The 109,923-nt window shown below is 41.3% G+C and overlaps 3 protein-coding genes and 1 long non-coding RNA gene across 20 annotated transcripts; 2 read left to right on the forward strand and 2 right to left on the reverse strand.

Annotated features, from left to right (window-relative positions):
- Positions 1 to 5,282: 5,282 nt before the first annotated feature.
- Positions 5,283 to 13,150, forward strand: LOC306801113. Its single transcript, XR_013773990.1, has 5 exons — positions 5,283 to 5,415; positions 6,754 to 7,028; positions 10,304 to 10,935; positions 11,489 to 11,580; positions 12,249 to 13,150. It is a non-coding gene; the product is annotated as an uncharacterized lncRNA (long non-coding RNA).
- A 1,984-nt stretch (positions 13,151 to 15,134) lies between these two features.
- LOC306801109 (uncharacterized protein) lies at positions 15,135 to 20,197 on the forward strand. Of its 10 annotated transcripts, none has more exons than XM_079303841.1 (4): positions 15,135 to 15,324; positions 15,999 to 16,053; positions 16,346 to 16,446; positions 17,494 to 17,514. In XM_079303841.1, the coding sequence occupies exons 1-4, from the start codon at positions 15,262 to 15,264 to the stop codon at positions 17,500 to 17,502; spliced, it is 228 nt and encodes a 75-aa protein (XP_079159967.1). In that variant the 5' UTR covers positions 15,135 to 15,261; the 3' UTR covers positions 17,503 to 17,514. The 10 variants fall into 10 exon arrangements, 3 of the variants coding, with proteins under 3 accessions (XP_079159967.1, XP_079159966.1, XP_079159965.1); XR_013773976.1 differs by lacking the exon at positions 17,494 to 17,514 and adding an exon at positions 18,674 to 18,684 and having other exon boundaries at positions 15,136 to 15,324; XR_013773978.1 differs by lacking the exon at positions 17,494 to 17,514 and adding an exon at positions 18,674 to 19,088 and having other exon boundaries at positions 15,138 to 15,324; positions 16,299 to 16,960.
- A 9,500-nt stretch (positions 20,198 to 29,697) lies between these two features.
- On the reverse strand, positions 29,698 to 83,081 carry PACSIN2 (protein kinase C and casein kinase substrate in neurons 2). 7 transcript variants are annotated; one of them, XM_079303797.1, is made up of 12 exons: positions 82,645 to 82,781; positions 82,170 to 82,311; positions 55,750 to 55,860; positions 44,847 to 45,003; positions 43,872 to 44,107; positions 43,015 to 43,170; positions 41,806 to 41,981; positions 39,206 to 39,326; positions 36,972 to 37,096; positions 36,156 to 36,272; positions 35,018 to 35,214; positions 29,698 to 31,521 (listed from the first exon to the last, which is right to left on the reverse strand). In XM_079303797.1, exons 3-12 carry the CDS (start codon positions 55,807 to 55,809, stop codon positions 31,409 to 31,411), a joined length of 1,458 nt encoding a protein of 485 aa, XP_079159923.1. In that variant the 5' UTR covers positions 55,810 to 55,860; positions 82,170 to 82,311; positions 82,645 to 82,781; the 3' UTR covers positions 29,698 to 31,408. The 7 variants fall into 7 exon arrangements, with proteins under 7 accessions (XP_079159923.1, XP_079159922.1, XP_079159924.1 ...); XM_079303796.1 differs by having other exon boundaries at positions 82,160 to 82,311; XM_079303798.1 differs by lacking the exons at positions 82,170 to 82,311; positions 82,645 to 82,781 and adding an exon at positions 83,063 to 83,081.
- A 6,688-nt stretch (positions 83,082 to 89,769) lies between these two features.
- TTLL1 (TTL family tubulin polyglutamylase complex subunit L1) lies at positions 89,770 to 107,395 on the reverse strand. Of its 2 annotated transcripts, none has more exons than XM_079303810.1 (10): positions 107,250 to 107,340; positions 104,555 to 104,687; positions 103,152 to 103,360; positions 101,830 to 102,010; positions 100,634 to 100,768; positions 100,357 to 100,465; positions 97,270 to 97,413; positions 95,448 to 95,534; positions 94,176 to 94,339; positions 89,770 to 92,652 (listed from the first exon to the last, which is right to left on the reverse strand). In XM_079303810.1, exons 2-10 carry the CDS (start codon positions 104,665 to 104,667, stop codon positions 92,523 to 92,525), a joined length of 1,272 nt encoding a protein of 423 aa, XP_079159936.1. In that variant the 5' UTR covers positions 104,668 to 104,687; positions 107,250 to 107,340; the 3' UTR covers positions 89,770 to 92,522. The 2 variants fall into 2 exon arrangements, with proteins under 2 accessions (XP_079159936.1, XP_079159935.1); XM_079303809.1 differs by having other exon boundaries at positions 91,466 to 92,652; positions 107,284 to 107,395.
- Positions 107,396 to 109,923: the final 2,528 nt, after the last annotated feature.

The following is a 109,923-nucleotide window of genomic DNA, read 5'->3' on the forward strand; positions in this document are numbered from 1 at the left end:
CTCGAATCTCTGCTCTGTGTGACAGGGACGGCACCCAGGGAATGGTTGGAGCTGTATTAGGGAGGGTTAGGGTGGATATCAGGAAAAGTTTCTTCTCCCAGGGGGTGGTGGGGCACTGAATAGACTCCCCAGGGAAAGGTCACGACCCCAAGGCTGCCAAAGCTCCAGGAGCCTTTGGATAATGCTGTCAGGCACAGGGTGCGAGCGCTGGGACGGTCTTGCGCAGAGCCGGCAATTGAACTCGATCCTTGTGAGTCCCAGCTCAGGGCATATCCCTTAAATTCGGGAACATGGCATTGCGCGGCGTGGGTGGGCTGTCCGGCCGCTTGTCCGTGCCTGTCAGTGCGGACACACATGGCCAGAGGTGCGCACAGCTTTGCGTGTCTGTGTCCGTGTGTCTGTCTGCGTGCGCGGCCCCGCGCGGTCCCTGAGGGGCGCTGGAGGGAGAGTGCGCGGGGCGCGCGGGCGGGCGGGTCCGCCTGAGGGCCTTTGGGGTCCGGGCGCTCCGAGCGAGGCGGGAACGCGGCGCTGAGGGGCTGCGGGTGCCACTGAGGGGCTGCGGGTGTCACTGAGGGGCTGCGGGTGTCACTGAGGGGCTGCGGGTGCCGCTGAGGGGCTGCGGGTGTCACTGAGGGGCTGCGGGTGCCGCTGAGGGGCTGCGGGTGCCACTGAGGGGCTGCGGGTGCCACTGAGGGGCTGCGGGTGTCACTGAGGGGCTGCGGGTGCCGCTGAGGGGCTGCGGGTGTCACTGAGGGGCTGCGGGTGCCGCTGAGGGGCTGCGGGTGCCACTGAGGGGCTGCGGGTGCCACTGAGGGGCTGCGGGTGTCGCCGAAGGGCTGTGGGTGTCACTGTGGGGTTGTAAATGTCACTGGGGGGTCTATGGGGTGTCGCTGAGGGGGTACGGGGTGCGTGCATTGGTGCAGTCACTCCTATTTCTTCCCACTTCTCCCGCGGGCACTCTCATTCCCGCGGAATGAATGCCCTGCAGTTCCCAGCCCGCAGGGCATTTAGTTTTCACCCCTGCTGTCCCTCTGCTGCCTCCTCTCCCTGCCACTGCCCGTAGATCTTTCTCAGCTTCTTGCCTGTGTCTTCTCCCTCTTCCCTGTCCTTCTCCCAGTTTTTTACAGCCTCCAGAAGTGTCGTTTTGGCGATGTTTCTACTCTTTTGCAGTTGGTACACACCAGCACCCCATCTTTATTCCACATTCTGCCCGTATCACTTTCTGATTGTCTCCATCATTTTCTCCCAGAGGGATGCCTGAACTGGAGTGTCAGGGACAGGTCCTTCTCCACTTTCTCTACAGGCAAGGAAAAAAAGTGTTTCTACATGCACAAAGAGTTTTGTCTTACTTCTCTGTATGCCCAAATGCTCAAGGGCATGGTCCTGGTTGTTTTTTGCTTTATCTGCCCTCCTGATCTCCAATTCTCAACAATTCCTTGGCAGTTCTTACAGCTAAAGTGAAGGTCTTTGGAGAGCATCCTTTGCTGGGCATCCCTGAGACAGCAAAGCCAGCTGCTATTACAGTTCTCTCACTGCATCCCACAACAATTATTATTATTTTATCCCATAGCTTTTAATTCTAAATTCATTACATTATTTTAAGAATATGTCACTCTGTTTCCTTTTTCATTTTTCAGGGTACATGAAAATTTCTAAGAGGGTGCTCATTGGAATTAATTTCAAGAGGATAGCTTAATTATGTTATGGCAAATGTATAAACAGGACACTAACATGCACTTGATACATCAAATTTATTTTCAGTGAAGTTGTTAGCTAATTTTTTCTTCCACAAGTTAATTTTAGAGTTTACTGAAAAGCTGATTCAACAAAAAAGCTACAGTATACAAGTTGTGAAATGTACTGTAACAGAAAATTGGCAATGTTTTCCCCTGAATTTTTCTTTTATTTTAATATTAAAAAAAAAAAAAAAAAAAAAAAAAAAAAAAAAAAAAAAAAAAAAGGTTTATAGAGTAATCTCATTTTTCCTTTTTCTGCTGCCAATTTATAATATATTTCCTCTGCTTCAGTATTCAAAGTAATTTCACAAATTATATTGGAAGAAATCAATCCACCAACTGAGGTAACAACAAGTTTTGCATAAGGAAAGTAATTTCTGCCTCTCTACATTCTCTGAGTACTTCCCATCAACTCGTAAATTATTATTTTTAGAACTTAGAACAATACAGAATCACAGATTGGTTGAGATTGGCTTGTCCTTCATGTGTCTGGAAATCCAGGATTAGTTGCTCCGTACATATTTCTTAATTAGATGGTCACAAATTTCTCCTCTCACAGGATGCTGCCTTTTTCCAGCAAATGAGCTGGTTTGCAATAGTCCCTTTCATCCTCCTCCCTTGGTGTGCAATAATTCAACATATTGTGTAGCCCTCAGTCTGGATGCAGAATTATTCATTCCCTTCTTTCTCCAGGATCCTGTGAGGATTGAACCAACCCCAGCAAATTTGGAGTGCTGAGAACTGGCAAAAGCATCCCATAAGATTTCTGGATCCCACAGGTAGAGTTTATTTGGTGATTTATGGACATGAATAACTTTTTTCTATTTATAAGGTGCTTCTTCAGAGGCCTCAGGCTCTGCTGAGAAATCTGAGGGAATAAACAGAATTCCTGAAGGTTTTACATTGTAGGGGATATGCAAGGTGCCTGCAGGTCTGGAGCAGGACACACTGATCCCACAAGGTAATGCAAAGACAGATTGAACTCCCAGATTCTGTAATTACAAAAATTGTTGTTCATCAAAACAAAAACATTTTGCAGATACAAATTGATTTATGTAATTGTATTTCTTGGAGGGACAAAAAAAAAAAAAAAAAAAAAAAAAAGAAAAAAAAAAAAAGAAAGAGATACTACCTTTCAATAAAGAAGAAAGGTTCAATTTCAAAAACTGCAGAAACTAACATTTCAACACAGCAGTTCCAAATAATTTCATGTACTGAAATTATTTCACCTAATACAAAAATAATGCAGACTTTTTTTCATTTTCTTTACAGTAAACTGTATAGTGTGTAATATATATTAGATTTTATATTGTCAAGAGCTACTTCTCAAGGAACATCTTTAATATTGGAATGGAGGCAGTTTTACAAAATCTGCTGAGTTGTTTTAAGAGTTGGGTTTTTTGGAAGACTTTCATTAAGGGGGAAACCCCAGACCTGACACTGACTTTAATGGGAAAAAATTGTGAATTCTTTAATATAAAAGGAATCAAAATGATTTTTGGATTAAATACCTGCAGGGTCCAGCAGTCAAATGCAAAATCCACCGAGCAGAATGCTTCAGAGTAGAGTATGAGAGGCAGGTAAAGGACATTCCCGTTAAAGCCATGGGAGGTGATCTGGGAAAAGGTAACAAAGTTACTGTCACAGGAACTGGCAGCTGCTGTCACTGTTCCTTTGTTTCCATCTTGTTCTGCAAGCACCTCCCAGCCCACGCTGAGAAACACCAAGGTGAGCCTGGGAAATAAAATGTGCAGTGACGTTTATGAGAGAATTCTGTGTCAAGAATTTCAGGCAAAATAAATTAAGAAAATACTTCAAAATTTGGATATGTTAAGTGGGTATAAGGTGGTCCACATACATTTGCTCTACTGAGGGGAATGAAGAGCAATCCATCCCAAAATGACTCAGAGCTTGGCATTAACCTGGGAATTGTAGGATTGAATTCACTGTACCACACAGGGGATGCGTTTCAAGCTTGAGGTACCCAAGAATTATTGTTCATAAGCAATTTTGGATCCTTCCAGATGGGAGGATTTAAAGGACTGCTACAAGAATGTGCGTGTTGCAAGAAAAACTTAGGAGCTAATTAATGTTGAATACATGAAAAACCTGATTCCAGGCCAGAGCTGAAAGACATGAAACTGGAAAAAAGGGTGATGATGATGATGATCCTGTTCCCTGCCTGCTCCTTTGTGTCCCTGCTCCTGCCAAAGCTCCTGGTGTCATCTGAGGGGTTAAGGTGACATAAGGCAAATGCAGATTGCAGTAGTTGTTCTAGCAGAGTGCAGGGTACAGCTGGAAGGACCTGATAAAAACAAGAATTCACCCTCCAGAGCACTGAGCTGTGTGGTGAGAGTCGCACTGGCTTGCTCCCGGATCTTTGTTTATTTCCCATTTTAAACAGACTGGATGCCAGACAGCTGCTGGCTCTGTGAGGAGGCAAAGGAACGGGATGGGTGTGTTTGCAAAGGGCTTTGCAAGTGGTAATTTATGGGATAGTCACAAACAAGTGCAGTCCAGGGTACCTAAATTTGGCCTCAGAAATCCCTTCCTCGGCCGCTGACGCTGGCTGCAAAGCACATCTGTACCAATAGCACAGAGAGCACACACAGCTGCCCTGAATGGGGTTTGCCTGCACTGCAAAACAAAAACTGAGACTGGCAGAACCCCGTCACCTCCCGGCTTGGTCAGGGCAGACACGGCGGAGCTGTGACAGAGATCTGCAGGGAGCCTAGGTTCTGAGCTGGGGAGCTGCACATCAAACCCCAGGCAGAGCCTTGGCCTGAGCCGCTCAGCTCAGCAGCACACGCCTCCTTCACCACTCAGCATCTCTTGGAAATGGCCTTTGCCTTGGATTTCATGGTTGTGTTGGAAGCCATTGCCTGGCTTTGCAATCTCTTCTGAAGTGACAGTCTGCGTGTCACTATGCACTGTGTACGATGCAGGAAGGGCAGGGGTAGAACGGGCCCTGGCCGGCTTCAGGCAGCCGAGTAGACACCTTTGTAAGGAGCAAGGGCCTTGGTGGTACCACACCAAAGATGGCGGCCACCCGAAAGTGGCTTCTGCCAGTACCAAAAATGGCGGGATAACACGACGTCGTGCCACACCAAATATGGCGTCTTAACAGGAAGTGGCTTCTGCCAGCACCCAATGTGGCGGAGGGCGCCGGAAGTTACGTAATCCACGCTGAAGATGGCGGCACCGAGTTTATTTGGCCTTCCAAAGATGGCAGCATTTTGCCCATGCGCCTTGACGCCTAGAAGGACCCCGTGCTTCTCAAGGACGTCTTAACAGCTGCCTGAATCCCCCCGTCCCCGACGCTGACCCCGCGCTTTCAGCGCGATTTCCCGCTGCGTTTCCTGTGTGGGGACAGGGGCTGTGGCGTCAGCGGCGTGTGGGGACACGCGTCGTGGGGTCAGCGGCACCGGGGGCGGGCGGGAGCAGCGCGGGCAGCGGCGATGGCGCCTCTGCTTGGCCACGCCTCGCCGCCGCTGCGAGGACCCCCCGACGCCCGGCGGGGACGGACTGGGCTCCCCACGCACCCCGGCAGTGAGGGAAAACACAAAATCATGGGGGAAGGACAGACACCGACGCTGCCTGAGGCGGCCCCCTGGCCGAAGGGCGGCATCAGCCCGGAGCCGGGAGCAGCCAGCAGGATGGGGCTCCTCTTTCGCAGGAGGTGAGAGGTGCGGGGCCGGAGCTGGAGGCGGGGCTGGCCCGGCAGGGGCAGCGGGGAGAGCTCCAGCAGCTCTCTGGGAGTGCTGGATGGACTCCGGGATGAGGAGGGGGGTCTGGGAGGTTCGTGTCCCTGCTGAATTGGCAGCAGCCTCGTGTGTCTGTGTGTGTGGGGAACCAGCTCTGGAAAATGAACATCAGCGAGGTGGAAACAAGAAGTGGGTTAAAATGGGTTGGACTTCTCCCAACCATCTAAAGATAAAAATCCCTTTTGGTTTTGATTTAGGAAGCCAACACTGAAGCGAGTCTGGAGGTGTTGGCGGTGCTTTTAGTGCAGTTTTGGTGAGGTGCTGCCTCCATGCCTTTCTCGCTGTTGGCTCCGCAGGTGCCCCTGATTTCCCCGAGAGCCGCTGGTTTGTCTCTGCTTCTCGCAGCCCAGTGGTACCTTGGGGACAGCTCATGCTGTTCTGCCTGCAGGGACACTTCTGGTGCCTTCGGAGCCGTGGGAGCAGCAAAGGGACGGCAGTGACAGGCTTGGGGTGCTCTTCCTTCCTCCCGGGCAGACTCTTGGCTTGGGTTCCTCAGCTGTCGCTTGCCAAGCCTTGGCTGTGCAGGCAGCAGAACATTTAAGAGGAGAGCAAAGCTGGAGGTATTCTGGTTTCAGAAAGAGACTTCAGAAAGGTCCTTTGGGAAGAGACAATGAACTGGTCTCAGTGTGCCAAAAAGAGCCAGTGGGATGTGAAGGTGTGGGACAGTCTGGAAGGTTCTTTGTGCCCAGAGTATCGTGGCAAGTGCAGCACTAGGAAAGTCTGAAGTAAATCTTGGAGTGCCTTTTGTTGGCTTGTGGAGCTTGGAAGAGATGCTGGGTGTGAAATTCCAGGGAAGCTGCAGAGCCTGGAGTGAGAAGCAGTGGAAGGAGCTGCTTGTTGCCACCTTCCCCTCAGTCCCCTGGAGCTCCAGGCCACCACACATCACCTTTGCTTTTCCAAGGCTTTTTCTGGTTTTTTTGGTCTTTTTTTTTTTTTTTTTGCTGGAGGGTTTCTAAATGTGGCCCTGGGCTTGGCTGCAGGTGGATGTTATTTCAGTTTCAGGAAGTGTCTCCTTGCCTGCTTTGTGATTTATCAGTCCCAGTGTCAGATCAACTGCAGCAGAAGCTGTCAAATGAAACCCAGAGCCTGGACTGGGATTCCCCAGGCCCCTGCCAAGCACAGGGGTCGTGTCTTGGTGTTGATTCTCCAGTCCTGTCTGCTCAGGCCTTGTCCTGAACTGCTCAGCCATAAATGCCATTGCAGGAAGAGCAGAAAATCCCACAGTTGCTGTCTGCACTGACTTTGTGCTGCAGCCTGAGCTGTGGGGCTAAGCTGGATAAAAGGTGGAGAGTGGCAAGTGGGAGTGGCATGTCTGGATCCACCCTTGGATTCCAGGTCCTCCCCCTGGATCTGTGCTGCCCATAGTACAGAGGAAGGAGATGTTGGAGTTCCTGTTTGTCTACCTGCTGAGCTTGGAAAAAATTCCAGGGAAGAAGCTGTGCCTGTTGTAGGACTGGAGAGAGAAGCAGTGGCAGCTGTTTGCTTTGTGCTGCTTTCCCACCTTGGCTTTGGCTCCCTGGCACTCCAGGTAATCCCACACTGCCTTAGCTTTTTTTTTAAGTGCTTTCCTGAAAGGTTTCTGAATGTGGTAGTGAGCTTTCCTGTACTCCCCATTTATATGGATGATCAGTTTCAGGAAATGTCTCAGTGCCTGGATGGATTCCAAAGTCCCAGTGCCAGGTTAATTGCAGTGAAAAAAGGGAAAAGAAGTCTAGAGCCTGGACTGGGATTCCCCAAGCACAGGGGTCGTGTCTTGGTGTTGATTATCCAGTCCTATCTGCTCAGGCCTTGTCCTGAACTGCTCAGCCATAAATTGCAGGAAGAGCAGAAAATCCCACAGCTCCTGTGGATCACTTGTCTGCACTGACATTGTGCTGCAGCCTGAGCCGTGTGTCCTAAATGTTAGGTTTGAATTATTGCAAATTTTCCAGGATTGTGTGTTTGGAGTTGCTGGTTTAGGGATGGCAAGGTCTGGATTTGAGTTTGTGGGCACCCAGCACTCCTTGTGTCAGCTTTAGGTCTGGAATGGTGGGAATTGTTGGAGGAAAGAGAAGGGAATGGAAATGCACAGATCCATTCCTGGAGAAATGATCAGGACAGGAAAACAGAGGGTGTGGAACTGCTGGGAGTTCCTGGAGTGAGGGAAGGGATCCAAGGACTGGAAGCAAAAGCTGTGGAACAAAGCCTGAAAGGGGGCAGAGAAAAGGGGAGAGAATCCCTGCTCCAGGAATCCAGCAGGGGCCAGGAGAGGATCATTTTCCATCCACCAGCTCTTGGTGAAATCCTAATAATGGAGGTCAAAGGAAATTATTTGTTTGTTATTATGTTTGGAATGAAAGGTGCTATTCCAGAGGGAAATATTCACCTGTTAAAATTCTGTTGGATAAAGGAAAACAGGGAGGAAGCAGCTGGGAAATGAACAGGTGGGTTTTTGGTGGATACAGGGTAAGATGTGGGAAGGGGCTCTTAGATAAAATACACATCATGGGTACCACCAGGAAAATCCTCAAATGCCCATTTTTCCAAGCCCTGACATTCCAGAGGAGTAACCAGTGGTTAGTACATCCATTTCTATATTCCTTGGATGCCGTGTTGGAAAGAGATAATATTGGGAAATTAACAAATCCAGGGAAGTAATTACTGATTAAAAAGAGCTCTGGAGGCCCAGGTTTTGATATTCATGGTAAGGCTTTATTGATTGGGAAAGATTCAGATTTGCTGAGGTTCCTGTGTTTGCTTCAAGCTGCTTCTCCTCATGAGACCTGGGAATGAGATTTATCCATTTCTGTGGCCCAAACAGGAAATGCAGCAACTCCAAAGTGTGGGGATTCTGGATGTGCTTCCTTAGTTTGGCCTGGAAAGAGAAAGGAAACACAGTTTAACCCTATTCCTCCATGTCTCACCAAGGGGTTCAAAGCCCCTTTGGTTTTCTGAAGCGCTCAGTGACCTCGGCCTCGCTCCAGGGCCTTGCTCAGAGGGTCAGCATTCCCTGTGCCTGGAGAAGGGGCAGGGAAGGACACGCTGAGAGCATCCCCTTGGGGAAGGTTCCACCTGCCTGTCCTGCAGAAATGGGTGTAGAGCCCAGAACTGCTGACAATGAGGGGTTCAGGGAAAGGCAAACTCCCTCTGAGTGCTGGGGGCTCCGTGAGCTCTGCCAGAGGTGCCCCTGGAGCAGCTCCTGCCCAGCTGCTGTGCCTGGATCCATGGCTGTGCCTGGATCCATGGCTGTGCCTGGATCCATGTGTGTGCCTGGATCCATGGCTGTGTCTGCTCCCCAAAAGACAGGGATCCATGGGATCCATGGGATGGTAGCTCCCAGCTTGGATGTTTGTTCTGGTCTGTGAGGGTACCTCAGGAAACCCCAAGGAAGGGATTGGAGATGCTGCTGAAATCCTGCAGGGGCACAGCCCTGTGTCCATCCCTGCCTGCTTCCAGCTACAGCCAGGGATGGATCAGGAGGAACAGCCAGGGATGGATCAGGAGGAGTAGCCAGGGATGGATCAGGAGGAACAGCCAGGGATGGATGAGGAGGAGCAGCCAGGGATGGATGAAGAGGAGCAGCCAGGGCTGGATGAGGAGGAGCAGCCAGGGCTGGATGAGGAGGAGCAGCCAGGGATGGATGAGGAGGAGCAGCCAGGGATGGATGAGGAGGAACAGCCAGGGATGGATGAGGAGGAGCAGCCAGGGATGGATGAGGAGGAGCAGCCAGGGATGGATGAGGAGGAGCAGCCAGGGATGGATCAGGAGCAGCCAGGGATGGATGAGGAGGAGCAGCCAGGGATGGATCAGGGATCCATCCAGGGATGGATGAGGAGGAACAGCCAGCAGGGACCTGCCAGCCCCAGCTCCTGCTGCTCCAGGTGTTCCTGTGCCTTGGGTGGATCTACAGCAAGGAGCTGAAGAACCAGAGGTCAAGTGGGATTAGATGAGCTCTGCTCTCCCTGCAAACCTCCAGCTCTCTGTGGGAGCCTTCATCTCCCAGAGGTTCCTATTTAACTGAATGGTAGTGGGGAAAGAAGGAACAAGCCCTGGAATTCTGCATGATGGTGTTCAGGCAGGCCTGGGCACAAATCAGCATTTTTGTACAAAGGTGTGCAGTCCCTCAGGAGCTTTCAGCAGGTGCTAAATCCCACCATCCTTCCAATCTCCCAACCCTGAGGCACCTCCCGGCTTCCAGCAGCCCCAGCCCCAGCCTGGGGGGACATTCCAGCAGGAAGGGTCGCTGGGGTGGCCCCTGTGCAGAGCAGAGCTGCCGGCTCGGGAGGGGCTCAGAAGGGGCCGGCACAGCGGGATCTGCCCGGGAGAGCTGGGGAGCAGCTCTGGCCAAGGAGCCTGACAGGTCCAGGGCTGTGAGGGACATGGAGCAAAGGGCTGGAATTGGGCAGGGGAGGGGACCCCGGGCAGGGAACCCGGGAGGTGCTGCTGGCTCTGGCAGGGACCCCCAAAGCTGGAGCTGTGGAATTCTGGAATGGTTTGGGGGGGAGGGACCTTAAAAGCTCATCCTGCTCCACCCCCTGCCTCGGGCAGGGACACCTTCCACTGTCCCAGCTTGCTCATCCAGCCTGGCCTTGGACACTGCCAGGGACCCAGGGGCAGCCACAGCTTCTCTGGGCACCCTGTGCCAGGGCCTCAGCACCCTCACAGGGAACAATTCCCTCATAAAATCCAACTTAAACTCTTCTCTTTCAAAACAAGATGAGTCTGCAAACTTACTTGCTAAAATCTTACTTGTGTTCTGTCAAAATAAACCCCAAAACAAACCCAAAAATACTAACAGGTGTCCTTTTTCCTCTTCTCTCCCAGCAATGTGGTACAAATTCCAGTGATGGGAAGAGGCTGGAAGAAGCTGGATTTCAGACAAGAGGCCATGGATAATGCAGCAGAGAAGGAGCTGCTGAACATGAAAGGCATCAGTGAAAAGTGAAACCAAAGCTGACAAAATCCCAGTAAGGATGCTCTGGAACTTTAACCCAAGATATTCCACAGGTTTATCTCTGCTGGCTGAAAATGTTGTGGTGAATTTGGAAGGTCTCCAAAGGGCAGTAAAGGTGATTGGAGTTGTGACATGACTTGTGATGGGAAAAGGCAAATTGCACCAGGACAGGATTGAACTGAAGGGGAGGATATTTCCATAAAACACAGAAAAGGGATGTTGGAGCTTTTTCTTGAAGCAGAATTTCAGCTCTATGCAAAGGTATCAACTGTGAAATGTGCATGGAATAATACAGGCACCTCTCCACGAGGCAGGAAATATTAATTACTGGGGCTAACAAATGGCATGAGCTCTCCTGGCACTGCTCAGTTGGGTTTTCCCTCAGGCTGAGGCTGCCAAACTATTCCCATGGGCTTCACCACGGCCACAGAATTCCACCAGCAATGGTCAGAGCTCATCTAGATCACCACTGGCTCCAAAGAGCTGGACAAGCTGCTTCAAGGTCAGCATTTTATTATTTCTTTATTCTGTCTAAGCTCAGTTATTGGGGTGGAGTTTTCCAATGGGTTTGATCTTTGTATGGAACCACACAAGACAAGTCTTAGTTGGATGAAAGACTTCCAGGCTGCTCTTTAATAATTGCTTTTATTGCTGCAGAAATAGTTTTTAACCCTTTTAGTCATGATACAAGAGCCAGAGCTGTCAATTTGTGGATGTTTCTGGTTTATTTAAGTCTCTGATGTGTTTAGGGAAAACAAAACCAGGCATCATCATCTCCCCATTCCTCTGGTAATCCAAAAATAGAAAAAATGTAATTTCATTTCTTAAGCATATTCAGGAACACACCTGGACTTCTTATCCACGGCATGAACAAATCTCAGGATGACAAGAAGTTTTCTCTCCAAGTTTTGAAACTTTCAGCCAAATTCAGTGTTTAACTGAGTCTCTATACATGTAATATTTTATGTGTGGGATAGATATATGCATAGATACCTGTTTGTAACATGTGACCTTTTAATTTCTATTAATAATTATTATTGTCATTTTCCCTCCAGGAGAAATAGAAACTGGATCCATAATGGAATTATTTGGGGAATTCCACCCTGGGAAGAAGCAGCTGTGTCCCAGCCTGGCAGTCACTGGTCAGGTGGGTGGTTCACCTCATTGCAGCCCAATATTCAGGCATTACAGCCTTGGGCTCTTTGCTAATTTGGGCACCTCCCCTGACTTTCCAAGTGTCTTTTACTGTCTAGAGGTTGCCATTCCCTAAAATATTAGTGGCTTGAACTTAATTTGATCATTTAGTTGACTCGTTAAAATTCCCAGCCCAAAGTTGAGCACCTGTCATCTTGTGTAGAATCATGGAATCCTGGAATGGTTTGGGTGGGAAGGGACTCAAAGCTCATCCAGTTCCTTGGGCAGGGACACCTTCCACTATCCCCTCTTGCTCCAAGCCCCTTGGCCTTGGACACTGCCAGGGACCCAGGGGCAGCCACAGCTTCTCTGTGCACCCTGTGCCAGGGCCTCAGCACCCTCACAGGGAGGAACTTCTTCCCAATGTCCCATCTATCCCTGCCCTGTGTCACTGGGAATCCATTCCTCCTTGTCCTGGCACCCCAGGGTCACAGCTGCTGCAAAGGGAAGGAGTCAGAGATGGGGACCAAGAGTCTTCCCTCTTGCTTTTCCCAGCTAAACGGGAAATTGATCACAATGACTTGGGATATTATTTGCTGTATGAGCTCAATGAGGGCATGTGGCCATATCTGCTGTTTATGGATATTTTATTCCCTGTTCATTCCTTTCCTTCTCCTTTAGCTCCCCACAGACCATGGGAGCAGTGAGGGAAAAGCCACATCCGTGGGCACAGAGGGGACCTTCCACCCAGAGCAGCTCCTGGCCATGGCTGAAATGTCAGTGAGGGGAACACAGGAGCAGATGGACTCACAGCTCAGCTGGAAATCATTTTCCAAAGGTCCTGGAGGTTGGTCTGGCAGGTGTTCCCTTTGGAAAGCTCAGGTGTTGCCTCTCCTCTCCCATCTTTGCTGCTCTCTCTCCACAGCTCTGATGTCATTGTCCCTCAGCACTAGGTGATTTCCCTCTCTTGCTACTGGGAGGGACTGGAAGCTTCCCAAGCAGCTGGGGACAGGACTGGCTGCATCCTGTCAGCTCTCCCTGAAGGGAATTTGACCTGACCCTGCTGGCTCCTCCTGCAGCAAGGACTGCTCCCGTGTTCCCTGTCACCAGGGAATATTTGGCAGCCAAGTGAAGGAGAGGCAGTGCAATGGCACTTGCAGCAGGACAGGTGTGTCTGTGCTGGCCCTGTACAGGGTGTCCTTGGAACCAGGGAATCCTGCAGGCTGGAGGAGCCCTCTGAGATCATGGTGCCCAGTTGTTCCTGGCTGTCCCATGTGCCCAGGTGCCACGTCCACACAGCTTTAAATCCCTCCAGGGATGGGGCTCCACCACTGCCCTGGGCAGCTGTGCCAGGCCTGGACAGCCTTTCCTCTAAGAGACTTCCCAATCTCCAGCCTAAAATCCCATGGGATCACATGAGGTTGTTTTCTCTTATCCATTTCAAGTGGTTCCAATCACTCCCTTCCCTTTTCATCACCACAGGTTGTATTTTTTCCCCTGTTTTTGTTTCTGCCAGGGATGTGAGTTTTTGTTCAGTCTTTTGGCAAAGTTCCTGGCTAACTCCAGGAGCTCCAAGGTTCATCCCTTTTCCCCCTGATTTTGCAGAAATGGTCTTTGCCAGAGCTTTAATAGCAACTGCCAGGCCCAGCTGCTGGATCAGGCTGGAACTCCTTTTCCCCCCCTGCATCCCCAGGGATGCTCTGTGTCCCTGAGAGGCTCCTTTCCTGTGGCACCTCAGGGATGCTCCCTGGGGCAGCAGGTAGAGGAAGCTGTGGCTTTAATTTCCATCTAATTTATCTGATTTCAATAATTCTCTGGAAATCTGTTTTTAATGAAAAGGTCCAGGAGGATATTGGTGACATCCCAGGTTCCTGGGATTCACAGGTGTGCAGTCAGAGCAAGGATTGTTCTGGCTGGCAGAAGCTGCACCAATCTCCCAGGAATGTCAGTCTGGATTTGTCTTTTCTCCCAATTCTCAGTTTTGGGGGTGCAGTGCAACCCTGCCCTGTGCATCTCCTAGAAGAGTTTTGGGGTTAAAAATGTTCTTTTACAATCTACAATATTTCTCTAGAATGCCATTAAAAATAATAAAACTGTATCAATGTTGTTTGGTTCATTTGCATTGATTAATTAAATAAATCACTGAGAAGGGGTTTGAGCAGCTCATGGTGGAGCTGGCAGCTCTTCCTTATTGTCTCTTCATTCTCTGACTGTCTTTGAATTCTTTCTGAAGCAGTTCCTGCAGTCAAGATGCACAGTGAGGAGAGCAGCACTGCTGCCCTGCTGGATTGGGAAATCCAAGTGCAGTTCCCTGGGGACACTGAGGGGATGGGGAGCTGAGCCTCAGGCTGGGTTTTGGCAGCGGGAATTCAGTGAGGAGGGGAGAGGGGAGATGTCCCAAAATTGGTTACAGCCACTGGGTACAGCCCAGAAAAGGATCCTGGTTAAAGGGGACTTGAGGGAGCAGTGGGATGTGCTGGGGGCTGTGCTGGAACCCCCAAACCCTGGGCAGGGATGGGGAGCAGTGCCAGAGACACAGGAACAGCACGGAGGGGTTGTGCTGTCACCTCCAAATTCCAGCCAGGAATGCCGGGCACTGCAGCTCCGGACGGGGCCCGGGGGGAGGGAAGGAGGGGGCGGGTGGGGACCGCAGGAGGGGAGGGGCCGTTCGTTTGTGTGACGATTTTTTTCACGGTGCAGAGTGACGTGACCCCCTCTGCTTCCCCCCCACCCCTCCCGCCCCCCCTCCCTCCCTCCGGGACCCCCTCCGGAGCAGGGGGCCCTCCCTGACCCCAGTGTGATGTAGGGAGAGCCGGAGCCCCGGCGGTGTCGGGCGCTGTGTTGGACCGGAATGGGGGGTCCCGCCGAGCGGGTCCCGCCCCGTGTGGGGGATCCAGCGGGGCAGGGGGCGCCGGGCTCCGGCCCTCTGGGCTTTATTCGCCGGCACCCCGAGCCCCGCGGCTGCGGAGAAAAAAAGAGAGCGGGGGATGGAGAACGGGAATGGGGGGACAGAGGGGGTGGTCGGGGAAAGGTGACAGGGACAGAGGACGGGGGGGGGGTCGGGGTGTGCGGGCAGCAGGGGACGGGCTGGCGGGAAGGAGGAGGAAGGTGTGGGGGGAAGATATCGTGGAGAGGGAGCAGGAGGAGCCGGGGTGGGAAGAGGAGAAGGACTGGAGGCGGGTGTGTAGGGGGGAAGAGAAGCAGGGAGAGAGGACGGAGGGAGCCGCAGGAGAAGGAAGGATGGAAGGAAGGAGAAGATGGAGGAATAGGGCAGCGTTGGGGTGTGTAGGGGAATAGGGAGGGGGACCGGGGGGGACGGAAAGGAGAATTTGGGGGAGGCGGGGGGTAGGGGGAAGAGGTCTGCGGGGAGGGTAGGTGTAGGGGGTGGGGAGGAAGAGAGGGTAGAAGAAGAGGTGTAGAAGAAAAGAAATATAGAAAAAAACCCAAAAAAAAACGAAATGAGAAAGAAGTATGAAGTTCTGGCCGGCGCAGCCTCCCACTCCGAGCGCGGGCGGATAAATGGCTCTGATCCCCGTTCCCGGGGCTTAAATCCTCTGGGCCCCGCCCCGCGTAGCCGCGCTGGGGCCCCGCGCACCTGTGCGGCCCCTCCCACCCGTGAGGCCCCGCCCCTCACACCTGTGCGGGCCCCGCCCATAAATAGCGGCGGATCGGCGCAGCTCCGCTCGCTGGGTGGATGCTCGTCCCGGGTGCGGCCGGACCGGCGCTCGGAGCGCTGCGCGGAGCCCGAGGCGCTGAGGTGGGGCTGGCACCGGGACCCGAGCCCGGGAATTCGGGTCCGGGTCCTGCCGGTGTCTGCTGGGGGTCCCGGGCGGAGCATCTTTTTTCTCGGCCGGAGGGATGGGGGATTTGGGCCGGGATGGGGTTCGGGACGGCCGTGGGCGGGAGGAGCCGCTCCGGGACGGGCACCGGGGTCGAGCCCGGCGCTGCCGCTCCCTCAGCGCCGCCCGCCCCTGGGGCGCCCCCTGGCGGACACGGAGCGGCGGTGCGAGCGCAGCGCCTCCTGCCGGGCAGGGCGGCGAACCGAACCGAACCGGGACCCCCGACACCGACAGGGCAGCGAACCGAACCGAACCGGGACCCCCGACACCGACAGGGCGGCGAACAGAACCGAACCGGGACCCCCGAGAGGGCAGCGCACCCCCCGGTTCCGGCAGTGCCCGCCGCCCCGCGGAACGAGCGGCGCTGGGTCGCCGTGGGCGGGAGGAGCCGCTCCGGCGCTGCCGCTCCTGCTCCGGCTGTGCCCGGTGCGGGCCCGGGGCTCGGAGCCGCTCCTGCCGCTCCAACGGCACCTGCCAGGGGGGACTCGATCCTCTCCCTCCTCTCCCCCACTTTCTCTGGGACTTGTAGTCTCTAATGAAAAAATCCGCAGGTTTAAAAAGCCGGTGAAAACTGTTTACTTTTCATTTTTAGAGTACAGGATATTCTGAATTGGAAAGAGCCATAAGGATCATCAGCTCAGACAGTGGTAAGTGATTGGCCCACGTGGGGATTGAATTCAGAATTTTGTCCTTCTTAGCTCCCTGCTCCAAGCACCTGAGCTGATCTCAGAGTCTTGAGGATGGTCCTGTCTGGGATGGGAATGGCTGCTGCCAGCAAGGGAATTCCTGTGTAAATGCAGCTCCTTCTTTTTTCCTGCTTTGGTCTTGTATACCAGTACCTGGCATGACAGCAAAAACTGTTCCCATAACTCTGGTTTTCCACCTTTTCCAGAATTTACTCAGCAGCTGTAAAGGTGCTCATTCCATGTTCCTGTCCAGAAGAACTGAGCAGGACAAGTCCAGAGGGTTCACTTGGTCCATGGCCAAGGTTCTGGAGAGTGTCAGGGCTGGTCCAGCCTGCAGAGGGGCGTTTCCTGCAGGTGAGTGTTCACAGCCCAAAATCACAGCAGGTGCTGAGGCTGGGGCTGCTTTTCTGGCCCAGAGCTGCACAGAGCCCTCAGTGATTCCCCCTCCCTGCCAGGAATGTTCCTTGGTGTTCCCCAGGTGTCCCAGCTGGCTGGGAATGGGGACAGGAGGAGGTGGGAGCCCCAGGAAGGGAACCAGCCCCTCCTGTCCTCGGTATTGGCAGGGGAGGAGCTGTGCTGCAGTGTCCTGCCCCTGGCACAGTGTGCCAAGCACACATCCCAGGGATGGGCACTGGGATTCCTGGGCAGTGCTGGGATGGATGTGGATAAAGGGCTGCCCACAGCTCCTGGGCTGAGGCTGCCCTGAACAGGCACTGGAGATGCTTCAGCCCAGACAGACCCCACTGACCCCCCAAAATGACCCCAAGAGCAGCTGGCAGTACCTGGGAATGTCAGCAGGGTGTGTTTGCACAGGGGCTCAGACAGCAATTCCTGGTGCTGCCCTCCTGGAGCTCCTGCACACCCCCAGGTATGTCCCACCCACCCCAAATCCCTTCCCCTCCAGCCTGGAGACATCATCCATCAGCAGTGTTAAGACCAAGGGAATCTTCCCTCATGTAGAAATTAAACACCAAGCAACAGCCCTCAGAGATGCCTTAAAATCAAAGGTTAGAGTTGGGTAAAGTCTTGTTTGGGAGCCAGCTAGAAACACAGAATGGATAGAAAGCTTTCACAGGAGAGTCCCACTGAAGGTGTGCTGAAAGCAGGGATGTGCATCCCTTTCCTCAGGGAAAAGAACTTCCAGAAGCCACTCCTGAGGCTCTGAAATGAACTCAGCTTCTGCAGGGAGAGATTTCCTCCCCTGGGCACAGGAGCTGGGAGCACATCCAGCCACCTCCTTCTTCTGCTTTAAAATATCAACTGGAGCCTGAGCTGGGAGGAGGGAAACTGGCTGAATTCCAGGGAACTCTGTCAAGTGTCTTCCAGGAGTATCTGTGGGGCTGGGGGGATGAGGATTATAAATAGAAAATTCTGTGGAATATAAACCTGTCCTTGTCCCAGTCCCACTGAGCTTCCCTGGAACCTGTGCTGGTTCCTGGCACAGCTGCTGTTCAAGTGGCAGCTCTGCATGGGAATATCCAGTCTCCACGAGGCACTGTAAGGTTATTCCAGCAGGAATTCAGCAGGGAATTTGGGGCTGTGGGTATAATTCATCAGAACCAGCAAAGCTGCTACTGGCCCCCAAATCTGGGCACCACACCAAGAACAATCTTTGTGCTGCCCTGCCAGCTAAAGGCCCCGGGCTGGGAATTGCAGCACCAAGTGCAGGGAATGCTGTAAATCCCAGCAGCCCAGAGGGCCGATCCCAGTCGCAGGTGGAGTCGTGTCCTTCCCGGCCGCGGGACAGAGCGGCCCCGGCCGGGCGGGGCAGGAGCGGAGGGGCGGGAGGGGAGCGGCCCGGGCTGGGCGGGACATGCGGCTGCTGGAGCCGCCTCTGACCCGACCCAAAGCATCCTCCCCTGCCGCAGCCGGGAGCCAGAGCAGATCCCTCCTGGCCGGGCTGGGGGCAGCAGCTGGATCCCCTCTGGGGGAAAACACCCTGCCCCTGCCAGGAGCTCTGCCTCTGCTTTTCCTCCCAGCTCCTGAGCAGGGCCAGGGCCACTGTGGGGGAATTCAAATCCAAACAAACCCCACAGAGTGAATAATCCCAACAGAGAAATGTAGCATTGTAATAAAAAAGATCTGTTTAAAATGCTGTGACATCACTGTAATGGGGGTCTCAGGAGCCCTCTTAGTGCTCTTGGTTCCATTTTTATGTATTTTTACTCCCTCAGTGGGCAGCCTGTAGAATTTATTCTGGGACTTGGGTGTGGAGCAGGGTTGGCTTTGGATTGACCTTCACCTCTGGTCCCACTTTGTGCAAACACAACTTGGGCCAAGCTGGGTGAACTCATCCCCTCAGCTTTTCCCTCCAAAACATCCCCTACTTATTTCCCTGCAGATGAACTTGGATTTTGCCCCAGACTGTCCCCTCCTCACCTCCACTTTCCCTCACAGTGTCCATTCTGTTCCCACAGGTGTCCTGGTGACACAGGGAGGTCCCTGTGCCCACCGTGCCTTTCTGCTGCCCCTCTCCTCTCTCTCCACCCTTGTCCCACATGGCAGAGCACAAAAGGGGAAAGGTTTCTGAAAACTCTTCCACTTTTCTGCAATTAATTAATAATTATTTCCAATTCCCCAGTGAGAAGAACACAAACTTACAGCCATTAAGGCCTGGCAGTCCCCTGCAGTGAGAGCTCAGCAGACATCCACAGAAACAAGTCCAGCATCTGCAAGAAAGAAGAAGAAAAAAGGTGATTTATTCTGTTTCAAAGTTATTTTGAGTTCTCAAACCCAAACCAACATTTGCTCTTGATTTGGTTGGGTGAATCATGAGTGGCACAGGTCATGTCATTGATGCTGATGTGAGTGATGGTTTCTGGGGGAAATCAGCTGATTTCAAAGTTCACTTCCTGCCCCATGCCTGATCTGCACAGGAGAAAATCTCTTCCATGAAGGGATTTTGCTCCATCTAATCCCATTTTCCCAGTCTGTTCCATGTGGCTATTGCCAGGCTGGGGCAGCACAGGCAGAAGCAGCTCTCAGCACTCTCTGCTCCAAACCTCTCTGCCTGAGGTTTTCTCCAGGAGAAACCAAGGAATTGCTCATGGCAGGCTGGAGATTAAGTTATCACAAAGAGAAGTAAAGGATAAATATTCCTGTAAGATCCCTTGGGATCTGCTGGGCTGAATTGGGAAGGGGACATTCATTCCCTGCAGAGCAAATACACAACACCCTCACACACAAAGCAGAGACTGTCAGGTGGGGTCTGGCAGCACCACTCTGACCAACCTCCTTGTCCTTCTCCATTTCAGGGACTTTTGCAATCAACCTCTGAAGCTGACAAGCCCAGAAGCTCTGTCTGGCTGCTCTGGAGCAAAAGGATCCTCCCAGGGATGAGGCACATTCCCAGCAAACACTCCCATCATGGCACAGAGGCACCTCTGGAGCCAGTGTGGGGCTGCCAGGGGGGCACAGCCCCAGGTGGGGTGGCAGTGACAGCAGCAAATTCCCCCAGTCTGGTGGCACAACAGAGAGACCAAGGCCAGCAGTGCCCAGGGGAGGTGCTGGTTTAATTCTGCTCCCTGTGCTGCCACATCCCAGCAGGAAATCTCCAGTGGGGACAGAAACTCCCAGGATGCACAAAAAGCAGCAGCTGTCACCCTGATCCTGCTTAAACTCAGTGTGTGGGGCCAAAGCCCCCAGATCAACACTGACCTGGCCTGGATCAGTCTGACACTGCCCCAGTTCTCAGCTCCAGCTGCTCCCAGGGCTGCCACCACATTCCTGACAAGGTGCCAAAGGCCCCTTTGGACAGGGCTCTCTGTGTCCCAGGCTTTGGGGACTGCAGGGACCAGGGCAAGGACAGCCTGAAACCAGGACAGGTCCCTGTGGGTTTGGGACACTCTGGGGACAGCTGGGGACTCACCCCACACCACAGGCAGGACCAGGGCCCTCCAGTGCAGGCCAGCAGGGCTGGAGCCTGTTGGGTTTGGCTGCTCAAACACCAAAGCTCTTGGCAAAGATAGGACAAGTTAAGTGGGTTTTCTTGTCCTGAAAGATAATAGAAAACAGAGATTAAGTCCACAGTGGAAGGCAAAGGCTCCTGGATTTCCCACTTGTGCTCTGATTGCTCACTGTAGGGTTTTATCCATAAGAAATGAGAGGTGGCACCAAATCAAAGTGCCCTTTCTCAACATTTTTTCTCCTACATTTTTTCATACATGTAAAGGATAGCCTTTTTTTCTTATTGCATTCTTTGCCTGATTTTAACAGAATCATTTTCATTCCAGGTCCCACTTGTGAGCTTTCCTATGCTTTGCTATTGGCTTTGGACAAAGGAAGGGAAGGATCTGTTCCACATGGGTGTCATCCAAAAGGGAACAGCCCCTGTTCCATCCCCAGCCTGGGCTGAGCAAGCTCCCTCACTTTCCCCCATCCTGCATTCTGGCTCCAGTCCAGTCTGAGTTTTCCCCTATTTTCCATGCCCAGAGACAGAAAGTTGTTCTGTCAGGGTGTAAGACCTAAAACTGCATGTTGATCTGGGGGCTGTGACTGGGATTCCAGCAGGGAATTTGTTATTTTACAAACAGAAACTATTCCAGGGAGCAGCACTGGCAAGGTTGGGAGCTGCTGCTTGACCACATGGTATCAGCAAAAGAGAGAACAACAAAATGTGTTTTAAAAAACAAGGACAAAATTATTCCTCCTGCTTTTAGTGGGACCAGGGTTTATCCTGCCCTTTTAAGGCACATTAGAACCAGAGTAAGAAAATGAACTCCTTTGTTCCATTGGCCTCTCACTCCAAATTCCACCAGGACAGACAAGTCCCTCTCCCTGGAAGGCAAGGTCTCCTACCTGGCCCTGTGTCTTCTCCAGCCTTTGGTGGCTGCTGTCTCCATCCTCCCACAGCTCCTCATCTTCCTCCTCAGCACACTTGGCATCCTCATCCTGCAGAGCAAACACAGGGACAGTCAGCAGCCTGCTCATCCCAATTCTGGGCAGCAGGGATGGGCTGGTGGGACCCTCTGGATGGTCACCCCTCTGCTGGACACCATCCCTGCTCCATGGTGCATTCACCTCACATAAGGTAGTATCTGCTTCCAAATGGATTGTTGGAACAAACAGATGCAGTATGACTAAATCTACCTGAAACACAGGAATCTATAATATCAAGTTAGTCCTGCACAGAACACCTGGTTGCAGGGACATATTCCCATTTTTCTTGCCCAGGTTCCATGATTAAGACAGTGTTGTCTTTCCCTGGAGCTATGACTTCAGCTGGTTTGGGAAGGCCATTTGGTCTTTAGCTCCATTATTAACACTGGTGGTTCCAAACTAATCTCCACCAGCAGGAGTCACTTGAGGTGGACCTGCTCTTTTCACAATTGTTATTAAAACTAGCAATATCAATAACTGTTACCCTGCCATGGGCTTGAATAATCACATCTTGTTCACTATTGTTCTGTGTGGAAGAGTAAACTGGTCTCTGACACAGTGTAAATAATGCCCTCAGAGAAGGGTGTTTGTTGCTGAGGAGTGTCCTCTATCCCTGAATGTTGTAGAAAGTGAATTTTCTGTAAGTACTATACCAGGATTAAGGATGTTTGACATCTCCCTGTGGCACTGGGTTCTTCTCTTGCTTCCTGTGTTGATTAGAGACTAGAGTTAAGAAATTTCTCCTCTGCTCCTGAGTATGCCATCAGGTTTTTTTCTTTTTTGTCCTTGGTGAGTTTCATGGAGGAGGTATGTGTCAAAGCAGACTTGGACACTGTGATTCAATTCTTAAATCTGAAGCCTTTCTGAAAAGTTTTTTCCATTCCCCCTGAGCCAGTTCCCAACCAGGTGAAATGTAGCACATCCTACAGGGAAAATAGGCCAGAGTCAGTTCAAGGATCTGCAGCAAGTCCTTAAAGATGTTTTAAAAGTTGGAAGTGACAGATTACAAGGGAATTGTCTGAGCCAGTGCTCAGCTCCAGGGCTTTCCTTAGGAAAGGATGTACCAGAATAAAAAACATAATCCTGGCCCAAGTGGTACCTACCCACAGGGAGTCACAGCTGTGTTCCTGGCAGAAGGAGACCTGCTGGCAGCTAAGTGGTTCAACACTTGGTTGCATTGCAGCAACGTGGAAGAGCTGGACTTGAAGCCTTCTCTTCTTTCCTGTTCTGAGAGCAGGAGCAGGTGGGTTTACCCAGAAGCTGTGTGTAAGAAGAGAGAAATTTGTCAGGGCCCAACCAAAATAAAGATCCTTCTAATGTTGCCCCCCTATTATCAACAGCAAAATCAAAGCATTGATCTTTTCTGAATGATTTTTTCCTGACTCATTGCCCATCTGATCATTCACAAGACACTGATAGTTTTAATACTACCTGCAGTTTCCTGGAGCCATGAAACAGCCAAACAGCCAATACCTGCAGGATGCTATTCCCTGACAGCACATTCAGAGAGAAACAAACTGCAGGATACTCTTGTCCAAGCAAGCAGATGCTTTCCTCACCTGAGAGAGCTTTGAGGTGCTTCTTGGAGCCATTTTGCTTGTCCTGGCTGCAGGTAAGGCCACAAAAATGTAATTGATTCTCCAGATGCATTTTGTCACCTTTTATATAGACCTGTTTAAAATGAAACATTGGGAGGGTTCTGGGGGGTTGTTTTACAAACAAAAACTTTTCTTCAAAATAAATTAACAAAAAACCCCAGAATTACTTGTTTCCAAAATGCTGAAATGCAATACCTAAGGGCTGACTTTTCAGAATTGTCTTCTCCTTTCTTTATCCATTATTTCTTCTCAGTTATGGTCTGAGCTTACCATTCCACAAGTGTTATGTTTCTCAGTTAATCCATCCCCAAAGCCCTTTCTGAGGGTCCCTTGTCAAAACTTGTAGCTCTTAAGTGAATACATCAAAGTACTCCAGGGCCAACAAAGAAGCCATTCAGTCAGAGCCAGCAGATGGCAGTAAAAGATGGGGAATAAGCAAAAAAATCAAACCTGTAATTGGGAAACAGCAGGTGGGTTCTCCTTTCTCTTCAGGGACTTCTCCCAGCTGGTGCCATGCCCTGTTTCCATGCACAAAGGAATGGTTTCTTGGAGAGCCATTTTTGTCTTTCCCCTGGGTGCTTTAGGCATACAGGAAACATCAGCATAATCTACCCAGCAAATTCATAATTTCATTATTTAACCCCACAAAGAAGATTCCATAGAGGAGTTGCAAACCTAGTACCCAATCCACAGGATCACACATGAGCTGCTGGAGGTTAACTTCTCCTCAACAATAACTGTTGGGAGTGATCCAGAAGCTGCACAACAGCTGATGGAGAAAGGGAAGAGTGAAATGTGCACAGACAGCTAAGGAACTGGGAACCTACTCCTCCCCAGTAATGTCTGGGTAGCATTTGGATTAATAAATTGAATTTTACAGAGAAAAAGAAAATCATGCTGGGACCTTGAGCCAGGGTGGTGGTTGAAGCCTAAACTGTGCACTTTGCTACAAAGCCAAACCTTGGGGAGCAGAACTCTCTGGTTTGTTCTCCTCACCTTGCAGCTCATAAATACCCTCTGATTATCACATGTAGTATCATGCTTCAGCTATGGCATAGATCATAGTTTTATAAAGTGCAAGGAAAATGAACGCAATTATTATATAATAATCAATATAGTTACTGCAGTTAAAATACATTAAGAGTCTAAATATATCCTGTTAGTCCCTTTCCTCTCCTTTTCATAATCATCACCACTTGAGAACCTCAGAAATATTTGCATGGGAAGGTCAACAAGTCCCACTCCCTGCTTAGAGCAAGGCTAACTTCAAACTTGTATAAAGTCACTCAGATTTTCTTTTAGGACTGAGAAATCTGATAAAACCCTGTAACTGGAGCAACCAAAAATTCCAGTATCTGCTGCCCACGTGATGTCTGACCTGTACTTTGCATTGTGCTTGTTTAAAACATAAATTGCAGTGTGTAAAGCAGGAATGCACTGGGGTACTCAGACAAGTATTTAATACCTGCAGTGTCTTGTTTCCTGTCACCAGGTTCTGTTTGCTCTCTGCTGGGGAGGTGCTTTGTTTGCCAGGTGCTTTCTGAAGTTTGGGGATCAGCAGGGCTCTGGAAGAGTGTTGAAAGTGAATACCAGGCTAAGGTATGGATTACAGGAGATCCTTGTGGGGCTGGGCTGTGAGGTTTGCAGTGCCTGCTCTCAGGGAGAGTGGGTGGCAGTGCCACAGAGAACTCAGCACTGTGCAGGACAGGACTATAACCTGCTCTCCAAGATTACTCTGAGGCAAATAATCTCTCAAGGCTTTTCCTACTAACACCCAAAAGTTATTAACTCTATCAAAAAGGTTACAAGCTCACCTCTTCATTCAGGAATCAACACTATCATTAAATTAGGCAAGGCATTTTTGATGTGTCACAGGAGAGGGCATGGTTGGTACTAAATCCAATTAGCAGAATAATTTCATTCAGCAATTTAGATACCATATAACCACTTAAGGTTGCAGCATGTAATTAAAATTGTATCTATACTAAAATTTTAAAGTAATAAAGACAATCCATATCAAAAATTGGATGGAATCTGTAACTGAGGGAAGATAATCGCAGTTCTTTGAAATGTTGTTTGGGGAATTTACCATCAGCTTAAATGCACATGGTATATTATATTTACTTAGATATGTCTTACCTTTAAAGATGTTTAACAAGTCAAAAGAAATATTCTCTGAAGTTGGTAATGTGAGCTATACTGTCTATAACACAAATAATACAAAATTAATTAATTAATGGGGAAGTTGTGTGATCAAAGCTGCTGATATTTCTGACTCTCCTTCCTCTCTGTCTTTGCAGGTCAACAAGGCTTCCCTGCAGTGTTAAGCAGTTCTTTGTACCTGAGCTGGTTCTGTCCCACCAACCCCTAAGAGTGGCAGCACACAGTGTGCTGATGTGGCTTTGTTGATATTTGCACTAAATTACTATGTGGCATCTGCTGTGAGTATAAGGAGAGACAGGTCTGGTGAGCAACCACAGGTACCAGCCCACCTTAGAGAGCCTTGCCTGGGGGTGAGTTCAGTGCAGAGATACTGTCCCAGGCACTCCATCCTCAGGCTTTCCACCCTCACCAGGTGTGGGCAGTACTTTCTACTTCTCTTCTGATACCAATACAGAGAAAGCATCACAGTGGCCTCACAGAGCTACTTGGTCTCTTAGACACAGTGCCAGTGAATTTCAGGAGCTTGCAAAGTATCCTCTCTGTGACAGGCCCTTCCCTTGGTACAACTTCCTCCCCTTTGCAAGCACAAGTTTTGGGTTGCCTTCCCCTCCACAGACTGGATCATCCAGCTTCTAAATAATTAATTCCAAAGCTTTTCCCCCAGCCTCCAGTGTGCACCAGCTCCTGTGCCTTAAATCCAGCAGATTCCTGGTCTCCCCCAGCAGCTCAGAAGCTCCAGTTCTTACCAGTCTCTGGGGAAGTAGTTTGGTGTGGTGACACCAGGATCTCTGCTGGAGCATGTGCCGAGTGCTGTCCCCACTCTGGGAACTCAGCCTGACAACCCAGAGGTGTGCCCTGACCCTGGAGTTCTGTCTTATCCACAGGAGTCAGGCACTAGTTATCCTGGCAAGGATTTAAAAAATTAACAAAAACCAAAACCAAGACCAACTAATCAAACAAACAACAACAAAACACAAAAGAAAAAAACTGAGTGGTACAATCTTGCTATTTAACTGGGACTTTTAACATTAGAAAAACAAGGTTCTGCCACTGCAGCATCCTGAGACCCCAGAAATGCATCTCTGGGAGTCACAGGCAAGGGGGGCTGGTTCCTCTGTCTTTGCTGACCTGTCTCAGGAAGTAGCACCTCACTGTCCCAAGCTGGGATATCAAAAAGCTGCTGCTGTTCAAAGCCACATTGTGCAGGCAGCCCACAGGTCTCCATCCAGGCAGCAGAGGGGAATGAGCCCATGGCAGTGCTCAGAAATACACAGCACCTCTGTCCTAAGGCCACACTTTGCAATTCTCTCTGTGGCTGTGCATGCTGGACAGATTCCTGCTGCAGACTGCAAGCTCAGCTGATTGCCAGGAGGTGAGTTCTGGACAAGATGGAATAAAAGCATTTCTGTGAACTGGAAGGAGGTCAGCAGGTCCTGCAATCACAGACCATCTCTAGGTTGTGAAAGACAGGCAATACAGAGAATGGAGAACATGAAGGAAGGGATGAGCTAATCCATTTCCAGCAAGGAAAAGGGCAGTACTTATAAATTCACTGGCTGCTTTGCACGTTGAGTAAATAGAAAAAAAGCTCAAAGTAAACCCAAACAACCAAAACCCTAAAAACCTCCCAAACCAGACAACTTAACTTCAACCTGGAATTTACCTTCAAGGGTGGCTGTGGATTAGGCCCTGAGTGTTCTCTGCTTTGGTGAATGATGCAGGTCCTTAGACCCAGAAGCAGACCAGCACTGAGAGCAACACTGACTCTCCTGGCCTGACACTGTGTCCTAAACTCTCAGCAGAGCTCCATCTTGACAAAAATCTATCCAAGTCCACAGATTTCTTCCCTGGTACCACTGGTGTACACCCTGATACCATGGTGTATTGGGTTGTCATTTTCTTTGCCATGAGCATGGACACCAATTTGTCCAAGAAATTTTGGAAATACCCCTCATATCCTATTCTTCTCCTAATGGCAATTCCCCAGGCTCAGGGCAGAATAAATAATGGAACCCAGAATATACTGTGAACATTGATGAATTTTTCCAGGGAATAGAGGTGGATCTCATTCTTCAGCAAGTTTGTGATTTGAGGAAAGTACAGAAAGAGGAAAGGCACAGAGAGAGAACAGCAGCAGTGGTGAGAAAGTGGCCCTCAAGTGCTACTTTGCCAATTGTACCTCAGTGTGGCAATATCACATCTTACTGGTGGCTTCCAAGAATGGCCAGAACACATATTTGTACTCCCAGAGCACAGGGAACCCCTTAAGAATTGCTTCCATGCCAGCTGGTCTGACAAATACATGGAACACTGTGATATGTGTATGCTCAGAAACAAACACCTGGGAAGTGCAGCCTGTCCTGCATTAGGAGCTCTCTAAAATGAGAGCAATTCACTGCCAGAGTATGATGCTGGGGGTTGCTGGTTTGCAAATCAAAAACCAAGGGCTCTTAATTCGCTCTAATCCAGAACACAGCTCCAATTTGATATGAAGAGATGATTTCATGATGAGGACAATCAGATATTGGAGTAGTTTGTCCACAACAACTGTGGGAACTCTGTCCTGGGAGGTTGTCAGTAACACTCAGCAACCTGCTCCAAGTTCAGTGTTGAGCCAGAGGTGGAGCTGAAGACATTTGGAAACCCTTCCTCCCTGATTGATTCTGTGCTAATTCCCCATTTTCTGCACAGCCGTTCTGAAATGGAGGGGTTCTTCCTGTATTATTTGGTGGATACACATTTTTTTGGGCACAAGGATTGCTCTGTGAGCTGATAAGCACAGGCTACATAACCTTTTCCTACTCTCACCTGTCCAACTGCCACAGTAAGTTTTGGGCTCCTGCAGCTGGGCAGGCAGCCCTGCCAGGGCATTTAAATATAAGGAGAACCATTTGGGATTATCTCCTGAGAACAGTCTGTTCTTTGGCTGATTTGATAACCAGAAATTGGCACTTGCATTTGCATCTGCCTGGAGTTGTGTGGTATTACAGCTTCAGTGGTCACCTACTTTTTCAAAGCTCCAAGAAATTTGCTGCCATTTCCAATACTTAAAGCTTTTGGTTCTGTAAAATTCTATCAGTGCTGTTTGCCTATTATTATCAAGCCTCCTTCCTTGTTTGTTTTCTCCTCATGGTGCTGTTGAGAAATGGTGGAATACAGGTACAATCCCAGGTCATGCCAGCTATATCTTCACTGCTTTTCAGTGCCAAAGGGTCCCTTAGGTAAGTACAAATTCTGTTTGGTCACACTAAGCAGTGTGTCTCTGCTCACAGCTACGTTGTAAATACCTTGCCTCAAGTTCATCAGGTTTCAGGCCAGCCCTCTGCAAATGGTAACCTCAAAGGCACAGCACAGTCACAGATGTATCACTGCAGTACAAATAATTCATACAGAAAAAGCCTTCACTGGAAGAGAAAAATCAAACATTCAAATGCTTCTCCCAGCACATGGATGTGAAGTTTAGGATCAACATTAAAAACCAGTTGATGAAACCAGTTCAACTTTTTTATTTAGTACTAATGCAGTGCTTGTCCTGATAATATCATTAATCATAACCACTTCAAATAGGTGAGGTTTCATGGAGCTCTCCACTCTTGGAAGTGTCTACATTCTAACACCATTGCCCAGTGCAAAGCCAAGTTCTTTCTATGTACTGCGATTTACAAGCAGCAACACCCAGTAGTGAGAGGATGCTGTTTGCACCAGCAATGCAGGGGACTTGCAGAGCTCCAGCTGCATTTAGCATCCCACTGCAAAACCCACATGCATTTGCCACATAATGTTTTATCTCTGCCAGGGCAGTCAGATTTCAGTGTTTTCTGCATATGTCTGTCACCACAGTACTTCACAATTGATCTGGTTTTTTACCTTGCATGCTTGGAGATTTCATATATCAAGATCTAGCTGAGGTAACCAGTGTCTCGGATGTTCAAAGAGCTCTTGCTAATGTCCCTCATAAAAGCTGAAATGAACTGCTATGAAATAAATGAACATTTAATCAGTTACTGACTGCAATAATAAAAAGTGGGAGGATACCCGTGCATCCTCCAGAGGGATTCCTGTTTGGATGTGTGGATTTATTAAAAGCTTAAGTAGAAGGATGGCAGTTGATGATTTAATAAGTAAGTTATGATCACAGAAGTGTAAAGCAGCTGCAAAAGTACCTTACAGAGTTCTGATGGATCTCCTTGCCCTCAGGGACAGCTCACTGCCACCAGGACCCCAGGCCCTTCTCCTCAGAGCTGTTCTCCAGCAGGTCACCCCCAGCCTGTCCTGGGGTTATTCTTCCCCAGGGGCAGGACTCTGCATTTTCCTTTTCTGGATTTCAGAGAGCTCCTCTGCCCATCTCTCCACCCTGCTGAGGCCCTTGGGAAGGGCTCTGCAGCCCCCAGGGGGACTGGCTGCTGCTATGTGTCACCACTGACCCTTCACCCAAGGCACTGATGGACATATTAAACAATTCCTACTGGGGGACACCACTGGTGACAGGCCCCAACCACACCCTGTGCCACTGATTATGAACCTCTGGGATCTGCTGTTCAGCAGGTGTTGATGGGGGAGATCAGATAGAACCTTCAGCCAGCTGTCACAAACAGCACCACATTAATCACAGCCAAGAAAAGGCAGAAAATACTCAGATACTATATTTAAAAAGAAATAAAAAGCTTAGCAGCTCACCCACGCTATCTGAGATTGACAACAGCACAGAAAACAGCATCACAGTAGACTCTGCAAACCATGAAAGAGTTTCCTCTTCTTCCATGAAGATTTTGCTGGAATGCTTTGCCAAGAATTCCTGTGCATGGCACCTTTCTTTTCTGGTAATGGCACAATGCCACCCATGTCACACTCCTGTTTGTGGTTCTTTTACACAATGCAGGTTTTGTCACCATGAATTGCAATGAAAGGCACAGATTATTTGTTTCATGAGACTATTTTCACATACATTGAAATAGTGAAAGGTTCATTCTGTGTATTTAAGAGATTACCAGCTTTTATTGTTTTCTAAAATATTTTACAATACAGAGACCCAAACCAGTAATTCCTGACAATTTGAGCAACTGTCCTGTGGATGAACAAATATGTTGGTAAGTTTTTGTTGACAGACATATACATACATCCACTTTCTAAGCTTGCACATTTGGATTCACTGAAAATTATAACTAAATATATCTATAAGCTCAAAATGCAAATGATAAAGTCCAAGATTAACAACAGTGTTTTATAGTTACCTTGAAAAAGATTTGTTAAATTCATTACAGTGTAGCTTCCTAACATGGCATATCTACTTACCTGATACTTAGTTTTAACACAGATCTGCTGTAGTTTTACAACCCAGTTTTCAATGTCACAAATGCATATTTGACACAATTACAGCTGACCAAGTTGTAACTGCAAACAAATGTAGATTTTACAGTGTTCTGCTACAATAATTCATGTTTGGACTAAAGCTAGTTTATTTTGACTCATTAATTTATCCACAAATACTGATTTTGAGTATATTAGTGTATTTACTGTACTTCTGAAAAATCTAATCACAGAATACTTTGTCTATGGTACAGTAATGAATATGGCAGGAAAGAAGATTTAAATATACCTATAATTTAAACTCTTAAAATAGTCTAAATCTTATTGACACCAAAAGGCTTGATAACTAATAGCCATGCTCTTCATATTTTGTAATATCAAATTATATGTACATATACACAACATAGATAGGCTCTTAATAAAAGCATTTAGTCTATTTTACAGTCTTCTCTGTTCAAGATAATCAGCCTTCACAGATTTAACATTTCAAATCACCCAAAAATCATTAGCAATTAGGAGGAGATTTTTTGTTTCCTGCAAACATGTGCTGGAAATAGCCACTCTTCCAGGGCTTATGAATAATCTGTATTTCTTTTGAATGCCACTTAAAACCTAGATGGAAAACTCATAGTTCAAGTGTCAACCCACATAAAGAACATTTGTAATAAATCCCAACACCTGCAGATATCTCTGCTACAAATAATCTTCTGTAACAGATATTTATTAAATACAGTATTTTGTTTTACAACACCATTTACAACTTCAAGCCATGCTGACAACACAGAAAGATCACTACAACATGGAAAGAGCTTTCATTCAGTCAATTGGTGACTAAATCTATATCATAATTTAAGTATTAATTGATGAAGCATATAAAAAGGTGCTTAACTACATAGCATTTAAATAAAAAAATACTGCATCTTTCAGACATTGATAAGAACAAATAAAAAAATTAACTATAATAATCTTCAAAATTCAAGTTGCAAGTTACTGAAGGTCACTTAAAATAACTGATTAAACAAAAGTGAGCATAAGCCACATACCTGGGGTAGGATGAGGCATAAGCATAGAAAATGCAAAAATGTTTAGGATCCACAATAACAGACCATATGGGAAGAAAAAGTTTAAAATATTTTTCCTATCATACTATTTTTTCCAACCTAACTCCTTTCCTTTGCATTGTGTACAAGTTGTGAAAACAATGTTGAGCTTTTGTATTTCATTCACCCTTATTTTGGAATCAAGCTCTCACCTTTTCCTTAAAATATTTACACTCTTTACATCCATCCAGTTTCTTCTCACTTCACCTAAATACACTGTACAGGCCTACAGAGCTCTTGTGACACTTCTGTTTATTATTTTGTCCTTTGTCACTGGATTGGTTCCACATAGTTTGCTGGGTATAAACCAACTTGTCCATTGTCCAGGCGTCCTTTGCACCAGCCCTGCTCGTCCTCATTCTCCATTTTGGTTAACTCATCCCCTGAAGAAAAAAAGCAACATTTTTCCCAACTTAGTGCAAGTCAAAAAAATGTTTCATTAGGCTTATTGTCTTAAGGTTTTATGGGAAACATGGAAGAAAATGCTGCCAAGATTAAGTAGCTCAGAATTGCTTTCTAACTTCAGGTCTATCCATTCAGACATTCATGAGTATAAGATGACTTCATTTTGACTACAACACACATCTGATATTCCACATCCTCTGGGAATACTTTGACTTTTGAGAGCTTGCAGACTCCCAGATGTTCCGTAGGAGCAAAAGAAATTCCACCTCAGCTGGCAAAAAAAGGCCACATTGAGTAACAATTATCACAACTTATTTGTTAACAACTTGCAACTTACTTGTGTCAAATGATTTCACTAGATAAAACTGATTTGTGTTTTATCTTAGCAATAGGAAATAGATGATGAAGGTATTTATTAATCACTTACTACAGTCCCAAATAGTAGAGACTCTTGATATCATTTAAGAGAATATAAACTAGCCTAAGGACTATTAAAATCTTTGGTAGAAATGGAGAAGCCTCTCATTAAATCTTCTCAAGACACTTATCTTTATAGCTTTTCTCTTAGATAAAAAGGTTATGGCTTCATCTCTTCTAGTTTTAAAGCTGATCAGAAAACTAATAGCCACTATGAACAAATGTTTGGCACTTCAGACTTGGTTTATGTCACATGTTACACTTTTTTCAGTGCAGCAGAATGAGAGTGGACCATTTCAAACCTTCCATGAAGTGTGTGTTAATAAAGAGTGGAAACAAGGACTACAAAAAATTCATATATTCAATGACAGTATGCCCTAACAAATGCATTTGTATCAAAGCCTGAGCTTGGAAACTTGGTGATGTTGGAGGTCTAAGAAAATATTAACACCTTCAAGAGTCATTTGCATGGCAGTTACAACAAAACCACTGTGATAATAAAAGCAGAAGACACAATATATTCTGACACTATAGCAGAGACAGCATTTCCTGTCACTATTCTCAGCCACAGAGGGCCACAGGAGGATGAGACAGACATATTGCAAATAATTATGTCCCATCCTCTGACATGCTTATAAAACCTCTCACAAGATATGAATAAAGTTATTCTTGCTGTTTGGAAGCCTCCCACAGCTGTTTGCCAAGAGAGAAAAAAAAAAAAGTCAAAAAGCACCAGATGTAAAGGTACTCCACTAAAAAAGTGAGTTTCAAGTATTAAAGTACATTTAATGGACACTGTCCAGAGTCTATATTCTGTAACATGTATTTAGAAGCATTTTGTAAGTAAATTATTTGAATACCCAAGGAAATCCCATCTGAGAATATCCATGTACATTTGAACAAATCCTTAAAATGCATTAATCCACTGTTGACAGCTGCTTAGGAGCATAGGGATATCTACAAAGGGACACAGGATTGAATAATTTTAAATTGGCTCCCACCTGACCTAGTGAGTTCTTTTCCTTAGTTTTTTGTATGTTCAGTGTAGAGCTAGTCACACTAACACTTCTCCCTAAAAACTAAATGCCCATCCTATAATTCAGCATCTGTAAGAGGATTATTCATGGTCTAGCACATCTTCCCTCTCCTACAATTGTATCAATCCCATAATTTGGTGTTGTAGCATTATTCAATGCTCTTCCTTCAAAGTACTGAACTCTTTTTAAGTGAAGTCTGCATAACTCCCCTACTTTATTTCTACAGACCTCCCACACTGAGAGCCACTTGGTTCAGTGGTTTAATGCAAGTGACACAGCTGGTACTCCAGCACAGAACACCTAACTTTGTATTTAACCAATACATCTGTGTATATAAACATTGCATAGTTTTGCCAAGGAAAGACTCATTACTGTAAACCCTTGCTGCTTCACAGGAACCATAGATATATTTCAAGGGGATTAGCATGCTTCCATCCCATGCTAAGAAAAAAAAGGAGCAGCTAAAGTCTACAGAATGAAAAGTAACTTTTGGCTTGTGTGCATTCCACAGAAAGTAACAGATGTTTTGTTACTACTGTACTTCTGTCAGGACACAATTCAGCAAAGTTCAAAGTAACCCATTCCTCCACTCTGGAAGTCTACAACACTTGTCTACAAAAAGAAAAGTCAGATATTCAGTGGTTTCACTAATAAAAAAGGAAGGAGGTGAGTTAAAGGCAGAGCACCACCACCTGAGCTGGGGGGTGTTTTGGTTCAGAAAGTACAAACTGCATTTAGAGTATGACTTGGGGACACACTTGAGCACCACCCTTGTCCCTCAGCAGAACAGACATCCTGCAGTTCCCTGACTAGCTGCAACATGGACTGGCGTCTTAACTTTCAGCCCTAACATCCACCTAAGAACCACAGCAGGTGGTATAGACACAGCACACTTCTTACTAACCCTAGCTGAAAGGCAGGCAGAACCAAAAGCCTTCTGGAGTTTCCTTTCAACACTTAAATCTTGTTTTTCTATTACAATTCATCTGGTTGTTACAGGAGATGGGAATAAATGACAAGCAAATGGGAAAAGAGACAAACTCAGAGTGTCTCTCTCTCTCATTTGCACAAAGTGCAGTTCTGTTTGCTTTTCCTAAACTACTCCTTCAGTCTTGTTCTGGAATTCCTGGTTGGAAAATATCTCCTGCAATTCTGGGCAAGACAGTTAAACAATTGGCATGGAAGTCATGAACAGTGGGTAGATTTCAGCTGGAGGCAGCAGCACCTGTGGTGTGCAGCCATCACACCCTGATGTCACTTTGCTGTGAGTGGAAACTGTGTGTGATGGGTCTCCCCCATAGCTGCATCTATTCTGTTCTCTCAACTCCTGTAACAGTGAGGGGAAAAGGGTTTAGAGCTCAAGGGAGATACAACACCTTAAGAAGGAAGAGGTGCACTAAGTGCACCCTTATATAACATAGGACTGAAAAGAAAAAAAAAAAAAAAACAACAGGTAAAGGTAATTCCTGTGCTTAACATACACTGAAGAGGGGTGGAAAGAGACAGTTTAACAAAGTGTCTGTCCATGGCTAAATTCTCAACCCTAAAAAGCAATGCAGAAAGTTGAATGTTCAAAACTGGATGCTTTCCATTTAAACAGTGAAACTATTAATTGATTAAATACAGTTTCAAGAATAGCTGCTGTAATATTTTCCTTTAAATAACAACTCTGTAGGGTTGGAATTCCAGACATCTAAAACCAGCAGCTGTTACTATCACCAAGGAAGAAAATGGGAGAGAGGCTTTTCAGTTCTGCAGGTCATTTTGTTTCACTTAAGATGGTAAGAAAGGAATATCTCAGAGGCAACTCAATACATTGCAAAGAGCTAGGAGTCAGTGCTGCCAAACAGGAGACACCAAAAAGCATTATTAGGAGGGATGATGGTTAGACAGGATCCTGTATGTGGAGTTACACATCCAGAGAAACAGGTGTCTTCAGAAAATAAAAGCTGAGGAGACAAAAAAATCTCCTGCCTTTTTCCTTTTTGACAAATATTTTCAGTAAATGTCACAAACTTACCAGCTTTAAAGCTGAGCTCATCCTGCTCCTGGCCCTCATAGTCATAGAGTGCACGTACTCTCACCTCCATGGTGGGAGGGGTGTCTTCATCAAAGGGATTGGTGTCTCCATTTGCATCAGTGGAAGAGAAGGGGTTGTTGGACTCTTCATCAGACCAATCTGTAGGGTAGCTTTGGTTTTTCTCATAGCTGCTAACACTGAAAAATCAATTTTGAAATTATTCTTTTCTGCTTTTAAAATAGGAGACTAGAAATACTACTAAGATATCCCTAAATATGCTTAAACTCCACTCTAAGGTCCAGTTTTGAAACTTACTTTCTGGTATCTTCTCACCTATCTTTAACTGATAAACCTCACTAAAAAATAAAAACATCCTTGCAATGAATCTACAAAGTTAGAAAAAGGCAAAGCCAACACATATCAATCTCCCCACAAACACAAAAAACTTCTCTATTAAGAAATCCACATAATCCATGGGATAATTTACTCAGCAAAGGCAAAAGAATGTCGTAGTTGATGAGAGGGATTATCTGATTTAGGTAAAACATTTAAATTGCTTTGCAGAACCTTCCTCCCAAATCTCTATGCATCTCTACAATAGCTTCCAATACTTCCTCTATATTGCAATCCACCAATAAAAAACTTCATTATATTGCAACAGCTTGATAATTTAAAGAGAAGTTCACTGTTCAGCATGCACATGCCAGTTAAGAGAGTGGAATATCCCTAGAGTGTACACTGAAGCAACAGGCAGCTGCTTGAGAAGGTCCTAAACAAAAAAAGAAAGCATCTTAAAAAGATTTATTCAGTGAGAAAACACAGAGCAGTAAAGCTCCAGGAGCAGTTTCACTAGAAAAACACATCAATTCTAACATTTTATAGGACTGGGACAGGAGGGAAAAAAAGCAACAGCAGTTCTGTTAGCAACTGCCAATAACCACAGTAGTTTGAAACCAAAGATCAAGCAAAAGATATGGCATCTGTTAGGAAAGACAAGTTAGGTTACAGTGTTGCTTACACAACTGCTTAAAAACACTTCATGCACTGACCAGCGTAGTGTTATAGAAACCGAAAATAGAAAACCCTGGATAGAGAAAGTGCAAATGTGGAAACAATTAAAAAACAACATTTCACCAACTTTTTGATCTTATTGTCCTCCTTTTCACTGACAGTACTCCCAGTATCTTCTTCATCTTCAAAGGGATTGTAACTTGATTGTACTGACTGCACTGTGTTACTCTGGACACTAACACTGCTAATTTGGAAAAGAAAAAGCATTATGGTGACCCTACCTGTATAACATAACACTGTCACTGGTGTCCCACTAAGCAGTTTCTTAGCAGACCCCTCCTTCATCCAAAAACATTTAAATAAACAACTAAACAAAAACAAAACATCAATCAAATGCAGCTTAAGGCTCAAGAAAGCTTGGAAAGTCTCACATATGGAGCATTCCTCCAAAATATTCCACAATACAAAGGATATCAGAATATCCTTTGTGGACCACAATTTATTTTTTTCTACTGCCTGCAATAAAAGGCAATGCAATTTTTCAGGCAAGCTTAATTACTTCTTAAAGCAGTTGATATTAACAGTTTCATATTATTTGTATTTGTATCAGATCCAGAATTCTGATGTGACTAAATGTTTTGCAAACTAAGATCTCAAAGTATTATTGTCATTTCTAGAGATGGAAAGGCAGGAAGATACCATCAGATCAGATACAGAAAGTTCAGTTTCTCATGAAGTTTGGTTTCTTTCAGCTCCCAAAGGAAAGAGAGCTATAAAATGAAGAATAATTCCCAAATTAATTTATGAAGTGCAGAGACATCACTAAAAATGCTCACAGACAATTATCATTTGATTTAACGGTGACTTTTTGATGCTGGAGAGCTTAGTGTATTTGAAGGCAACAGTCTTTTCCAATTAGTGTTTTTGGGCATAAAAAAGCTACCTGCTGTGTTTGTTAGGCTGTGAGACTTGGTCTCCTGTCTGGTTAATCCCGGTCAGGGTCACTCCATCAGAAGCTTTCTTTTTTTCTCTTCTACTCAGAGTGCGATTCAGGTCTGCAGACCACTCCTAGCAACGAATGCAAAATTGATTGAGAAATTGAATAAGTAACCATCACATTTAATTTTCAAACTGATTTATGGAAAATACATCTATATATACAACACTGCTGATTATTAAAGATGAGTCATTCTAAAGGTTTCATTTACAAATTATTTACATTCATCTAGTTCCTACTCCAGCAATGCAAACAGGTACCTGTGCTACTCACAAAATTCCAAGGTTACCTGTACTTCCCTGTTTAGTATCCTGAACCCCTTGAAAAGACTTAAAATACCAGACATCTGGCACTCAACTGGAGAAATCAGAAGAGCTGGCCAGTACAGATATTTAAAAGATGCACCATGAGGGCTCACAGTTTCAAATAATGCCAAGACATGTGGCTTTAAAAGGTAATTCTAATATTCAATTAAAAAGGTATTGTAAGACAGGGCTTACTTTTCCCTCTTAGATGATTTACAAAGAAGAAGCAAATTTAAATCTGTGCCTAAGATTTAAGCCCTTCAGGTACTTCACCCTGGATTTAGTGAAATTTATTGTCCTAAAACGCCATCTATAGGAGTTAAGGCTCAAATCAACACAAGTATTGACAAGACAAATGATGTCACTTGTAGACCCTCCTTGATGTTTTGAACCATTCAAAGGCAGATGGGACAGGCATGGTGATAAGTCCTGCATCAATTCAAAGTCATGTTTTGATACCTTATTTTACTATATATACTATACTGATACAAAGCAGGAACCAACAGAAAAGAAACTGGATGCAAGCAAATATTCTATGTTGAGACATATTTCCTCTCTGAACATTTAAAGGTAAAAAAAAAAAAACAAAAACAAAAAAACCCCAAAAACAAACAAAAAAACCCCCCCAAAAAAACGTCAGGAGAGAGTTTGCTATACCAAAGATGGCATTTGAGAAAAGTATTTTTGTCAGGAAATGCAAGTTTTCAGAGTTGCTATTATTCCTATGTAGCACAGTCAGTCCAGTGCTTTCTGCACAGTTCTTCAAACACCTCATTATTTTAACTTTGTAAAATATATATTGGATTTCTGAGTTACCACAGTTTAAAGACCACTGACCTATGCATATTTGCAGTTTACAATGCAATGTCATAGTCATTTGATCATGACTTTTTTTACTTACGTCATCCTTGTAGCATGTAAACAAGAAAAAACTTGATTAGGGAAACAGTAACGAGCATTTCATTTGTTAACTATAATGTTTAAGAAAAAGGATAGTAATTTCTTCACAGAGAAGTAACTGCACTTCAGTGTTTCAGGCAAAGAAATTCTACTGTGATGAATTTTCTTCCTCAAACCTCTAATCTAAAGTTACTCAGTATTTTAAAAACAGGTGCTATTTTTCTTTATTGTTATAAGGGAACAGAGAAACACTCCAGAGTTTATGCTTTCACTCCATTAATTTAATGCTTAGAACTTTTCAGCAAAACCCATGATTCTGGTCCAACTCCTTCCACTTCCAGCTATCATACACAAGAAGCATGATCTGCACTGACACATTTTTGTACTTATTTCTTGTAGGCTATTTTAACAGAGCACTACTTAGAAAAACTTCCTTTTCAAAATTGCATCCAGCAATAAAACGACCAGCTGGGTAAAGGTGACTTTTTAAAATATAGCATACTGAGTTTTAAATACCAGTTTTGAAATTTTGAACTGTTTGGTTCAGGCTTTTTCAGAGTCTTTGCAACATACACTACAATTACCTGCTATCAGTATGAGATTCAAATTGAAGTCTGACACCAAAGGGGAGAAGTAAAACATAAAGGAGAACATATGCAGATGTCAGAGATGTACCAACTAAACAATGAGTAACAATTTCACTAATGACTTAAGCTTAAAAAGCTGACTCTAGTTTTCTGGTTTACCCATTTTCTCTTTAAATAGATGCTCAATATAATCATTGCCAAAAGTTGTGGGATGAGAAGAGCCCAGTGAAAACTGAGATAAGAAAACTACTATGACTTATAAAACAAAAAGATTCAGTGTTGGAACCTTGAAGTTAAGAACTACACCAGAAAGAAATATTACAAATAGCAGAAAGGAAAAAAAAAAAATAGACAAAACAATTCTGGGGTTTAAGTACTGTGACCTTACCTCAAACTGAGGCCAATTCATTGACATGCCTGGCCCTTGATTAGCTCTAAACCACCGCAAGTCTTCAACAGCATCTGCTGTTTTGATATTCTGTTCCAGCTCACGGTAGATATTTTTGTAACTGCAAAACAAATTGATCTTTTAATTTAGTATAACGTTTAGAATCATGGCAAATCCCTAGATGTTTTTTTAAAAATATATTTTAAATTCATAATAGTATTGAAAAAACTTTAAAAACTTAGAAAAACTTTAACTTTTAAAAACTGACAGACGTGTTAGCTGCCTGTAAAAAGGGAAGAGCAGTCCAACAAGTAAACCTTCAGCAAGTTTACCACACCATAAAATCCTTGTTTACCAGATTTTAAAACTATGATTCTCGTGTAATTTAATTGGCTCTCATTAAAAATATATATACATACATAGGACTGTATTTAAACTACTGAGCTGCAGTCTTGAAGTTTCTTGAATTTCAAAGCTTGTCTACAAGACACTAGAAACTGGTTCTGTGCTAAGTCCATAGGACTCTGTGAAAACTTCTGTTTTAATTCAGTGAGAATTGTAAGACATTATAAAAATAAACCCTCCAAAACTTCAAGCAGAGGTAAATGAGTTAAACATTTTCCTATGCAGGTATAATATCTGCCAACTGTTTTTGCTGGTTTGGGTACTCTCATACTATTTATATCAAGAACTGTGAAAAAGAACCTTACAATTTTTTTCTTATCCCTTATTCTAGTTGTTTTTCATTAATAAAATAGAAATCATGTTGCAGATACAGCTCTGATACTCTGATACCAGACCATGCACATGGTAATGTGCATGACAATAAATTTACATCCAAGTCACCAATATGGTGCAGGAACTCAGAGTATAAAAAAATCTCAATACAAGGTTTAAAATATGACAAAGAACTGCCATTATATTATTATATATATAGTTAAGATGCTATTATACTCAAGGCAGAGAATTTCTGAAAATCCTTTCAGACTAAATCACACAAGATGTAGAATTAGAATTCATTAGTGCTACATTGTCAAGGAATTAAACTTTCTCAAAATACATTTCCACATTTCTGAATTTCTATATAAGACTTGATTGCTTTAACATATACACAGTTGGGTTTTTTCTACATCAGCAGCCATTTCAATGTATTTAAGCAATAGAGAGGCATGTGTTTTGAGAAAGAATACATCATTAGTAGCCATCAGTTAAATCAACAACAAACTTTAGGTCTGCATCTGCAGAAAACATGGCAGGTTATTTTCTGACCATGCTCTTTAGTATCACTGAATCTAAAAATCAATCTTTCTTTTCAAAACTAATTATACACTTGTTATCTCTGTACTAAAAAGAGCCAAAGATAAGGAAACAGATGAACAGTTACAGCTGCTTTTTCCCTTGTTTCACCCTAATAGTTCTGTGCTTTGCTCAATGCTTATTATGACCACTCCTGGAATTCTAAGTATCTTAAAAGGAAATCATTGCCTCTCCACTCAGTAATTTTCTGTGGTCTTCCCCCAACCTTGTCCACTAGGTCAACTATTTCTCATTTATTTCTGTTTTGCAATTTCCTTTAACCTAGTGAAACTGAATTAAATGGACAGCAATTCTACCATCTATCTACTCCGAGAGCAAAAAGAGCCTATCTCCCACAGCAGTTCCATAAGAACTTTGAAGCAACCCAAAATGGTAATGATGCCAAAACAAGTGCATTTGCCCTCATCTATTGCTTGCTCTATTTTTATTCTTGCCTCTGTAACACCCCCTTTCCCTCATGTCAGTATTAACACTTGTGTGACAGCATAGTAAGGCAGTTTGGAACACTGCTCAGATTAAAACCAAATTTGGTTCTTCCTTTTCTCCTTGCACTTGAAGTGCTAACCAGAGTGCACATGACCTCTGCTGTTAGAAGTGGGATGTAAAATATTACCATGGTTACAGCACTCACTGCAAGTACTCCTGTGTCTGGAGCTCCCTACCAAAAGTTCAGTTTTCTTGGAATACACTGAGGGCTCAGGTAGAAAGAACAAAATACAAGACATGCTTGATACACATGACAGTATAAAGAGCAGGCTTTGAAATTAAGATGGACAAGAGCTCAGCAGTGGTTAATTTATGGATCTTAAATTTATCCCCAGATTAGGGTAATTCATTACTGACCTCTAGTATTTTAACAATAAATGTATTGACTACAAATTTCATGCTGTCCTGCACTAATAAATTCCAATTTGTTCTCCAATAAACACGCAGGACACACAATGCACCAAACCCCTCTTTTCCCAATCTTTGATCCAGCATTTTTTGATTCTAAGCACTGAATCCTTTCTAATTGGAACATATTTGTTTATAAAATACCACAAGAATTAGAGGTTTGTTAGTTCTGGCAAATGCTAGAGATAAATTTTAGACAAAACAAAAAATTAATCTCTTTCACTTACACTTTCAAACTGAAGCAACGCATTAGAAAGAAATCAGAACACTGAACTCTGATCTACTTGAAACATTCATTACTTTTCACCAGAAACGTAATTTTAAGCTTAAAAAAGTAATTTTTAAGGAAAAGAATACTAAGCATTGATTTTGAAGTCTTAGAGTTTTACCTGGCAACGTTGGACAAGTCAAGGTGTTTCTGAACTTCCAGTAACACTTCTCGGAAGAAACGCAACCGTTTTTCCTCAAACTGCTGGCACTGCTCAAATACCTGCTCCATGTTCTCCATATACTGAGGAGTGGCATTATCCAATTCTTTCAGTGATTTTTCATACTTTTCTTTTGTCTGGGGGGTACAAAACCAAACTGTTAGCAATATATTTTATTACTGCCCTGCAATACAGACTTATCAAAGCAGTAATGGCCAAGATTTAGATTAGAAGTTGCCAAACTGCAATCTCTGTATACCCACCTCAGGGCACGATGAGAGTGACCTAAGTAAACTGCAGAAACAGTTACAATAAACCTCCAAGCCTCTTCTCTGGCTTTTAAACAGAAACCATGACAAATGTTAATGTAACACTAAAGATAAAAACCAAAGGGGCTACAGAGTAAATCAGAGCAGGAAGTCTTTCAAGTTACTGAAGGTATTTTAAGATCTTTTAAAGTGCTGTCTCTTCTCCTTTAGTAGTTTACATAGTGCACTGTGAGTTATGACCTAAACCTCAAACATTGTGTACATCCTTGTGAACATAAATTGCATACACTGTGAGCTCAGCTAACAGATACAACCTCAGACTACGCACTCATTTACAGAAGTAGTTCACAGGCAGGAATTAAAAGATCCCAACTGGTGGAACATAACATTCCAGATCCCAGAACAGCATTCTCAAAGGAAAAAGACATCCCTGAGGAATCACACATTTAAAGCTTCTCAGCAGCAACCCACTGAAGAGATAAAGTAAATTGTGCAACAGAACAGCATTTATTCAAGTGGATTATATCAGCTTCATTTTTAAAAAAAATGCGTTCTGCAGTCAAGAATAATGACATACTTAGTTGTCAGCAAGTTTTAGGCATCTCTCTCTCAGATTCTCAAGTGAAATAGCTCAGTCCTCACTAGCAAATAAGTAGAACTCTGCCCTAGAAGTTTGCTGGCTTACTTGTGCTTAGTTCCCTGCTGAAAGTACTTAAATGAAATAGAGGCCATACATTATTCATCTTCAGAGAAGAAAAATTTGGCAAGAACATATTCTTGGGAGAAAACTAAGCTTTGGTACAGGACTGTAACTGGCTATGTGAACTAGTGTTTACAGCACACTCAGGAGGAAAAAAACTTAAATATGCACAAGCTATAGGCTAAAAAAAAGTTAGTATACCTTTAGTACATCTTGTTTGCTTCTCTCCACTTTGTCTTGTAATTTCTTGAGTTGTTCAGGATTCAGTGCTGGGTCAGCTTTGCTGTTTGTTTCTCTGGATATAGCCAGTTTCTCCTCTTTGCAAGCAGCATGGTAAGCTTTCTTTGCAGCCTCCACCTACAAAGGAGATTTGAGTCTTTGCATCTGGAACAGTCTACAGCAACCATAAAACCTTAGCCATAAAATCACATTGCAATGAAGAAATGGTCAGGTTTTGTTTTTTCAGGATGAGTTTTCTTTTTTCTATTTTTTTTGGGGGGGGGTGGGGGGTATTTGGGAAATTGTTTTCATTTAGGTCAAAGAATGAACAACACATAAGAATCAACATAAGGAAATTATTAGAGCATTCTTTCACCATACAAGAAATAGCACTCATACAGCTCAGAGAGGTATTGAACAGACTCAACAAAAGGGTTACAGAAGTCCCCAACTAAACACTTTTCCCTCATGCCCATGGTTACCTGCTCCCCTTCTTCTACCAACCTCTTATTTAAGATTTATGTTATATGAGAGGGAAAAATCCCCACAAACACATTTCCCCCTCATTTATTTGAGCAATTCGTAACTTTTAATTGCATGAAATCAGATACTGTTAAAATGATAGCTTAAATTCCACTTTTTCCAGATTTTCACTGAACTCACCAAGATTAGGAGAGACCAAGAGAAAATTATTTCTTTTCAGAAGAGGACAGAAAGTAAGAGATCTTTAAAAGAAAGGAGGGTCCAGCAGAAAGAATAGGGAGTTTACTCCCTTATAGAGATTTGAAACATTAGTATATTATAACACAGGATATCTAATACATAATCTACTGCTGTACCTCTTTCAGCTTTTTTGCCCAGGGTTTCTGAGCTTTCCTAAATCCATCTTCTGCTTCTTTGGTTTCCTTAAATCCTCCCATCATTTGCTTATGAAAGGCTTCCTTCTGCCAGTTCTTGATTTTTTCAAAATCTTCATTCATCAGTGAACCTTTTACTTCTAGATGTAGTTCACTCACTTTTTCAGCTTCTGACATAAAAGCACACCAAGCCCTTTCTACTGTTCCATACTGTGGGCCTAAACACAACAAAAAGTGTCATTCTCAGTAACCATCACCCACATGGAACTTATATTCCCAAGAAACTACCTGAAACTATTGACTTATATTCACTTGTAAACAGCAATGTTGATGCAAACCTAGAAAAGGGAACAATTTCTTTTCATATAAATTTAGAGTATTACAAACTTTTAAGCCAGAAAAAATAATATTCATTTAGTCTGGAGTCCTTACCCCTATACCACAATTCTCAGTATTCCACAAGAGAGCTCCCCTTTGAACTGCCTTCAGTTTCTCAATATACTTTTTGAAGGGTGAATAACCATGGAAGGACAAACTATTACATTACTATTACAGAATGTATTAAACAGTATCAGGTTAGCCTTCCATTAGAGCAATACCTGGTCTTTAATTACTAGTCTTTCCCCACATCACTGCCCCCTTGTTATTCAGGATCCCTTTTCAAATTGTACTGGAAATTATCCAGAAACAGACAGTTCTCTAGAACATGACTCCATACTGGAGGCAAGATTCATCTGCTTCAGCAAGAAGCAAACAAACTTGCAAAACAACAGGGCTTTGCTTGGTTGGGTTTTCATAAAAAAAAAAACTTGGTCATAGACATTACTGAGTCTCTTGCAAAGACTCCATTATAGGCTAAAACACACAGTATTTCTACTTTGTACTTACCAAAACAAAGATACACACAAACATATTTTTCCATTTGAGAAAGCTGTCAGAGTTCAAACTCAGCATTACCTTTCTCCACAAGTTGCTTCCACCTTTTAGCCCATTCTGTGAGCTGCTGAGCATAGCCCTTCTCTATCCGTGCCCGTTCATGAATGCAGTTCATAAGATCATTGCAAAGTCTGTGCCCATCATCAATTCGTTTTACTGTCCTCTTGTAATTTCCAACCTACCAAGAGACAAAGACTTAATTTCTGCTTGAAAGCTCTGAAAACAAGACAGATCTCTAATTAACATAAATACTGTAAACCAAGAGTAAGATAATACAGTAGGAAATAATCAATTATGGGATCAGAGTCATTAGTATTAAATCAATTAATCATAAAACCTAACTGCAACAATACAACAAAGGCTACAAGTTCCCCTGTAAAAAAAAAAAAAAGTCATTAATTTAAAAGCAAAAGCTTTATTATATTTTATGAAGTCTGCAATGTAATTATTGGCAGTCACCACAGTTGTTCTGCATTATCTTATCTTGCTAATGTTCTGGATAGTGGAGAAAATCCAGAGAAATAATAGAGTATTTCTTTCCCTTTTCAATGTTTATTATCAAGTACCTAATACATTAATTTCATGCTGCAGAGACATGCAAAGGAGAATTGCAACACCTCTATCATCCATAATAATAGTTTTTAAGAATGCAGTCACTGCTGACAAACCAGATAACAATTATTTCAAAAGGATACTCTAGAATTTAATGTGGAAAGATACTGACAGAAATGGCACGACTTAAAATTGTAAATACTAAAGAAAAACCCTCCACAGTTGCTCAATGTACAAGCTACAATAAAATAAGGACATAGAGCAAACTGCACACTATATAATGAACCTCCATTAACACTCTTCTTTCACTCTTGTCCACACACCAACATGGAATAACAAATCTAAATGTCTGAAAGGAAGAAATGGCTTATGCTGCTCCAGAGTAACATTTCCACCAAATTCAAGGTCACTCAGGTTGGCCTTTTTAAACATTAAACAAAACCTAAGAACTCTGTTAGGAGAACTTGCACAGCCTATTTAATATCACAGCCAGTTTCTTATCAGCCCTAACCACCTGACTGAAAAACAAAGATTAGCAGCAAGGCAGATTAAATATTCAAATACTCAAAGAGCATTAGTCATTCTTACATTTGAATTGTATCTGCTTCACATCTGACCGAGAGAAAAACAGTGAACTTTTAGGTTCACATTTATTCACAATTTTGTCAGCAGATGCACATGCAAGCCATTTGCTTGAGAAAAATGGTATACATGGAAGTACTCTTGAAAGGGGGAAAAAATCCTTATACTAAATACTGGAGGAATAAATTACTATTTTGATAAATATAGACATATGCTAGGTCTTCTCATTAAATCTGGGAAAAAAATAAAATCAAACCATCAATGGCATGACAAAACCATTTCTCTTAGTGGCTTAGAAGAATTAATTTCAGCAAGTTTTTTAGTTTGGACTACATTCAAGTCAATGGAGCAAAGAAATTTAGTTAGCATCTAAGTAAGGCACTAGTTAGAAGTCACTGATTTGTCTAAATCATGTAAACAAATGCATACACACACCCCCTGCACATTTAAACATAACCCACAATATAACTGAAGATAAGAAGCTACCAGAGTCAATACATCCATGTCAGCTGATTGCATCCATTACCAAGAAAGCATGAAAAATAACCTTCTATTTTCAGGAGAAATGGAAATGGAGAAGTAGGCAGTTATACAAACACAGTCAAAGTATTAAGGGAATTAAATATCTCCAAGAATATCTACATTCTTTGTAATGGAAGACAAATCATTCATCTGCTCAGAATTACTCCAGCTGTAGGTTCACAGTCAAGCAGTCTTTGAAAACAGGTTATGTTAGCTTGGCACAACTACTGAAGCCTTATATTACTTTAATTTATGTCTCCAGTTATTGCCCAGGGATTTATGTCTGTAGCATGAACATTTCCTTTCATACATTTTCACTATGAAATTAGCATTTTAAATGCTAATATTGAATGAGAGTTGGCTGCCTTGTGGTGTATTTAATCTCTTCATTCTGAGCAAACTCTAACCTCATGGTAATATTTAGCAGCTGCCAAATTCCAGGCAGGTATTCAGCCAGCTGAACTGAGCTCACCTTTGATGGTCCATTCACTGTTATCACATAAGGGCACTTTTAAAGTGCTGCATGCACACCACAGATAATTCACCCACACTGCCTCCTCCTCCTCCTCACAGGAGGACTGAAGGAACTCAGCATCTCAGTTTAGAATCAGTATAAAGAGGAATCACCAGGCCTACAATGCTAAAAAATAACCTGGTATTGCAAAGAAATACAATTTTACATTGAAATTTGCTCTATGAGGAATGCTAGAATTTTGGAAATACAACATTTTTTCTGTGTTCCATAAGTTATATAACTTGGGATGCAACATTTTTAAACTTACTGGTTTCTCTAAAAACTTGCATTTTAAGTTAGGGACACTGCAATGACACATTTTAGAGATGTGGATTGTGCAGCCTGTCACTGTAGGACATGAGATTTGAGACACAAAGTCCTTAGGCCACAGAGCCAAGTAAAGGGAAAAGAAATTCAGTCTTTATGTGGCCAAGGAACTACTAGATTAACTGCAGATAGGTTAAAACAATAAATGAAAAACAGCAACACACTCAAGATACCCTGAACTCTGAAAAACATGTTATACATTGTTTATTCAAGACTCTTTTCTCCAATTTCTGAGATCAACGGCAAACCTTCTGCAAGACTTCCCCCTTTCCCCTTCACAATAAGTATTTGAGCAAATTACAAATGAAGAATTCTTTTATTTGTAGCAACTGACCAGGAACAATACAAGCAAAAAATGCTGTGCATCTTTGTTTAAGTCAGAACTATTTTACATAATAGCTGTCAATTTTCAGATTTCTCAATTAGTCCTGTAAAGTACATGAACATAAATGATTTTGCTAGTTAGAATAATTTCCTGATTATTCTGAGCATTGGGCTATTTCCTGTAAAACAGACAGCAGACAACTAAGACGTGAATGAAGACACGAAGTTTAAATTTTCATTTCCTATAAATATTACAAACTTTCTCACCATTACAAGAAGAAAAATAGATATTTAAAGACTATATCCCACTTTCATTTTAGCATCAACACTACATCCATCTGAAAGAGAGTTTATTGCATGACATCAAATTCAGTTTCTGTTTACCCTTAGTTATCAGAAACACTTCAAAAGGAAATAATCAAGTATATTTATTAAGAATACCACTATAATGGTCACTTTTTGGATGCAATCAGTTGATTCTGGGAAAATCGTGATTCAAAGTTTTGTGTTACTCTCCCTACCTGTTCTAATTTGAACTAACCATTGGTTTTAACCCTTTTCCACTGCAAAAAATACTGAGTTTTCCTACTAATAAACCTCAATTGATCCTATTTTGCTACATTTCTCTCTTAAAGGCATTATAGATACTTTCAGGTCTCCATCTAGCTTAACCAAGACAGCATTCCTGATTTTATAACTTCCTCTCAGGCAGGAGCACAGCAATGTCCCCCCAAATCCTCTGCCAAATCTAAGATTTAGGGAATCTGTAACATTCAGAAAAATCCACAGAGGCACCCTCTGATCAGGCATTAATCATCCTATAGCTGGCAGTGCAGCCAGCTCTCCTTATACCAAGGGAGCCAAGCACTGTCACTGATAGGATCTTTAGTGGGGATATCTAAGAGTTTACAACCTCATTATTCTACAATTTCACAGCACTAAACATAAGAGAAGAATCTTAAATTATGTAGGCTCCTTTACCTCAACTGTTAGACTTTTTTTTGTTTGCTTGTTTTTTAATTTTAAGGCACATTCATTGAGCATTACAAAAGCTTAGAGTGTTAAACACACTTTGTAGGTTTTTCTGGTAGACTGAGAGAAAAGAGTATTTTCATTTGTTACCAGCCCAGAAGGTGGCAAAGATTCAGCTATTGCTAAACTCCTGTTAGGTAATTTCAGCACACCATAATAAACATTAGCCCACAAATACTTCAGGAGTTTCAAATGCCTGAAGATAGATTTGATGTCAACCCTTTTTCCAAGCTTGCAGAGCTTATTCATAGCAAGTCAGCCTTTATGAACTGGAGCCATTCAAAAAAAAGTCAACAAGGGTATTTTTAGGGGCAAGTACTCCTAGGCACAACACAGAATAATAAGCTTTAAAGGTTCATAGTCAAACCCACACATACCAATGGACAACATGGGGACACACACTATTTCCAACATTCCATTTAACCATGAGAAAAATTTCTTTCCAGCTACGTCAAACGGGAAGTTTCCAAACATTTCAACCAGCATTAACATCTACAACCACTGTGTGGTTTTTATAAATAAGAATAATGATATTGGTGCATAATTAGCACATACAGCCAAGTACTTATGAGTACTAGCTATGAGTAAGTTTATGTATATAAATTCATCCCTGGTTACAAGAAAAATCCTGAGGAAGCTCTTAAACACACAAAATCTTAAGCCAAATACACCAGTAAAGCAAACACTGGCAATATAAATGAAAAATATTCCATTGCTCAAAGTTAGGAGGAGATTTAAAAAATGAGTATGTGGCAGGAATCTACTATTGCAGTGTCTATATATTTTCTACCCAGAGTGTTGCATTCAGGCCTTGCTTTGGTTGGCTGGGGTTTTTGTTTTGGGTAGGGGTTTTCTAGTGGTTGGTTTTGTTGGTTTTTATGCGGTTAGGAGGGGGCAGGGGACAACAGCAATGCAAACAGAAGCCAAATTTGATTCATCCATACTACACAGGGGATCAACTTCCACTTTGTGACATCTTACATTGCTAAAGATCCTCAGCAAATCCTTCAGAATGCAACAAAAGTCCTGTGCTCAGCACTTCAAAATGCACACCAGGTCCTGTCCTCCAAGGGAGTCACTCACAGGGCAGAAATAATCCCAGCTGCAGGATTAGCAGCTGTTCAGAGTGACTATTTCTGTTTGGGTAAGTAGGTGTTTGAAACACCCCTGCAATAAATGGGCTCCATATTGCTGATGTTAGCAAAAATTCAGGGGAGATAAGGAAGCACATCTAGGGGATAAGGAGCACACAGTCTCTGAGGGACCTAGAGCTCATTTAAAATTGCCTCCACAGGCAGGGTAGCTGCTCCTTTTGATGTCTTACCTTGCAAGATAAGCACACACTTTCACTTTGATCTCTAGGAACACTCACTCATTGGCTTTCTTACCCTCACAGGTATGTAACAAGAGCATTGGTCTCATCATGCCCAAGGCATTTTTTTTTAATATATCCCTGATAGTGATTACCAAGCATAAGGCTGGAGCTTAATAAACAGAAAGCTAACTTGATTATGCATTTTGTTAATTATTAATATACCAAATTCTTTCATGGGCATTCCAAAAATACTCCAGCAGGGCAAGGCCAATCACATTTAACTAAAGCAACACAATGTTGGAACCAACCAGTTTTGCTACAGTCCATTTCTGGATGCAGAAAGTGCCCTAAATTATTATGATGCATTTACAGCAATCATGCAAATGCTCAGACTTCATATAATACATGAGAAAGAAATAGAAAGGCTTTAAAACTGTACATTTTTCACCTTCCCTTGGAAAACCTGTTGCCACCCTGCTTCAGGCTATCACCAACAACCTGTGATTACCCAAAGCACATCATCCTTGTCAGCTAAGTAACACAGATGAAGGAATTCCTTCTTGGGGCATATCAACAAGATTCTTCAGTCTCTAGGATTTCTGCTCCCAGAAAGAGTTATGAGCTTAGCCAGACACCTCAAGGTACATTGAGGCTTGACAGAAAAATAAATTAGGAGAGTGAAACTTCCATTTCTTAAGTAATTAAAGACACTACTACAACTGAAGCTTTGATGAAATCCTCCACTGCTATTGTGGGAATTACTCTTCAGAAAGTCTTTTCTCAATATATTGCAGCTCTTTGTTCTCTAAGCAACCTGTATTAAAACATGTACAAATTCTCTGACTCCTAAAGTACTTTTATTGACTAAAGAAATTAGAGGAAAGGAAAAAGATTCTACTGAATCTACTGAAGTTCTACTGAAAAGTATCTGTCATCCTGCTAGAAGGCAAAATACCTTGGGTTTACCAAATAATATAAAAAAACCCCTTCAATTTACTTATGAAAGCTGCTGCTATTTCTTTGGCACACTTAACAACCATGCATAATTCTGAAAGCCTGTTTTTTTTCAGTCATATCAGCTGTTCTGATACAAGATATGACTTCTGCCTAAGCCTTGACCTACCCACATTTTTTGACTTCCAGATTTACAGTAGGCCATCACCATGAACACAAGTCCAAACAATTCCAATTCCATTTCAACAAGACAGCAATTTCCCAACCACAAATCAGAGCCTGATAACATATCAGTGTTGTAATAAAAAATACTAACCTTTAGAGGAAACAAGTTACTGTTCGTATTGTATTTCCAGCACTGAGCTTAACTCTCAGTGCTGGGGCTGGAAATTTCCATGAACAATATTGAAATAGCAACAAATTGAAAAAAAAAAAAAAGCTTAAAAGATGAAGTAATCTGCATTGAAATGCTCCATGGACAGTCTGAGCATATGCAACTAGACAAGGCTAGAGCAGTAAATCTACTACCAGGCAACTACAGACTCTGGACTCACATTTTTTAGTAAGACACCATAGCAAGGCAGTGACAGTTCCAAAAGAACACAAAACCTTCTAGAGTCAGAAAACTGATAGAAAACGAGGTATTTAATGTCCTAAAGACAGTGAAATTTCTGTCAACAGCAATGGCAAAAGCTTTGAAATTCACTTATCAACATTTTATTAGGGATAGTTCTCATCAGCTCATCAGAACAATCAACTTTCAACAATTAAAAGTGTTTTAGCCTCAATAGGTATACTGTCAGCAAAATGCAGATTTCACAGTCAATTTTTCAGCTAGGTCCCACAGCCAGCCACCTCACTCCTTCATAAATGCCTTTAAGAAAAAGATGGGCTTTGCAGCACAGTTCAAAGGTAAATAAATCTGAGCTATTTTGGAGTGCAAAGGAACAAACACGAAAGCTCACCCTGCCAAACTGTCACTTCTGTGCCACAGCCAAGTTCAAATACATTCACTGCATTCAGCTGGGGCAGTAAAACATACCAAGGTGGCTTTTTAACAAACTGCAAGCTGACTTTAAAAACAAACCAAAAACTTATAATGTCAAAAATCTTGAAAAATTTCTAACAAGAGTATAAATGTCAGAATTTGTAGTAATAAAAAAGCCTTCCAAATTGATTAGGAATTCTTCACTTGCTGTGACCTGAGGCATGAAGCACTCAGCTGGCATTCCAGAGGCACCACATCCTTTCTAATCAAATCAAACAAAACACATTTATCTAAGCTGTTTAACCCTTCTGAAAAAGATTAAGGCCAGAATTCAAAGATGCAGTCTTCATAAACAAAACAATTATACAAAAATATAAAAAAAGGTTTTAAACTAAACAGCAGTCAAATTTAGTTTGGATAGATGACTCCAAACCAAAAGTATCATGGAATGGTTTGGGTTGGAAGAGACCTTAAAGCCCATCTCATTCCACCCCCCTGCCATGGGCAGGGACACCTTCCACTATCCCAGGTTGCTCAGAGCCACATCCAGCCTGGCCTGGAACACTGCCAGGGATCCAGGGGCAGCCACAGCTGCTCTGGGTAACTGTGCCAGGGCCTCACCACCCTCACAGGGAACAATTCCTTCCCAATATCCAATCTAACCCTGCTCTCTGTCAGTGTGAAGCCATTGCCCCTTGTCCTGTCACTCCAGACCCTTGTCAAGAGTCTCTCTCCATCTTTCCTGTGGCTCCCTTCAGGCACTGCAAGGCCACAGTGAGGTCACCCCAAAGTTTCTCCTCTCCAGGCTGAACAATCCCAGTTCCCTCAGCCTTTCCTCCCAGCAGAGCTGCTCCATCCCTCTGATCCCTTGGTGTCCCCTGGCTCCAGCAGCTCCCTGTCCTTCCTGTGCTGTCCCAGGCTGGGTGCAGCCCTGCAGGGGGGTCTCAGCAGAGCAGGGCAGAGGGGCAGAATCCCCCCTCCCCTGCTGCCCTGGGCTCTGGCTTGGGGCAGGGCCAGCTCTCACCCACAGCACCCTCCAGTTCTTCTGCTAGGGCTGCTCCCTCTGCTTATCCTCACCTGGATCCATCACACACAGGGATGTGCCCAACACAGGGCCACCAGCACTTGGTCTGGTTAAACCTCATGAGATTCCCATGGGCCACTGTTCAAGTTAGTCCAAGTTCTTTTGGGTTGTCACTGCACCCTCAGCTCAGTGCCATCTGCAAAGTTGTTGAGGGTGCCCTCACTCTCTCTCTGTCATTAATGAAGATATAAAATAACACCGGTCCCTGCATGGACCCCTGAGGGACACCCACTTGTAAGTGGCATCCATTGAGATTCTGAGCCACTGACTGCTTCCCTCTGGATGTAACCACCCAAGTAATGCCTTTTCTATCCAGCAATCCACCCAGAGAATTCAAATCTTCCCAGTGTGGAGAGAAGGATGTTGTGCCAAAGGCTTTACAGCAATCCACATAAATGACACCTGTATCTTTCTCTTGTTCACTGATGGAGCCACTCCACTGGAAAAGGCACAAGGTTGGTCAGGCAAATTTGTCCTTGGTTGTCTCAAATCACCTCTCTGTCTTCCTTGTGCCTTATCAGAGCTTCTAAAAGCGTCTGTCCTATGACCTTCCCAAGCACAGAGGTGAGTTTGACAGGTCAGTAGTTTCCAGGGTCCTCCTTCCTACTCCTTTTAAAGACAGGTACAACTTTTCACTCTTTCCTGTCACCTGGAATTCCACCTGGTTGCCATGGCTTTCCAAGTATCATTTTAACATCAATGAAAAATCTTTGTGGTTATAAATAAAAAAAGAGTAAGCACAGAAAACCCTATAAGGCAATCAACTGATTGCTGTACAGAAGTCTAACGTTTCCTTATCCAAGGATAAAGAAAGGTATGCTCATGCATTATACATGAGTCTACTCACATTGCTTATGAAACAGACTGCAGTCCTGACCTTTTGGAAAGAATCCACAGATAATTTCAAGGAAACAGTCTTAAGTAGCAATGTTTACAAAATGATGCAAAATAAGTCACCGATAGCACAAACACAAATAAGCCACCTATAATAAGCATAAAATACATTTAAACAAACTGTCATGAAGGCCCCTATTTAAGGTAATTGCCATTTCTGATCATCCTTTATTGGATTTAATTCTTTGAGCTCAAATTTGTCCAAACATAATCATCCTAGTTTACAGAAAATTTCATTCTTATTCACTCAGCTTTTATGCTTCCAGTGATGACTATTTGATGGAAAACAACAACTTGGTACAGAACAGCCAGCCAGAAATCATGTTCTGCTGCCAAGTATACAATGCCCAACACACATCAAAATATCTCTTTTGGTCCAGAATTCTTTTTTCCTGACTGCCTCCTTATTTTATTTTGAAATACTTCTAGCAAGGAAGCCTGCTCAGAAGTTGTCTCAGCATAAAATAAACCACACAGTAAAACTGAGGTTGGAAGGATCCTCTGGAGATCAGGTAGCCCAATCCCCTGCTCAAAGCAGGAGTGATAGCTCAGATTGCTCAGGATCACAGCCAGCTGAGAGACACCTCCAAGAGCAGTAGTTCCTAAGGTCTTCCTTTCTACCCCTTTTAAAGACAGGTACAATGTTTTACTCTTTCCTGTCACCTGGAATTTCACCTGATTGCCATGGCTTTCCAAGTATGTTTTAATAACAAAGAACAATCTTTCCCACAGGCTGGTCCCACAGCCTGTCTGCAGTCATCCTGTAGAGCACCCCTACAACAAGAAGGGGTAAAGGCTTAGAGTAGAGCGATTTTAAAAGAACTCCTATATAAACAAGACATTTATTTAAGTAAATATGTCTCCTCAAAAAACTATACCTATCTACTCAACCAGAACCTCACTAGTATTAGGTCTTTTAGAAAACATATTGAAAAAACATGGGAGATCTGCATCAAAATGCAATACACTGTCACCACAGCACAGTTTAATTGTCTAGAATAGTTTACATTTCAAAGGAAATACAATATCAGGTCACCAAAATCAAGCTAACATAGGTCTCTGGTAAATTCACACAGGTTCCTCTAAGCCATTTTCAGGTTTGCTGTTCAAACTCAAAAGAGCTCCTTCTCAAATGATAGAAGTTTGCCCTACTGAATATAGCTAATTTGGACAGTGTACTCACCTCCAAATGTGTCAGTATTGACACTGCCAAACCTTTCTTTTTACTCAAAGAAAAAGATTTGTTTTTGTAAAAGTATTTCTGCTTCATGAAGTTTCCTTTCTTTAAATCTTAAATTATCACAGCATCTGAAAGTCTCTGTCAGATTGGGGCAGCACAAATTACTGATATTACCAAGTGTTTTCTATTATCTTTCTGTATATATGCTTTTACACTGAGATAAGAATAACTTGTCTCAAAATGTTTATACTTATATCCAGATACAAACAGGAGACAGGCAGTACATCCTCCAAGTATTTTACTTTTGTAATTTATGCACACTTACAGTAGCTTGGAACAGTTACTTCAGATTTAACATTGATAATTTTAAAAGCTACTCACATATGGCTTTCCTTGACAATAAAAACTGACAAAAGTTCAATTCTGAATTCCATACCCTGCCCAAGTGGATGATTCTCAAGTTCATTACAGCCCTCGACAGAATCAGGCCAAAATCCAAAAGGTAATTTCTACCCTGAAGGCTATTTCTGCAGATCACAATAACCAATGTGTCTTGTACTGTAGCCCTCTCCACAATTTACAGTGCACAAAAATCTGATTTTCTACAATATAAGTAAAAAATAAAATCAAAATATTGAATAAAACATTTGGATTACCTCCCAGAAGCTATCACTAGAAACTTCTACTCCAACAGAATCATCATATGAGCCAGACATTGCTATGTATGAAGAGCTTGTAAGTATTCAGAGCTTAAACACCTTCAGAATCTGTAAAAACAGAAAAAAAAAAAACAACTTTTATGAGCATTATTAATGGAGTTACCAAGTCATGAAAAAAAATTATGTTAAGCAACTTCATTCAGTATTTCGATATCCAGAGATGCCAGATAAAAACAAAAGGTAACCAAGGAGGGGATTTTAGAACAGAAAACTTCTACTAGACAGTTCATGGCTCTTATCATGACATAGGTTGTCCAGAAAACACTCAATGCATCTGCTCATATCACATTTCACTAGAGTCTTGAGTTTATTTAATGATAAAATTTCCTATCACAACCAAGAGAAAAGATTGAGCAGCAAGATGCTTACTCATTAACTACTCCACTTTCAAAGCATTCCTAAGAGACAATCAGCTGACCTTTGCTTCTGCAACAATAACCTGCACTGATTCCTATTCCTTTTCCACTGGAAATCTGTGTTATGCAATGAAACCCATCGGAAATATTTAAGGCCAAAATTTGTTGATTTAAAGAGAAATACATGTCTTCTTGTCATAGTTCTATTTTAGTAAAACAAACAAACAGAAAACCCATCAGCTCCAAATTCTGAGCCTTATTAGAAATAAGTCATTACTTTAACAATTCAGGCATTTTCACTTTTATAGACACAGTTGGAAGCAAGAAAAATATAATCTCCCCTCATCAAAGCAGATGACTTTATGAATCACTGGGTATGAAAAAAGTTACTGTTACCCTAAGCTAACATGCAAGATTAACATCAAAAACATTACTGAGACAAAAATCCAGGCACTTGCATCCACAAATGCAGTTTGTGGGCTGGAGACCAAGAGGTAGGAGAGAAAGGAAACAGCTGCCTCCCAAAACACACAAATCCCCATCCAATCTCTGCAGATATTTCACCAGGTTCTTCTGTTTGGATTTCTCCTGCCAAGTTTATCTCTAACTACTACCAGGGATACGTACAGGTAAACAGATTTTACCACCCCTTGTGGGATGAATACTTTTCTCAGTAGCCTGTAAGTTGAAGCTCCCTTTCCTTTTTTGCCTTGTCAATCTTGCTTCCCCTAAAGTGCCACAGTCCTTTCAAAATGGAGCAGAAAACATCTCCAAACCTGACCTTGCTGCCCATGGTTATGACAAGCTGCTGAGAGAAATGGCATTGAAAGCCTCCCAGGAAAGGAGAATTCAACACTAATTAGCATTTCTGGGATACACTGAAAATAACAGTGCCAGAAGAGTAGGCACTTGCTCATAACAAAACCCAGCTACTGAAACAAAACAGTTCTTTGGACAGTTGCAGCACAAAGATAAAGTTACTCTGGCTGGGAAGACAAGATGTTTCTCCTTATCAGTTTTTATCCAATTCATTTACGTAATGCAATTCATAAAAAGCTTACATAACCTTAACTGATTATGAAACTAAAAATCGCAATGAGAACATCAATTGTTGGAATTTTATTTTTAAAAAACAGCCAAAATATAAGAAGGGTTCTGCAAAATAGCAAACTAGAAAGGAAAATCACATAGAGGCAAATTATTTTTAAGGTAAATTATGTTAATGTAACAATCTTCAAATTATAAGTAATTACCAAAAAAACCCAGCTTTTCTACCTGTGCTTTTACTGAGCCAAGAGGGAAACGTTTAAACACTATTCAATTGTCAGTTTCTCTAGCAGCACCTCTACACAGAATATGGTATTTCCAGATAAATTTTGTCCCTTGCCATTTTTACAATACATTAAGGTAAGCAAAGATCGTATTTGTAATTTTTCATATCCCTTTTTAGACAGCTATAAGCAGCATAAGGAGGAAACCAAAGTGCAGTAAGTTGCAACTAGCTGAACCAATTCATAGCACTAGTTTAAAATTAAACAGCCAGGCACGCCATGCAGAACAAGGGAGGAATGAGGTTCCAAAGGTTGTCAGGAAGAGTTAGGGCAGTTTTTCTCCACTACACCAAGATCTTTCAACCAAAGTGCTCACTGCCATTTGGAAGAGATCTGGCAGACAGCTGTAGAGTTCAGCATCTTGGAAAAAGAAACCCTGAAGTATAAACTTAAAGGAAAGTTTCAGCCCATCCCATCCAGGCATCCATCCCACTCTCCCAAACCATACTAGCAATATTTTTCCCCTCCAATTAAGATAAAAAAGATAAAGGAACTGTTCTGAAGTAATAATACAGCGTCCACTTACCTTTAACCAAATAGTTTAAACTGTGTCATTGCTGCAAATTAAATCTGAAAAGTTACATGGAAAAACTGAAAAAGCTCAAACACAGGAACATTTTCTTAAATGAAGGAACAGGTTGTGGTGACTGGGTTTTTAAAAAACCCTTTTATTCCTCCTCAACTAGAACTACATAATACATGGAGTTATCCTTTTTTTCCATAGAAGCATGAAAATGACCAGCACTCAGGAAATACTGATGGAATTAAGGTTTGAATATGCCAAATACTATGCTGTGAGAAAGTATGAGCAAGCGTATTTAGGGAAATATTGTGAAGTCATAGCAACAACTAGTACAGAAAAACACTATTTTTACAGCCCTACTTAAAAATAAACTGTATACTGAGATAGGAGCATTAAGTGGTGTGAGTCATGCTACCCTCACAAAATAGAATTATTACAGAAGCCAGGCCTTTAGCACATTTTTTGTCAGGGTTTGGTCCTCCCATCCTCCAAGTGAATTTCCAGAGGTTTCACAAGTAAAGTTCATTGCACTTTTTCATTTTGCAAGGTCTTCCATTTCACTATAAAAGTGAACCTACCAACAACTACAGCTGTCAGGTAAAATCTAGAAAATTTAGATGGATACAACAAGAAAGACGAGCTCTGCACAGATTCCCCACAAGTGATCACCTGCATCTCACAGAGCTGGACTGCAGCAGAGTCAGTAACTCCATAGGAAAGCACAGAGCCCTCACTCACTTCCTACATTCTCACAACTTTGGATTCATCCACTCCTTTTCTTCTCATTCCGTAACTCCAGGCCCATCTCTTTAGCACCCTTTTTTTGTCCCCCAACTGCTAAGCAAACAGTAACACAGTGCTGGAGTCACCAAAAAAAGCAGCCCAGAGAAAGCCTTACCAGTTCAGAGCCCTGCTGCCTTTTGTCACAAGCACACTTTAGCCACGAGAGCTTATAGAGGCTAAAAATAAACCACAAAGTCCAACTGCAGAAAGTAACTCCATCCTAAAGAGCACATACTGTAACAGCTACGGAAATGATGCAAACTAACGAGGCTCCAGGTTCTCAGCCCTGGCTTTTAAGCAATTCTTGTAACTTAGGATACATTGATCTTTGACACAAGGAAATGGATCTTAATAAATAAATGTGGCTTTTTTTTTTTTTTTTGTTATTTAAAGCTTCCTCTTAAGGAACATTCTAGCCATGCTTTATGCTAAAGACCTTGAATTTCTTCCTCTCTGCTAGTGCCTCACTGTGTGAAAAGAAGTGCTATAAACATCCTGAGGGCTTAAGACACAAGGATTTTAGAAAATATTAACTAATAAAGAGCAAGCAGACCTTAAGATACCACACACAAAACCAGAGGCAGCATCTTGTGTTCTGCTGCTCTCAAGAAGTTGGCTTTGATATTACTTTGAAAGCAATTTGCAAAATTCCTTGCTTTGTTTATGCTGAAATGCTTTTTTTTTTTTTTTTTCTGTGCAACAAATGCAGACTACTAAGAAGCTAAAATAATCCAGTGAATCCCAAAATTTCTCTAAAGGCATTTTTCAACAGGAAGATGGGGAAAAGCTTTTAAAGAAATCCTTCAGTTAAACCCCCTCAGGCTTTTAATAACAAATAACTTTTATGATCTCTTACTGTGAAACAGGTAGCGTTGTTTAAAGTGAGATTTTAACATTCTGATTTCTTTTGGAATATTATGTTTATTTTGAAAATATATTTCACTGTACTCAAAAAGATGGCATTAAAATAATAAATCTAATTCAAGCTCCATGTACAATGGGCTGCTTTAAAGCATGGCAATCATTAAACTGTGGCCCTAGGTGACAAACTGATCCACAATAGAAAAATCTCAGAATCACAGAGTGACAGAACCTTACAAGCATGATTACCCCAGATTATTCAAGGTTTTTATACAGCTGGAGCTTGAAAACCACCAGGGATGGAGATGGCATAGCCTCTCTGTGCAACCTATTCCAGTCATTAACAATCCTCAAGATGAAATACAGAGGAAAAAAATTAATTAATCCATATTTAGAAAACCAAATGGTGTTGCCATGCATTGTCTCCAAGGTCTCTACAGATGCAAGCTGAGACAGAGACAGTCTATCAGCCTCTGGAAGAGAAAAGCACCTGGTCTCATTACCTTTTAAACCTATTTTTGGAATGACAGCATTTGTCACCATGGATTTGACTCATCAAGATTCCAAATTTCATGACTAAGACGAGTGAATTACTGATGTATAAGGACATGACTCAACTTCAATTAGCTGCTCCTAAGAATTTTCAGCTATAAATTTTTTTCCTTATTATTCACTGAAGTCTGAGATTTTGTTCCACACAGAGAAGGAAGGAAACAAGACTTCCTTGTACAGAAACAAATACAATCTATGTTTTAAGTGTGAACTACTGTGGTTTGCTACCAAGTGTACTTGCCACAAATATGCTCAATCTCATATTCTCTGGTTAAATAAAGCAATTTAGATATTACTTTCTTTTCTATTTTGCCTAAAGAACTCGCTCTATAAGAGTTTCCAGTTTCTTCAGGCTTGCAAACTGTTTGGTGTTGACATGGAAAAAAGTGGCATAACTTCTTCAGCAATATTGTGAAATCATGTAACAAAAGCTGTTAAGAATCACAGCTACTGACACTGCAAAGTCCATAAATTAATATGAAAAATAAATACAGGAAAAAAGAATGCTTTGGTTTACACACTCAAATGACACCAAAGAATTCCAACCCCTGAGTGTAGGGAAGGAATGCTTCCAACCATAATTAATCACTACTATTCAGTGCTGTGAAGTCCTGTAAATGCAATCAGTAGACATGACTGCATTTATTAACAGAAGTTAGACCTTAAATTTTTAAAGGTAGTCTCAAAGTGATGGCTTGGGCCTAATTCTCCAGTCTCTAAAATAGGGAGAATAGCAAATAACACCCTCCTCCACAGGGATTTGAGATAATCCCTTAGTCTCCATCAAGAAAACAACTGCAGCAACAAACACCAGAGAAAAGTCCGTAAAAGGAAATTGAATCCCTATTTCTTGGGGAATTCAGCCTCTATGTTATAGTTGGCAGAGCCATGCACCAAATGATTTTTGGAAAGAAGTTGACAGCAACCTATTTGGTGAACCGTGAGCACTAAAGGAAGGAATCTAGGAAATGAATGCTGTTACAGACTCTGCAAGCTTGTTTCCTACCAGGCACACTCCTCTGAGACTAAGAGCAATGTTTATTCCTACATTTTCTACTTTGGATAACTAAATAATTTGCCACCTAGACATTTTTCAGTTAGCAAATAACAAAGTGACATTAAATAACAAAAAGCTATCAGCTCACAGTAGTCATTCATAACCCTGGGTAACAAGAGACTCTTTGCCCTCCTGCCAACTAAGGAAACCCCCTGAGTTCAGGGTGGCTTGGTCCACAACACCCTCCTTGGTACTGGATTATATTTGCCCCTGCCCACGTTAGTTAAATGCTGAATGTGAAACCACTCAAAGTAGCACTCATTCACTGCCCTTAATATACAAGTCATGAACACACATTCAAGCCATAGCTTCAGCACACATCAGAAGATCACTACAGAGATTATATTTCTGTGATAATCACCACATGTAAAAAAATCCCACACAACTCCAGTGAGAAGACAGTCTCTAAAATTAAACTCTTGGGGCACATTAATACTGTGTGATACAATCTTACAGCAGATACATTTCACAATGAATAATAAAAGGATTAAGAACAGCCATTTTGGCCAATACTGGTTATTTTATTAAATAAATGAAACTTCAAATTACTGATCCAACAACTTAAATAACACACAGCACACAAGCATACCTGAAACATGAGGCAACCCAATATTGTCAAAAAGACTCTCAGCCTGCATGTTTAGTTTCATCCATGTAAAATAATACCTTGCTCCCACAGTCCAAAGAAGACTGGCAGAGCCCTGGAGTTAGCAGCTCCTATCTCCTGTCCTCCTTCCCCATAATTAGTGGCCAGACATGCTGGTTAGACATGTTGCTGTTACACATGCTGCTTTTTGCACATTCATGACCCAACCATCCCCATCAGCTCCCACACACTGCCAGCACAGCCTCCCTCTGCATTTTTCCAACTAACCAGCAGATACCTGAAAAAGCAACACGACTTTGGGGAAAAATTATTGTTTATTCTCAGCTTGACAAGCCAATGTGTGTAGGTGTATTATTTAAATTGTGCAATTTTTGTTCTAACCAGGGAAGCTATTAATTGCCTTCAGAGCCTTTGCAGAGGTATCTATTTAAAGTTAAACTGACCATAGAAATTATTAACACTGCAAAACACATGCTTTAAATGGCATAGATATACCTGCTAAGATGTAAAATTGATCAAGTAATGTGGAGAGTTTTAAAATATTTGCATCTGTTTAAAACAAACTTTAACATTTTCAGACTATACTTTAATTTGGAGGTATGAGGGAAAAAATCCACATTCATGTTTTCTTCACTGCAAAGAAAAAAAATATATAAAATTTGGCTTTGAGTAAATGTTGCCAGAAAATCAGCTGAGAATTCAGGATTATTTGTCAATTAAAATAGCTTTAAAAAATAGTCTTTGATTTTTCAAATCAGAGATTTTCTACTGTTTAGGATCTAGTGATTAAAATGATGAAGTGCAGGAAGAACTTTAATTAATTACAAGTGCTCACTCCTGCCGAATGTTCACTTTTGTAATGCCTGTGACATCACACACCAATTCATATGTCCTGCCAAAATCTCCCAAAATGAAATTAACCATAATATCTTGGCATCCTTCCTAAATAAATAAAATTGAGATAAATACTCTTTTAGGTTTGTTTCAAAAAAAACATGAAGTGGGCAAAAGAACACATATTTTCAACTTGTGAATTACACTTTCTAAGCATTTAGTTGGCAAGAAATCTTTTAAGTGTTCAGACACTTTAAAAAGAAATGATTGACCCTTTATCCAGTGGAATTAGATGGCTTGTTATATACATTCATAATGAAAACTTATTTTTGTAAAATGCTAAGGGAAATATCTAAAGCATATACACTTAGTATTTAATTTCAGTAGAGTTTTACAACAGTACAAAAACAAGAACAGTGCAGAGGAGTGATACTGATGGATTCTCCAGGAGAGAAACCATGAAAGAGCATTTACAGCTGCACTGACAAAACAGTTGCAGAGAGAAGTAACATGTACACAACTGTTCTAAAATGGCATATAATTAAGAAGTAAAATAGGACATTGTAAGAAGCACTGCTTCAGACATCAAAACTTATGTGATTACCCAGCTAAACACTGCTCTACTTCAAAACAGAAACCCCAAAAAGGACATTAATAAAAAGCAATATAATAACCATTCCAGAAATAGATGTGTGTTGTGGACAGCAGGCTGTATGAGCTCAGAACCACCAGCTCAAACATGATAAAACACGCTCCCTTACAGTCAAACAAACATTGCAAAATATCCCACTCAGGCAAAAAATACTTTTGTATCAGCTGTGACACAGTAGTCTCCATTTTGGTAAGAAAAAGCAACTCTGACAGTTGTTTGGAAAGTCATTCCATGTTCTGTTTACAAGCTATTAACCTGAAAAGGCGTGCCTTAACCCACTTGCATTTGTTCCAGCATAACTGCACAGATAACCAGAGTACCTGCACAGCACTGCCTGACCTCCATTTCCACAAACACAATTCTCTCATCAGCGTGTACTTTAGCACTTCCTGTGAGCTCATGAAAACCTTGTAGCTCACTCAAGCTAATGTCTTTCCCCCCCATCCACAATGCAGCACTCATAATAACACAGGGTTTTCAGTCACAATATGATTCTTTATAGCTGCAAAGCTGAATATATGGTGCACTGTAACCTTTAGGAAAGACCATGGGTAGCCCATTGTAAAGGAAGGTATTTTTAATCATACAACTGGCTTCAGTGGAGGAGAGTGTTTTTAAATATTTCTGTGAAACACGTAGGCACACTTCACAGATGCGTCACTTAGGAAACAGATGTGTTGTTTCAATGTTCCATAGTCAAAGCTGTACTTTTCCATCTCAGGAAATACAGGGCTGTAATATTAATTAATGAAATACTGACATGCATTGAATAGAAGTAGATTTAAACCCTTAAATGAAGGTGAAACAGGGTAGCCTTCCTGAATCTTAAGCTTGCACTGAGGAGCTACTGTTGTTTAGTTCAGCAGAAAACCAATTCAGATACCTCACTTGAACCACATTCAGCCTGGTCTTTAACACAGACTTGATTCCAAAGTCTAAATCACTGTTAGAAACTAAATCTGCATGCCAGAATACTCTATCTTCTGCTTATCTTTGAGAGATACAGATAACTATGCTTGGCAAAAATAGGAAGGCTGATTGGGGCAGCGGAAGCTGCATGGGTGAGCCCAGGAAAATCTGTGCACTTTTCAAGTACTAGTGAATTTCTCTGTCACTTTTTGGAGATATAAATAAAAAGAAAAGGAGAAGTGATGATTTCCTTACCATGGATAAAGTACAAAGAATAACAGACATTCCTACAGAGCCTCAGAAAGACATTGCAGAAGGTAAAAGAGAAGAACCCCAGCCACAGTAAAATAACAGACCACAATGTGCTTATGGTATACTTGATATTAACAGTACAGAAACATCAGATTTCCACACAAAACTCCTGGCAGTTGAATGGATTGTTCTCTAGTAAGGAAACACAGCAATTTTCTAGGCCAGATCCTCAACACAAGTAGTCTGTAACACCAGAAATTATTTGCTAGTAGAGTTTTTTGCTAGCAGAGAACTGTATACCCCAGGACTTGTACCCTAAAGCAGCAATTAAATGACCACTTCCATAATTGCTGGCTTAGATCAAAGCTGTGAAAAGGCTCTAAACAGTAGTTTCCATAATTACCAATTCTTCCTGCAGGCATTATTCCCTCACTGCCATAGCCCTGCTGACAAAAAGCAGGTCAAATCATCATGCAACATTCCTCAGCTCTCAAAATATATTAAAGGATAGTTCAGTACTTGAGGAAAACACTATCAATGTAAAAACTGCTAAGGAAGATAGCCTTACAACTTAAAAGCAACATTTTCAGCTGTGATAGCCATCAGATTATGCACCATTTCATCAGTTTCATTTCTGGAACTGATACAAAACATACAGACCTCTGCAGAACACAATTCATAAATGCAGAAAGAAAACAGCCACAGACACATTTAACTTCAACTACCCTTCTTTACAGTAAGTTAAATAAGTAATTATCCATGTAGGAACAATAAAAGATCTGTTCAAATGTTTCAAAATCAATGCTATACTGTAACAGTACAAAAGAGCATGTGACTGTATTTCATATTTAAGATTAAATAAGATTAATTCAGATTTTAAAGCAAACTGAATGCAGCTTCTAAATTACTATTAGGGGAATTTAAATCACTTGCTTGTGTTAAAGTTGGAGAGAAGGTTATTTGATACTTAGCTTCATTAAGATGGTCACCGAAAAAAAGAAATTCTTGAATTCTATTCAAACAGATTTTCAGCTCAGTGAATCTGAGGTAAACTTTAGCCAGGACTTCTCATGTTCCTAGGAAATTAAATTTTCTGGTTCTGAAATGGTAATTACTGCAACAAGATCAGACGACCTCTACTTACAACTTAGTCAGCAACTCACGTTGCATAGGTTACTTAGTAGAATTAAATATTCCCTAAAAAAATGTTAGTTTTTTTTTGTAATAAATATAATGAACTGGTTCCTTACCATGTACTAAACTCATGGGTCTAAGCTACCTGGAAGCATTATAAATACCAGGATCAGAGATCATATTTTATGGCCTTCCCTGTACATTTGACAAGCAAAGACAGAGTGTGTGTGGGGAGGGGTTGTTGGTTTTGGTTTGTTTGGGGTTTTTTGTTAAACACATAGGGTACACTTACTCCAACTTTAACCCTAATGCAACTGAGAAATCAAGAGTTTTCAGTGTGCAAAACAAGGTGCTGCTTTAAAAGAGGCACATGAGATCCAGGTTAGGCAAGAGAGAAGGTGAAAGTTTTTCTTTGGTTCACGAAGGTTTCACTAAGCTTATTAAGGGTTTAGAAAAGAAAGCACAGCAGAGCAGCCAGTCTTCCCCATGATTTTCAGTGGTCTGGATACATGTTATGTGACCTTATACAGCTCTCAAACACACAAATCATTCAAATGTAGAATCCCTAAACATAATAGTGTGAAATAAATGCTTAAATTTGCCCAACTAACCTCACAAAGAGTAGTCTTTTCTACCCTGCTGCTGCTTTTTAGGAAAAGGAAAGCTTTTTATGCCATTTTAAATTAATGCCTGACCAAAGTACAAGTAGGTCAGCCATCTACTCTGCCACCTAAATTGGTCTGAAGTTCAAGGAAAGTGGGACAAGAGGCCCCATGAGCAGACAGTTCTTGCACTCCCCATCACCACTTGTGTTTTTGCAGTTAATAAAATTGTGCCATCACTAACTGTGGAGCACTGAAACAGCAGCATGTAACCTGCATATGGGGAGCAATCAGAAGACAGAAAAAAGAAAGGCAGAAAACCCCAAGCAAGTTGAATTTAGTGCTGTCTCAAGGCAGAGTCTAAAAACCCCTGCTGTTGAAAATCCAAGCACACAAGACTAATATCAAGTAAAATCAAAGTTGATCACGGTATTGAAGCTAAGTCTTAGTAAAAAGCAGGAATTACACAACTGCCTTTCTTCTCATATATGCTGCTAACTTCAGCATTTTAAATGGTTACACAAGGATTCTCCATCAATTGATACTCAAGGTACAGTAACACATCTTTTTTGGTTTTGAATTTAACTTAACTCGTATAACCGTAACCCCTACACTCACAAAATAGCAGTATGATAGTCGTAACAGCTGAGAAAACAGGCACAAATAGCTGCAGAATACAGTGATCAGATTTCTTAAGCTATTTAGTTTACTGCAAATAAATCACAAATCATAAAACTGCTTAATGTTAAGACTCCATAAAGTCTGGAGCCATTATATTCAAATGTAACGTCATATTTTAAGCAAAAATAGAATTGGTATTTTTGCATGATGCGTAATAACACAAAGAGATCTCAATATGACAAAGTTAGTATCATGGAATAAAATCATTCTGGAATTACAACATCCAAGTTGCACATGCTCAAAAGGAACAGCCTGACCAGGATTTCTAACATGGACTTTGTGCCCAAACCATATATATAATGGTCTATATGCACACAAACATATAAACCCATATATAAACTAGAGTATTAGCCTAGAGCTATGTTAACACGTTGAGATTTTCAGCCATTTTATAAAAGCCACTACCAGGGCCCATGTCCAAGGGGTTTTACTACCTAGCAAGTGATCTCGTGCTTGAGTTCAGCTGGAATGTCTCTCTAGATTCCATCCCACATTTGTCTCCCAAGGTCTGTGTTTAAGCTGACAGTTGGGATATCCCCAAGTCCTGTCCAAGGCCAGGGCAGGGTGACAATGAACACAGAAGTGCACCATGGCTGCAGGCAGAGCTGTGTCCCTGCTCACAATAATACCTCAGCCAGTGCTCTACAATAGTTTGTGGTTGCTGAAATTAATCACCTGTCTACATATGATTGCCATTGTAAAGCCATATCTCTATATGGCTCGTCAGTTAAGAGGCTGAGCAGCAAAGGAATAAAAAAAAAAAAAAAAAAGGATTAAATGGTTCAACAGCTGAAACAGCTGCAAGATGAAAGCTTCAATTATATAGAAATACCTTCCAAGATTTCTATTTCCCTAAGAATAAGAAAACCGAATGATGTGCTTACTCAATGAATAATAAATTTCATATTGAACTATCTTTATCAATAGAATAAAGAATAGAATAGATAGAATAAAATAGATATATAAGACTTTGAAATACTGCAGAAAAAAACATTAGACAATCAAGAAAACGTGTCAGAAATTGCATGCAGATAGATACTATTTATAATATTTTACAAGCAACACATACGATACTTTTCATAATCATACCCTTTAGCATCACAGTTCAAGCCAAGAGCATTTCAGCTGAGAACACCTGTGAAACTTAAGTACAGACATTTCTCACTTCTGGTTCTGAAGGCTTAAAGCGTTAATATAAACATTATGAGAAAAAATAGGCCCACCTCTAGAAAATCTCCTAAACCCACAAAGCTAATGCTGCCTCTAGTAACAAACAGTACCCATGGTAGCTCCTTGGTCATTTCAAGCTTTCTGGAGAAGGTGAGAAGTTTCTCTAACCCACAAAGAGAATCCCCCCAGTAACTCCAGCCATGAGCTCACTCACACTTGTTCCTCAACAGCTGACGAGTCAGGATCACAAGGAACCTGCACACAATCATGTCTCAGACCACAGCTGCTCTAAAGTTGTTTTGTCCTTACTCCTAAAGCTTAAGGGTACAGAGCACATGAAACAACAATTGTAAAAAATACTTTAAAAATATACTTTGGGGTATCTATTAAGGTTATCTCATAACAGGCAATGTCATGTTTAAGACAGATGTGTAATTTAAAAAGAGAAGACTAAAAGCACAGAAAAGATGGTGAGTCTAGCTGTAAGGGTTTTCTTGTCATTAAGTATTATTAACCTGTGGTACAATATCTGAAAGGTACACACACAAATACTGTTCTTTCCTTTTGTGTTTAACTTGAAATTTACTTTATACTGAAAAAACTTGTGCAACTGTCCATATCTGAAAGATAAAAGAGCTCCTTAATAGAGGCAAAATATCTAGTTGATACATCAGTCATCCAAAATTATAAAAACAGACAACACACTCAAAAAACAACTGTATTTTACATCTAAAAAATATCATTATTAAAGAATGTGCTATATAGAGTATTTAAGAGCTTAATAACCTTTATTAATTAGACAATATACATGTATTCTCTACCTTGTGATTTATGAAACTGAAAATGTAATGTCCAAGTCTTGGCACTTTTCAACAAATTGCCTACCTTTTCCCTTTATAAGAGCTGCAAAGAATTTGAATATGGGAATAGAAAACACTTTATTACCTACTTTATATTTGTCACACTATCTTAAAAAGCCTGTAGCCATAATTCCAGCTGAAAATGCCAATTTCAAAGCAAGGAAGGCTAATGTTTATTGATCCTGTCATGAACCAGTGACACTTGAGCGTTGAAAATCCTGCTCATTGGAGTCTTTTGAGTCATTGGAGACAATTGATGATCTAGTTAACTGTGACAGAGGACAATCTAGCAGACTTTGTTTTCATCAGGAAAAATATTCATTACTTTTCAGCTCCACAGAAGGTAAATGTTAGATCTGTTTGCATTTTTTAGTGCCAGATTTTAATTGGGAAGTTGACATGATAACTGATTAAATTGTGAAAAGATGAGGATTATGGTGAGGGTCACAGGATCCTGAAAACAAGTCCTGGGAACAGATGAGACTAGACTACTTAATATCTCTTCAAAGAGCGTTCAACAGCCACACTTTGCTACAGTAATCAGATCCCACAAGAAATACTTCAGCTGAGTATTTGTCAAGTTAAAATGATCACAGAACCGTGCAACAGCCTGACCTCTCTAGTCCTCTTTCTTGGGAAAGGGAGTCTTGCTGAGATTATCCAGCACCCTGCCCAGTTACAGCTTCAAAGTGTTCAATGGTGAGGACTCTACAATCAATTATCTACCAATTCACAAGACACCACTTTACTTCTGAAATACAAAAGCCAGTGTCATTCTCATGGCCAGTTACATTTCACTTGCTTCTCTGCCTACTGCACACACACAACTGTAGTCCATTTTTCTTTTTTCCTTATGCTGGACTACAAGGCTACACACTTGAATCGTGCAGCCAAAGCCATTCACTAATCCTTCAACTTTGAATTCTAATATGTGAAGAAAAATTTCATGGTATTGGTACAACACAAAAAGTTCAAACTATACTTAATTCATCTAATGACATAGATTTTTTCACTATGGTCCATTTTGTATTACATAAATTGCAGATACTGAAGTAATTAAGCTCATTTGGTACACACGTACTCAACAATTAGTCTTTGTCCTGGCCATGGTACTTCCTGGTATAACTATCTCTTCCTTATCACATGAACATATTTTTATAGTAACATCCACTGGCATGAGATAAAGCTCTAAATCCAAACTATTTCAGACATGCATTTCTACCACTGACACCTAAAACTCCTCCTAAAGGAAGGCAGCTATTCTTTCAGAAATATTTGTGTTTCTATTCTTATTGATACACAAATTGAAGAATTTTAATTAATAACCAAACCAGTCTAGCCAACATTTTGTTAGAACTAATATCCAAATACAGTTCAGGTTTAAGAACTTTTTCTAAAACAAGACACGATAGCTGCCATACAAATCTTCTGTTGGTCTTCACTCTAAGGCTCTCAATAATGAAACCTGGTACCAACTGGAATGATTTAGAACTGCTACATAACTGTTATGCAACACCAGAAGAGTCCTGAGGTTTTTTCAAAGTTCTCCCTGGATGCTTGTATGAGAATATGTGAACTACATCCCTATAACATTCACCAAATAAAAATGTTTCTAAAGATAGCCTTTTCAACTAAAAATAGTGCAGCAATGAAGAAGGCCATTTGAACAGGTTTAGTGCTGGCTCACAGATGTGACTATGTCCTAGCAAAATCAGCCTTAAAATTACTTTCACTAACTCCCCCATGGCTTCAATTAACAATCCAAATGCATCACCACTGCCCATTTTCTTGTGTCTGGAATGGTGAATGGAATGACAGCGCCAACACAGGTTGAAAAAAGTTTCTCCTAATGTCACTGACACAAAGTAATCAGGACACAATGATACAGAAAGGGTTCTTTTAGCTATGGGGAAAACTTCTGGCTCAAGGGATCCAATGTATCCAAGTACAAAGCCAGAAATTTTGCCTATAAGATAAAGGCACAGAAAACTTACCCAAATTTTGAAAACCTTGAAATTCAAATTTTACAGTCCTCTAGTTAGGGCATTTCAACAGTAATATTCCAGAATATATTCAATGACTTCAGGATTTGGTGGCAACATACATCCAATAACCAGTAATTCTGTATCAAGTTCTGAATTCTAGACAAAACCAGATCAAATCAACTAACAAATCATTAAATGAATGTTCAAATACCTAACTTTTTGCTTGAATATTTAAGTTTCATATATATATACATATATGCCAAATCCCTACTTGAACTTGTCTTTCATCTGAGATTACTTTCCCCCCTCTTAGGACAGAAAAACAGTTGGAAACAAGATATAAATGTCTTTTTAAGCTTATGTAGTTGGACTTCCACCAACCCTTTCAGTATCCACAGCTACATAAATTCTAATGTCAAAGCCTAGGTGCAATATGCTATTGTTTGTACCTTCCAATAATTCTCATGAGCTGCTTCAGCTGCATAACTGGAGAAAGCAGCTCAAATTTAATTCATTCTGGGAAGCAATGTAGAGATTCCTGGAGGATTGCAACAACAGTTGACAAAGCAATTTAACAAGAGCTGTAGGTTCTACATTGCTTATTTCTCCCCATTTGCAGGGTTGAACACTGCACAAGTTAATTGCTATTGCATTACAAAGAGTGTTTCACAAGATTTTCATAAAAGCTTTTTTTTTTCCTGAAATGAGATTACATAACTTTGTTCTCTAATTATTCACTGTGATAAAAAAATGGAAGGATTTTTCCTTGGCAAAATCAACACATATTTTGAGAAGCGTGTTTATAAAATCTTCAGCTTTAAAGAGCCAATTTGTACAACAGATTTTTATAGTATTTTTCCTACCTAATAAATCGTATTTCAGTGAGTATGCTAGATAAATTAGATGCTTTACACAACCCTGAAAATTAAAAAAAAAAAAAAAAACAAACACACCATAAACTTCAAAACTAAAATACTAAATCATTCAGAACTCAGACAAATCATACTGGGATAGCAATATTCACTCAGAAAATATAGCATTTCATCTGTATGTAAGAAATACTCCCTATGTGAAATAAATACTGCAAGTGTAAAAAATAAAACACATAAACCAAATTAAATACCTTTAGATAGACTTGAAAATTTGAAACCTGTTCATCTCTTACCTGCTGTGCAATAAGATACCTTTGCAGCAACATAAAAAATTCCAGAATTATTACTGTAAAACTAGTAATTTTGTTCAGCAACACATTAATTACATGCTAAATTTAGCACTGCTTTTCCTTAATTACACAAAGTGTTTCTGCAATGCCTAACAACAAGTAGAAACAAAGGTGCTGCCTATCCAGCCTCTTCTGCAAGAAAGGGGAGGAGGGGTAAAGGGGAGATCTCCACTCACACTTTTAGTTTCTGTACAGGTCTAGTAAAAAATCCCAGCTAAGTGAGCCTATGTAGAAAGAGAAAGATCATCACATTTTATCAGACTAATCAAAGTCTAAAGCATAGAAACTACAGGTTATCTTGCACAGCCCAAAATAAATCCAGTCACTGTATGATACTTGTTTCACTAATTTGTGTTTATCAGTAACAGAATTGTTTGGGACTGACCTGACAATGATTAACATTGCACAGCACAGATTTTACTCATGACACCACATACCCAGGACCTATATTCTACCAGAAACTATGGAACTGCCTATGCTAACCAAGAGCTAAAATACAGTAATTTGATACAGACTAAACCCACATGTTGCTCTCTGATATAGGGATGCAACAAGCCAAAGCAGAACCAGCAGCTCATATACTGCTTTGGACAAAGAATTTCTTAGCCAAATTCAAACCAATGTTAAGATCAAATCTCATTTCAAATACAACTGAAGGTTCACATACAGATCATTTTAAACTATGTGCATTGTCCTTTAACCTCCTCAAATTTGTGTGTATGAACATAAATAATAAATTGGGTCTTAGCTCAATGAACAGACAAGACATTCATGATATCCCAGGCACCTTTCCCAGTGCAGACAACTATTAAGCAAAGAAAATCACAAAGTGTTCTGCAATACTATTCTAAGGTGTTCTCTGCTAGCCAATCTAAGCACTTGCCTAAAGAAAAATAAATCTGGTAGAATAGTAGTTCACTCAGAATAGCCAAGAAAGCAGATTAGACAGTATCACAAAACAAAACAGGAATTCAACTAAATCTACTTCTCAAATTCCAATAATTCTAAAAAAACCCCAAACCAAACCAACCAACAAACGACAATGAAACCACAAAACCCAAACACAACAACAACAAAAAAAAGACAACAAAACTCCCCCCCACAAAAACTAAACCCAAATGAACAAAAAAACCCTCACAAAACCAAAAAGCACAAAAAATTAACACCCAAAAGCACAAACGCAAGCCTATGCAAATATAGCAATAGCATGAGGTTCTTGCACATCTAGAGTCTACTCCAGGAGAAAGAAAAAGAAAAAAAGGAAAGAAGATACTAGCATTATAAAAACACACTTGATTCTTTCCACAAAATTGCATCTATTCTGGAAATTATATATGGAATTGAAATTCAAAGCTACTTCACTAATACTTGGTTTAACAATAACATGTTAACAGATTAATCTAAATCATCTGCAAGGAGTTTCAAAACAACTATTTAGCATTCACTTTTACTTCTATAAAAATGTGTTTCATTACATAAGAATAAAATATCAGCATTAAACCTAAGAAACACCTGCATTATTTACAAATGAAAACTCTAAAAGTAAGAAGGCAAAGACTTTAGGCTCCTTTCTACTTGGAACTTGTTTCACTTCAAAAAGTATTTCAATTTTCTTCTGGTACTCCCATTCCAAAATATTTTAAGCAAAAAACTCAACAAAACACCCACAAGTTTACCTTTAAATTTATTAATTTAATATAATTTTATACTTACTTTCTATTCTCCAACACACACTTAAAATTGGTAAAAATCAAGAAACAAGTTCAAGTTTATCTGCAATTCCCTTAACTAAAGACAGTGTAAGGGTAGAGTCTGGGTGAAGAAGTGTCACATCTTTCTTGCTTTTATTTCAGCAGCACAGGTAGCACAGCTTCAGCTGCCAGGGCAAATAGCAATGTGGCATTTATATCCATTCCATTTCCCTTCCTTTATTACACCTGACCATCTTTGGCATGCATCTGATTATAAAAGCACTTAGGCAGAGAGACTTGTTTACATTCAACATTCACTTTACAGACATTATCCACTGCACTCCCTAGCTCAATAGGGAGCCTGATCACTTTGTTATGGCACAAACTCATTCCACTGACAGTGATTGGTATTGTTTGTGCCACATCCCCAGTCATCCCTCCTGACCCATCCCTATGCCATCAATTCTGTTTGGGAAGTCAGGTGCTAAGCTTCATCCAGCTGAAAATGACTCTGCAGAAATAAAAAGTTTCTTGTTGGACCAGAGAACTGACCCTAGACACAGCATAGCCAGATAAACAATCTCCATGGAGGACACAGCAAGAACAAATAGCTGAGCACCAGAGAAAAACCCTGATTTCCTGTTTTAGTCACAACAAAGACTATCACTGGCTTTGAAGTAACTTATCACTGGGAGTAGAAGCATCAACAAACTTTAGAGCCAGTTTAACAAGCTACAAGAGCTTATGCTAACACAAAGAATAGGCAAGTACACAGACCACACACAAGATACCCTTCAGAAAAAGCCTGGCACCCTGAAAGAAAGGCAAAAAGATTTTTTCATTGCTTGTGTGTAAGCAGTAGGCATACAAGTAAGAGATTGTGTTTTTGCCTTTGGCAACATAAATCAAGCCCGTTTAATAACACTGAAATGTCACTGTATGTGTTACAATGCTCAAGAGTTTCTATGTGGTTATGTAGGGAGAGGGGACTGCTCAAGAGGAGTGGTGACACTTCTGCAATAATACTCATTTATCACTTGAAATATCAGCAACTTTAAAGAACACTTAACACAGAGATTCTGCACCACACAAGCATTAAGTGGTATCTACCAGACACCAATAATGCACACACAGCTCCCTCTGCAATGAGCTGCCCATTACTGGGGGGGGCTTTGGTCCCATCCATGTATGTTCATGTCACACCTTTCCAATTCCAAAATTCATATGGGATTTATAGGTGACAGTGTCCTATCTCAAACAGCACATTGTGAAGATAGTAGAATTAACACAGAAATAGTTGTATTGGTAGACTTTAAATATCTTTAAAGCTCCTCTATTATCTTTACTTTTAACAACCTTTGCAACCATGTTATCACTCTAATGTAGTAACAAAGGCAGAAGATGAATGCTGACAAATAATCTTATTTGCGTGATATGATTATCAGCCTTCAAATTAGAAATTAAAAGGACTTAGGACCCCAAACCAGCTTTTGTTCATGAATTTTAAAATATAATTTGGGATGCTCTAGCAGGCTAGAAAGAAACAACACCCTGGCCATGGCCAGGCACTCCCTTCCTTATGCTCCTGAGGGGAGCCTTACCCCCATCCCCGGAAAATTAGCTGAGAAATTACAGAATAACCTCCAGCTCCTGGCCATGCCCCTCCTGCCTACTGCATAAATTAACCTGTCCTGGCCAGAACCAGGACAAGTCAATTAAAACATAGCAAGTGAGATTCCATCTGAGCATATCCAGTTGACAATTACTATTTGTTAGTATTACGTAGTAAAAATAAAGATACTATATGACCAAATTCTTAGCATCACTTTCTTTATATGAGGACACCATCCTGACTGATGGTGACTGCTGAAAATCTACATTTCAACACAGTGCTGAACTTGCTTTCACAAGGTAGTCTGATCAAGATACAGAATAGTACAAGCTCAGTCTGATGTCATATTTATTTTAAGCCCTGAAAAAACAGTCAAGAAATATTACAAAGCTGGATGTGGTCACCAAGCTACTGCTAAGCTATTTACCATTATTATTGGTGACCTGTGAACAGATCAGGAATAATGACTGATCTACTGCCCAGACAAGTTTAAAAAAAGCCTCAGGAAATATAAGACCAAATTCAGTGCTCATAAAGCTATCTGGACTGTTTGCTGAAATGAGCACAACCTAAAGATCCCAATTTGCCATTTACATTGGACTGTACCAAGATAAAATTTAATTTCCCTATCTCATAAATATGAATTAATATTTTAAGCATCAAGTTTGAGGAATTCTGAAATGGAGCAGAACACTCAGATGACCATGCTCAATGAATTGTAGGATATAAATAAAGTGCTATTAGGTAGGCAGCTAGAAGTATGTATTATCTGACTATACATCAGAGAAATTATCCTGTAAGAGGCAGCAGGATTAATTAGCTAACTGGATACCTAACAGAGTTGTGGTAGACTCTACATCCATTTTATCTAAATGGGAATTTTTTTTTATGGATGTATCAAATTGCAACAGGGATATATTCACACAAGTCATATGCATGGTCTTTTTCAGAAAAGATCAGATGATTACAAATGGTTATTTCCTGGATTAAAATCTATTAAACATTCTTTTGCATTTCTTCTGCATACTATTAGCAACTGGATAATCAACCTAATTACATATTTTAAGAGCACCAGCAATTAAAATCTGTATAATCAAATGATAATATCTTAAAATGCCTATAGAATACTAATCATGATCCACATACCAAAAGTGCCTATTCATTAAAGCCTTCTCCAACACATGCTCCTGAGGATACAGCCAAATTTGTAGCCATGGAAGACCCCACAGTGGAGCCATGAAAACCCAAGGGAGACTGTGACCCCACCATGGGAAGCCCAGGCTGGTGCAGGCTCCTGGCAGGACCTGTGACCCCGTGGGGGATCCACACTGGAGCAAGCTGTTCCTGAAGGACTGACCCCCTGGAAAGGATCCACACCAGAGCAGTTTGTGAGGAACTGCAGCCTGAGAGGAGGACTCAGGTTGGAGAAGTTTGTGGAATGTTGTCTCCTGGGGGAACACTCTGGAGCAGAGAAAGAACATGAGGAGCAAAGAGCAGCTGAGATAGATGTGTGAAGAACTGACTGCAACCCCCGTTCCTTGTCCCCCTGTGCCACTCAGGTAGAAAAATCAGCAGTGAAGTTGAGCCTGTGAAAAGGGAAGGGTTGGTTGAAGATGTTTGAAGATTTGGGTTTGTTTTTCACTACCCTAGTCTGATTTGATTTGCAATATATTAAATCAATTTCCCCGAATCGAGTACATTTTGACCACGATCAAAACTAGGGCATGATCTCTGTCCTTACCTCAACTTGAGAGTCTTTGTTATAGTTCCTCTGCCCTGTCCAGTTGAGGAGAGTGGTAGGAGTTGCTTGGTAGGCAGCTGCCATCCAACTATGGTCATCTCACCATAGGCCATCAATGACACAGTAAGAGAATAAAACTTTTTCTCACTTAACTTTCCATATAGAACTCTGTTTGCTTAAGATAGCATGGAAGTGTGCTTTGGGAAGTGGCACTATCAATCAAAAGTTATTGGTTGATGATACTTTATCCATATGTGCTGGTTGTTACTACTTTCAGTTGCACCAGCTTTCAAAAATGACAAAAACTTCAACTCTCAGAGCCCTAATAATCAGTGAGAAGGCAATACTCCCAGGCGTGGGTGTGACAGTTTCTAAGAATTTAATTGCCAAAAGAGGAAAAGCTAACCACTCAATTTATTTCTGTCTGTGTCTGAATGACAATAGACTGACAGCATTCTTTATAGAAAGCTCTCTAACATAAAAACTAAAGAAAAGTTGTGTAAAGGAAATGGTTACCCAGTTTCACCTATATAAAACAGTGTGTTCACATCTTGGAATGGAACTGTAACCTCACTTAACACAGCAAGAACTTAGGAATCATTTCCTTCAAATAAATTCCCTCTAGACCTTAAAGCAAGCTGCTCAGCAGCTCCAACAAGTTAAACACAATTATATGTTGACCAGATATCAGATTACTTTGAGTGCTTAGATTATTTCAGGTAACTGAAAAATTAATTTTGAAGCTTTTAACTATTAAGGCACAAAAAGAACCTGAAGACTTTGGAAAAAATGTTTTTAAGAATATTATTCAAGGACTCTGAAAGTAAGCATACCTACAAACTGACGTTGCATACATGTGGTTCCATTAAATACAGAGAGTTCATTTAACAGAACTGTAGCTGTTTATTATCCATTTATCATTTCTCCTAAAAAGAAAGCAGCATTGTTCGCTCAGCAGGGAGGTAGGTATCTGTCAAATTGCCAAGAAAGGCTCAATAAAGTGAGAAGATGAGAGGTGTAAGTCAAACCAAAACCATGTCCCATCTGTCCTATGACTCACTGCAGATTATTTATTGAAATCTGTACTTCACATTGCCCCTTTTAAAAAGGGCACATTGAACATATTTACCCTGCACCTTTTATCTAACCCATTAAGTCAGAAATTAGGAAGAAACCCAGCTCATTATATTCCCTGTCATACTATTTTAAAGTTAATCAGGTATGACTGTGCATCTGCTACGGAGAATTAAAAAAAAAATTTAAAAACCCTCATTTTGATATTCAGCTAGTATTACCATCCCAGCTAAGAAGTTCTGTGCAAATTGGTTTTGTAACCCAAAACCCTGTGAGTGGCCAAGCACAAAAACTCTGCCAGGCCTTTCAGAGCCCAGTCAACATACACATTTTGTTGCTACAAACATCAGGTAGCAATAGAGGTACCTGGTATGTGGGAGAGATTAATGTACAATCATACATGAAAAGTCAGATTTATGAGCCTGGTTTGTGCTACTCATGCACAGAGACACAATAAAATAAGACAGAAAGAATATCACACTTCTGCAACAAGGACTTCAGGATGAACAGTCCAGTAACCCCAAGGTCAGCCAGTTTTATTAGTAGCAAATTACTTGTTACTTTATATCAAAAGCTAAGAGTTTACAAGTACAGAAGGATTCTGTGATACACTAATCACAAGAGGCATAAGAAGATACTTAGAACATACTTTCACATTCACATGTCACTTGAAGTCTGAGTGGTGCCCACTTTCAGGGCATACACTACGCCGCATTCACAAGTTTATATCCAAAGATTATATAAAATCCAGCCTTTTTGACAGAATTCAGTAAAATTCTGTCTAAGAAAGATTTAACAATACCATACAGACTTCTCATTCTCACCATTTCTGCTGTTTATATTCTAGTCCAGTTTGTCATTCACTGCTCTAGGATATGTGATAAAAGTTAGAGAAGGTTGTTCAAAATGTTTGGACCAGAGATGCATTGGAATTAGTTCTTAAAGAAGAGTCCTACACAGCAAAAAGAGTTAACAATATGCACTGGGGCAAAGCCAAACAGTTTGAGATACAGGTTTCCAACACTATCAAAATATTTACAACACCTTGTGTAAGCCAGAACAGTCTTTAAATATTTGCATGATCTAAAAATCTGAACCAAACCACCTTACTTAAAGCCTGAGAGACATTTTCTTTTTGCCTTGGAGCTCATAACTGTGCAGTGTTACAACAGCCATGTTAGTTCTACCCCTATTTACCAATTAGGGCTGGGAACCTCCTCAAATATTGACACATCCTGTCCACCAAGAGCCACAGAACTCTAAGCAAGTGCACCAGTGGCTCAAGCAGAATCCCTCACATTCCATGGAGCATTCATCAAGGCAGATTCTAGACCAACACCATTAGAGAAATTTGGATTATTCCCCTCCCCTAAGCAAGGCACCTTAAAGAATAACACATAAAGGAACAATATTCAAGCCTTGTGGCAAATTGGACTATGGAAACTGTGAAGCAATCCCAGAACACAGCAGCTGTTCTATTGTCAACTTCAGGTTATTATTCTCAACTCCAGTGAGCCAACCAGCCACGTAACATCCATATTAAAATACAGCATTCTATTCAATCACAGAATACTTGGCTCAGTTTATCTCAGCACAGTTACATCACTCTTACTTCCTACTTCTTCCTTTTCATCTCCTGGGAATAGCTCATCATTACATTGTAAGTCAAAAATCAGTAACTGGGTTTAGTTGAAAGAACAGTGTCACCTCTTGAAGTTCTGGGGATTATGACAAAGTTTGAATTAAACCCCATGTTACAAAGAAGTTGTTAATCTCACAGACTAAATTCAAGCATTAGACACTCAATTCCAGCTCTCAGGTAACAAGAAAGTCATAAAAATACATTTATAACCAAACAAACCAAAAACCACTTTCAATCTGCATTTACTCTACTCCTGGCTTAATGTATAAGAACATGCAGTGGTTCCAGGAACTGCTGCAGTAAGAAAACCAGGTACCAACATAGAAACAGAAAGCTACCTTTTAGCTACTTTGTATTACAACACAGATTTCTACATGCACAGGCAACTTTTGACTGGCAGCATTGCTAAGCATTTCATCCAATTCCTGCAATAAGCACGGAATTTTCTTGGCCTGCACTTATAGCTACCCATTAACCCACAGCCACCTTCAGGCTCATTTTAACCACAATCAGGGAAGCACAGAATTGACATATAGATATATTTAAGCATGTAGCTCACTTAGCCCTAGAGCAGGAAAAGGTGTCTATATGCTCCACAGATAGACCATGAGAACAAAACCTCTCATTCCTGACACTAAACCATCCAAATGTGTCACCTGGTAAAAATAACAGGTTCACTGATTTCAGACCAACATTCTAGTGGCTTGTCACAAGAAAAGAAAGCAGACATCCACCCACTAGAAAGATATATTTTCTAGGTATTTTCTGAAGGCACTGTTTAAAAACATTCATAGATCACAATGAAAAAGCCATTTTATTATGATGGTATTTCAAAGGCATGGGAAAAAAAGAAAAAAATAAAAAAATTTTTAAAAAAAGGAGAAAATTGATCCAGATTTGTAAACTATTTCGCACAGGGAGTTTGGAGCACTTGAGTACAGAACAGTCACAGCAAGGGGGCACCTGAACACCTCTCCTGCTCACCACACTGAAGCTCTGGTGTACAGAGATCAGGGATCTCTAAAATGATGCTACACTGTGCTCAACAGACATGCTCCTTATGTTAATACGTGCTCCTGATTAAGCTGATTCAGTCATAATTGGCAGATTATAACAACTATCTTTGAATGCAAATTGCAAGTTTGACAAAATATAATTTCAGGCAGGTGCAAGTATATAATAGCGAGCACATGAGCACACATGAGTAAAGAATGCAATTAACAAGTTTTGACCATCTGAAACGCAGCTGGCAAACTCCTTTAGCTACTGCTCACCTTTAAGCAGAAATAAAAGCAATAATGTCATGTGTGCCCACCCTGCCCAATGCAATGAAGTGGAGCCGGTCTCATCACAAACATATGAGAATGATCCTTCTCTTGCACTAAAACCAGAATGAAAACTCAGTTGCTTACATAATGCAGCCTTCATTATGGCTCTTATAATAATGCACTGGTATTGTTCAAACTTTTAAAAGCACAGGAAAGATTTGTGGCTTTAAAGAACTGAACAGACGCTGGCATTAAATCCAAGTTAGCAGAAGGGAATCCTTCACCTACTCCCCACTAGCAAGAGAGAACAGTCTTGTGGCAGCCTTTTAAGCAGGAGGTTGTGGAGCAACAGAAACACAGTGCCTAGCACATACATTGCTTATTTTTTAAACCCAGACTGTGTCAAATGATCAAACTTACATAAACAGGTACAGGAAATGTGAGCAGTGATGTACTAGTTTTAAGTTATCCTGGCTAATCTACGATTTTTATCAAGTAATCCAAGCGTTTAAAAGTGCAAGACTGCATTTAGTTTTCAAACTGTTCAGTTTACAAAGGACAGCATATGGCACTCGCTTCTTTTTGGCTTCCTTCAGTGCTCAGGCAAAAGGATGACGGCTCAGAAGGCTGAATCTATCAGCTTCTGAGTCACCCCAAGCAGAGACAGCTGAGAAAGAGCGAGCCAGGCAGACACTGTACACATCCCTAACCAGGTAGCCTCAGAGTGCATAAAGAGATGTCTGTCTCACACACAGACGTTTCGCTCTGGGACATGAGGAGATTCTTTCCACAGGCCAAAAAAGGGAAAATCAAGACAGAAGGCGGCAACGGCATGACCAAGAAGCTCGACTGAGCTGGGTCATTACGAGCACTCAGGAGGCCCTGAGCTGTGTAAAACCTCCCTCTCACCCGCAGAAACCTCTCCTCCCACCAAATCAGCATCGTTACCTGCCATCACCTGGATTTCAAAGCCGGGAGGAAAAATCCAGCTGCTAAAGTTTAGGACCCCATCCTCACCTTCTTTTCCTCCCCAAACCAAAGCCGCCGCCGCCACCACGGAGTGGGTCACTAAACTTCCCCGAGCAGGGAGCTCTCCCCTCCTACAGGAACCGAGCCAGTGTCGTCATCCCTCGCAAACCCCAGCCCTGCCCTTCCCCGCCTGGCGCCGTGCAAGGAGAGCTTCACCTTCCCCGCGCCCGCCGCAGCGGCAGCCCCGCAGCGCCGTGGGGCGGGCGGCCCGCAGCCAGCGGGTCCCCGGGGGCGCCCCCCGGCCCGGCCCGGCCCGCTCGGCCCGACCCCAGCGCGGCACCAGCGGCGCCCCCGCCCGGACCCACCGCCCGCCATTGCCCAACGGCTCCGACGGGGATCCCAACGCGGCCCCCAGCTCGAGCCTCTCCCGAAGGAAAGGTCCCGGGGCGTGGAACAGCCCTCACCTGCAGCGCCGGGACCTGCCCGTGGCCCGTGCCCGGCGGGGGTGAAAGTGACGAGACGGCGAGAGCGCGGCGAAACCGACCCGAGCCCTGCGCTCCGCTCCGCTCGGCGCCGCCGCCCCCTGGCGCCCGCCCAGCCGCCTCCCATTGGCCGAGAGTGCGGGCAACCTCCCGCCCTGCTGCCGCCTATTGGCTCTTCGCGCCTGTCAATCAACGCCGCTTCCTCGTCGGGGGCGGTGCGCGCGCCCGCGGCCGGCGCGCACTCCCCGCGGCAGCCGTCGGGGACTGCCGGAGCCACGCGCGCGGCACCACCCCTCGGACCCGGACCCAGACCCAGACCCGGACCCAGACCCAGACCCAGACCCAGACTCAGACTCAGACCCAGACCCAGACCCGGAGCCAGACCCCAGCCCAGCCTCACCCCGGGGGGCTCCGACCGCCCCCAGGCTCAGCCCAGGGGCAGTGACTGCCCGGCCCGCCCGGCCGCAGCGTCAGCCAGGTGTCCGAGTGTAGGAAATGGTGACACGAGCACTGCGGAACGTGGCAGGGCGCGGCGGGAATAACGCCGCGTCCGTGTCCCGTTTCCACTGCGGGGCACCGTGAATAAGCAGATGTTGTTTCCCGGAGCGAAATGCGAGAGAGTTGACAGATGCCGGGAAGTGTCGGGGACTTTTCCGCGCCCGGCAGCGGAGCGGGCGCTGAGCCCTCCGGCACTGCGGCACCGGGAGCGCTCCGGGCCGGGCCGAGCCGGGCTGGGCTGGGCTGGGCTCGCAGCTGCCCCGGGCACGGGCTCAAGGACACGGCCACCTCTGACACGGCACTGCTCGGTTGGTTACACCGCTCTCCGCGGCTCTCGCCCAGTATCTGTTACTCTCGCCTTCGCCTATCTTTCGGGTTTATTTGTTTTAGACAGAGAACTATTTCAAGTTCCAAGCAGCAGCCCCACGGTGACCTTCTTTCGTCCCTTCAGCCTTTGCCTTCTCTGCCGCTAGTTTTCTGTATTTCCCTCCCATCTGCCCTTCTCATCACTGCTGTGCCTCCAGCGCTGTCCCCGGGGACAGCCTGGTTTGAGCACAGCAAGAGCTCTGGATCACTGGGTAGGGCTGCAAAACAGTCCTAAGAGTATTTTCCTCTTGGCCGTGTTTCTTATGCAATTCGGCATATAATCAGATGGACGCCAAGTCTTCCTGTACTCTCTCACTCAGTCTGTGACTCATTAACTTAAGTTTTAACTTCGCTTAGATTAGCTCAGTAGGATTGTAAGACCACAGCACTGGGAGAAAATTTATCTTCTGAATGTCCTTGACAAATGGATTTGAATTAATTTCTATTAACATTACTGTGAAATTCGGTCAGGTTGATAAGCTTCCTAAGACTGAACATGATTTCTCCCTTCCCTAGTCTCCCTTTCTTCACTCTCCTGTGTTGAACGTTAGCAGTTCACGTTTTAGAGGAGAAATCTTGTAAATTATTGTTTCCTACACTTCTGACCAGAGCTGCACTTTAGTTTTCTACACTCTCATTAATGTGAGACCAAGCTTTCTTTACAGCACACTACAAGGGACAGATACAATCATAAACACAGCTCCTTCTGTAAGGAATTAAGCTTCCGTTTTGCCTAGAGCATTGTCAAAGCTGGGAATTCTCCATGCCAGAACACTTAGACTTTCTTCAATCTAACATCAAAACAGTCATTCATCTCTTTGTTTGCTCAAATAATGCTCAAACTTGTTCAAAGATGGAAGAAACAGAACAGGAATTCAGTGTAAATCATAGCAGTCCCCGGTAGAAGAGTTCATACTGCGATGAAAGGGAATTCCAGTTTGGCAGAGGACAGAACCTGCAGCCTGGGGAGGACTTGACACAGAAAATCCCCAACTATTCCACACAGAGATCCTTGAATGCCACCACCTTGTGCCCCAAAATCACTCCACTGTGCACAAACCCAATGCACATTGCATCTACACCACTCCCTGAAAAAAGCCATGTTCTTATCTTAAGCCAGTTTGGGACAACTACTGTGAAAAGATTTAAGAAATGTATCTTCAATTCTTGAATCTGGTGGCACAAACTATCAGTCAGTCATTTGATAATGAAGAAAATACTCTTCAAATCAGCTATTCCCATGCATTGACTTCGGTAGGCTGATATACTGCTTATACATTATATATTTATATATATACATAAAACATATAATTATATATATATATATCTTACATTATAATATGTACATAGAAATTGTATACTATTTATTACTCTATTTGCATGTATTTTTACTGTATTTCCATATATACACTTACTATACTTTTTATATATATAATACCCACCTTCCACACACACATGTAAGTACAATAAATTTAGCTGTTGTGTCATAGTGGAAAGGCAGTGTGTTATTTTGGGAGTTATCTTCATATGGAATTTGAACTGGTTCTGGCTTCCAAGGGAATGGAGATTGATCAAAAATGAGGAATTTACACAACATTTTTGTACAAACAACACTACTCAGATTTTAGTACAACCTGAGAAAGAACAATTGTGTTTTCCAATGTTTCACTTAAACATCTTTATAATTCACTAGCATCTTTATAACTGCATTGAAACATATTTATAAATGCTATGAAATCATAATTTTGAAGAGACTGTTAGCAGGAAAAAATAAAGCTTACCAAAAGGCAATTTTTATGAACATCTTATTATTAGGAGGTTTCTCAAGGTGCCACTTTAGGGAATAATATTTTCAAGCTGCTGAATATTCTTTTCTGGTTACAAGATGTTTTCTATCCTTTTGACACTTACATGAAAAATGCCTGGACACCTTTGGAAGCCAGAAAGACAATAACTATTATTAGAGTTTTGAAAATACCTTTTTAACTGCCAAGTTTTTACCCCATTCCAAGTGGACCATTAGAATCAATTTGGAAGCAACATTATTAGAGTCATCTTAGTGTACTTTTGGAATCTACATTATTGCTCTTCCTGTGAAGAAAGCAGAATTTGTCTGCACTGGGGTTAATACACATGCAGGTACAGTAATTTGACTGCATTACTTACAGTAACACACTTTAATGTCTGTATAAATAGATACAGGGCTTGAGGCTACATGCACTGAATAAATACATATATGCACTCAGAGAACTGCTTGGGGAAATACACCTCAGGGTTAATAAAGTACTGTTCCTTTCAACTTATCAAGCGTAAATTAACTTTATGTATATTCAAAGATTAAGTTTTTCTCGTAGTGAATTCCAAGAGATCAGTGGTCTAATTATATCTCTCATCAGTGATGCAAGATCTCAGCAAGATGACACTATTATGATGCCATAAATAATTTACTTACATAGAGAATTACACTTTACCATATTAATTAGTTTGATTTTAGAACTTTGATATTTTTTCCAAGTATTAAAAAGCAGTTTTCTCTGCACATTTTCATTTATATTAAAAATGTGACATCCAGCAAAACATTACCTTAATCTTTTTTCCTTAGAAGAACAGCTGACAGTTTATCCTGGTGAGCATCTGATTCAGACTGTTAAGAACAGGACAGGAAGTTTGTGGGGAAAAAAAATCCTCTCATTTTAGATAAGTATCCCACGGTTATTTTTACTTTTAACACAATCTATTTTTAAATATGTTTCTTGTTTCTTCTGCTGTCCTCAGAAATTCCATGTGTCCTTTTAGGCACTAGTACTTTCCCTGTAAAAAAATTCTGTCTCTTGCCTCCACTGAGAACAAATTTCATATTTCTTGACTGCTGCCATAACATTTCAGAATTCTCTTCAAACTCCTTCTCTCTTGCTAAGAAACTCCATGTGTTACAATCTTTATTTACACTTGGAATGTAAATTTAAGAACTGTATTTTCATTGCAAATGTAATGACTATATATGCCAACCAATGACAAGGAATTTCAGATTATGAAATTTAATTCAACTCAAATCATTCAATTTCACTGTTTCACTGCCCAACTTTCACTGGGAAAGAACTTTTCAAATAAAAGCCATGTTCTTGTCTGAAATATTTTTTGTTGTCTTTTTGTTTTTCACAAGTGTTTTTAATTACTGTTTCATACTGTCCAAACTGTTCTATTTTACAACAGTTGTCTATGACTACCTCAGATGTGAATGATTCACTTTTAACAGGTACAAAACTGCAAAATAATTAAGGCATAGAAGACTTTCTGTCAATAGCAAAGGCATTATTACTGGAACAGTTCAAGTATGGAGAGCTTGCCTAGACTTTGATGGCAACTTTAAAAAGCTGGAAAAAAATAGAGTCAAGCCCACACAACTTCCTACAATTCAATATAAAACAACCAGTTTTTCCAAGATACTCATTTATGTTCCTATTTCCTCTTAATAATCGAATTTTTAACAAAATTGTGGCTAAAGCCAGCTTTTCCCAGCTATCCACATTTTTCTGCAGAGAAGACAGGAATAAAGTTTTTCTTTGTTTTGTTGGTTTGTAGGTTTTTTTTTAAGAAGCCCTGCAGGTCAGCATAAATGGATATCTCTGCACCACAGGGCACAGAGTCCTTCCCACTGACTCAAAGGCTGGAGTGAACTCTTGTCATAAAGCAGGCACAGAATTTCAGCTCCCTTCTGTAATTTCTATCCAAGTCAACTGAACAGCAACCGCTTGAGCAACAGCACCAGTTTATAGTGACACAGTAAAGCCCTTCCTTTACCACGGACAAATGAGCTCTGCCTGACATGTTCTGCTGATGAAATGCAGGGCTATATATCTTCTGTGAAATGTCTATTGTTTGGCAGAGTTTATAGCAGGAAGTGGATCAGGAGACAGGGACATTTTAGGCAAAAGTCCTATTGTAAAGCCAACAGTAATGAAGTAGCTTTAGGAATAATACTGTTTCTTTTATACTAATTAAGTTCCTCAAGCCATGTACAGAAGCTATTCTCTGGGAATTTTATTAATTCCTTCCATGTCAAAGAATTAATAGGGAGAAAGGTTAGTGCCCAGGAAGCAGGCTCCACTATTCAACTCTAACAATAAACTCCTTCTACACTGATGCCATTATAACAATTCCTGTAGCTGTTTAGAGCTTGCTCATTTAATTCTTCATACAATACTTTCCTTATGCCAGGGAGCACTGGAGCATATGAGGAACAGTATTTTAGGACTGAGACATATTTATATCAGCTCTTCCTGGTAAGTTATTATACTAGCCAAAGTCAGAACTTTTGAGAACTGTTATTTCTGATTTATTTTGCTCCCCTGAAAGCCAAACAGTTTCTTTGTGAGATACATTTGGAGGATGACTGGCCCAAGGCCACAGTTAGTTACTCAGAACTAAGAGCTTGTCTGCTCACAGTCACTCAGATTTAAGCCCTCTCAGTCAGAGTTGAAACAGGCTTTAACATTTTGGAGATACAGACTCCAGCAAAAAGAGCTACCTCACCTCTGAATGACAGCATCCACATGAGGTTTATGATCTTTTACTCTGCGTGTCAGCATCATTCCTGTAGTCAACTCCCCTTAATTCCTGCAGCAGACACCTACCTCAAGTGGAGAACACATCTCCCCTCAACCTCAGGTCCAGCTCTCAGCAGAGCATGCCCCAAACTCTCACCAGCCTGGGCACCACTTGGTACTATTAGTTCTGTCCTATTACAGCAAAAGATTTAGTCAAAGATGCAGAAGTGAAAAGGTGAAGATTTTATCTCTGAGTAAGCAAATACAGTTTTGCTTTTCAGTTTCTCTTCCTCCTAAATTGATTTTCACCTTTACCTTTCAAGACCAGGCACAAACTAGCATCCAGCATCTCACAGCATAATATCCACATATCACCCTCTTTCTTCTCCCACAGAACTTAGCTATAACTGCTTTTGTTTCCTTGGCACCCTCCAAGTCTGCAGAAAAGCTGCTTTAAGCACATTCATTCCAGCTAACACAGACTCTTTCCTTAAATCCCTTCAGAGAATTTTTCAAGAGTCTTAAAAACAGACATTACGTAGCAACAGAGCTTCCTAATTTTGAGTTTCTCAAGAACATTTCACCGACGTGCACAAGGCCTCAAGTTCTGCATAGAAAAGGAAGAATTGCTGCTCAGATTTTTTTCCTGGGGTTTGTGTTGTGGTTTTAAGCCCAGCTGGAGATGAAACACCACCCAGCTGCTTGCTTAGCTCCCTCTCTTCCCCTTCCCACACTGGTGGAGTATGGAGGAGAATTGAAGTAGAACTTTTATATTGAGATAAGAATAGTTTAATAATTGGAAGTAAAACAAAATGCAATAATAATAGGTAATAATAATAGTAATAGTAATAGTAATAATAATAGGTAAAAAAGCACAAGTGATGCACAATACAACTACTCACTATGTGTACACCCCCCTTTCCAAACCCAAATCATCCCTGTTGTGTAACTCCCCCAGTTGAGAGTCTGGCCATGACATTCCATGGTGTGGAATATCCTGTCCAGTTCAGGTCACCTGTCCCAGTTGTGCTCCTTCTCTCTTCCTTTTGTGCACTTCCTTACTGGCAGAGCATGAGACAAGACAAAATAATAGTCATGGACTTAGAATAAACAAAACTTAGTAAAAAACCAAAACATCAGTGAGTTATCAACACCATTCTTATTCCAAATCCAAAACACAGCACTGCAACAGGTACTGAGAAGAAATTAACTCTGTCACAGTTGAAATAGGACAGTTTAGTACTGATTATCAGAAAACCAATTTTAGTATATTATAATTCCGTGTTATTTCAGTTTTGTTCCTTAAAACTCCCTTTACATACATAAGTTTTTCATATGTTAGAAGTGAAAATATAATTAGACCTTCAAACTTCAACCTCTGCAAAAAGCCTGTCAAGAAAAGGAAATGAGGAGAAAGCAGTCTGATGCATATAATGACTAGACTATTGTTTTTAAAAAGAAAATGGAATGAGATCAGGGAGAGAGGGTCACTGCACTTGCAGTGTCTTTGAATTCTTGCTCTTTTAAGAGAACATTGCATGACTAAATTCATGTCTGGGTCAGCAAGATAAATTACCAGTAATACATTGGTTGGAGATACAACTAAAATGTGGTATCAACATTTGAAATCTTAATTCTAGTTCTGAGATTATTTGCTATGTCAAAGATTCCTGTTAGATTTTTATTTTACATTTCCCCCCCTAGTTAGTAATATTTCAATGCTTTTATTTTGAGGTACTACTGATAATTCACTAGATATTTTACAAAGATGTTTCATCCTCAAGGGTTTGAAATATGCTTTCCCAATACTGCACTGGGCCAGAGAGAAGGATTTGCATGTTTAGAACTGACAGGTCTGCTACAAAAACATCTTCAGTACAAAATAATTCTTTGTAAATACTTTATTTTACTTAATGTATCTGCTACACACTGGGACAGAAATCTTTGAAAGCAACAGCAAGATTTCCAGTCCAGACTTTTGAAATACTGAATACTGAGGATGCAATCTTAAATGAGCTGACCCTTTCCAAGCCAGCAGAAACCCCCAAAACAATTAAATAAGAATATCCAGCATTAGTAGCATTACAGATAGTGCCATTACTATTTTGTGTTGTTAATGCCTATGTATTGGAGGCTCTGATTCAACTCACAGCCTACCTGTAATAACACCACTGCCAACACAGAGTATCACCAACAAACTAGTTTGGAAAACCAAGATTATTTAGATGCTATTATCAGTATTGGGTCATTGTGAAATTGCACCTAAAAGTATCCCCTGGATTCAGTCTCCAATGCCTTCCACAGCAATAAATGCTACAAACCCAGACCTGGTTTTGTTGTCATGTCAAGCCTTCCCAGAAAGGAGCACTACTGTTGCACTACAAGAACAACAACACATCCTCTGTCCCAGCCACGACAGAAATCAATCACAAGCAGTGACTGAAAGCTTCATTTTCCTTCTATCACCGTACCCCTCCTATGTTACCTGTCTGACACAAATATAATCATACTACAAAATACTATTTACTACAGGCCCACAGTCCCCAGGGCTGGGACTGCTTCCCACTTTATTCCTAACAGGCAGTTGGGGGTAAAACCGGAAACATCTGCCCACTAAATACAATGTAATTAAAACAACACCACTCATGATTAACACATCTGACTACATCTCTACTTAAGAGCAGCTTGCCTGTGAAGGCTCAAATATGCAAGCAAGACTTACAGTTAGAAAGTGAGAAAAACCAAATCAACCTTCCACCACCACCAATTTACCCCACATGAAAAAACCCAAACAGAAAATCCCAACATATGAGATCTGGAATTTAGGTGAGCTTTACTATCCTGCAGTGATCATCTTGCCTTGGCCTTACTTATTTCAAAAGTTAACTAGAGTATGCTTTTGTAGAGCCCAGTGAGAAGATTCAAGTCTGATGGAGAGAGAATCAGTTATTTTAGGGGAATATACAAGATTAATGAAGATTATGCATGGAATGACTCAGCCTACACATTTCAGTTTTGCTGCCAGGATAAACCCCAGATTCTGTGTAAGGGTATTGGTCAGCCCAGCCCTCATCTGCCCCCTTTCCCCAACACAAGCTGCTCTTGCCAGACTGTATTCAACTGTCCCAGAGATCATTGTTTGCTGCCCTCTTCTAGGAGGCTCTTCCAAAGCAGGTGAAGTGGTGCAGTTGCAGGTGATTTGGTTTAGGTTTTCAAGAAACTAAAAACTTTTGGGAGAGTTAAGTTAAACATTACAAAAAAAAAAAAAAAAAAAAAAAAAAAAAAAAAAAAAAAAAAAAAAAGAGGGAAGGAGAATAAACCAATGTATGTTACCATTTACAAACAACCATCCAATATGTGGTGGAAAGTCAAGGTGGAAGCAACAGCCAACCCCAGACCCCACTAGTTTATTTATATGCTTTGCTGTTTGAAGACTGAAATACCTCTTTTTATCTTTTGCTCCTTTGTTTTGGTAGCTAAGCTTTGCATCTTAGTTTTGGTATCATCACAGCTGTTCTTACCATAGCTACCAGAAATAGCTTGCCATGTCCAACAATATTTTTGTTAAATAAAATATACAAAAATATACAGATATTTGACTTATATACATGCATAGATACATGGAAAGATTCTGGTGCAAATAAAAATTTATCATCAGCTTCAAGCAATGAGATTTATCATAGCATCTGGTTGTTCTGTCTGTTTTTCACAGACATGCACTATCTCAGAATAAAAATTAATGGTTAGTGAAACAGTCCATCAATATGCCATTGAAACACACTCTCAGTCCATTAAACTTCCTGAAAACTTCCCATAAAACTTCTTTAAAGAATTACCAGCTCAGAATACTTAAAGGAAATAAAAACCCCCGACCCTTAACATATAAAGACTTGCTTTTCAACTTGTTAATACTGGTTATAAATCAACAGCTGCATTAACTGGCAACAGCCTCAAGTACATGTACTGCTAATTTTTTCTAGATGCCCTTTTTTTACCAAAAGAATCTGAACCATCACTGTGAAAATATTAACACTTACCACTATCACCTTTTTATAGAATCCACAGCTCATTTATTATAGGCAGGAAGGGATAGGCTACTAGAGGAAATAAATACTATTCAGAACAGCAAGGAGTTTCTTTCAGAAAACAACTTAAGAGTTGCCATCTTTATAAATAAAGTTCTTGATATTATTGAGAATTAGCTTATACAAATTATATAAACATAATTGCATATACATACACACTCTCTATGCATTGTTGTAATAATTACCAGGTCAGTATATGTCTAGTACAGTTCCTGGGTTTTGAGTGTCTGTTTCACTTTTTAAAGGCTGTTTTGTCTCCATCAGTATTTCCTACATGCAATGTAGCAAAACATAGGAATCTGTTCCAAAACTTCAAGTTATTCTTGATGTCTTCCTACCAAGAGTGCAGCTGTTTTTTCTGTCCTCACTTCCAGGTGGTGAGGACAGGCTTTCCTGAATCCCTTGCACGGCTTCCTTTGACCCCCGTGGGCTGCCCAGGCCGGCCCCGCAGGTCGCGGTCGGTCCCATCGCTCTGCGCCATCTCTTCATCGTACCTGCAGGGAACAAAACCCCTCCAGTGCCTTGTCCTGCTGCACAAACAGCAGTGGCTCCTGCACTTTCTACTTCTACTTTCTATTCTGCTTACTAGCTAGAACTGGAGTTTGATACAAGTTGTTCTACACACAGCTTCGTGCAGGCATAGCATGACATGCAGCTATGATTCTACAAATCTGTAATTTTACAATACAGATAATCTGAAGTATCTTCAGCTCCAGTTTGAAATAACCAAGTCATCTCGCAGCTTTGGTCGAACTCCCGAGTTTGTAAAATTTTGTGCTTGTGAAATTCCCCATGTACTTCTGCAGATCTGTGGTTAAGCAGAACATCAGACTGCTGCCAGTTTAAATAACTCCTGAGCTACTGCTTCAAAGGGAGGATTGTTAGCTGCAGTGTTAAAACTCCCCTATTGCATCACAGAGAGAGAAGGGAAAGAATGAGGTGAACTAAACAGCCATGTGATCAAACAAAATGCATTTGGTGACTTCAGTATTTGGTAACACTTAACCAGAGTGATGAGTGGTTCTGTAAATATCTAAATCCATTATAGCCTCAGAGAACCTCAACATACACTGACATTTCAGCTGCTGAGCAAATTCCAAGCAGAATTTGGTTATAGATAGGTAATTGTAATTAACAAGAGATAATACTAAAAAAACTTGTAGAAAAATCACAATATATACTTAATTATACTCTTTTATGTATTCATAGCTACCATTTATATAACACTCATTAAATCTTAAATCCTAATTCAGATCACTTATGTTTAACTGCTTTTACTAGTATAGGGAAAAAGTATTTGAGTATGAACTAGTGGATCAGCAATGTACATAAAGTGCATTACTGACATACTGAGCAATTCTAGCAATTCTCTAGTGCTAGAGAAGCTATGCACACATTTTCTCAAAAAAGATGAGAAACTGTGTCAGCAATATGGTGTTCAAATCAGTGTTCTTCTGCATAAAACCAATAAATCCTAGATAAATCTTGTAGATATTCAAACATAAAAGTCTAAGTTTCCTTAATTTGTCTTCTTATAATACAGATCAAGGAATTTAAAAAATATCTAGCAATTTTATTATTTATTATTACATTCATGAATCACAGGACTCAAGAGGCATTATTGCTATGAACTGAGATAAAATTTGCATCAAATAATTTTTAAACCAAAATCAACTATTTTAACTTGTTTAAGTACCATGTATATATTAACCTCCATACAATTAAACTAAAACATGTAGAAGACAAACATTCTCTTTGCTTTTGTCTCTCTGATGGAAGCTCAGAAGATGCAAGGAGGGGCTTTTCAGACAACATTCTCTCTGGACATGAGGCAAGGGAACTCTGCTTTAATGCACTCCCACCTCCAATGCAGCTCCAATGAAATTAAGTGGTACTTTGTGCCCATTTTTCACATCAGAACGAAGTTCACCTTACTTTTTTGGTCTACATTACACATCAAAAAAAGTGAGGTGACAGAAAAACATTAGCCTTTATATGAAACATTGATCAAACTTACAAGACTTCATAATTGCCCAGAACCTCTTTTGGTGGAGATTTATTCCATTTGCAGTCAGGAATTTCCCCGTTAGGCACGGCAATGTTCAGTGTGTCATTAATAAGATTATACTTCAAGATGCGATCATTAGCGGTGCTGGAAGTAAGAGAAGGGGAAGCATTAACCTACAAAAGGAGAAAAAAAAACCAGTATCAGTTTTTGGAGTGTTCTCCAAACAGCATGTGTGGTGTCTGTGTGTGCCATATGGAAATTGTGGCTCAATGCACATCTTCCAGTTCCTCAGGCACTGGAAGGAATTCCCCACTGGGCATTTTTTCTGTACTTAGACAGGAAAGTACCAGTCTTGTTAAGTGTCCGCAGGGTCAGCCTGAAGATTTCTGTTGAGATGAGATTCACCAGGGTGAATCAGACAAGACAGAATTTTTGTTTCATTTTCTCTTTACACTGTTACAACCCCGCACATTTGAGTACTTAAAATTTGCCCAGTTCACATGAACAACTGTTACACACAGAAATCTGTGGCTCTATTCTAGGTAAACAACTTTTCTCTACGTTCTTATCTCCACTATTATATTGTGAGCTGAAGAGTGCTCTCTATTCAAAGCACTACATTGTATCTTGTTTAATTAAAGCTGTCATTCATTTAACTTAACTTTGTTCCCCATTTATTTTGGAGAAGTAGTATCAGAATGGTAAACAGATGATTTCTTTTTCAATGAAGTTCACTTCAGATTAGATTGAGAAGGGAAAGGCATGGATAAAATTTATGTTTACATACAGATCTAAAGTTAATATACCAAAGAGAAATTTATATCAAAAAAACCCCCCAACTTTCCAAATATTCCATCTATTCTTTGTATGCTCCTTTTGTTTCTTCTCAACTTGTATTAAGGCCATGACAGCACTTAAAAATTAAATTTGATATTATGCTCCATGAAGTCAATGCTCATTTTCCAGGTACCAATCCAGTATTTAATAGGGCTGCTAAAATTCAGACTTCCTCTCAAGTGCAGTTGTATGAATGCACTGCATTTAGAAACCAAAACAGAAAGCCACAAATAGAAACACCAAAATAATGGGAAAGAAAAGCATATGCTAGCTTGATAGCACATGATAGCTCACATGACCTATCTGACTTTCCAATATTTTTTCTTAATCCACTTACCTGATAAAAAGTATAGTTTAAAAAGAGGAAGGACTACATTGAAATCTACTTAGTTTTATTCTGTGAAATGAGAATGCAGTTTTTTGCTGTATTTTATAAAACTTTACCTCAATTAGCCAGGGTTTAAGCTTGTCATCAATGATAATGTCATATCCATAACACTCAAAGCAGTGTTTATCATTATTCATTACAGGCTGGGGAAGAAGAAAAGACAGTAATACTTATTAAAATCTGTTCTTCAGTAAGTAACCCAATTACACACTTTCTCTGCTAGAAATCCCATGTGATGACATTATTAATCTTCCACAACACTTTTCAGTGTTGTAACTCAAATATAAGCCTGCTAACTAGTAGATTCAGCACTGCTTCTTTTTTTGAGACTGTATGTAAATATTTCAGTACTAATAATTGCATTGATGTTAAGTATTAAATTATGTTAATTTGCCATTATGTTTCCATAGTGAAAGCGTTTTCATACTTTGCAAAAGTAATAACTATATTTAAGGCCTGCATGCATCAGGAGAAAACAGAAAGTTTGAAAATTTACAGCTTCATATAATTGTGAATTCTTTAAACTTTAGAAAAGCAATTCAAAGACATTTATTTTATTCTGCTGATGTAACTATGCAGATATGTTAGGTCAATTACAAAATACTTTTTAAAATTATAATTACTCAAGGTAACTATAACCCCAAAGCCAAGAGAGACCAAGAATCAAGTTGTGCTTAGATGCACATTCTCTAGAGAACCAGGAGCTTTCCAGCATCTGCTAAACATTTGCAGTATGCATGGCATAATACTTTCTTTCATGTGAATGAATGCCCTTAGATCTTTCAGAGAAAATTTTGTGAAGGTTTCTGAGATGTTTTCCTCATGACTAGAAATGAAGCTTTTCATTTCTTCAGGGGCCAAAAGGGGGAAGGAGGAACAAGAATCTAATTACACATGCTGTTGTCAGAAGGACAGAGGAACAACAAATTTCATGCTCCATCATTCTCACCACTTTTCTAAGGTTCTGCTAAAATTTTATTATATCCCTTTTCTTCTCCCAAGTACTTTCAGATACGACTGCACAGCAGAGGCCAGGTTAAGCCATGCTTCCCCAGCTCCCACTGATCCTAGCTGCATGACCTTGTCCCTGTTTCTTGTGCTGATTCTGGTGTTCATCTGCTCCTTCTGTGACTCAGCTAATTCCCCTGGCAGAACACCAAGCCATCAATAAAGCAAGGTAGTAATTGTCAGTGCACAAGTGAGCTGATTCAGCTCTAAATGGTGCCAGGACCAACCCAAGAGAGATGACAAGACAATGTACTTGGAACCAGGAGAGTCCTTGGCAACAGTGAGCCCCTCAGTTAACCCTGCTGAGTCCCAGAGTGATACCTGCCCTTGTAATGTGATCAGAGAATATTACCTACACACTAGAAAGTCACTCAAGAAGAGAACTGGCTGCTGCTGCTTTTTTTGTAAAATAAATTAATGTTAACTCTGTGGCTTGTATATAAAAGTGGTAAAAGCATGTTATGTAACTCTGGTGAACTAATAGCCTTAGGTTTCCTTTGATAAATTGTCCTCCAGAGATTTTTTTTTCTTTGACACATTTGTTATTGCTGGAATGACGTCACACATGCTGGCAGAACTTAACACTGCTCACAAGGGCACTGTCAAGTCATATTAAATAGCTCACAAATCCCCCAAGGAAGGAGGGAATTCACTCCTTCAAATATCCACAGACAGCTCAACCCACTCACTCAACCAAGATTCAGTTCCTTCATCTCAAGAAGTATCAAGAAATCAAGAGATAAGAGAGCTGCCGAAATCAGCATCAACACCATCACTCAAAGAGCAGAAAACAGATGTAGGGGTTTGAATGGCAAGCTCACATGGTTATGGGAAACCTGCAGCTGAAATGTTATTGCAGGCAGCACTCACCGCCACAGCCTTCAGGGACTGCACAATTATCCAGTGGATTTCATCAAATAATTTGTTGGTGACTTCCTTTCCACGGGTGCTCTCCAGATACAGGCGTAAGTTACTCACTGTCCACTTGCCTCCATGGATGTGGTTGTAATCATCCTGAAGAGTTAAGGAGCTCACTCAGTCTAAGATTTTGAAGTTGTTCAGCAGGTTTTTTTCATCCCCAGAAAAAGTCCCCTTATACTTACAAGTACTGCTCTAAAAACAAACCTGGCTAATTGCTCTTGCAGGTTTATAAAGACCACAGCTTTGAACTGCTCTCTGCATAAACAACTGCTTTTATTATAGCACTAATATGCTTGTATCACACATTGCAAATCAAGTAATAAATCTTTCTTAGAAAAAAACAATGGGTACTTGGACAGTTTTACAGTAAACTATGAGTTATGATTTGGAAATAGAAGTTTTAAAATGTGAAAGAACTGAATGTTTTGCTACTTTGGGGATAAGGAAAAAAACATTTAATGAGCAATAGCAGAATTCCACTGTAGGTACCTGTTGTAAACTGCAGACCTTGAAAGTGTTTGTGTTTATTTATTTAAAGTACAACTTGTCTGTTCCCTCCTATCTTCTTAATGGTGCTACTGATAACAGTTACATTCAAGAACATAGTGAAATGACACCTGAATTGTTTTTAAAAGTTAAATTTTTCAAGTAATTCAGTACAAAACCCCACCAAGTGTAACTGAAACTGAACAGGGGGAAACAGGAGGTTACCTTATGTTGTCTTTTCAGAGGCTATCAAGGTTCTGCATTATTTCTCTTTAAATGGAAAGACAAGAGCAAAGCGAGCGTTGCTCATAGTGATGGAAAGGAACATGTTCAGCCCTCAAGGAACTCTCAGGACAAATGCTTTGTCCCTTTATAAAGTGTTCTCCTCAGAGCATTTCTGAGAATTAATTACTGTATGCCTGCTAAATTACAAAACACAGAATGCATAGAGCAGAAAAAGGTTCTCAGAAGAACAAATTCTGTCATTCTCTAGGACAAGGTAAGAGAAGCATCTATGTTATTATAAGGCTTTCTCCTATAGCTCCCCCATTAGTAAATTTGGAAAACTGGACTGAACAAATAAAGACCTGAAACATGTTTCTCAGGATTTGCTCCATGGAAAAAATGTCTTGAGAACAGATTCCAGCAAGGGAACACAGATCAAAGTTTCAGCCCTCTTTGCCCTTTAGAAGTATTACTCAAATCAAAATAGATTGCACCTGGATAAAGCTTTACACAGACACGGTTATTTAATTAAAGACATTAAAACAAAGTGAAAGTAATAATGTATAAGAATTATTGTTGTTCTGTTTGCATTATACATGCATTACACAGCACCTCATCATCATTTTTACAAATTACTGGCAGCTCAAATTAGGTACAGTTTTAGAAGACTAAAACTGTACAGTCTAAATGCCTCTGAAGTTGCAGGCACATTTAAAACATTACAAATAGGATGGGTAGCACAGCTTTACATTAAACTTCTCTACTGCCTTTCTGCAAGACTGAACAGGTAACAGTGATTTATAATTTATAAAAGGCTTTTCAAATATTCTAGTAATGATTCCACATTCTTAGGCTGCTACTTCTACATTCACTTCTGTTGTCCTTTATTCTAAGTGACCTCACCACCACAGTCACTTTTTTTATTTGGGAAAAATCTTGAAGGCCATTCTTTAACTTGTAGAGAAGATGGAAAGGTTCATAATAACAAGGTAGGCAACGTACCATGTTCCTCACATCTTCACTGCTATGGCAACAGCACCAGGATTTTTTCTCTAAGTTCTATGGGACCTGCTTTTGTCATATGTAATTCTCAGTGTGCCCTGTCAAACCCAAACATGTTTGAAGCACTTCAAAAATCAGCACCTGAGCAATAAAACGTTTGTAGTACTGAAAAATGCCATATTTGACCACTTACCCTGGTTTAGAGCTACCAACATTATCATTCACATTGTTATTACAGTAATATCCAAAAGCAGCTCTGCTATGGTGTATATCTTATGGAACAGCAGCAGAGAAGGCACATTAAGCAAGGTTTTAATTTAAGATACATTTCATGTATCTTGTGTATGAGTGCACGTGTATACCTACATTAATACAACCAGGAGCATGTGTTTGTGTGTGTGTCCATATATATTATTTTCTATACCACTAAAATAAAGCTTCTGGCATGAGGAAGTGCAACAATAGAGTTTTAATGACTGTACCAGAGGCATGGTTTGTAAATCACAGACATCTGCTAAAAACACCAAAGGGACAATCATTATCAAGTCATTCTCTGAAGGAACAAGGCTTGGCAAGTGACACTTGATGATCATTTATGTCACCCCTGCCCCACTAACCTTCCCTCCTCACAGCTGAATTTCAGCCTACTTTGCCATAAGGAAGGGCTGGGAAAGCTCTCATATTTCCACATGAATATCAATGGCAAATTACAGCACAGAACTGTCCTGCAGGCAGAGCTCCAGCTTTGTCCATGCAAGATGAAGCCACCAGGTGGCCAGGCAGCACTTACTTATCTCAAGTTTGCATCTGCACATTCCCTTTGTTTCTCACAGAGGGAAGGCAGGGGGCAGGAGGGTGGGGGAACATTGGAAGAAGCTGGAAAGTCCTGTAATGAATAAGTGTTGGAAAGAAGAAATTGAATTAACTGCCAGAGAGAGGGGGAATGGAGAATGAGGAAGGAGATACTAAGCCACTATTATAAAGTACATATCCACATGATCCAAGCTCATTAATTTCATTGTTCAATGCATAAGTGAGCATATTGGCTTTTAAATGAAAGGAGACCCCTGCTCTCAACTACTGCAAGTCAATACTCAAGATATCACACTCTATTACAGAGCTGCAACTCATTATCCTGACTTTTAATTTGTGGTTTTCTAAAATTTCTAAATTCTAAAATGTATTTATTTGTGAGTGCAAGGTGAAGTATTTTAATTGCAGGATGATGAAGAGATGACAAAACCTTTTGATTCCCATTCTTTGGGACAATTTAAGAAAATCAGTCTTGCTACAAAAGAGCATCTAAGAACTCAGCACACTTACCCCATGTTTCTGAATGGCAACGTTTGTGAGATGTACAAACATGTTATCCAGTTCACTTGTACTTGGTGTGTATTTCACTGTGCAAAACCGGCAAAATCCAAGCTTGTACCTCAAATGCAAAAAGTCATTAAAATGTGTTAAATCACTGCAAGAAGCAAGGAAGTGAGCATCCTAGTATACCATTTACAGGTCATGCTTCTTTGTGCAACATGCACAGCATTATTTTGACTACACTGGACATTATCTCTTAACAAAATACAAAGACGTGAAGCCTTACATGTAACATCTCAGTGGACGGTAGGTAGACACCAAAACATAGAGACGAAGATCAAATTTCTTTCCACCAATTAGTAAGGGATTGTTGATGTAGAGGGAAATCACATAGGCTTCTTTGGAAGACTGAGACACAAACCTGAAAAACACCAACCATGCCTCACAATATGGTATTTGCAACAGTAAAACAGCTAAAGTCTTTTACTTCTGTAAATCCTGAGTTGACTGAAATTTGCCTCTTTTGCCAAAACAACCTATGAAGTTGTGGTGGACAATAACACACACTTGGCATCAGGCCTTATATACAAAAAAAAAGCTGAAAATACTGTACAGATGACCAAAATCAATTAGTCATTTAAACTCACACAGTAGCTGACCAAGCAATTCAGAATGCAGCTCTACAATCCAGCCTTCTTCCCTTGAGGAGAATTTAGAGCTTGGCAAGGTCTAGACAAGCACAAAGAATGTAGTGGACTACCTTCATTATTCAAGGTCTTGTACCACTGGAATATTTGCATTTCTGCTTGGTGTGCAATCGCAAACCACTGTGAAAAGTTAATATAACTTTCAGATTGTGACATTCTCCAGATTCCAAACCAAACAGGGGGGAAAATACTCAAATGATATTCACCAGTCACTTGATCACAGGAAAAAACATCAGTTGTGTGATCAAATCTTCTAATCAGAAAAAAACATAAAATTGTTAACCTATTTTATCCATTTGAAAGGAGATCATCAACATGGCATGTATTATTTTGTGTTGTAAAAGGAAAATACATTTATTTCATAGAAATGCACTCTTCCTTTGTACTAATTTAAAAAGTGATTTAATATATATTAAACAATTACTGAAATTGCTGAGGGGAAGGTTTTTTTCTGGCTTCCTGTTATTTAATACGGTCAAGCAGAACAATTTCTTTCTGTGCAAGTTTTTCCCCAAAAACACTGAAGGCAATTTTTTAAAGAATATTAATTGAAAAGTTCCCTGTACTTCCTCATACCAAAACAAGTATTATAACCTGTTGAAGGAGGAAACCAGATAACAACTGAGATTAAATGCAAACCTAACTATAAAATGAACAAGCAATAATAATAATAATAGTAATGGAATACTTTTCCAATGCATCAGACAATCAGCATGATGATGTAGTTCACCTAATTACAGAAAGTACAATAAAGGGTCAGGCTTTAAAAACTCACGAAGATGTTTTGCTGTCTCGAGACCATTTTTTTATTTGGGAGAGTTTATTGATTAGAAATATTCCTTTCCCTTGAGCTTTGCCACAAGGTTTCATAATCCATGTGCTGGAGGGATTCTTTCTGAACTCTTCAACAAAGAGATTATAATCGGCAGGAAGCATAAAAGTCACAGGAACAAAATCTGAATTAAGGGAGGAAAAAAAGGTGCATAATTGAAGACACTCTGGTAAGGTTATTGACACATAAACACTGAAAAATAAAAGGTCTGTATTTTCAGTTTTCTAGCCTGGCATGATCCACCTTCATTAAGACTCCTGTTGCTTTTTATCTCATTTACATTCTAGTTTTTTACTTAAAAAATGGCAAAATGTTGCACAATGCTAAGTTCATAGTAATAGATTCTAATTAATGTCAATAATTTTCTTCTTCTATTTATATGCTGTGCAATTAGAGCATTAAACACCACTCCAACTAAACAACTAAAATGTCTCGATTTCCTGTATCAACTTTCACCATTCTTTAGCATGCTCTGTGCAGGCAAAAATCCTCTTTGGCTGTGTAATTTTTATTTCCATGTAACTCCCATTATTCTTATTATATCTTATTCTAAACTCCTACCATTTTTCTTTGCTCCCACATTCAGTTTTACCATGATTACTGAACCTAAAGAAAAACATTTTTCACTTTTTGCTATTAAATTATTTTCACTTCCATCCCTAAAGAACTGCCTTCTTACATGGATGAAGCATTTTCATTTCACTCTTCCAAGACAAAATTCAACTCCACATATCCCACTCTGTTCCATTTCAATGACTGATCTATTCTTGGCTTAGTTTTGGGGTTTGGGTTTGTTGGGTAATTTTTTTGTCTGGTTTGCTTTTTGTTTTGTTTTCTAGCAGTCATTATTAGTTCCCCTACTTCTCCCAAATTTCCCCTCTGAAGTGTTTCTTCATCCAGTTCTGCCTAGAGCCTTTCTGCAAAAAGTATTAGTTTTTGCTCTACTGTAAGATTTTCTCATAATGGTTTTTCACTTCGGAATTAAAGAAACTGCAACCCTCTCTCATATGAACTAGCAGATCCCTTTGATTTCATCACTAACCAATTGCAAAGTATCTTAAACTCACAATTTTCCCTCTCCAAAATAATTTCTGAGAAACCCCAAATGAATCAAACCCAAAAGAGGAACAGAGCACTTCAAGGTAGCCACTTTAATGTCATAACACTCCAGAATTTCAGTGCTGCATGCACAAAAAAGCTGCTTCAATTCTAGTTACTGACTCCCTAAGAAAATAAGCTGAATGCTGATAATAAGAACAACATACCCAAATAAATATATTTCCCATTTTCATCCTTTTCTGCAAGAGGACTTCCTTCTTTCTCAAGTTCTTTTCTGTATCTCTTGATATTCTTTACCATCAAATCTTTTCTGGTCAGTTCATAGTGGTTTGGGAAATGGTTGACAATTTGGTCATCAGAGAGGCGGTAACCAGTTTCCACACTGAACACATTTCTGATTGTTTGGACGCTCATCCTGAAACCAAAGACAGACATCAAATGATTTCTCTCAAGAAACACACTTCAGGACAAGTTAGAGATCTTTTCCCTCCAAATTCTTCATCTTTTCTCTCTCTCATTTCTCTTTATATTTAATATTTTGTTGCAGTGGCAATCCAATATCCTGAAGTTCTATTAACAAAACAAATGAAATCCTGCTGAAGGTTAATCAGTCCCTCTACTACTGCTGAAATTGGTGCAGGAAGTGAGGACAGAAAGATGACAAATGGGTCCTACTCAACTCTGGCCTGTTGATAGTCAGGTCAGTCCCCAGCAGGGCCTAAAAATGACTGAAGTGCACCCAAATGCTACAGAATCCACTTCCTAAATCTGTTACGTCACACGCTTGAAACTCACCCTTCCTCTTCAAAAAAGCCACAAATCCAACCTCCTACTGATTGCCTTGCTACTTGGATTACAAAGGAATTCAAACATATCACTTGAAAACTGGCTAAGAGGTCCTGCTAAAAACCCCTGTGGATGTTTAGTTATATACCAGATGAAAGTGCTGCAGGGACACAGCCATTAAGTCAATTACTAACTATGCTTTTCAAAGAAGAGTACAGACAAAGAATTTTCCATATTAGATGTCTCAATATGAAAATGTAAGAATATTTCCTGAATGCCATCAATCTGCTACATTATCATTTCAGGAAGGAAAAAAAACCTAACCCAAAACAATACAACCAGTCACACAGCAATTTCCATGAGTGTTTCCCCACTCTCCCAACTGCATTCCAAAAGCATGAGCAGATTACTAGATTCCTGCCCATTTAGATTCCTGTCCATTTCAATAAGTGGGTCACAAAGGGTACATTTGGCAGCACAAACTGCCACTCTGATGTATTTGAAAGGAACATCATAAATTGTTTGGTTTATTGAAAGAGGACTGATCCTGCCAGTCAATAGATTACTGCATTCTAGGACAGCATTTCATGGTCTTATATTAGACAAATATCAAATGAGAAGATTATTTACTCTCCTCCTTTTACCACAATCTTGATCTAATTTCTCATTCACTTTCAGTACTGAAATGTTGAAAATTAGCCTGAACAAAAATCACTATCATGAAGAGAAGGAAAATACAGTTTATTACTGAAGTCTGGAGTCTGGAAAAAGGGCAAGCCTCCATAACATTGATAGAAGAAATTGGCAACGGCAGGGTACTTACCAATAAAAATTCCAGTCTTCATTTTCTGCCACCTGAATCCATCCTCTTTTTTCAAAGTTGTTTATTAAAACAGATTTTTCTATGTCAGTTACCCACTTCACTTTTCCTGCCATTATCCTAAAGCGGAATCAACCTGTTTGTTACAGAAAAGTTTGAAGTTGAAAACAGGGGAGGATACAGGGAAGTAAAAGCAGAAGTGAAGTGGCACCTAGAAAATGCTCTCACATAAGTATATTAGTTTAAAACCCAAGGAAATGACATCTAGGCTCAGACTGAAACCCTGCATTTCTCAGCTGGACAACTGCACACAAGGACACTGATTACAGGGAGAGTTTTCACACTCCCCACCTTTTATAAACAGGCATGCAACCTTCCCTTAAATACACTACTGACAGAACCCCCCTATTCCACACTGGGTAATGTTTAAAGAACCAATACAGATATTGTATTGTTTCTAATTTATCAACATATATTTTTGCTTTGTGTTAAAGCAGGAAAGCTCATCTGGTTCACGTGGTGCCTGTAGAATAAAACCCCATTATTCCAAGAGAAATCCCTTACATGCTCTATCAACAATCAAGATTTGCAGGACCTCAGGGGAGGGATCTGAAGTTACTGACCTTATAACTGATACCATTAAACCCTTACAGGAGGATTTCCCCAAAGGTCAGGTTGTTAGAAGAGTGCTTACAAACTGCAGTTCAGCTCCTGACACCAGATGTCACCTTCTACATTAGATCTCTCACTAGCCCAGGTCAGCCTTTTGTTAGGATCACTCGACCATGCTGGCAGGAAGGGACCTCAGCAAGTGCCTCTGTCCAGCCTCCTGCTCAGTGCAGGGTCAGAGTATGAGGTCTGGACAGTTTGCTCAGAGCTTTACCCATTTATGTTTTGAAAAGCCCTGAAGACACAGACAGCACAGCTTCTCTGAGCATCCCATCCCACCACCTCACTGACCTAATGGGGGTGGTGGTAGGGATGGTTCTCCCTGTATTTTTATTATTTTCCCTACATTTGTTATTATTGCTTACATTACTTTGCCAAAAACTCATCGTGCAGAGGGAGTGGGGGAGAGCTGGGTTACCACACACCCACCATCTACTGCCCCTTTTACACACAATTTTCCATTGAAAAGTAAATTAAAACAGAAAATCACCTTTACTAAATGCAGCAATGTAATTAATTAATGTTAATTCAATGTAATGTTAATGCAATTTCTACAAGCAACATGTTGGACTGGAATTCAAGGGGGGTCTTAATTTCCTAGGACTAGATATGGAAATGTATATTTGTTTCTATATTGTTTCTTTCTGGGAGGTATAACCCATATAACCCCACACAGACTATTTATCTATTTATCCTGTCAAATCCTACAAGGCCAAAATGTTTACTAATACACTTCAGTTTTAGAAAGTTTAAGACACATATTTGTATTCATGTTGGTAAAGCAATCTGAAATCAAGCTTAGATACAAAAGAGTATACAAAGGCTCAGGGTCTGTCTGCTTGTGTGTGCTTATATACAACCCCTAGCTCTACAAGGTCGTGATTTTTCTCTGGGCCTTCCAGATATTACCAGAACAAAAGCAAATTAAACAATTAATTTATTTGTGTTGAAGTTTGGATGACTCACCATCAGTGACTCACTAATACCACACACACCACCTTGTTGTGGTTTTAAAAATTCAGGGATTAGTCTGCTTGCTACATGATTGTCCCTTCAAAAGGAAATGCATTAAAGGCTACAGTAGTATTAACCAACCACAAAGTAAACTTTTCAAAAGGTTTTAAACCAACATTCTTCTCATCTCCAAGGTACCTCAAGATATCCACCAAAATTCAAACCTAACATTATATCTGTTTCTTTGACTCCTTGGTCAATTCACACACAGGAAGATGAGCTAAAATTAACCCAGAGCTAAACACTGGAGATAACTTCTACCAGAAATCAAAATAAAAATTACAAGAGTGCAATTCTTTTTCTGTTTTAGGAACTTGATGCCTCACAGATCCCTCCTGCTACAGAAGGATTGAAAGAATAGTTATACAACAGCAAACTGAAAATGTCTCCTTGGTTTCTGCAGAGTTTGATCAATCTCAGACGATGTTTAAGCAGCCTGTAAACAAAATCTTCCAATTTTGTATAAATTGATCGCCAAAACCCACAAACAAGAATGCACAAAAATTAGTATAATTTTAATACAATGTAATTTTCTAGAGAAATAATCTAATCTGCAAATAGGTATTCTAGATAACCCGGTGAGATTGTACAAGACAGCTACACATTCAAACTTCCAGCATGCAACCCAGCAACCTCTACCTCCTTTTAACAGTACGAGATATAACTGCGCTTCATTATTAAATTTATGACTGGAAAATCCAGTTCGGCTGTGCCACCAGGAGGGCATGCAGTGAGATTCCCGAAGAGTTATGGAGGGGAAGGAGCCTGAAAGAGACACATGGCTGTGGGTGATGGAGGGGTGTGTATTTCTGTGTGTGGGGTGTGTATTTGTGGGGTGCCTTTTTGTGTGTGGAGATGCATGTGTGGGGTGTGTCTGTGTGTGGATGTATGTGTGGGTATGGGCGCATGGCGCGCCTATGACGGGTGCATGTGGGACAGGCATGGGGCTGCGGAGGAAGGGGAAGGGACTGGGGCTGTGGGTGTGTGGAGAGGATGTCGGGGAGGGGACGGACACCCAGGACAGGATCCGCCCCGCGGCTCCCGCTCACCTGCTCCCCTCAGCGCCGGCCGTCCCCGCCGCTTGCCGCCATGGCCCCGCCCGTTCCGGCCGCCGCCCGGGGCGGGGCTGAGGGGCCGCCGCCGGCCATGTTGTGTGCGGGGCGGGCCGGGCTCTCCTGAGGGAGCGGAGCGTGCTGCTCGGGAAAGCCCCGAACCCGCCCAGCCGCCTCCGCCTTGACCCTGCTGTGTGGGGACGTTTGGATTTCAAGTGTCTGCGGGTTGGGCCTGCCCCGTGGCGGGAAACGAGCGCTAATAAACATCAGTCCATGAGTACATGGGTTTGTGAAAGGCCCTCGCGTGACAGAACCTTCCTGCATGTTACCAGAATATAAAAAAAACCCTTCCGCTATCCCAGGCTGCTCCCAGTCCCATCCAGCCTGGCCTGGAACACTGCCAGGGATGGGGCAGCCACGGCTGCTCTGGGAAACCTCTGCTGATAATGACAACAATGTGATCAATAACTGTGATTCATGGTGAGAAATGAGTGAGAAAAATAGTACATAAAAAGTTACAGTTTTGGTCCCTGTGCAGGGGACCCTGATTTACACATACAAAAGTTCTTCCATAAAAAGATTAAGACACCAGCCACATATTAAGGTCACTGATATTCTGTGATACGCTTGATGCAAAACAATAAGATTATACATAGCGGACTCCAGAGATCTGAGGAGTCTCTGAGGGAGACTGTAAGACAAATTACATCTAATACTTATTTTGTCTCTGTAAGACAAATTACTCATTAAAAAATAGATACATTAATACAGTAGCTGAAATAAGCAGTTTGCAGTATGTTGGAGTACAGCAAATTCCTAAGAGCCTTAATTCCCCAAATAATCTGAGTACAATAAATACACATTACGATTTGCTGGGTTATGGTAATGGGCTGTTTCAAGGATACAAATGCAAGGAAAGAGTTAATTTAAGAATTCATATAACCGGGCTATTAAATATTCCCTAGTTTAGCTATGAAAGCAGCTGCAAAATGCAGCGTCACGTGCATGGCCACGTGCAGTGGAAATTTCCTAGAACAACAATACCTCTGGCAGCAGAAGAGAGCAGCCTCACAGCCTTCTTTCGCTCGAGAAGGTATGTCTGACAGCAGGAAAAGTGAGCCTCAGTCTTCATGCTGTCAATCCTTTTTTGTTCCTGCATCCATCATACCTCAGAGGAAAGCTGAAAGGAAGTTCACTTTTTAAATGTGTTGAATATTTCATTAAGGACAGAAACAGTTGGTTTGGTTTTGGTTTTGTTTATTTTTGTTTTGTTTTGAATATAAGAGTCTTTTCGCTTAATTCAACGGTTCTTAATTGATGCTACTGTTCTGTAGTATAAAAATATGTTTTGCTGTCTCTGAAATTTACATTGACAGTATTACATCACAGCTAATAATAGATGCTGTAGTTTTCAATATTAAGGTGTCTCCACTTTTTAACATTATTGTTAAAAAAGGGGAAGTGGTGTGTAATTTAAGAGCAGCTTGGTGATGCTTACTATTATTGTATCAGGAGATGCAGTGGCAGCCCTGGTGTGCTATCTTTGTGACAGAAATGACTCCTCTGATGACATTTGGGTATTTTATTTTAAGCTTGAGGCAACTCACAAGGTTACCTGTATGTGCAAAATTAAGCCTGGTTTCAGGAGAGGAACTACTATTGATTTGAAGCGGGAAAAACAAGAATTGAAATATCAGAACTGGTGAATAGAAGAAAGCCACGGCAAGCAGTGATATTGCAGAGGTTAATTTACCTTTCATTATATTGTACCTTCCAGGCAGTTTTCTTCCAGCATGTGCAAATGTAAACACAGCACAGTCCTTGGTATGAGTTGGAAGATAAGCTTTGCCATGTTCATTTTACAGATGAGTAAACCTCTTGTACGGAGCTTGAAGGTGTGACAAGGGAGGTTGTACTGCACAGTGCTGAAAGAAATGGTTTGCATAACACACACACACAAACAGGTAAACACTTTTATACATTTAAAAACTTTGCCATGAAAGTCTTAAGGGCATCCCAGCTCCAGGTGGAGTGCTGTAGCTATGCTGCTGTTCTGCTTCTCCTGGTGTTTACCTTCACTCAGAGAGATGAAATCATACTATAAATAGAGGGCAAAGTCCGCTCTCAAACATTACCTGGTGAAGTCTCCTGTTTGACATGACAATAAAGTGCGGAGCAATAGGCGGGTTTGGTTCTCTAGAGCTCTTTTGCAGTACACTGTGCTCTCTAGTGATGGGTGATACCGACTGAATCACAACACTGCTTTATCACCAGCGCAAAAGAAAAACACCGAAAGTCCCATGACCTCACTAGACCTTTTGGGCAAGGTGTCAGCAGCGTTTCAGCAGATCTCTCTTTAACCCCTCAGTAACTCTGCATTGGCTGTGCTACCAGGGCTTCTCCTGCTCTCTGCTCCACACCCTTTTCCCTCACGTACCCTGGAGACAGTTGGGGGTGCAGGTGTATTTTTTTTTGCTAAGCTGAACTAAGAGGAAAGCCTGCTTCTCTCTGTTTATAAGCGAAAAGCACCACCACATTTCCAAACCAAAGCCCAGAGCGGGCTCCAGCATGCTCAGCATGCTTAAAAAACCACATGGGCCCACTGAGAGACAAGGGCAGCCATTTGGGGCAGGGCTC

This window comes from Erithacus rubecula (genome assembly GCF_903797595.1).
Source record: "Erithacus rubecula genome assembly, chromosome: 4".
NCBI lineage: Eukaryota > Metazoa > Chordata > Aves > Passeriformes > Muscicapidae > Erithacus > Erithacus rubecula.

Excerpts from the sequence above, each read along its gene's own strand:
- LOC306801109 (XM_079303839.1), top strand. The coding sequence starts at position 15,262 with ATGCTCGTCCCGGGTGCGGCCGGACCGGCGCTCGGAGCGCTGCGCGGA. Across the intron at positions 16,054-16,345 it reads GATCATCAGCTCAGACAGTG|AAGAACTGAGCAGGACAAGT; the intron begins GTAAGTGATTGG and ends GTTCCTGTCCAG. Across the intron at positions 16,447-19,346 it reads CAGAGGGGCGTTTCCTGCAG|GGACTTTTGCAATCAACCTC; the intron begins GTGAGTGTTCAC and ends TCTCCATTTCAG.
- PACSIN2 (XM_079303798.1), bottom strand. The coding sequence starts at position 55,809 with ATGTCTGGCTCATATGATGATTCTGTTGGAGTAGAAGTTTCTAGTGAT. Across the intron at positions 37,097-39,205 it reads TGAATTGGCCTCAGTTTGAG|GAGTGGTCTGCAGACCTGAA; the intron begins GTAAGGTCACAG and ends ATTCGTTGCTAG. Across the intron at positions 35,215-36,155 it reads GAGGACAATAAGATCAAAAA|TGTTAGCAGCTATGAGAAAA; the intron begins GTTGGTGAAATG and ends TTGATTTTTCAG.
- TTLL1 (XM_079303810.1), bottom strand. The coding sequence starts at position 104,667 with ATGGCAGGAAAAGTGAAGTGGGTAACTGACATAGAAAAATCTGTTTTA. Across the intron at positions 103,361-104,554 it reads GAAGACTGGAATTTTTATTG|GATGAGCGTCCAAACAATCA; the intron begins GTAAGTACCCTG and ends CTTTGGTTTCAG. Across the intron at positions 100,769-101,829 it reads CGAGACAGCAAAACATCTTC|GTTTGTGTCTCAGTCTTCCA; the intron begins GTGAGTTTTTAA and ends GGTGTTTTTCAG.